The sequence below is a fragment of the Rutidosis leptorrhynchoides genome, chromosome 11 (assembly GCF_046630445.1).
Source record: "Rutidosis leptorrhynchoides isolate AG116_Rl617_1_P2 chromosome 11, CSIRO_AGI_Rlap_v1, whole genome shotgun sequence".
NCBI lineage: Eukaryota > Viridiplantae > Streptophyta > Magnoliopsida > Asterales > Asteraceae > Rutidosis > Rutidosis leptorrhynchoides.
Genome location: NC_092343.1, coordinates 47,325,966 through 47,470,144, shown reverse-complemented (window position 1 = coordinate 47,470,144; position 144,179 = coordinate 47,325,966). Strand labels below are relative to the sequence as shown.

At 35.9% G+C, this 144,179-nt stretch overlaps 1 pseudogene; it reads left to right on the top strand.

Annotated features, from left to right (window-relative positions):
* The first annotated feature begins 18,833 nt into the window (after nucleotides 1-18,833).
* LOC139874533 (DNA N(6)-methyladenine demethylase ALKBH1D-like) lies at nucleotides 18,834-22,071 on the top strand (annotated as a pseudogene).
* The last annotated feature ends 122,108 nt before the right edge of the window (nucleotides 22,072-144,179 follow it).

Below are 144,179 nucleotides of genomic sequence, written 5' to 3'. Positions count from 1 at the left end.
AAATAATGATAATAAAAGTTCTCGTCCCTCCCTTGGGTAAAGCAATTTCGGTTCAACGACCTAGTCTTCAACTTACGACGAATTTTTAAAAATCATATTTTTAACTTAGCAAAATAAAGTAAATTTTTGTTTTAAATTCACACCAAACTTAAATTTAAAATGCATAAAATTAAAAATTCATATTATTAAAATTAAAAATTCACAACAAACTTATATTATATATTTTTTTACATACAAACTTAAAAATATCAATTTTTTAAATATTTACAATTTTAAATATATTAATTTAAAAAGTTGCACAATATTAATTTAATATTTATATATTAATTTTAAAAACATGGTAAAAATAAAATTAAAAATCTTTTTGGCTTTTATCCCACTTTAATCAATCAAATATTATCAAAAATATGCGCCCCTCTTTTTGGTAAAGTAATTTCGGTTCCATGACCTAATTTAACTCATGACGAATTTTTGAAATATTTTGGGTTGATTGATTAAAGATATTTATACCTTAAGAATAAACGTTAAATTTCACAGTGATGTAATAAATTTTTGAATGATATCAATAATTTCGGTCGCAAGACCTAATTTTATTGAATACAAATTTAATACTTTATAGCGAACAAATTAGCATTTATTATCAAAAGGTTAAAAATAAAAATAAAAAAAAAACTGTACAGACTTACCTGTGAGATAGTATTCTTAGTGATATGCTCTAGCCTACTCATAAGATAGTCGGACTAATTGATTTTTCATGGCTACATGGGCGTAACCTTGAGCATTTAATGTTTTTTCTTCTAAACATATGAACGGTCCATCTCTGCATAAAGTAACAAATTCGGTGTTTGAATAGGTTTGATTATTTGAACATTTACCTTCGTGTGACCATTTTCCGCATTTGTGACATTTTTCAAGGTGTCGTGCTCTTCTTTTTGCTGCGAATTTTGATTTTCCTTTACCAAATTGTAACTTATTATCTTCGCATCTGGATTCTTTTCTTACTCCGTCCAATTTACCTCTGATTAATGATACTATTTCACTTGGAAGTGTGTCATTATTACGTTTAGTGATCAAAGAGTGTAGCATTAGACCATGGTTTAGTTCACAGGAAGTCTTCATTTCGTAAAAACCTAAAAAAAAATAAAAATTCAGAATGGGGGAAGAAGACTAGTTCTTTAGGGTCTGCTAGGGAAAGACCATTCGGGTTCCATTTTCGAGAACTACACGAAAACAGAAAATCTAACTCTAACATAAATACATATTATTCTTTAAAGACTTGATTCTCCCCACACTTAGTTAGCTGTGGTGATAATGCTAAAAATGAACATATATTTCATAGCATTATTCCTCAAGAAAGATAAGCTTTTAGTTGCAATTGTCCTATTTACAAGTGATATTCGTTTAAATAATAAAATGTGAAGACAAAAGACAGATTCGACGAATTGAAGACGCAAACGACCAAAAAGCTCAAAAGTACAAAATACAATCAAAGAGGTTCCAATTATTGATAAGAAACGTCTCGAAATTACAAGAGTACAAGATTCAAAACGCAAAGTACAAGATATTAAATTGTACGCAAGGACGTTCGAAAATCCGGAACCGGGACTATAGTCAACTCTCAACGCTCGACGCAATGGACTAAAAATTACAAGTCAACTATGCACATAAATATAATATAATATTTAAATAATTCTTATAATTATTTATATATTATATTTATTTAATTAAAACGTCGACAAACAAGAAAACAAGAATTTTGAGCTGTCACCTACCACCATACGATCACATGGCCTGGAGGCACAAAAGCTATGCGATCGCATGGCCAACTTTTTCAGTTCACAAGGCCTATAAAACACGAGCTCTGGTGTAACATATATCAATATATCTTTCTCTCTATCTCGTAAACATATATATATATATATATATATATATATATATATATATATATATATATATATATATATATATATATATATATATATATATATATATATATATATATATTATAATTTTAATTTTAATTTTAATTCTAATAATAAGGGTATGTTAGCGAATGTTGTAAGGGTGTAAGTCGAAATTCTGTCCGTGTAACGCTACGCTATTTTTAATCATTGTAAGTTATGTTCAACCTTTTAATTTAATGTCTCGTAGCTAAGTTATTATTATACTTATTTAATCTGAAGTAATCATGATGTTGGGCTAAAAATATTAAAATTGGGTAATTGGGCTTTGTACCATAATTGGGGTTTGGACAAAAGAACGACCCTTGTGGAAATTAAACTATGGGCTATTAATGGGATTTATATTAGTTTAACTAAATGATAGTTTGTTAATTTTAATATAAAGATTTACAATTGGACGTCCCTATAAATAACCATATACACTCGATCGGACACGATGGGCGGGGTATTTGTATGTACGAATAATCGTTCATTTAACCGGACACGGGAATGGATTAATAGTCTATGGAATTATTAAAACAGGGGTAAAATTATGTACAAGGACACTTGGCGCAATTGTTAACAAAGTATTAAAACCTTGGATTACACGCAGTCAATATCCTGGTGTAATTATTAAACAAAGTATTAAAACCTTGTTACAATTCGAATCCCCAATTAGTTGGAATATTTGAATTCGGGTATAAGGATAATTTGACGAGGATACTCGCACTTTATATTTATGACTGATGGACTGTTATGGACAAAAACCAGACGGACATATTAAATAATCCAGGACAAAGGACAATTAACCCATGGACATAAAACTAAAATCAACACGTCAAATATCATGATTACGGAAGTTTAAATAAGCATAATTCTTTTATTTCATATTTAATTTCCTTTATTTTATATTTAATTTCACTTCTAATTATCGTACTTTTATTTATTGTTATTGTATTTAGTTGCACTTTTAATTATCGTACTTTTTAATTATCGCAATTTTATTTTATCGCACTTTTATTTATTGCAATTTCATTATCGTTATTTATTTTACGCTTTAAATTAAGTCTTTTATTTTTTTAATATTTTACATTAGGTTTTAACTGCGACTAAAGTTTTTAAAATCGACAAACCGGTCATTAAACGGTAAAAACCCCCCTTTATAATAATAATATTACTTATATATATATTTGTATTTTTATAAAATAAAACTAATATAGCGTTAAGCTTTGTTTAAAGATTTTTTTTCCCTGTGGAACGAACCGGACTTACTAAAAACTACACTACTGTACGATTAGGTACACTGCCTATAAGTGTTGTAGCAAGGTTTAAGTATATCCATTCTATAAATAAATAAATATCTTGTGTAAAATTGTATCGTATTTAATACTATTTCCTTGTAAAATTTAATAGTATTTTATACCCCTTAGCTTTAACCATCATGTGGTATTGAAATTGTGATTAACTTCGTTGTCGACTTCCATCGGACTATCTATGTAGTGTTTAACTCTGTAACCATTAACCTTAAATTCAATCCCATTTGAATTTATTAATTCTATCGTTCCGTATGGGAAAACTCTTTTGACTATGAATGGTCCAGACCATCTTGATTTCAATTTTCCAGGAAATAGCTTGAATCGTGAATTGAAAAGAAGAACTCTGTCTCCTTCTTTAAATTCTTTTGAACTTCTGATTCTTTTATCATGCCATTTCTTCGTTCTTTCTTTATAGATTAACGAATTTTCGTATGCTTCATGTCTTAATTCTTGTAATTCGTTTAGTTGACTTAATCGTAGATGTCCAGCTTCATGTAAATCAAGATTACATGTCTTCAAAGCCCAAAATGCTTTGTGTTCAATTTCTACTGGAAGATGACATGCTTTTCCATAAACGAGTCTAAAAGGTGTGGTTCCAATTGGAGTTTTGTAGGCTGTTCTAAAAGCCCAGAGTGCATCCTCCAACTTAATGGACCATTCCTTCGGATTTGATCCTACGGTTTTCTCTAGAATACGTTTCAAAGCTCGGTTAGTATTTTCAACTTGTCCACTTGTCTGTGGATGATAAGCGGTGGAGATTTTATGAGTTACTCCATATCTTTTAAGAACTTTCTCAAGTTGATTATTACAAAAATGAGTTCCCCGATCACTTATTAAAGCTTTCGGTGTTCTAAACCTTGCAAAAAGACGTTTTAAAAAGTTGACTACAACTCGTGCATCATTAGTTGGGAGAGCTTGTGCTTCCGCCCATTTAAATACATAATCAATGGCTACGAGAATGTATAAATTATTATGAGATTTTGGAAATGGACCCATAAAGTCAATACCCCAAATGTCAAATACTTCACATACTTGAATGACATTTTGTGGCATTTCATCACGTTGACTTATTTTTCCGGCCCTTTGACAAGCATCACAGGATTTGCAAAGAAGGTGTGCGTCTTTGTAAATTGTAGGCCAATAGAATCCAGCATCATAAACTTTTCTTGCTGTGAGTTGAGGCCCATAATGCCCTCCTGTTGTTCCTGTGTGACAATGGTTTAAAATTTTACTAGCTTCATCTCCGAATACACATCGGCGTATTATTCCATCGGGACAACTTTTAAACAAATGTGGATCTTCCCAGAAATAGTGTTTTATATCACTAAAGAATTTCTTTCGTTTTTGGTACGACAATCCTTTTTCAAGGAATCCACATACTAAGTAGTTTGCATAGTCCGCAAACCATGGAATTTCATTATGATCTATCTTCAATAGATATTCATCAGGAAAGTTGTCTTGTATGGCCGATTCATTTAGAACTTCTAATTCAGGATTTTCAAGACGAGAAAGATGATCAGCTGCGAGATTTTCTGCTCCCTTTTTGTCTCGAATTTCAATATCGAACTCTTGTAAGAGTAAGATCCAACAGATTAATCTTGGTTTAGCATCTTATTTCGAAAATAGGTATCTAAGAGCAGAATGGTCGGTATAGACCACCGTTTTTGCTAGAACGAGATATGATCGAAATTTGTCAAAAGCAAAGACAATAGCAAGGAGTTCTTTTTCAGTAGTTGTGTAATTTGTTTGTGCTCCTTGTAACATCTTACTAGCATAATATATAGGTTGAAATCGTTTTTCAATCCTTTGTCCTAAAACGGCTCCCATTGCAAAATCACTTGCATCGCACATTAGTTCAAACGGTAGATTCCAATTTGGTGTTATCATGATCGGCGCATTAGTGAGTTTCTCTTTAAGAATATTAAAAGATTTGATACATTCCTCTGAAAAGATGAATGGAGCATCCTTTTCTAGGAGTTTATTCATAGGAGTGGCAATTTTAGAAAAATCTTTAATGAAACGTCGGTAAAAACCGGCATGCCCTAGAAAACTCCTAACTCCTCTAACATTTGTGGGATGTGGAAGTTTAGCAATTACATCTACTTTAGCTCTATCCACTTCAATTCCTTCTTTTGAAATTTTATGTCCAAGAACGATGCCTTCTTTAACCATGAAATGGCATTTCTCCCAATTAAGTACTAGATTTGATTGTTCGCATCTAATAAGCATTCGTTCAAGATTAACTAGACATGATTCAAAAGTATCACCGAAGACTGAAAAGTCATCCATGAAAACTTCCATGCATTCTTCTATCATGTCGTGAAAAATCGCCATCATGCACCTTTGAAAGGTTGCAGGGGCGTTGCAAAGTCCAAATGTAATGCGTTTGTAAGCAAAAGTACCATAAGGGCACGTGAATGTGGTTTTCTCTTGGTCTTCGGGTGCTATTGGAATTTGAAAATATCCGGAAAAACCATCAAGAAAACAATAGTAACTATTTCCGGCTAATCTTTCCAACATTTGATCAATAAAAGGTAAGGGAAAGTGATCTTTTCTGGTGGCGTCATTTAATTTTCTATAATCAATAAAAACACGTCATCCTGTTACAGTCCTAGTAGGAATAAGCTCATTTTTCTCATTTGTGATGACAGTCATGCCACCCTTCTTAGGTACGCATTGAACTGGGCTTACCCATGGACTATCAGAAATTGGATAAATTAAACCTGCATCAAGCAGTTTAATAATTTCTTTCTTAACTACATCTTGCATATTAGGATTTAGTCTTCGTTGGCATTGCACATACGTTTTATGACCTTCTTCCATAAGGATTTTATGTGTGCAATACGAAGGACTTATTCCTTTTATATCATGAATCTTCCATGCAATGGCTGGTTTATGAGCTTTCAACACAGAAATGAGTTGTGATTTCTCATTTTCAGTAAGAGAAGATGATATTATTACAGGTAATTCAGATTCACCATGTAAATAAGCGTATTCCAAATGATTTGGAAGTGGATTTAACTCTAATGTCGGAGGTTCTTCTATCGATGATTTGTATCGATATCTGTCTTCTTCTTTTAGCATTTGAATTTGTTCTGTTATTGGTTTATATCCATTAGCTATTAGTATAGCTAACATTTCAGTTTCATCAATTGGTTCAGTTCCTTCTCCTAAAGAACATTCTCCTGTTCCTTGTAATTCTGAAAATTCTTCTAACAATTCTGCATGTGAATCTATAGTTTGAATATAATAACATGTATCATCTGCAGATTGCGGTTGTTGCATTGCTCTATCAACTGAAAAGGTAACACTCTCATCCTCTATACTTAGGGTCAGTTTCTTACCGAACACGTCTATCATTGCTTTAGCCGTGTTTATGAATGGTCTTCCTAATATGAGAGGAACTTGAGAATCTTCTTCCATGTCCAGAACAACAAAATCTACTGGAAATACTAAAGTACTAACTTTAACTAGCATGTTCTCCATTATCCCTCTAGGATATTTTATTGATCTATCGGCTAGTTGTATACTTATTCTTGTTGGTTTCAATTCTCCAAGGTCTAGTTTAGCGTATAGTGAATACGGCATTAAATTTATACTAGCACCTAAATCTGCCAATGCTTCTATTGAACTAAGACTACCCAGAAAACATGGAATTGTGAAACTTCCTGGATCAGATAGTTTTTCTGGTATCTTATTCAAAAGCACTGCTGAACAATTAGCATTCATAGTAACAGCCGAGAGTTCTTCCATTTTCTTTCTATTTGAGATTAGATCTTTCAAGAATTTAGCATATCTAGGCATTCCTGAAATCACATCAATGAAAGGAAGATTTACATTTATCTGTTTAAACATATCCAAGAATTTGGATTGCTCGGCTTCAAGTTTTTCTTTTTTCATTTTACTCGGGTAAGGAAGTGGTGGTTGGTATGGTTTAACATAAGGTTTAGCCTTAACTGTGTTATCTTCATTAACCTTTTCAACTACTAGTTCTTTTTCCTTATCTTGTTCAGGTTGTGGTTCTTGTGGAGTAGGAATAGCTTCATCAGAAGTTACAGGTATTTTAGGTGGTTTAAGTGTAATACCACTTCTTGTGGTAATGGCTTTAGCTGTTTCATTCCGGGGATTAGCATTTGTATCACTAGGTAAACTTCCCGGTTTTCTTTCACCTATTAACCTTGCTAGGTTACTTACTTCTTGTTCCAAATTTTGAATAGAAGCTTGTTGATTTCTAAATGCTTGAGCATTTTGTTCATTGGTTTGTTTTTGAGATGTGAAAAACTGTGTTTGAGTTTCAACTAGCTTCGTCATCATATCTTCTAAATTCGGCTTTTGATCATCGATTTGTGGTTTGTTTTGAAAATTAGGTCTTTGCTGATTGTAAGTATTATTGGATACTTGTTGATTGCTAGGACCTTGTTGGTTGTTGTATGGAACATTTCGATTATAATTCTGGTTTTGATTGTAAATTGGTCTTGGCGGTTGATAATTATTCTGATAATTATTTCCAGGCCTTTGGTTTAGATATGAAACATGCTCTCTTTGTTCCATTGTTAGTTCAATACTGAGACAATTTTTTGTCAAATGTGGTCCTCCACACTGCTCACAACTAATTCGTATTGAGTGTATATCCTTAGTCATCTTTTCCATTCGTCTCTCGACAGCGTCTATCTTTGCGGAAATGGAATCTAAGTCATGGCTAGAATCGGCTCTAGCTGCTTTAGATGATCTTACGATATCTTTTTCTTGGTGCCACTCATGTGAGTGGGAAGCAGTGTTATCAATAATTTTGTAAGCATCAGTTTCGGTTTTCTTTATAATAGAACCACCAGCTGCTATATCGATGTCTTTCCTTGTAGTGATGTCGCATCCTTGGTAGAATATTTGTACTATTTGAGAGGTGTCTAAACCATGTTGCGGACAACCTCTCAATAACTTTCCAAATCTGGTCCATGCCTTATATAGAGTTTCATTTGGCTTCTGTGTAAACGTAACAATTTCTCCTTGAAGTCTTACGGCTTTAGATGCCGGAAAGAATTGTTTAAGAAATTTTTCAACTAAAACGTCTCATGTATCAATCGCCCCTTCAGGTAACGATTCCAATCAATCTTTGGCTTCTCCCTTTAAAGTCCAGGAAAATAACATGAGATATATCTGTTCATCCTCAACTTCTCTTATTTTAAATAAAGTGCAGATTCTATTAAAGGTACGAAGATGTTTATTTGGATCTTCCTTCGGCTTACCACTAAATTGGCATTGATTAGTCACCATATGTAGAATTTGTCCTTTGATTTCATAATCTGGCGCATTAATGTCTGGATGAGTAATTGCGTGACCTTGGCCAGTGCGTTTAGCTCTCATTCGATCTTCCATACTTAAAGGTTCCAGATTCCCCATGATTGAATTTGTTGAATCTGAATCACTAGAGGATTCTGATTTAATGGTTCGTTCCTCAACAATCTCTGTTTAAATGATTGGTGGTTCCGGAGGAAAAATTAATGGTTCAGGATCTATGAATCGTCCCTGAATATTTTTCGGATTCTCAATTGTGAGGTCGGGTTCAAAAAATGGATTATCGGAAATTTGAATTGGAGTACTTGGTCGACTGGATGACGATTCTAAAGGAAAATCAACGGCGACAATATTTGCTAGATGTCTTGATCTGGTTACAGGTGGTGAACGTACAAAAGGTGGTGAACGTCTTGCTCGGTGCATTCACTGAATATCCTATTAGTTTTTAAAAAGAAAGAAAAATTTTATAAGTTATCCAATTAATAGACTTTTCTGATTTTGCCCACGTTTCGAATAGCCAAAAGATGCAGCAAAGGGGCAGGATTCGTTTGGTCTCAATATAATTGAGTACTGATGTCTATCAATTTAACCACTTAAAATAAATTTTCATAATTTAAAGAAATTTAGATAAGAAATAGAATAAAAATCTATGTCCTAAAAACTAGAATGGCGAGAAATAAGAAAGAAAAAGAGCGCGTCGAAAAAGGTCGAAAAAGAAAAGGGTTGAAAAATAAAAGGCGTCGAAAAAGAAAAAAAAATTGACTATAAAACTTTAAAACACTCGACTAACCCAACCTTATTACTATCACTAACTTAAAATTAAAATTGCAAATTGAGATTACTAATTGGAGTGATAATTGATACATAGGTAAAAGGCGTCGAAAAATAAAAATAAGAAAGTAGTGCGTCGAAACTTAAGAAGGAACTAAAAACTAAAAATTAAAAGTTGCGTCTAAAAATATTAAAGCTTACAAGTAAAACTATATCCCAAATGGCAATATCTTTAAAAAAAATACTAAAACTTAGATAGGCGTCGCAAAATTCTAAAGCACCTAAATCTTAGTCTAAAGAGAAAAAACTTAAGGGATTTTACGGCAAAACCTAAAAATCTAGAAGTAAAAAATAAGCTACGGCAAAATACTAGAACTTAAAACTAAAAATGAGCGAAAAATACAAAAATTACGCTAAAAACAAATAAAAAGGGATAAAATATAAAAATAAACTAAAAGTTGTAAAAAGTACAATTTTTATAAAAATATTATTTTTATATTATTTATTTTATAAAACTATTAATTTTATAAACTAATTAAACTAATTAAACTTAAAATGCAAATTAAATAAATAAAACTAAATTAATTAATTATTTAAAATACTAACCCTAATTAGGGTTTTAATTAAATAATAATAATAATAATAATTACACTGTAATTAATGCAGAATAGGGTTTCTGTTCGTGTCAGGGTGGCTCCGCGAGTCGCGGTGCCACGTACCAGAAAAACTCCGCGAGTTGCGGGGTTTGAAAATTCAAATGAGGTGCAGGTATAAATTCGATAGTTTCAGTTTTTTTTATATATTTTTTTCTTTTCTGTTTTTAATTTAATTAAAATATTTATATAAATTAAATAAAAGTTATATTTTAAAAACTAAAATAGAAATAAAATACTTTATAATTTTAAAAATCTTAAAAATAAATTTATATATTTATTTTTTTTATTCGGTTTTTAATTTTTTATATTTGTTTTAATATTTAAAAAGTATATATTTTACAAAAACTAATTAAAACTTAATAAAAAAATTTTTTATGTGTGTGGCGTTTCGCTTCGGCGTTCCCCGGTAGCGGCGCCAAAAATACTTGATGTTATGCGAGGTGTATATGAAATAGCTTATATTTTTACAACTAAAAACTATTAAATACGATACAATTTTACACAAGATATTTATTTATTTATAGAATGGATATACCTAAACCTTGCTACAACACTTATAGGCAGTGTACCTAATCGTACAGTAGTGTAGTTTTTAGTAAGTCCGGTTCGTTCCACAGGGAAAATCTTTAAACAAAGCTTAACACTATATTAGTTTTAATTTATAAAAATACAAATATATATAAGTAATATTATTATTATAAAGGGGGGTTTTTACCGTTTAATGACCGGTTTATCGATTTTAAAACTTTAGTCGCAGTTAAAACCTAATGTAAAATAATAAATAAATAAAAGACTAAATTTAAAGCGTAAAGTAAATAACGATAATGAAATTACGATTAATAAAAGTGCGATAAAATAAAATTGCGATACTTAAAAAGTACGATAATTAAAAGTGCAATTAAATACAATAACGATAAATAAAAGTGCGATAATTAAAAGTGCAATTAAATATGAAAATAAAGGAATTATGCTTATTTAAACTTCCGTAATAATGATGTTTGACGCGTTGATTTTAGTTTTATGCCCATGGGTTAATTGTCCTTTGTCCTGGATTATTTAATATGTCCGTCTGGTTTTGTCCATAACAGTCCATCAGTCATAAATATAAAGTGCGAGTATCATCGTCAAATTATCCTTATATCCGAAGTCAAATATTCCAACTAATTGGGGACTTAAACTGTAACAAGGTTTTAATACTTTGTTATCAATTATGCCAAGTGTCCTTCTACATAATTTCACCCCTGTTTTAATAATTCCATAGACTATTAATCCATTCCCGTGTCCGGTTAAATGAACGATTATTCGTACATATAAATATCCCGCCCATCGTGTCCGATTGAGTGTATATGGTTATTTATAGGGACGTCCAATTGTAAATCTTTATATTAAAATTAACAAACTATCATTTAGTTAAACAAATATAAAGTCCATTAATAGCCCATAGTCTAATTTCCACAAGTGTCGTTCTTTTGTCCAAACCCCAATTATGGTACAAAGCCCAATTACCCAATTTTAATATTTTTAGCCCAACATCATGATTACTTCGTCTTAAATAAGAATAATAATAACTTAGCTACGAGACATTAAATTAAAAAGGTTGAACATAACTTACAATGATTAAAAATAGCGTAGCGTTACACGGACAGAATTTCGACTTACACCCTTACAATATTCGCTAACATACCCTTATTATTGGAAATTAAAATTAAAATTAAAATTAAAATATAAATTATATATATATATATATATATATATATATATATATATATATATATATATATATATATATATTTCCATATATAGAGAGATAGATAGAATTAGGATATATAAAACGTTCAGAATGCGTTGCCTTTTATAGGCATTTTCGAATTTGGCTGCTCCGCGAGTCGCGGCACTCTTGCTCTTCAAACTCCGCAAGTCGCGGAGTTCGTAAATCCAGCTCACACAAGTTTGGATCCTAGTCTGCCGACGGATTTTAATAATATAAATATATAATTTATATAATTAATTATATATTATATTATATTTATATACATAATTAATTTGTAACTTTCGGTCCGTTGCGTCGAGCGTTGAGAGTTGACTCATATCCCGGTTCCGGATTTTCGAACCCCTTGCGTACAATTTAATATCTTGTACTTTGCGTTTTAAATCTTGTACTCTTGTAATTTCGAGACGTTTCTTATCAATAATTGGAACCTCTTTGATTGTATTTTGTACTTTTGAGCTTTTTGGTCGTTTGCGTCTTCAATTCGTCGAATCTGTCTTTTGTCTTCACCTTTTATTATTTAAACGAATATCACTTGTAAATAGAACAATTTCAACTAAAAGCTTCTCTTTCTTGAGGGATAATGCTATGAAATATATGTTCGTTTTTAGCATTATCACATACTACCATCCTTTTTCTTCACGAATAAAACCGGAGCGCCCCATGGCGAAGCACTCGGTCGAATGAAACCCTTCTCAAGCAACTCTTGGGTTTGATTTAACAACTCTTGAATTTCCGTTGGTGCTAAACGATAAGGAGTTTTAGCAATGGGGGTAGCTCCCGGAACCAACTCAATGCGAAATTCAACTTGTCTTTCCTCCAGAACACCCGGTAACTCACCCGGAAAAACGTCTTCGAATTCACTAACCACCTGAATTTCACGAATGGGTGGTGGCTCATCACGAGTATCAACAACATGGGCAAGAAAATCTATGCCACCACTAACAAGGAAACGACGTGCCCGTGCAAAAGTGCATATCGGCACAAGTTTTCTACGCTTATCACCGTGAATAATTAACTCTCCCCCACTTAGGGTCTTCACTCGAATAAATTTTTCATGGCATGCAATATCGGCTCTATTATGATCGAGCCAATCCATACCAACAACGATATCAAAATCACCCAAAGTCATCGGGATAAGATCAATCTTAAAGTTTTCGGCACCAAAAATGACATCACAATTTTTACACACATCAACCACTAGCACCGTCTTGCCGTCCGCTATTTCGACTTCTACCGGGCGACTTAACTTAGCTAACGGTCTATTAAGTCTAGGCACAAATTTTGGAGACACAAACGACAAATTTGCACCGCTATCAAATAGAATCCTTGCCGGATTAGAGTTAACCGTAAAAGTACCTGAGACAACTTCGTTGGATTGCTTGGCCTCATCATTGGTCATCAAGTAATTGCGACCCCTAGCCGTACCCGCCGCCTTTTCAAGCCGCTTGACATTATCATTTCCCAACTCGGGACATTCCGGCCTCTTGTGCCCTTCTTTACCACAATTATAACAAGTGACTTTGGTTGTAGAAGATGGGTTGGTGCAATCACGGGCCATATGCCCCTTTCGTCCACAATTGTGACAAGAATAACGGAATTCTCCGGGAACACTCTTCTTCACACTATTAGCACTTTTGAAACCCTTTTTACTCTTTTTGTTTGAAAATTTCGAATGGCTCGAACCTTCAATCTGTCTCTTGTCTAACGTAAAGCCACCTTTTCTCAACACAAGCGCCTCAAACCCTTTGGCCATATTGAACAACTCATCAAAGCTCTTCACTACATTCACACTTATCTTCTCTTGATAACTATCATTCAAGATTCGATAGAAATCCTCTTTCAACATTTTATCATTCCCGACATACTCCAGTCAAAATTGGGTCTTGGACAAAAACACGGATTTGAGAGTGTTCAAATCCATCGACCCTTGGCTCAAGGAACGTAACTCGTCCTTAAGCCTAGTAAGATCGGCCGAAGTTCGGTATTCTTTGAAAAATTCGGACTTGAATTCATCCCAAGTGAATTCCATGCATTGCTCTTCACCATAACTTGGAGCTTTGCGTCCCACCACAACTTAGCATCGCCCCTCAACATACTACACCCGTACCTTGTCTTTTTATCGAGAGGACATTCACAAGTACGGAAGGCCCCCTCCATATCGGAGATCCAACGGGCACTCTTAAGAGGGTCTCGTTCACCTTCAAAGGTGGGAGGTTGAGAATCCTTGAAGTTCTTATAGAAAAAGTCCCGTCTTCCCGCATTATCTTCTTGAAGAACGGCCTTAACTTGCTCCTTTACTACATTGACTAGTTGCTCGTCAATCGTATCAAGAAACATTTTCTTAACATCCTCGAGGAACTCCGCCTTTTGACGTTTAAATATGGCCTCAACTTTGGCCGTGAATTCAACGTCCTCACTCGTACTTCCGTCATTGGTGTCGTGTCCATTTCTCATCTTCATTCTATAAAACAGAAAAGATTAAACAACGAAATGAAAGGACTTAACACATATGTATATACATATACACCACACTACCCCATCTTGCTCAACAATCGTCGTACATCGCTTGTTTGACACGATTTGAACCCGTAACAATGGTAGCTAATCATTGTTACGCGAGCACGTCGCATTAACTTGCTAGTACAACGTCTATCTCGCTTGACGATTGCTAACACAACACAAACAATTAGCGGAAGGTTAGTTCACATAAACCTAAACACTAATCAACACCCGGTCCGACCCGTCTCCTACAAGTCCCGCATTTAAACGCATACACATTAAAGTCTAAGTCTAGGCACCTACCTCAAGACGCCTAAATCCCTTAGACCATGCTCTGATACCACTTGTAACGACCCGACTTCAATTCACCAAAAACGTGTACCAAAAAAAATCTTCTGGTGCAGCACATCTGGACGGCGTCCAGATATCTAGACGGCGTCCAGCAATGAAGGGTGGGATGGCATCCAGCAGATCTGGACGACGTCCAATTGGCCTTCCAGCTGCTGTCCCCGGGTCCAACTTACACGAGCGGAAATTCCGCTTCCCGACACTTTTAAATGAAAACCTTTTCACAACATATCACAATATAATAAACTAAGAGGTTTTCATCATCAAAACAAGTTTTACATCACCGGGCCCACATCGGCCCGAATTACGCGTTTCGTTCAAAAATACAAGTTTCAACCATACTAGTTTAAATTCCAAACAACACTAGAGCATGGTGTTTGGGGTTAAACTACCCAAATATTGGCCGAACTTCCAAAAGCTACCCAAAAGCATCCCCTATCAAAATAAGCGGGAGACCACTAATCCAACCAAATACCTTTTCCTTTGTCCGCGCCAGAGCCTAAAAAGGAAAACAACGAGAGGGTAAGCTAAAGCTTAGTGTGTGCAACAATTATACATATACATATATAACCTACTTACATGCATCACTTACACAATACCGTCCACGAGCTAGCAATTCGACAATCATGCAAAACATTATGCATATACCAATAACCGAAATTCACAATGAGCTAGCAATACCAATAGCATATAGTTCATAATTAAATATGCCGATACAAAATTCATACAACCATGGTTAACCAATCGAACAAGGGAACAGTACTTAAAAGACCGTCGGAGTTCATAACATCCATTAGTGTTACTTAAACACCGCGTAATCACTAATCTCTCGGGTGATGTCAACAACGCGACTCACTCACCCCATGACAATGTGGCGTCTTGAACAACGCGACGAATCCACATGTCAATCAAAACAATGAGTGGTGCCTTGAACACCGCGGCATCCACTCCCATGACAACGTGGTGCCTTGAACACCGCGGCATCCACATGTCAATCAACCAATGAGTAGTATCTTAAACACCGCGACAATACTACTCGTTACTTAGAATGTGGTGTCTTGAACAACGCGACAATGCCACATTCATACAACACAAATAAATACATTATATACGGACACACATAATTATTCCACTCACTTTAACGATTCGATGATGGTTTTATACTTCCGCAAACTTTAAAGCAAAGTACCTAATATAATAAATACTTCAATCAACACACAATCTAGTTGGACTAAATACCAACAATTCACTTATGTGCATTTAGTGACTTAAATGCATTAAATGCCCCATTTCACCAAAACCGCCCCTTAAGGGTCAAGACCATCATTAATCACTTAAAAGCTAGTGATTAAGGTCCAACAACACTAACTATTACACCATTAGGGTATTTCACACCCACATTTCCCAACTAGGTCAATCATTAGCCCTTTGACTAATTTAAAGTCAACATACCCATTTCGGGTCATCCACTAACCTAAATGACACCCACTAACATTAACTACAAGTGTGCTAGCGATTTACTAGGCCTTTAAGACCCATTTACATACTTTAACTTTTCAAAACCCTAGGTTAGTCATCTTTGAGTCTTCATGACCCAAACTTACCCAAAAACCCCCAAATCACTAACAAATGGGTTTTAATGTTCATCACTAGTCCAAACTCTAACCCTTAAACAATTTAAACTAAGGAAATCAAGTTTAGGACTTACCACCACAATCAAAACATAGCTAGTGAGGAGATGAACAACTTTAATGCTCGAGCTCTAACCCGAAACAAGCTTCTTCTTCCTTAGATGGAGCTTTCTCACTCTAAAACTTTCCTCTCTCTCTCTCTCTCTCTCTCTAAACTTGAAGTGGAAGGATGAGGTGGTTGATAATGGAGTGAATGAGGCTCCACCAACTGATCTAAGGCCTTAAATTCGTTCCCCAAGTGAATTTATCAAAATACCCAATTAAAATATCTAAAAACAAGGCAGCTGGCCTGCCAGCTAATCTGGACGGCGTCCATATTTCTGGACGGCGTCCAGCCCTTCACAATGGGACGGCGTCCCACCAATTTGGACGGCGTCCAAAGCAAATGGGAAAACAGGATCTTACAATTCATACCACAGTGACCCCTCAAGTTCAAAAACTAATTTTGGGCTCCGGTTGATGTTTTGAACATACCACGAGGACCCTCCATGTAATTTTGTCTAGTTTTTATATAAAGTTTTTTGTTTTTTTGCCAAAAAAAAAAAAAAAAAAAAAACAAATAGTATAAAATACTTCCTATAAAATAAGGAGGTGATACTCACACACCACTTTTTTATCCATGTACACCGAATTACCTATTTTACCGTTAATTATATTTATAATAATAATATAAATTCAACTTTCTAGGGGCATAACTGTAATTTTATGGGACAAAAGTGTACATGGATTAAAAAAATGGTGTGTGGGAATCACCTCCCATAAAATAAAGACATTTTCATCAAAAAAAAATTAAAAAAGCCGAACAAATATACAACATTTCGACGGTTAGGCTCGGGAACAGACAACAAGACCCTAACCGCTATCAACCTACGAGTTGGACTGGGAACAATAATTAAGCAATGAAACCTAAAACTCTATTACAACATAGAATCCAAAAGCACTTCGTAACCAAAAGACAATCGAGGTAACAAACATCTAAACAACAACGAACACTAACAGGGCTGCCAACATAAATAAAAGAAATGAAATGGTCCAAGCCGAAAACTTATTGATCGTTAGGATCTCGTTTCACAACAATGCCATCGATTTTGTCTCGCCCTTTTTTTTTTCCCGCGTGGTTCTCAAATCTAAAAGTTAAGACGTTAGACGAATGTCAACCAAAGTAGCCGTAGATGGTGATAAAACCCCTCGTTGCTCGAGATATTTAAAGAAACCGGGTTCACTCTTATTCTTGTTACACACCACAACATTAACCCTACACGCAAGGTCCTCGACAACCATCGTATCTTTATTCTTCTTCAACTTCTGCTTAATGTCATACCGTAAATGGTACTCCGTATTTCATACCCCGCTTTATAGAAAGTAAAATTACATTTTTACTTTCTCCATATGTTGTAAAATATGTTATTGACTCTTTAGTAATTATGGTAAAATTGTTGTAGCGATCTGTAAAATAAGCCCAGCCCATGTATCCAAACCTAGTAACTATTATTGGAACCTCGTATTTTTATTGCTGAAACTCTCTTGTTCCTCAACAATACAGCTGTAAATCATTTTATTTTATTTTTTCTTTTCTTTTCTTTTCTTTTCTTTTCTTTATCAATGTTTTACGAATATATAGAAAATTATGGTCGATTTTCAAGTTACAGTTATTAAACTGATGACTTAGGGTTTAGCCCAATTAGGGTCTACACAATTAACTTGAGCCCCAAGTCAATTAACCCTAATTCCCATCTATAAATATGGGGCAAAACCTACATCAAGTTCATAATCTCCCAATCGCATACAACTCTTACTCTCTCAATGAAAGCACCACCTCATACGATCATTCGATCACACCGCAACGCCGCCACCGCAAGTCCGCAACGCACACGGCAGTTATCGCCGGATCTTCTCCACGATCGTCTTCACGATCGCAACTCTAGGGTTTTTACCTACGGGTCTTGTAGGGTTTTTTCTCCCTTTGCCGTCGATAGGGTCCGACTATCGACCGTCGGGCAATTCGTTGGCCGCCCTCCCGAGATCATCATCTCGGGTACGGGTTATTCACGGTAACCGGACCGGAGATCAACGACGTTGACGCCTAAAAAACCCTTTCGCATTGATGTCCGTGTGTAGGTTTTCCCTTGGAAAAAATATGCATGAACATAAACATACATACAGGTGATACAATGATGAAAGGCATAAAGGGGATGATGATGACGACGACGACCAAGTTACAGTCATTGATTCCTTTTCGTAATGCATCTGTTAGTGTGAGTAGTCGATATATTATTTATATATCCTTAATTGATTATTGATTATAAGTTTCAAAATTTAGAAAATTTTAATCTGCAAATTAGGGTTCCGATGCCACTTGCTCATAGTAGAAATGAAAAACTAAAATAATACTTTTTTTCTTTCTAGTAAAATAATTAATTACTTATAAGTGTTGTAGAAGAGTGTAATTAGTTAATTACCAAGTAAGTGGTGAGCTTTTAGATTATATGTGGTTACTAAGATTTAAGATTTTGTTTCTTATATGTGAACATCAACTTTAACTGAACTTTTTTGTTAGCTTAAAAGTTTGGATTTTTATACATTACTTACAACGTTTTTCAATAATTATCCAGGCTTTATTCCATAGTTCCCGAGTCGATAGTTATCATCATGGTCTGTACAAACTAAATCACAACACTTTTGCTAATGAACTGAACAAGACAGAACCATTCAGTTTAATCCTCCCCAGAAGCACAGAGTCACTATGTGGGATCATAAAACCAGAAAATTCAAAAAAATCGTGTGTAGTACTCGATACCGGATTGGTTCTTTTGAAGAATTACATCAGCGTGAGTGATCAGGTATATCTTCGGTTCGTAAGCTTAGCATTTTTAAAAAAAAAAAAAATTCATCAAGAGCAATGCTAATATGAGTTGAATGTTTGATTAGTTAAAAGTTGCAATATAATCCTACTGTTATTAAGGTTGAAATAGTGAATACTTGTCAAGAATTTGGTATGGGTCCCGGGGGATTCTACCAACCTATTGAAAAACATGGAGGAAAAATGAAGTTACATATGATGTGCTTTGGTCGAAATTGGGACCCGATAACAAAGTAAGATTCAAAATACAGAAACGATGGTTCTGAAGCACTACCCGTTCCTGATCAACTCATTTCATTGGCTGTAACCTCAATTCAAGATTCTCAAGCTTATGATGATTCAATTCCTTCAATGGACCCAGACATTTGTATCGTCAATTTTTATACTAGCACTGGCCGACTTGGTCTTCATCAGGTACCACATAATTAATTAGTCACTTGGTCATGTAATTATTATTAGGGATCGGGATTGTATACTAGTAGGCCACCAAAGTTTATCAGATTGTGTTTGTAGGTCATTCATATTTTGAAAACGATTTTATAAGCCACCCATTTTTTATAGACTTCTCAATGTATGTCAAATTCGCATAATAACTCAACCAAAAAATGTAAATACACATGAATATCTTAATTTGTTAGAATGTTATAATTCACCCATGATTCTTATTGATCAAAGAGGCCAAATATATAGTACATGACCTGATCTCATATCCCTTGATTTTAGGAATCCTACATTTAATATGAGATATGAATAGATATGCCTACATTTAATGCTAGATATTACATAAGATATTGTCTACGTCTAATATCCGTTAACATCCCCCCGCAGTTTGAGCGGGAGAGGAATGAACGGTCAAACTGGATTAAAACGCTAAAAACTAAATAACATTCTTCTTTCCGAGCAGACTGATATTCGTTGATGTGGTTGCGTATTGCTTGACTGCGTTTCCTTTTCCGTAACGTTTTTTTTTTTTTACGTCGTGGCTTGCTTTGCCTAAGGATTGAGCAGGACTTGGGCATTGAACTTTGTCGACGATAACCAGTCTTTATCGGAAGAGATTATTATTCTTATTATTATTTTTTTTCGAGGTTTGGAACCTAGTCTAGCTAGGCGGCTCATCCTCACGCCGATTATAAACGGAAAAACTTCATTTTGATTTGAGTGGAAGAGAAATATAGATGTAGGTGAGAACTGAGAAGAAATTCTAGAATGAAAATAGGGATATAGAAAGGAGAGATTTTGATGGTGGTTGTTGGGTCAAGAAAAACAGTAATATTTTCTATTCGTTAATGCATATTGATGGAAACATGTGGAACCTACAATGACTAATATCTACACATTCATGTCATAATCCACTTTTTCTATCCCATAAATTATTGTCTATACTTTTATAGAGAGAAAAACATAAAGCTTTTTACAAACAACTTGACAAAATAAAACTCATTGGAAGATCTGAGATCCAAATCATATTCATATAAATAAATTCAAAAATCAACCAGTAAAGTACAGAATCGTGAATTCTCAAGAAAATAAAGAATGAGGAAACGTCTATGAGAACTATCAGGTGAGCTAAGTCAACTCAGAAAAGAAAACACTCAGATTGATAAAGAAAGGAAAATGATGATTATGTTCATCGTGAAGAAAAAGAAATGAAGAACAGAGAAGAGGGAATCTCCGTGGATGATTTCAGAGGTACGTTGTTTTTTATATATTTTTTTTTTTTGAAAGAAATTGAAGAACAAAAGAGTCATAGAAAGAAGACGGGAGCTGAAACGGTGTATATTTCAACCGTGATGTTGCTGCTCCAGTGGTGAGATGACAATGTATATTTCAACCGTGATTTGAAAGAAGACGAGAGCTGAAACGGTGTATATTTTAACCGTGATGTTGCTGCTCCGGTGGTGAGATGACGGTGTCTATTTCAACCGTGATTTGTTGCTGCTCCGGTGGTGGTATGACGGTGTATATTTCAACCGTGGTTTGGATGCTTTTTGCAAGAATTGAAAAACAAAAGAAAGATAGATAGAAGACCGAATTAAAGGGTCGGTGGTTGATTGGAAGATTTGATGGGTGGTAGAGCAGAAGCGGCACATATTCGGCCGACTAGGTTTTGGATCAAACTCTCTGATACCATGTTAGAATGTTATAATTCACCCATGATTCTTATTGATCAAAGAGGCCAAATATATAGTACATGATCTGATCTCATATCCCTTGATTTTAGGGATCCTACATTTAATATGAGATATGAATAGATATGTCTACATTTAATGCTAGATATTACATAAGATATTGTCTACGTCTAATATTCGTTAACATAATTAACACCGCCTCTATTATTCAAATGTTTCTTCAAAAGTAACAATATTGCATTCTTTTACATTTTACGATGTATTTTTCCTCAAAATTTGGTATGTACGAAACAAAATGCAAATTTGGGTAGCTTACAAACACAAAATAATGGGATTATATTCAAGGAGGCCACCAAAGTTTATGAAATTGTATATTAACACGGTACTTAGTGGTGTTTATTTATTTATATAGGATCGGGATGAAAGCAAGAGTAGTTTGAAAAGAGGATTGCCGGTAGTTTCAGTGTCGATTGGTGACTCTGGAAAATTCTTGTATGGTAATAGTAGAGATGTGGACAATGCAAAAGAGGTTTTGTTGGAATCGGGAGACTTATTGATATTTGGGGGAAAATCTAGACATGTATATCACGGGGTGTCGAATATCATCCCGAATTCAGCTCCTTTATCGTTGCTTCAACAAACTAACCTTAGACCTGGCCGTCTTAACCTTACATTCAGACAATATTGACTACTCATTTGAATGAGTCTTTGGATTCAGTCGCTGCTACTCAACTCTTATCCTGAAGTTCGGACCTTGTCTTTTTTACTAGTTGTTTTATTTATCATTATCATTATCATTATCATTATCATTATCATTTATCATTTATCAATTATCATCTATCAATTATCATCTATCATCTACCATCTACCATCTACCATCTACCATCTTCCATCTACCAACTACCAACTACCAACAACCAACAACCATTAACCATTATCATTATCATTGATTAATTGATTAATTGATTATTATTATACCCTAAGGTATGTTATGATACTTTATTAAGCTTCGAATCGGTTGTTAAGCCCTAGGAGCAAGCAAGGGTAACGACAAGTAGGTTTGCCCAATACGGCATTAAGGGACACCAATTCTCGTCACCAACACTGGATATATCACTATGTCTTCCCTTCACCAGACGGATTTGTGTATTCCGAGTGCACACACCTTTGTTTTCGAATCAGTGACCTCATTGTCTTAGTTATGCTCCAGCTCGGCAATACGTTTAAGGAGATGTTCGATTTCCGCATCTAATGGAGAAAAATAATATTCCATTCGTCATTCAACCATTAGTGTACACGGGAATTAATGTATATAACTTTTCTTTTGCTAATTGTTGTATATTAATATGTGCATTTTTATTGCAACGGTAACGTTTGCAATGTATTTAACTCGTTGGTTACTTGTGAAAATATAAAATGAACATGATGTACCCAATTAGACAAATCGGACGTTGTTTAAAATGATTTATCGGAATCATAACATGATCATCTTGCCACCTCTAGGATATACATTATCATTATCATTTATTGTGTAACGTGACTCTATTAATCGAGTCAACAGTAAGCGCCGATTTATTGACGACTTGACTGTCAATTAAAGCTTAAATTGAACTTCAAATAAGTTTAAACCCATAGAAATTTGAATATGCCATTTTTATGGCGCCTACTATTTCTTTTTCAATTTACTTATTGGCCGGAGGTTCATTCAGAAGCAATATTTGTTTTCATAAAATCTCGAGAGATGACTTTCTCTACTCTTGGATGTTTAAATATGAATAGAGAAATAACTTCTCTTTATTTTAAGAATAGGGAAATTATCGTCTACATCTTAACTCCTCATACTCCACTTATGTAATATTGGGTTTTGTTGTTATTGTTGTCGTTGTTATTCCGTAACTTTTTTTATGTGTTTTTGTTTCAAACTAGTGTTCGAACCCTCGCTTCGCGCCGGGGTTCGGTTTTCAATGTATTATATTGCGTTTAGTTTGTAAAATTATTTCGTGGCTAACGATGAGATCGTTGAAGCGCAACTCGAGTCGAACTAAAAGGTATAATCTGTGAAAGATTTAAATGTTATTTTAAATTAACAATATATGCACATCTCCGCGTTTCACTATGAAATTGTCGACTTTTAAAAATTTAACGCAAAATCGACGTGTATGAAAAGTACCTCAAATATTTAGCATTTTTTAAAAAGCGTCTGTATTGCGTATAGTTAGTGACAGTGTGCTCCTAAAATTATTTCGAGTTTAACGATGGTGTCAGAAAAATTTAACTCGTTGCGAGCGAGAAGATATGACCCGTTGAATATTTGGGTGGAGTTTATTTAAATTTTTTTATGAAAATGAGTATTGACACTATACCCCCTGTTTGGGGGGTCGATTTTATTATTTGAACAAACTATGGGGCCTTTTTTTTAAAAAAAAAAGGTGGAAAAGGGGAAAAAAATTGAAAGGACGAAAGCGCCCCTGGTGACTATTAATCGTTTTTGTCTATTAGGTAGTATATAAAGTATGTGGTCGATTTATAACGAATGAGAAGTTTAATGGTTAAAGTATAAAATGTTAAAAGTTTGTGGTAAGTTTATAAAAACCATAAAGTTAACGATTATATATTTTGGGGCTAAAATGTAAGTAAATAAAAGATTAGGGGTAGTTTGTGAAACTTGTGAGGTTTACTATTCACTTTGGCTATGCCTTTTAGATATATAGATGAGTATTGACACTATACCCCCTGTTTGGGGGGTCGATTTTATTATTTGAACAAACTATGGGGCCTTTTTTTAAAAAAAAAAGGTGAAAAAGGGGGGAAAAATTGAAAGGACGAAAGCGCCCCTGGTGACTATTAATCGTTTTTGTCTATTAGGTAGTATATAAAGTATGTGGTCGATTTTTAATGAATGAGAAGTTTAATGGTTAAAGTATAAAATGTTAAAAGTTTGTGCGAAGTTTATAAAAACCATAAAGTTGACGATTATATATTTTAGGGCTAAAATGTAAGTAAGTAAAAGATTAGGGGTAATTTGTGAAACTTGTGAGGTTTACTATTAACTTTGACTATGCCTTTTAGATATATAGATATAATGTGTTATCTATAGTCTTCCAGAATATTATAACATATATCTCGACCACCTGTAAGGGTCAAAGTATACCTTAATCATGTGGAGTACATGTTTGCATTAGTTTAAAATGAGAATTTGTCTATTCGCATGTCTATTTATTTGCCTCCCATTTGATTCATCTTCTATCTATCAATTATGTTATGCTATTGAAAATATATATGTTAAAAATATTTAAACTAATAAGATTAGTTGCAAATATTTATGTCCTAAGTATTATTTATAAAGTCTTATGGTGATAAGTTACTTGAGTTAACCACCTCTGATGTTGTTGACCAAATGGTACAATTTATTAGTTGTATAACAATTTATTTTTCACTTAAACGATATGCAATTACAATATATGAATTTACTTATGATTGTTACAGATACTTCAATTACTACTGAAAGCTTCTCAAGATAAAATGATATGGATAGTTATGGCAAATGGAAAGACTCTCTTTTACCGTATGGTGAATGAGGTCTAAACATTAAACATTGGATCTCTTCGGGCAAATTTTTTTTTCACTCTTGGGAAATTGTTTACAGCAAATCAAAACAGAATCGAACTCCCTTTGGTGCTCATCTTACACTGAAGTGTGCCGAGAAAGCCCGTGCATTGGTCAATAAACTTCCAGGTTATCAATTGCACTGAAAACAGTTGTAAACTCAGACCCTTCGTATTAAAAAGAATAATAATAATAAAAAAATAACAAATTTTAATGTAAAATCATGATCCAGGAATTGTAGATGCGTTAGTTGTGAAGATAGTTGCTTGGGAAAATGAACGAGGCGTTGAGTTTACTTATGATGGGTTAACAACTTATTTCTTCTATCTCATTTTTTATTATTATTTACTTTTATCATTGTTTAGATTTTGTTGATGATTTAGGATGACACGTAATGTAGTTAATAAAACGTTAAGCTTAGGGTGTTTAGCAAAATATTAAGCACTTTTTGAATAATGAAGTTACTGCACTTTTTCATTATACTTTTTGAGTTAAGGTTACTGCACTGAAAGATGAACAGAGTCAAGCACAATTTGAACTCAATGCAGCTCATACAGGGTTAAGGAGTGTGAATCACAAATTAATTGCATTCTCAAAGAGCAGCAAAAAGTCAAAAACAAGATTGGCGAGAAAAATCTCGATAGGAAAAACTAAAAAATGAGGTAATATCAGATTAATTAATGCTTCTTTACATTGCGTAGTTGACATGACATTTATTAATTAAAAAAGCTATATTTTTTTGTATGTTCTGTAGGTGAAACGCTTGGAAACAGAACAAAAAGATTGTTCATTAAAGGTAGAAAAGTTGATGGAAAAACATAGTTGGATCACTTCTGAAAAACAGATTTTTGGGAGAAGTGGTAGTGATTACGGTTTCACATCACGGGACCCACGTAAAGCAAGGGAACAATTTGAAAAGCTTCAGGCAGAACAAGCAGGGTAACGTTCTGCAACATTTTACTATTAATTATGTTTTTTAGATAAATTTCTTTGTTGCAGAAACTAGAAACTCGTTTGAATTATTTGGTTGTTTTTTTATTTGAAGACTTGAGAAGAGGATGAACAAGAAAGTTCTGGCCATGTTTAAGAAAGCAGAAGACGAGTACAATATGAGTACAATGATTTGATATCCAAGAACATTATTGAGGTTAGTTAACGTAGATTATCATTTAAAGTTGATTTATGATTATTTGTCACTCACTGATGATTTTGTATAGAATGATAAGTCGAAAGATATAGTCGTGCTATACTTTCAACCCTGTGGTTGGTTTGGGTATGTTTCTTTTACTTCTCTTTTTTGGCGTGTCAGTTGCAAACTGGTTACACGGGTCAATGGGCTGTGTTTAATTTCAAACGGGTAAGAAAAAGCTGCTAGGGAATGGGTTAAACAACTCTTTTCTTACTAAATATTACAATCTCTCTGTACTAATGTTAAACAAGAGTTTGACTGTGTTACTTGTTCAATCTAAGTTTATTCGTTTTATAGAATCAATGTAGATCCTTTGTTAGAAAGTGAATACATATTTTTTTTTTTTTTTAATTTACAGTACAGAGAGATAAAAAAGAAAAGAGTATAGTGGACAGATGTATCCTAAATTTATATAAGTTGATGAAACTGACTGATTATATTTTAAATGGGTCAAAATTGCCACTTTAACTAATATTGGTTAATATCAGTACATTATCCACAACACATCACAAGTCAACAAGAGGCTAACAAACTAGCCGTATTACTTGGTCATTCAAATGGCCATTCAAGATCCTATCATTTAGCTCTTTGTTGTATATTCAAATTGTAACTCTGACTATATATAGAACCACTGTAAATGCTTATTAAGTGAATGAAATAAAATACAATTCAAGTTCTCATATGGTATCAGATAGCCAATCGGCTTAAACCTGCCATTATCTTCAACGATCCTATTCATCTTCATGGCTACCCATGTTAGGAAGAGGGGATCGCCTGGACGTTGGGAGATACAAATTTGAGAGAAAAACAACTCTATTACTCACAAGAATAGATTTGCAGAGTATTACAAAACTCTTAAAAAAAACTCTCAAACTCACACACACTCTCTAGGTTGTGATTACACTTCTCTGAGTGATTTAGGATGATTTACAACTGAGGTTTGCACCTCTATTTATAGTAAAAATTCTATGGCGGTGGAATGGTGTGAACGGAGAAGGTTGGCGGCCGTCATCGTCATCAACTTTGCTACTTCCATATGAGTTGTCAAGGTTGCCTACTTTGAATATCTAGAAGGTGGGCTTCTAGATTGTAGGCTGGAAATCTTCAATTCTCCCCCTCCAGCCGAATCCACGAACATTCCAGTTATGTCTCTGCATAACTCCAACTTCTCTCGAGTCACCACCTTTGTTAACATATCCGCAGGATTCTCCTTTGTATGGATCTTCACTAGTCTCAACAGTTGTCGATCAATTACCTCGCGTATCCAATGATAGCGAATATCAATATGTTTTGTACGAGAATGGTACATTGAGTTCTTGCTCAAATCTATAGCACTTTGACTGTCAAAATATACCTTGTACTCCTTTTGCTTGATTCCAAATTCTTGAAGATAACGCTTTAACCACAACATTTCTTTTCCAGCTTCTGCGGCAGCAATATACTCTGCTTCAGTTGTGGATAATGCAACACACCTCTGTAGTCTTGACTGCCATGAAACAGCTCCCCCTGCAAAAGTGTAAATGAATCCTGAAGTAGATTTCCTACTATCAGGATCTCCGGCCATATCCGCATCTGTATAGCCTTCCAAGATTGGATCAGCTCCCCCGTAACAAAGACATAGATTCTTTGTACCTTTAAGATATCTGAGAATCCATTTTACCGCCTCCCAATGCTCTTTCCCGGGGTTCAAGAGAAAACGACTCACCGTTCCCACTGCATGAGCAATATCGGGCCTTGTACACACCATCGCATACATCAAACTTCCAACTGCTGAAGAATATGGTACTGACGACATCTACCCGATCTCTTCCTTGGATGAGGGACAAGAACTCTTGCTTATCTTGAAATGGTTAGCTAATGGAATGCTAACAGGTTTGGCATTGTTCATATTGAAACGTGAAAGCACTCGTTCAATATACTTCTCCTGAGATAGCCATAACCTTTTATTCTTCCTGTCTCGGGTTATCTGCATTCCCAAAATCTGTTGAGCCTGTCCTAAGTCTTTCATGTCAAAAGACTTAGAGAGTTCCTTCTTCAGCTGGTTGATCTTCGTTGCGTCTTTTCCTACGATCAAAATATTGTCTACATAAAGTAGAAGAGCAACGATATCTCCTTCAGAAAACTTCTGAATGTAGACACACTCATCTGCTGCAGTTTTCTTGTACCCGTGACTCACCATGCACGAGTCAAACTTCTTGTACCACTGCCTAGGTGCCTGCTTTAAACCGTACAAACTTTTCTTCAGCTTGCATACGAGGTTATCTCCTGAAACCTCAAAACCTTCTGGCTGCTCCATGTAAATTTCTTCATGTAAATCTCCATGAAGAAAAGCTGTCTTTACATCCATCTGTTCAAGCTCCAAGTTCATACTTGCGACCAATCCAAGTATGACTCTAATTGAAGTCATCTTGACTACTGGTGAAAATATCTCGTCAAAATCAATCCCTTTCTTCTGTTGGAATCCTTTGACTACAAGTCGTGCTTTGTATTTCACCACTTTTCCACTACCATCCTTTTTCAGCTTGAACACCCATTTATTTTTCAGTGCCTTCTTCCCGCGTGGAAGTTCTACAATCTCATAAGTTTGATTTTTCTGCAGAGAATCCATCTCATCCTGCATTGCGAGCAACCATTTTTCTTTATCCTTATGAGTTACTGCTTCATGAAAACTCTCCGGTTCTCCATCTTCAGTAAGTAGAAGGTACTCGGATTCTGGATATTTACTCGATGAAATCCGACCTCGTTCAGATCTACGAACTTCTGGAACATTCTGAGGAGATCCACCATCATCTTGACCTTGTGATGGTGCTGGAACGTCTGGCAGATGGGGTTGTGGCTCCCCCTGCTCAGCACCGTCATTTCCTCATTATCTTCTACTTCTGGCATTTCTTCTTGCACTGAAAATTCATTTCTCATGAATGATTCCGTTGTTGCCTCTGGCACCTGAGCAGCAACATTCGACTTCTGAGATATTGTGGGCTTTTCAATATCTTCTATTGTCTGGCTTTCATGGAACACCACGTCCCTACTTCTGATCACCTTTTTCTCCTTTGGATCCCATAATCTGTATCCAAATTCTTCATCTCCATAGCCTATGAATATGCATGGAGTGGTCCTTGCATCCAGCTTCTGCCTGAGCTCCTTGGATACATGTGCGTACGCCAAACATCCAAATACTCTTAAGTGAGAGTATGATGGATCCTTTCCAGACCAAAGTTTCTCCGGAACTTCAAAATTCAGTGGTACTGATGGAGATCGGTTGATCAAATAACAAGCGGCTCTGACTGCTTCTCCCCAGAATGGCTTTGGCAGCTTAGCCATACTGAGCATGCTCCGAACACGTTCCATGATTGTTCGGTTCATTCTTTCTGCTATACCATTATGTTGAGGGGTACGTGGGACCGTCTTCTCATGTCGGATGCCATATGATCTGCAATAGGCATCGAACTGCCTGGAAGAGTATTCACCGCCGTTGTCGGATCGAAGACACTTTAACTTCTTTCCTGTCTCACGTTCTACCATGACATGGAACTGTTTGAAGTAATCGAACACCTGGTCCTTCGTCCGTAAGAAATATACCCACACCTTTCGAGAAGTATCATCGATAAACGTCAGAAAGTATCGATTGCCGCCAATTGATTCAACCTCCAAGGGACCGCAAACATCAGAGTGTACCAGACTGAGTAACTCTAATTTTTTCGTTGAAGAGGAATTAAACGAGACTCTATGCTGCTTACCAAACAGACAATGATTGCAAGGATCTAGTGCAGCATCCTTGTCTACATTGATAAGCTCCTTCTTTATTAGGGTAGACAACCCTTTCTCACTCATGTGACCGAGTCTCTGGTGCCATAAATTTTGTGAAGCCTCCTTTTCTGTAACATTAATACTGTCTGTGCAGATCTTCACATGAGTCTTGTACAGTGTGCCACAAATGTGTCCTCGAGCGACTATCATAGCGCCTCTTGACAATTTCCATGTGCCTTTACTGAAATGACTATCATAGCCCTGTTTGTCAAGAGCTATCCCAGAAAGTAAATTCAGACGAAGATCTGGCACATGGCGGACATCCTTCAGAGTGATTGTGCTCCCGGAACTTGTCTTTATCCTGACATCTCCAATTCCGACAATCTCATCGGAACTAGAATTTCCCATCTTCACAACTCCAAAGTCACCAGCTTTGTATGTTGTAAAGTATTCCTTGTATGGAGTCACGTGGTAGGAAGCTGCAGTATCTACCACCCATTCTGTTTCTTCTCGTGAGACATGAAGGCATGTCTCATCATGGGTTGAACAATAAGCTACATCACCAGAGATAGTCACTAATGTTTCTCCACCCTTATTCTTCGGCTGTGAACTGCTTTGACCTTGTTCCTCTTTCAATCTATAGCAGTTCTTCTTCATATGTCCCTCTAATCCACAATGATGGCATTTATATGTTGGTTTTCTGCCATCAGCTGACCTGCCCCTGCTCTTGCTTCTGCCTCTACATTTATTTTTGCTACTCATTCGCTGTCTCCCCCGATTCTCTGTGACAAAGGCATGGGTCTGATCTGTGCCCATGTCCTTTCTCCTTGCCTCTTCACTGAATAGGGCATCCTTGACCATTGACATGGTAAGTTTGCCATTCGGGGCTGAGTTGCTGAGTGTTACTACCAGCGTTTCCCAACTATCGGGAAGGGAACTAAGTAGCAGTAGCGCCTGAACTTCATCGCCAAGCGGCATCTCTACAGACGATAACTGGTTGACCAAGCTCTGGAACTCACTGGTATGCTCGGCAACTGAAGTTCCACTTTTGAGCTTCATGTTGACTAAACGCCTCATCAGCAGGGCTTTATTCCGAGCAGTCTTGGCCTGGTACATGTCCACCAACTTTTTCCAGAGGACATATGCGTCTGTCTCTTGTGCAACATGGTGGAAGACACTATGATCAATCCATTGACGGATCTGACCAATAGTTTTTCGGTTTGATTTCTTCCACTCTTTCTCTTTGGCAGAATCAAGGTTTATACCCTTCAATTCAATAGGATCGAACAAATCCTTACAGCTGAGGAGATCTTCCATCCGAGGTTTCCACAGCGTGTAGTTTGTGGCTGTGAGCATAATCATAGCTCCGGAAGATGATGTTGACTCTTCTGTGGACATTATCACCTTACAAATAATTTTTTAACACAAACGGGGTTGAATTGTAGAAAACAGAGATCACCGTTACGTCCGGAACGGTTGAAAATGGTGGAATAGACACTTCGCGGCTTAAATTCCACTTACGGGGCAAAATTATAATTTTTATAAACTTCAGGGACCAAAAATGAAATTCTAAAAATTTCAGGGACCAAATTGTAAAATTTCAGAATTGCTACAGTACCGCTACAGTGACTTGCTACAGTGCCGCCAGCTGCTACAGTGAATTGCTACAATGATCGTCTTCTCCGGCGAAAATTCCGGCACCAGTCGTCTTCTCCGGCAAGATTCCGGCGAGTTGACCAAACTTTGACCGCGTTTTCTGGGCTTGTTATAACTCCGTTTAAGTCGCCGTTTTTTGCGTTGGACTCGGTTCGACGAGACGAATCCAATGGTACACTAAAAATTGAATTTTGAGAAAACTTCAGAAGACCCAAAAACTCAACCAACGTCTCTAACCAAGCTCTGATACCACTTGTTAGGAAGAGGGGATCGCCTGGACGTTGGAAGATACAAATTTGAGAGAAAAACAACTCTATTACTCACAAGAATAGATTTACAGAGTATTACAAAACTCTTAAAAAAAACTCTCAAACTCACACACACTCTCTAGGTTGTGATTACACTTCTCTGAGTGATTTAGGATGATTTACAACTTAGGTTTGCACCTCTATTTATAGTAAAAATTCTATGGCGGTGGAATGGTGTGAACGGAGAAGGTTGGCGGCCGTCATCGTCATCAACTTTGCTACTTCCATATGAGTTGTCAAGGTTACCTACTTTGAATATCTAGAAGGTGGGCTTCTAGATTGTAGGCTGGAAATCTTCAACCCAAACCCGACTATCTCAATCACAGCAGCAACATGGAGTAATCCCGACTGCCAACTACACACAGAAAAGTTATCGACAGCCACAAATTCGTCCACCCTATTCGTGTGGATCTCAGCAACAAAACAGGTACAAACAGCCCTCCTCTAATTCGTCACAGCTGCAACATGGAGGACCACTATCTCAATCAGGAAATTACTGCAAATTTTGTCATCGTGGTGGCCATTTCACAAAAGACTGTCGCTCTCTTGCTTGTTTTTTGAAAGAAAACGGAATCACAGCGGTTTCTAATTTTACTACCGCCTCATCCGCATCATCTCCCTCTTGGATTCTAGACACGGGAGCATCGCACCACGTCACCTCCAATACTTCCAACCTCCAATCCTTCTCGGATTACGAGGGACCGGAAGAAATAATTCTTGGTGACGGCTCAGGTTTACCGATATCTCATCTCGGAAATACTTCAATTAAAACACCATCCTGTATATTTAAACTTAATGATATATTATGTGTGCCTACTTCACGTACAAATTTAATTTCCGTTGCTCGTTTTTGTCGAACTAATCGTGTTTCTTTGGAATTTTTTCCATGGCATTTCTCGGTGAAAGATCTGAACACGGGGGCACATCTACTTCGGGGAGCCTGCCAAAATGATCTCTATTATCTTTCTCAAAGCTGCACCCCTCAAATAAATTCGGTGACGGTCAATAAAGTGTGGCACAAGCGTCTTGGACATCCATCATCCCGAGTTTTATCTTACATTTTAAAGAATGCAAAATTGTCATCCTCTTCATCTATAAATTTGCATTGTGATTCTTGTTACTGTAATAAAAGCAAAAAGTTGCCTTTTGGTGACTCTTCTATTGTTAGTACTCGACCACTTGAATTTGTATACTCGAATGTATGGGGTCCCACGGATTTATCTCATGATCAATATCGATATTATGTCACATTTATTGATCACTTTACAAAGTACATATGGATTTATCCACTTCAAAATAAATCCGATGTCTCTGTTATCTTCCCACAATTTAAATTACTAGTTGAGAAAGCATGCCAACAAACCCTCACCGCATTGTATTCGGATAATGGTGGAGAATACATGGCCTTATCATCCTTCTTACGATCGCATGGCATTTCCCATTATACAACACCACCTCACACTCCCGAGCACAATGGCTTTGCGGAGCGGCGTCATCACACTTTGGTTACTACGGGTCTAACACTATTACATCAGGCCAACTTACGAATTTCTTTTTGGTCTTATGCAATAACCACAGCCGCCTACCTAGTAAATCGATTGCCTACACCAACCCTCAACAACAAATCTCCTCTAGAAGCCTTGTTTCATCGTCGTCCAAATTACTCTCGTCTAAAGGTATTTGGGTGTCTGTGTTACCCATGGTTACAACCATACAAAACCGCAAAGCTTCAATCAAACTCAAAACTATGTCTTTCTCGGGTACTCCACAACACAATCGGCCTACAAATGCTATGATCCGACAGCTCATAAACTATACATCTCTCGACATGTGCGTTTTTGTGAACATGAATTTGTTAGGAAGAGGGGATCGCCTGGACGTTGGGAGATATAAATTTGAGAGAAAAACAACTCTATTACTCACAAGAATAGATTTACAGAGTATTACAAAACTCTTACAAAAAAAAAAACTCTCAAGCTCACACACACTCTCTAGGTTGTGATTACACTTCTCTGAATGATTTGGGATGATTTACAATTGAGGTTTGCACCTCTATTTATAGTAAAAATTCTATGGCGGTGGAAGGGTGTGAACGGAGATGGTGGGCGGCCGTCATCGTGTTCATCTTTGCTTCTTCTACATGGTGTTCAAAGAAGGCTACTTTGAACATCTAGAAGGTGAGCTTCTAGATTGTAGGCTGGAAACTTTCAATTCTCCCCCTCCAGCCGAATCCACGAACATTCCAGTTATGTCTCTGCATAACTCCAACTTCTCTCAAGTCACCACCTTTGTTAACATATCTGCAGGATTCTCCTTTGTATGGATCTTCACTAGTCTCAACAGTTGTCGATTAATTACCTCGCGTATCCAATGATAGCGAATATCAATATGTTTTGTACGGGAATGGTACATGGAGTTCTTGCTCAAATCTAGAGCACTCTGACTGTCACAATGTACCTTGTACTCCTTTTGCTTGATTCCAAATTCTTGGAGATAACGCTTTAACCACAACATTTCTTTTCCAGCTTCTGCGGCAGCAATATACTCTGATTCAGTTGTGGATAATGCAACACACCTCTGTAGTCTTGACTGCCATGAAACAGCTCCCCCTGCAAAAGTGTAAATGAATCCTGAAGTAGATTTCCTACTATCAGGATCTCCGGCCATATCCGCATCTGTATAGCCTTCCAAGATTGGATCAGCTCCCCCGTAACAAAGACATAGATTCTTTGTACCTTTAAGATATCTGAGAATCCATTTTACCGCCTCCCAATGCTCTTTCCCGGGGTTCGAGAGAAAACGACTCACCGTTCCCACTGCATGAGCAATATCGGGCCTTGTACACACCATCGCATACATCAAACTTCCAACTGCTGAAGAATATGGTACTGACGACATCTACCCGATCTCTTCCTTGGATGAGGGACAAGAACTCTTGCTTATCTTGAAATGGTTAGCTAATGGAATGCTAACAGGTTTGGCATTGTTCATATTGAAACGTGAAAGCACTCGTTCAATATACTTCTCCTGAGATAGCCATAACCTTTTATTCTTCCTGTCTCGGGTTATCTGCATTCCCAAAATCTGTTGAGCCTGTCCTAAGTCTTTCATGTCAAAAGACTTAGAGAGTTCCTTCTTCAGCTGGTTGATCTTCGTTGCGTCTTTCCCTACGATCAAAATATTGTCTACATAAAGTAGAAGAGCAACGATATCTCCTTCAGAAAACTTCTGAATGTAGACACACTCATCTGCTGCAGTTTTCTTGTACCCGTGACTCACCATGCACGAGTCAAACTTCTTGTACCACTGCCTAGGTGCCTGTTTTAAACCGTACAAACTTTTCTTCAGCTTGCATACGAGGTTATCTCCTGAAACCTCAAAACCTTCTGGCTGCTCCATGTAAATTTCTTCATGTAAATCTCCATGAAGAAAAGCTGTCTTTACATCCATCTGTTCAAGTTCCAAGTTCATACTTGCGACCAATCCAAGTATGACTCTAATTGAAGTCATCTTGACTACTGGTGAAAATATCTCGTCAAAATCAATCCCTTTCTTCTGTTGGAATCCTTTGACTACAAGTCGTGCTTTGTATTTCACCACTTTTCCACTACCATCCTTTTTCAGCTTGAACACCCATTTATTTTTCAGTGCCTTCTTCCCGCGTGGAAGTTCTACAATCTCATAAGTTTGATTTTTCTGCAGAGAATCCATCTCATCCTGCATTGCGAGCAACCATTTTTCTTTATCCTTATGAGTTACTGCTTCATGAAAACTCTCCGGTTCTCCATCTTCAGTAAGTAGAAGGTACTCGGATTCTGGATATTTACTCCATGGAATCCGACTTCGTTCAGATCTACGAACATCTGGAACATTCTAAGGAGATCCACCATCATCTTGACCTTGTGATGGTGCTGGAACGTCTGGCAGATGGGGTTGTGGCTCCCCCTGCTCAGCACCGTCATTTTTCTCATTATCTTCTACTTCTGGCATTTCTTCTTGCACTGAAAATTCATTTCTCATGAATGATTCCGTTGTTGCCTCTGGCACCTGAGCAGCAACATTTGACTTCTGAGATATTGTGGGTTTTTCAATATCTTCTATTGTCTGGCTTTCATGGAACACCACGTCCCTACTTCTGATCACCTTTTTCTCCTTTGGATCCCATAATCTGTATCCAAATTCTTCATCTCCATAGCCTATGAATATGCATGGAGTGGTCCTTGCATCCAGCTTCTGCCTGAGCTCCTTGGATACATGTGTATACGCCAAACATCCAAATACTCTTAAGTGAGAGTATGATGGATCCTTTCCAGACCAAAGTTTCTCCGGAACTTCAAAATTCAGTGGTACTGATGGAGATCGGTTGATCAAATAACAAGCGGCTCTGACTGCTTCTCCCCAGAATGGCTTTAGCAGCTTAGCCATACTGAGCATGCTCCGAACACGTTCCATGATTGTTCGGTTCATTCTTTCTGCTATACCATTATGTTGAGGGGTATGTGGGACCGTCTTCTCATGTCGGATTCCATATGATCTGCAATAGGCATCGAACTGTCTGGAAGAGTATTCACCGCCGTTGTCGGATCGGAAGACACTTTAACTTCTTTCCTGTCTCACGTTCTACCATGACATGGAACTGTTTGAAGTAATCGAACACCTGGTCCTTCGTCCGTAATAAATATACCCACACCTTTCGAGAAGTATCATCGATAAACGTCAGAAAGTATCGATTGCCGCCAATTGATTCAACCTCCAAGGGACCGCAAACATCAGAGTGTACCAGACTGAGTAACTCTGATTTTTTCGTTGAAGAGGAATTAAACGAGACTCTATGCTGCTTACCAAACAGACAATGATTGCAAGGATCTAGTGCAGCATCCTTGTCTACATTGATAAGCTCCTTCTTTATTAGGGTAGACAACCATTTCTCACTCATGTGACCGAGTCTCTGGTGCCATAAATTTTGTGAAGCCTCCTTTTCTGCAACATTAATACTGTCTGTGCAGATCTTCACATGAGTCTTGTACAGTGTGCCACAAATGTGTCCTCGAGCGACTATCATAGCGCCTCTTGACAATTTCCATGTGCCTTTACTGAAATGACTATCATAGCCCTGTTTGTCGAGAGCTATCCCAGAAAGTAAATTCAGCCGAAGATCTGGCACATGGCGGACATCCTTCAGAGTGATTGTGCTCCCAGAACTTGTCTTTATCCTGACATCTCCAATTCCGACAATCTCAGCGGAACTGGAATTTTCCATCTTCACAACTCCAAAGTCACCAGCTTTGTATGTTGTGAAGTATTCCTTGTATGGAGTCACGTGGTAGGAAGCTGCAGTATCTACCACCCATTCTGTTTCTTCTCGTGAGACGTGAAGGCATGTCTCATCATGGGTTGAACAATAAGATACATCACCAGAGATAGTCACTAATGTTTCTCCACCCTTATTATTCGGCTGTGAACTGCTTTGACCTTGTTCCTCTTTTAATCTATAGCAGTTCTTCTTCATATGTCCCTCTAATCCACAATGATGGCATTTATATGTTGGTTTTCTGCCATCAGCTGACCTGCCCCTGCTCTTGCTTCTGCCTCTCCATTTATTTTTGCTACTCATTCGCTGTCTCCCCCGATTCTCTGTGACAAAGGCATGTGTCTGATCTGTGCCCATGTCTTTCCTCCTTGCCTCTTCACTGAATAGGGCATCCTTGACCATTGACATGGTAAGTTTGCCATTCGGGGCTGAGTTGCTGAGTGTTACTACCAGCGTTTCCCAACTATCGGGAAGGGAACTAAGTAGCAGTAGCGCCTGAACTTCATCGCCAAGCGGCATCTCTACAGACGATAACTGGTTGACCAAGCTCTGGAACTCACTGGTATGCTCGGCAACTGAAGTTCCACTTTTGAGCTTCATGTTGACTAAACGCCTCATCAGCAGGGCTTTATTTCGAGCAGTCTTGGCCTGGTACCTGTCCTCCAACTTTTTCCAGAGGACATATGCGTCTGTCTCTTGTGCAACATGGTGGAAGACACTATGATCAATCCATTGACGGATCTGACCAATAGTTTTTCGGTTTGATTTCTTCCACTCTTTCTCTTTGGCAGAATCAAGGTTTATACCCTTCAATTCAATAGGATCGAACAAATCCTTATAGCTGAGGAGATCTTCCATTCGAGGTTTTCACAGCGTGTAGTTTGTGGCTGTGAGCATAATCATAGCTCGGAAAGATGATGTTGACTCTTATGTGGACATTATCACCTTTCAAATAATTTTTCAACACAAACGGGGTTGAATTGTAGAAAACAGAGATCACCGTTACGTCCGGAACGGTTGAAAATGGTGGAATAGACACTTCGCGGCTTAAATTCCACTTACGGGGCAAAATTATAATTTTTATAAACTTCAGGGACCAAGAATGAAATTCTGAAAATTTCAGGGACCAAATCGTAAAATTTCAGAATTGCTACAGTACCGCTACAGTACTGCTACAGTACTGCTGCAGTGACTTGCTACAGTGAATTGCTACAGTGATCGTCTTCTCCGGCAAAAATTCCGGCACCGGTCGTCTTCTCCGGCGAGATTCCGGCGAGTTGACCAAACTTTGACCGCGTTTTCTGGGCTCGTTATAACTACGTTTAACTCGCCGTTTTTTGCGTTGGACTCGGTTCGACGAGACGAATCCAATGGTACACTCAAAATTGAATTTTGAGAAAACTTCCGAAAACCCACAAACTCAACCAACGTCTCTAACCAAGCTCTTGATACCACTTGTTAGGAAGAGGGGATCGCCTGGACGTTGGGAGATATAAATTTGAGAGAAAAACAACTCTATTACTCACAAGAATAGATTTACAGAGTATTACAAAACTCTTACAAAAAAAAAAACTCTCAAGCTCACACACACTCTCTAGGTTGTGATTACACTTCTCTGAATGATTTGGGATGATTTACAATTGAGGTTTGCACCTCTATTTATAGTAAAAATTCTATGGCGGTGGAAGGGTGTGAACGGAGATGGTGGGCGGCCGTCATCGTGTTCATCTTTGCTTCTTCTACATGGTGTTCAAAGAAGGCTACTTTGAACATCTAGAAGGTGAGCTTCTAGATTGTAGGCTGGAAACTTTCAGAATTTCCACTCAAGCAATCCAATGTCGATTACTCAACTTTTCCAGGGGTACATTCTCGTAAATCACCCACTGTTATCTCCTCTCCAGCTCCACCTGATGAAACATATACAGCTAAAATCCCTACTACCACAACTATTTCCTCTCAACGACAATTACCAACAACTTCAACTCCACCCACTGTTTCAGTTTCAAATGACACCTTACCCACCCCAACTACACAACCAATTACATCTCCACCCTCTGTCACACCAACTATACTACCATCAAATACATCCTCACCATCTACAACTACAAACCAAACTCCATCAGTAGCAACATCCCATGACAACCCAGAATCACCTCACGCATCATCAAATACATCCTCACCATCTACACCTACAAACCAAACTCCGTCAGTAGCAATATCCCATGACAACCCAGAATCACCTCATGCACCATCACCTCCCTCACCTCGACAACACAGAAACCGCAAGCCTAACCCAAAATACTATAACCCAATGTTCATTAATCATGTTGTTGCTCATCCTTTGCCTCCAACCATCGAGCCTACGTGTGTTTCCCAGGCTCTCAAATACAAAGAATGGCGTGATGCCATGTCCACCGAATTTAATGCACTTCTACACAACAATACGTGGGAGTTGGTTCCGAAAACAAATCAAAACGTCCTAAAAACCAAATGGGTTTTTCGGGTGAAACGCAACTCAGATGGCTCAATTCAAAAATACAAGGCTCGACTAGTTGCCAAGGGATTTCATCAATGACCTGTAATTGATTTCAATGACACATTCAGTCCCGTCACCAAGCCCGTCACTATCTGAGTTATTATGTGCCTAGCATTATCCAAAGGTTGGTCTCTTCGTCAACTCGATATCAACAACGCGTTCCTAAATGGAACTCTCACCGAGGACGTGTACATGTCCCAACCTACGGGCTTTATTCATCCGCAATATCCTAACCATATTTGTAAGCTCCGGAAAGCATTATACGGGCTAAAACAAGCTCCGAGAGCTTGGTACATGGAACTCAAACAATTCCTACTCTCGTCCGGGTTCAAAAGCTCTATTGCGGATCATTCATTATTTATCTACACTACATCTAACACTGTTGTCTATTTCTTAGTTTACGTAGATGACATTATTATAACTGGAAATGACTCGAAGTTTATAGCTCAGTTTGTACAGCAGCTAAATGCCCGATTTGCTCTTAAAGACCTTGGTGATCTACACACATTTCTGGGTGTTCAAGCTATTCCTACCACTGATGGTTTGTTTCTCTCTCAATATAATCATATTCATGACATTCTCTCCAGTAATGATATGCTTGAAGCAAAATCAGTCACCACCCCTATGAGTAGTTATGAAGTTCTTCAACCAAATGATGGTAATAATCTGATGGATGCTCCAAAATTTCGCAAAGTTGTCGGCCAGCTACAATATCTTGCAATGACCGGTCCCGACATTGCCTTTGCGACCAACAAGCTATCTCAATACATGCACAATCCCTCTTCACAACATTGGCAAGCGCTCAAGAGGCTCTTGCGCTACCTAAAGGGCACGATTCACCATGGCTTATATTTAAAACGTGGTCAGAATTTAACATTATCTGCATTTAGTGACTCTGATTGGGGTGGCATCAAAGAGAATGGGCGTTCTACAACCGGTTATATCTTGTATCTCGGTGGTAACATAATCTCATGGAAATCAACACGCCAAAAATCTGTATCTCGCTCTTCTACGGAAGCAGAATACAAGGCTATCGCTAATGCATCAGCAGAACTCTTGTGGATGAAGAACCTACTATCCGAGCTTGGGATTTCAGCAGCTTCTCCTCCAATTCTATATTGTGATAATATCGGAGCAACATATCTGTGTGCCAACCCCGTGTTCCACAGCCGTATGAAGCACATAGCTCTCGACTACCATTTTGTTCGTGAGAAAATCCAAGACGGAACGCTACGTGTTCAGCATATTAGTTCACCTGATCAAACAGCCGACACGCTCACTAAACCTCTTTCAAGACTACCATTCATCAAGTTTCGGTCCAAGATCGGAGTTACTGACGGTACCTCCGTCTTGCGGGGGCATATCAGTACATTATCCACAACACATCACAAGTCAACAAGAGGCTAACAAACTAGCCGTATTACTTGGTCATTCAAATGGCCATTCAAGATCCTATCATTTAGCTTTTTGTTGTATATTTAAATTGTAACTCTGACTATATATAGAACCACTGTAAATGCTTATTAAGTGAATGAAATAAAATACAATTCAAGTTCTCATAATTAATGTATTTGGTATAGATGCAGAAATACCTGAGGAAGATGGTATTAATCAAGAAACAACATATGTTCGATTTTTTATTTAACTTTCGTAAGCTATTGTATGCATATGTTATGTGGTATGGTGGCCAGTTAGTTTATCTATCGTCAAAGTTATTGTTTTGCTTTGAAGCTTTGAATCTAGGCGTACTATATTGATGTTAATGAGTAATTATGGGTTCTAATTCGAAGTTTCAAATCCGTTTTCTCATTAGCAAAACTCAAAGGGGTATTTTAATAAAATATCATGACAATACTTTGTTTTTTTACGGTCTGCAATTGCGTTTATCATTAGGGAGCAACCAGCAAGGTAAGATCAGTTTCACTTCTGTTTATCTACAGGTGTCAAAATGGACAGGTCAAATGGGTTGAGTAATTGGTGGAAACGTGAATATGATCAAGACTACCTGATGCGCCTGGCCATGTGGTGTTAATTTTGCAATGTGAGTATGTAGGCTCCTTGATATATTTTGAATATGTAGAATTTCATAAACGGGTCAAAATTACCACCTCTACTTCGATCTTGTTTACATATATTATGTTATCGTAGTTTATTATTTCTATATACAACTTTGGTTAACATGTAAGGTTATGTATATCGCTTCTTACCTTTTTTTGTATCAGATACACTATATCATTCATCTTGTGCAACACAATCTGCTTCTGTTTTCAGGTTGTGTGTCATATCAGGAGAAAATGCATCGCCATCTCTATTTCTATCTCGGTATATCTCAATTCTCTATTCTCTATGTATATTATCAGACGTGACAAATTGGACTGGTATGGTGGGTTAGGTTCAAAAGGGTTACATGAAGTAAACTGTTAGTTGTAACCAAATAGCTTGTGGGATGGGTTGCAAATGCTCAGGTCACCCGTTATGGTCTAAATGACCAATAAATATCAAGAGAAGATGTGTTTCCTCGCATCGAAAAGCCGAGGTCAAATCCTCATACCCTTAAAATGTGTCACTGCCCCTTGAATTATGATGACCTTGTGAGTATATTCTTTCTTGCATCAAATTCTCAACAAGATGCGCTTGACAAAGTATTAAGGGTCTGATTCTTTGTAGACGAGGTAGCCTATTTACTTGTAGGTGGGCTTATGATATCCTTAAGTATATGTATTTTGTTTTATTCTTATTTTTAAGGTTCTATTTCAATGCAAATATAAAAACGAAGTGTTTGTTGACACTTAATTTTGAATTTTTTGTTTTTAGCTGGTGTATATATGTTATTGTAAATTCACTTAACAAAGTGAGATCAGAATAGAAAACAAAGAAGTAATTATCTTGAGGTAATAGGTCGTGAGACTACATAATTTGATCTACCCAACCTAAGTGCCAACGATCATTACAAAGGTAGTGTATACAATTCTAATATTTCGTTATTATATTGTTAGAAACTTTCATTATGTAAGTATATCATAGGTCATATCACTAATTTTTTTTTTTTTTTTTTTTCATTTTCAATAGAAATTGCATATGTAGTAATAATATGCACGAAACTGAAACGAGTAAATCAAATAACAACATATTACTCAATATAATCAGATCATAAACATAAACATATATAGAATAAGAACTGAAAAAAGTTAAAACGATCAAACCGAATTGAAGGTTGAACCGGGCTTGTGTTTGACACAATTCCCTTAAACAGATTCTCCGTCTGTTCCCAGGGTACACCGGTCCGAAGCAGCGTACTGCCGGACTTGAACACTTGCCTGAAATATAACCGGAACGGGGTGATCGTTGATGTTGAAACCCAGAGAGCACAAAAGAGATAGTGTGTATTTTATTGCTAGGCAATTTTTTGTGTGTATTTCAAATGAGGAATATGATGCCTATTTATACACCAAAAATCTCACCCTCCATTAACACAGTACTCATAAAATATTGAGAGCAAATGAGGTAATGGTGCTAGCTAATGTAGTGGGTTGACTTAATCCACATCAACATGAAGATGACACCATGCATGACATAATAAATGCTGGTGGGTCATGGGTTATGGGTCAAAATACCCCCATGGGTTAGGTGTAGAGCTGACCCAAAACAGCCTCATCTTCTTTCAAATTCTAGCAGCAAACACCTCACTTTGAACCACGATATCTCATTCACCACTACGTAACCTTGGACACATAATATATCGTTGCAAAGCCCTTGTCAAGAGCTACATAACTATATAAAATATCGCTCATAAATATGTGACATACATATAGATATTTATGTCCAAAGGTCTGGAAAAACTGCACTATTATGCACTAACATTGATATTTTTCCAACAATCCCCCACATGAATGGATATCGCTCTCAGAAACAACATCATCCGATTAAATTTCAACAGTTGAATCTTGCAGACGATAGGTAGATGTTAGCCTTTGAACCTTCGCTTATGAAACGCACTTAGTCTACTAGCTCTGAGTAGACGGCGATGTCTTTGAACTCGTCTGCCGTTTGTGTAGGCGACAATACACTTCACACAAGACTCTCTCTGACAAAGTCAAGTCCTCATAGTTATGTTCGTTATGGTCATGAACATTTGCCTGGTTCTGCGAGAGCTTATCAAATATTGTGCCCCAACAATACCCTTCGAAGCGACCCCACTTCTCTCTCACATAGGTGATTCACCACCGAATGGCTACTGATTAACCACGCATAGTTATTTCAGTTGAATCATTAAAAGCCATGGGCTTATCCTCTTACATGTCACTTTTAGGAATGAACTAGGAAGTCTACTCTTAATTAGTAAACTCCCTTTAAAAAGTGTAGGGGTTGCTAGTTTAGTAATTAACTCCCCCATAGTGACTTTCGCCAGTTCATACAAGTAGGTTGTCCTATTGAACTCAGATCTTGGGATCTCCAGTCAACTGAGTTAGGTTTTCCTTCATATAAACTTAGCCTTTCATGGGCTTTAGTCCCATTCCCACGCACGACTTACACACTAACTCTCTGCTTAAGCCTTTTATCAGCGGATCCGCAATATTATCATTTAACTTTACATAGTCAGTTGTGATAATTTCTCTAGAGATTAGTTGTCGTACTTTATTATGTCTACGTCACATATATTTATTCATACCATTATACATTTTAATATGAGCTCTACCAATCACCGATTGGCTATTACAATGTATACATATGGCTGACACCGGCTTAGGCCATCTGGTATATCTTTAATGAATTGACGTAGTCATTCTGCCTCTTCACCAGCTTTATCTAAAGTGATGAATTATGATTCTATCGTGGATCTAGCAATAATCGATTGTTTAGACAATTTCCACGAGATAGCGGCACCTCCAAGTGTGAATACACACCTACTTGTCGCTATGGAATCATTCGTATCAGATATATAGTTTGCATCACAGTGTCCCTCGATCACTGCAGGATATCTGTTACCGAACTAACCTAATCATACAACTCCAATGAGATGTACTTGGATTACTCTTGTATCTACTTAGCTTGCTTAAAGCATACGCTAAGACGGGTCGAGTACAACTCATTAGATACATTTAAACGCATTATCATGAACCATGTTCTTGATATCAAAACGCATGACACCCCCACATTTACAAGCTATCGTGTTCATTTTACGCAACTAATAAGGGTTACTGCTTATCCGTTCAAAGCTTTCCCCACATGTCTTGCAACTTGATATCATTATCATATATATCTAATATGATTCTAATCAATGAAGTGTTCAAATGCTCACACATAAGATTTTGAGCAATTCTTAGTCATATTCTAGGTTTGACCTAGAGACGTCGAATTTAGAAAACTTTATAAAGTTCTTGCACTCAAATTATATTTTCACATCTGAATTCTGATTAGGTAATTCAAATCTTAAGATAATAATGAAATAATAAATATTGACATCTTTATATAATAATTATCTTCAATATCATATTTCACATAACATGCGAATAGTTCACATCATCAATGATGTTCACAATATACCCAATTCTTCTATTACTGAATGAAATCGGTTTTGTCTTTAAATATATTCAACACAATGAAATATTAGTTGTTAATTGATCTCTGCAGATGATCATCATTAACAAATCTAAGTCTAGCACTCCATAGACTTTATTTCCAAAGCATTAGAATAAAAGACGCATCATTCATATTCTTCATAGCTTTTCTCACAAGAAATGTCATACCATATCTCTTGTATCATGACAAAATGGACTTCACATACATAAACACCATTTTAAATATACAATTTAAAAGGGTCTCAAATATTATGTATATCTTTTATACATTCAGTTTTAGTTCCTCTATAAGCATAATGTGTACGCCATTTATCGAGAAATTTTCTTTAATTATACTAGTCCCTATTGAATTAGCTCATTAGGTGTCTCATCTTGAACACCTTCTCGTCTATCCTAGACGAACTTTCACGTTCATTTGTAATGTATGGAAGTACATTTTTAAAGAATGAAACGTTTCTCGATTCTATTATCGAACCTTTGTGTATATCTGAAATCTTGGATTCATGCACAAGGAAGTGATAAGCACTATTATGTTCAGCATATCTGATAAATATGCAATCAACAGTCTTTGATCCTATCTTTTGTGCCTTAGGTAGTGGAACACCTACCTTTGCTAGGCACCCCATACTTTGAGGTATTCATAGGATGATTTTCTTTTTCACCATAACTTGTATGAGGTTTCATCCCTTTTCTTTTAGGGTATCTTATTTAAAAGATAGTTTACCGATAGAATGACAACCCCCACAATGACTGGCTTACACCAGAACTTACCAACATGACATTCACCATATCTTCCAGGATTCTATTCTTTCGTTCAACAGTCTCATTTGAGTGGGGTGAGTAATGTGCAGTGAATTCATTTCTAATGCCATTTTGTTCACAAAATTAGCAAAATGTGCAACATATTCACCACCTCTATCACTGCGAACAGTCTTGATTTTCCGTTCAAGTTGATTTTCAACTTAGTTTTATAAGCAATAAACTTCTCAATTATTGTTAACAAAACAACAAGCATCATGTAAACCGAGTTAATTTGAGTTTACAACTCAAAATAAAACTTCCAGTTTATCATGAACAAACATTTTTCACCTCAAACTGGTAACCAAACATGTTTTAACTTAAAATCATTTCAACTCAAACAGGTAAACCGAACAGGTTTCAACCCAACGGTTAAACCAAGCAGGTTTAATCGCAAATGTGTATACCAAACAAGTTAAAACCAAATTGGTTAACCAAAAGGTTTCTACTAAATGGTTACCCTAAACCGTTTCAACACAAACAGTTAAACCAAACATGTTTACACACAACTGTTAAACAAACATGTTTAAAATAGTCTAAAAACTGTTCCGAAGACAGTCTATAACCAGTGTCGAATACTGTCTGGAATCAGATCGAAATACATTTCAAAATCTTTCTGAAAACGGTCCGAAGACTTTTCGAATACACATTATAGAACGATCGACTTACGCACAAGTAATTTGAATGATTTCAAACCTGAACCGCGCTCACAATTTGAGCATCATGTTCCCTTTCAGCAACTTGGGAGCTGTTTCAGCCAAGAACCTCGCAAGGTTCAGTCAAGAAGCTCGTAAGGTTCAATCAAGAAGCTCGCAAGGTTCAGTCAAGAACCTCGCAAGGTTCAACGTGGTCAAGTAAAAAAAAAATCTTTTGCAGCCAACGTTTAAAGTTCACACCAGTAAACTTTTCAGCTTTCTCAACATGAGAAACCACCACATTCATTAGCGGTGGCACTGTCGCAACAGTTATAGAAATAGTATAGATCATTATCTGTTGATTGCTCGGGAGCGATATTCCACTCGAAATTTATCGCAACAATTATTAATAGCAGCCGAACTTATAAATAATAATTAATAGTTACATTAATTAAATAAAGTTCGTTCATAAACCTCGTGTACACATGTTAAGGTTACCAACAATTGTACCGCAAAATTTCTAAACTTCTATGCATACAATGATTTAACTTTACAAAATCATTATACATAACATCACAAGTACAAAATTAGGTATATAGTACACGACATATGCACATAGTCAACAATTAATAAAGCCATACACTAATATCATATAGATAGCCACCTTGATTACCTTATTTTTCATTGACTTTTTCGTCAAATATTCAAAGCAACAAATATATATAACTTATATATAATGGGCTAGCTAATGGGCTTATAAAATGACATGTTGAAAATAATAGATCTCTGTTGACCGTGATATGTTTGGTATTTTCAATCTTTCATACACATTTTGATTTGGTGATTCAATTGTGGAGTTGTTGGAGACCCACTACATTCACTGGTTGGAATTATAAATAGCACACCACCTCAAACATATAATATTTTAAAATCCACTATTCTTATATATACAATCAAAGAGGATGTATTATTGATCAAAGTGGATGGCTATCATTATCTATATCTATCTATATAATCATCATTAAAGATATAGATATATTATAATTTCAATTTCAAAGTGGATGTATTATTGATCAAAGTGTCATCATAACAGTTTGCAACTATCAATTATAAATGGGCAACAATATTATATGCAATCAGAGATCCACATGTTTCATTATTATATATCCAATAAACATAACAAAGTCCGTTCAATATTTATACAAATATTCCGCAAACTATGCCACTAAATCAATTAATAGTACTCCGTAATTAATTCCTTTTTTCAGATTTGAGCTTAGGTGGGCATGTAAACGTCCAAATTAAACTTCGTTTAACAAAATTTATGCATACAAGAGTCTTTTATAACAGTCATATATTCAGATTACAAGTAGATAGCGGAATAAGTAACACAGTTTATATAAAACTCAGTTTCATATACGAACATAATAAATAGTACCTCGAGTTATACATGACTTTAATCGTGTTACCTCACAAATAGTCTGGGCGTTGACTATGAGAACATCACTGACGAATTATCAGATAAATCAAACGCATAAGGTCGTGATCACTGATAGATTCATGTTAGTTCGGGTTCCAAACCGGGTTTCTACCGGGAACCGATCTCGATCCTGTCTCAACACTTACACGAAAATAATTGTTAATGGTAATACCTGCAATTTATTCGCAGGCTTTGTCGATTGTTACCGCCACGGATCGTCGACTAATCTCCCTATGTGAGTCCCTGTCTTTTATACTGCTAAAACATAGTTGTAAATGTAAATCTTTAAATATACATAATGGCTTGATCCAGCCATCATACGAATATAAGATCCAATTAATATTTAAAACTGTTAAAATAATAGTCTATAAGACATGTTCTAATTTTCCTTATGAAGACAACACAATGGCAGATTAGAAACACAATCATGTTCACATTTTCATGATTTAATAAGTGAATAACAAGTTGTATCAGTTTATAGCACAAGATTAACATCAGTTAAGAAACAGGTCTGCAATTTATGAACTCAATAATCAATCTACGTTTCGTATGCTCAGTTTATAAACAGGTCAGCAATATTAATCAGCAAAATCGAAACAGTTTATAAGCAGCATATATAATCAGCTCTACAAAACAGCAGTAGTTCGATAAAGTTGCAGATTAATTATATGATCATAAAAATTATTTGAATTATTAACATACAAGTAACAATATAATAAATTTCGTGAACAAGAGTCTGTTTAAGTTTGTAGTAATAATATGCACAAAACTGAAACGAGTAAATCAAATAACAACATATTACTCAATATAATCAGATCATAAACATAAACATATATAGAATAAGAACTGAAAAAAGTTAAAACGATCAAACCGAATTGAAGGTTGAACCGGGCTTGTATTTGACACAATTCCCTTAAACAGATTCTCCGTCTGTTCCCAGGGTACACCGGTCTGAAGCAGCGTACTGCCGGACTTGAACACTTGCCTGAAATATAACCGGAACGGGGTGATCGTTGATGTTGAAACCCAGAGAGCACAAAAGAGATAGTGTGTATTTTATTGCTAGGCAATTTTTTGTGTGTATTTCAAATGAGGAATATGATGCCTATTTATACACCAAAAATCTCACCCTCCATTAACACAATACTCATAAAATATTGAGAGCAAATGAGGTAATGGTGCTAGCTAATGTAGTGGGTTAACTTAATCCACATCAACATGAAGATGACACCATGCATGACATAATAAATGCTGGTGGGTCATGGGTTATGGGTCAAAATACCCCCATGGGTTAGGTGTAGAGCTGACCCAAAACAGCCTCATCTTCTTTCAAATTCTAGCAGCAAACACCTCACTTTGAACCACAATATCTCATTCACCACTACGTAACCTTGGACACATAATATGTCGTTACAAAGCCCTTGTCAAGAGCTACATAACCATATAAAATATCGCTCATAAATATGTGACATACATATAGATATTTATGTCCAAAGGTCTGGAAAAACTGCACTATTATGCACTAACATTGATATTTTTCCAACAGCATATTCTAATTTAACATAACTTTTAATGGGTTTTTAAAACTACCGTGCAATGCATGGGCACAATTCATTGAAGTCTACATATATTTTCCTATGTGTTAACCATTCATTAACTTTGTAATCAGTTTATAGTCAAATCAGTTTTTTTACGATGTAATAACTAATAACTATATAAAATTAACACAATAAATATTAATGCAACTGTTGGACTAACAGGGAAACTATGTTTAACTATATGTATTACATTACAATAAATATATAAGATATATGATATATGACCCCAACTGCAGGACACGCAGGCTCTGGCAGTAGTCTTAGGCGTTTACCTACCTCCTTTTACTTGCCGAACATGAAGGAATATGTGCAATTGTTTGTTAGGGAATGCTCGATTTGTTTACCACCTGAATGTAATTAAACGTGTATTTAGATAACGTATACTAATACCTAGATTGCTATACTTGATTTTGTGGTTTGACTTTTTTTTTTTTTTTTTTTAAGTATAAATGACTGTAAATTAGCCTGTTATGTTTGCCTATATTGACCGGTATCGTGAGTTAATGCTCGAAACTTTCACGCCCATTACAATTAGCGACTAATAAAAAGTTACGCCGTTTATTATTTTCAGGCAACTAGAGGCATACTTAAATAAGATGAAGCTGTGATTTATCTCTAATTGCTGGTGTATTTATCTCTTTGTTTTTTAATTCGTTTATGATTATTGTAAAACTGAGATTTAATATAAGTTTCTTTGATGAATGCTAATTTTGATTTCACACTAAGTGTTTGATAGAATGATTGAATGACTAAAGAGAAAAAAGCTTTAAGGTGTCTTTACCTTTTCTTAGGTTCTTCGTTCTATTGAATTGATGAAAGTAGAGTGCTACCTGTATTTCTACATTCCAGACGTTACATTTGAGATATATATGAGAGAGGTACCAAAATATTTTTTCCTTGTGTTTTCTTTATATGAAATTTGATCTAATAAGAAATGTACATTCAATCTTATTTGTGTGAGAAATAATTGAAGTTCTGGCATGTATGTAACAGTATACTATGTATAAGATGGTTGGAATCATATATAAGCATATATATTATTTGTTTTAATGATATTAGAACTTTGTGTATGTTTATACGGAGTAATTAATTTGTTTTAAAGTGAATATATGTTGTACGGTTCATATCTTACTCATCCTAATAGTATATCATACACGTCTCATATTATTTCTTCCTTTTCATTTGAGTTACTGATTGGAGCCACAAATCATTTTGATTGCTGATGTACCACAAGTTAACTTCAACTTCGCTTGGTGGTGAGTTTGGCTATGGTATTTATTTCTATGGACTGACCATCAATTGTTATTAGTTGGGTTAGGTCGTGCTCACCCTCGTTTATTTTTACTTTTCCTCATGATGATATTATCATTTTGCAGTTACCCGATATAAAGCATGTCGACCATTCAAAAATTTTCAAGTCATTTACAACAGTGCTGCTAGGCTGAAATGATCAACACTTTCCCTTGTGTTGGTTCTGGGTTGGGGTTATGGAGATCAGATGGAGAATAGCTTAAAAAGGCAAAAAATATTTCGTCCACACAAGTTGAGATTACACCTTTCATAGTACACGTGTCACGTATATATCCTTCACCCATAACTAAATTATAATGTTCTTTTTAATAGTCGTGTAATGCATGAGCTTTATAATCTACAAGTGATAACACAATTATATAGTCAGGTGATGCATAGTTGTGCGGGGTTGTATTTACATGGAAACATTGTTGCAATGTAAACTTAGCGTGGTAGTAACTTGGAGATGATGTGATTGACTACAAAATATCGAAAACTACATTGTAATTGTATTCGAATGCTATTTTTTAAGTTGTCATGCAACGCACGAGCTCTTAAATATTCACCATTTCAGGTGATGTTTTTTTCGACTTATGTTTGTATCGAAATAACATAGAACACTTTTACAGTTACATTATGTTACCCATTTAGACATTACAACCCATTTGGCATATTTGTTGGTAAAACAGCATGAAGTTGTTCAAACAAAAATACGTAAGCAAATTATGTTTAGAGATAGGTACGGCTATGTAGTTTTATCATATCGTTCATTGTAACATTTTACGTTTTCATTTGTCCAGTGAACTGATTGCTAAAGTCAATGATCTATCTTTAATTAAATGGCTTGGGAAAAATACAGGTTTGTTTTCAAATTATATAACAAATGTATTTTGATGTTGAATGTTTTTGGCACTTAAGCTTATTAGTAAAAAGAAAATGCCAGTTTAAAGTTTTTGATTATTAATCTGTGTAGTTTTCTTTGTCAACTAATGATCAAGAGTTTCTAGGATTGTTCTTCCGTAGTTAAGTGTTATATTCTTCTGCATGTTTAGCTTAAGATTTTAATCTGTTGTTATTTTTAACGACCTGATAAATCTCTGGATATTATGTAGTTAATGAACTCCCTGGTTTCAATCTTGGATGATAGTATTTTTTGATAGCAATCCCAAAACTCAGTATCTAAGAAGGTTAGCGGGTCGATTGTTAATTTGGGGTAAATATTAGGGTTTGAGCGATAAACCTCAACCGTCGTTATCACTCGTGTGGTTTATCATTTGTTTTTCTTCATCAGGTACCTTCTTCTTCTTTTAATTTTTTTTTTTTTTTTGCTTTGATATGGTTGTTTGATCTGTAGATTCACTGTTGAACGGTTAATCGAATCGAACATCTACTCCGGTAATTGAGTTCAAGTGAAATCTGGAGATATATGATGATTATGGTTTAACAATGAACCCTAACATCTATGAAATCAGGTAATCAAATCTTACTTTATATGCTATTTTATTGATTAGTACGTTTTGATTCATCTCTGTATAATCAGGTTAATTAGAGTTTGTGCTTCATAACTGTTTTGATTCAACTATAATTTACTTTTAAGTGTTTTAGTTCATCTGTAAAATAATGAATATTTGAAATTGAAAATGAACCATTTGATTCATCTATAATTTATTCCCCTTAATTCAACATGTCTTCAGCTGATGCAAAACTTGTTTGTTTCCCTGAATTTTTTTCATTTGTTGGTGAAAAAGATTAGGAAAGACTTAAAATTGATGTACCTTTAGATGGACCCATGATGAAAGGGTATTGTGCTCTTGCAAGGTAAGCAATGCACTGATTTAAATTTGTGTTTTATCTCATATGGGTCAAATTAGGCGAATTATAAAAGTTTAGCTAAGAGGTGAACCTGATCAAAATGAATACTACCGCCTAAATGATTCTACCCATAGATTCAGATTATTATCATAAGTAAGATTGGTTTGGTGATCAAAATCAACGCTTTTACTATTTTATATAAAAAATTCAAATAAGGGTTAGCGGTCAATCCAACCTGGTCCTTTTCGACCAGTGATAAAAAAACATATGTCTCAACTTGACCCTGCTTTGACCCGTTACCCAATCTGCGCAACCAGGCACATTTTGCCACCTTCATGTACCGTGTTTGAGATTCTGTCATTCAAAAGGTCGAAAACCTGATTAGTTTTCTATTATAATAATTTACAGGGAATCAAACATGTGGTTGTCACTTGGAGGGTTCCAAGAAAGAGGGTCATACGATACACATTTATGTAATTCACATGTTTTAATTGATGATGCTGGAAACGTTCGAAGCACGTACAAGAAGATGCACTTCTAAGATGTTTGACATTTTCAATTTTGTATCTTTTGTTCATGGCATAATAAGCAGATTATTTCTTGATATTTGTAGGTTTGATGTTGATGTTCCTGAAGGTGCAGTTTATAATGAGAACAGTTTTACAGAAGCAGGTAATGATCTTTCGTTAAATCTTACTATTTGTCTTGATATGATAATTGATACTCAACCAGCCCATAGATATCGAGTGACTTAGTTGTATTGTTAAGCAGATTTTTCTTGATGTATCTTTTTTTATGCAGTTATGTTAAGCTATTTTAAATCAATTGTTTGTGGGAAAGGAGATAATGTCCGTAGATTGCCCGTTTGGACATTTGGGTCAGATCGTATGTTATGATTTGAGGTTCCGTCAGATTTATCAACAACCACGGTTCCACCTAATGGAAAAATAAATCACAACAGGCAATCTACAAAGCGGAAACTAACCCGTTTGACAAACATTTCCCGACCCGTATGAACTCGTGAGGATACTAACAAATAAGGAATAACAAAACCAACCCTAATCAGTTCCAATTCAGTACCAAATCAGCTAATAACAAATAATCGAGCACACACAATACACACGAGACTTTTTACGTGGAAAACCTCTCAAAATCTAGAGTAAAAACCACGGGACTCGTAAGCCACTTAAACTTCACTATCATCAACAAGGAGAGCAATACAATAATCCTTCTCTAGATCAACTAGAGCATACAACATCATCATACTCTTGAACAACAATAATCAACAAGTATGTGAAGAAATTAAAGACAAAAGATGAACAACACTACCCCAAAAACTGCTACTGTTCCAGCAGCAAAAATACGAGCTATACACCTTTTTAGATAAATTCAACGGTTGAAAACCTTGGCACTGATGTCAGGAAGACACAATCCAAAATTGGAGAAGATTCAACGGTCGGATCTCCGGGGATCGTCAACAAACAGCTGCAATCAACTGATCTAAATAATACCCACAGATGCTTGACCAAGTCAACCTTCATCTTGGGCCTATTTTGTTGGGCTTGGGCTTCCTCATAAATGGAAACATAAAATAAACCCAACAAATTTCCCCCTTTCCAATTATGAGGAATGGATCGCCATCCCGGCGATCGAGCATCATACCTTGAGCTTCTCACTTGCTAAAGCCTTTGTGAACATGTCGGAACCATTATCATCGGTATGAACTTTATCAAGTTCAAACGAACCATCTTCAAGACGTTCTCTAATCCAATGATACCGCACATCTATATGTTTTGTCCGCTTATGATACATAGAATTCCTAGCCAAATGAATCGCACTCTCATTATTACAAAGAACCACATATCGTGATTGCTTAAACCCAAGGTCTTGTAGAAACCTTTTCATCCACAATAGTTCTTTGCACGCTTCTGTTGCTGCCATATATTCAGCCTCGGTTGTAGACAATGCAACACACTTTTGTAACCTCGATTGCCATGAAACTGCTCCCCCTGCGAAGGTCATCAAATATCCAGAAGTGGATTTCATATTATCTTTGTTTCCTGCCATATCTGAGTCTGTATAACCAACAAGCATCGGCTCTTCATTTCCAAATGTGATACCCAACTTTGAAGTACCTCGTAAGTATCTCATAATCCATTTAACTGCTTCCCAATGCTTCTTACCCGGATTTGACATAAACCGACTAACAACACCTACCGCATGAGCTATATCAGGCCTAGTACACACAATAGCATACATCAAGCTACCAACCGCTGAAGCATATGAAACTTTTTCCATCTCCTCAACATCCTCCTTTGAAGTAGGGCAATCTCTATCTGTTAGCTTAAAGTTGTTAGTAAGAGGGGAACTAACCACTTTAGCATTCTTCATGTTGAATCTACTAAGCACCTTTTCAATGTATTGCTCTTGTGATATATGTAACGTCTTAGCACCTCTATCTCTAGAAATACGAATGCCAAGAATCTGTTTTGCTGGCCCTAAGTCTTTCATAGCAAAAGACTTGCTCAATTCTCGCTTCAACTGCGCAATTCTTTTAATATTTTTACCAACAATCAACATATCATCAACGTATAACAACAATATGATGAAATCATCATCACCAAACCTCTAAAAGAAAACACAATGATATGAAGTTGTCTTTCGGTAACCTTGCTTTCCTATAACCAACTCAAACTTCTTATACCACTGTCTCGGTGCTTGCTTCAACCCATATAGACTTTTCTGAAGTCTACAAACATAATTTTCTTTACCCTTAACCCGAAAACCTTCAGGTTGCATCATGTAGATTTCCTTATCTAAATCACCGTGAAGAAAAGCAGTCTTGACATCCATCTGTTCAACCTCAAGATCAAGACTAGCAGCTAACCCAAGAACCACTCGAATAGATCCCATCTTCACGACCGGAGAGAAAATCTCATCAAAATCAATACCCTTTTTCTGGTTGAATCCTTTAACAACTAACCTAGCTTTGTACCTTGGTTGTGAAGTAAGCTCATTTGTCTTCACTTTGAACACCCATTTGTTTCTCAAAGCTCTCTTGCCTTTAGGTAACTTCACCAACTCATAAGTATTGTTCTCATGTAAGGAATTCATCTCATCTTGCATGGCTTCACCCCACTCTTTCTTATGCTCATCTTTCATAGCTTCTGCATAACACTCTCGTTCTCCCCCATCAGTGAGTAGTACATATTCATCAGCAGAATATCTAAGAGAAGGATGACGGTCTCGGGTAGACCGCCTAAGTGGGACAAATGGGGGCACATCTGGTACTGGAATCTCTACCTGCTCCGAAGCATAATCATTATCAGTACCATGTTCATCATTATGAACATCATCTCCAACATGTTGTGGAGTAACTGGATCCAAATCAACAAGATCAGCACTAGGTTGAGGAACTGAATCTGTCTTATCAACATCTTTTAACATCTGATCTTCTGTAAACACAACATCTCGGCTTCGTACGAGTTTCTTCTGAACTGGATCATATAACCTGTACTGTAACGACCCGGCTTTTTCGACTTGCTTTTGTGCCTTGTGTTTTTGCGAAACTGCGTATTTGTGCGTACTGTGTTACTTTATACTCTGGAAACTTGATTTACGTGATTTACTTCCATTTATATGTTAAAACGTGCCTTAGAGTACGTAGGATACATAACTTGATCATTGGAAGCCTTTATAACCGTTAGTGTTATTTGACGTTTCGAATAAACCGCGAACTTGCGCGCACGTTTAACTTTTGTCATAATCGGAATATTATGACTGCGAAATATTAATTATTATTTTATAATAATAATTACCTAGGTTTTTGGATGCTTAATTACGCGTAGTAATTTAATTATGCACAATAGTTAGTCTTGTTGGACTTTCTACCTTGTTGGGCTCAAGCCCACCCTACTCTAGCTAGTGACCCAATTAATTAGCCCTTGTCCATGTCATCAATCCTTGTCAAATTCCTTGCTTATAAATACTAGCCCTTGTCCATGTCATCAATCCTTGTCAAATTCCTTGCTTATAAATACTAGCCCTTGTCCATGTCATCAATTCTTGTCAAATTCCTTGCTTATAAATATTAGCCCTTGTCCATGTCATCAATCCTTGTCAAATTCCTTGCTTATAAATACTAGCCATTTACCTCTCATTCAAATCACTTGCTCATTTGGTTTTCACACACACTTGTTCTTTCTTTCTTTCCTTTCTAGTATTGCTTGTAAGTCTTCTTTTTCTTCTTCTTTTCCTTTCATTTTCGTGGCCATCATCATCATATTATGGAGATCAAAGTTCCTTTTAGCTTTGATCTTGCTTATATCTTGTTGATTCAAGCATGAATCTTTCAAGAACATGGAAGATTCAAGCTTTCTAGCTTTGAATCTTCACCAACTTTGTAGATTCGTCTTTCTTTTACTTTAATCTTGTTATTTTGTAATAAAGATTCAAACTTTTGTTTGTTATCTTCATATATTTTAAAGATCCAAGCTTTATGCTTCAAGATCTTCAAGAACACTAAAGGTTCAAGCTTTCTAGCTTTGTGACCTTATAAATTGTGTGAAAGGGATCCAAGCTCTCTAGCTTAGGGTTCCATCACCTCTTTTGACTTGGATCATGTTCATACTTGTTTGATTGATGTAAAGTTTGTAACTTTGTTTGTAAATAGGACTTGTAATTGTGTTAAGACTAAGGATATGATGTAACCTTGGTTCATCATCCATCTAAGACTCTTAAATGAGTTGTGTTACCACTTGGTCTTAACATATTGTGTATTGATGGTAGAATCTTGGTCAAAAGTGATGCTAAACCATCAACGAGTTGTACACTTGAAGCTACAAGCATCAAGGATGAGAACCGTGATGAGCATCAAGCACCAAGAACCTCACCGGAGCACTTGTCCACTGATTTTTGTATCTGATCAGACCACCTGGGCTACTGGAAAGTTAATTTTCAGTTAGTTCGGTTCGAGTAGATGATTTTCCGTTTAGGCCTCGTCTTAATCCGAGTTACGGTTTAGGATTTATGGCCATCCGAGAGTCACTACACCCTATTAACGTTGTGCTGAAATTTCTGACCTACTCGCACTTAAACCGTCGCCACGGTCAAACGAAGACGAGTTAGGTTCTGAAAATTGGTCAGCGGTTAGGGGACTCACATACGGAGCCATAGCCACTGACTATGCATCTTTTCGATTTACGTAGAGGTCGTAGCAGCTGACCGAAATCAGCCTATTGTTTCGATCTCTATTCTTGTCGAACTTACTTAGCTTTTATGATGATGAATGATGATGATGATGACACTTAAACTTATTTTATGCACTATTAGAATTTATAAAAAAACAACCTACTGACCTAGTAACCCTTGATTTAGGTTGACGACCTTTCGGACCGACTTACTACTTGCGTACTTTCATTACCGACTTTACCGCTTTTATCACTGTGAGTTATAGCATCCCTTTTTACTACTTTTACTATTTTTGGGACTGAGAATACATGCGCTTTTTACGTTTTACATACTAGGCACGAGTACTTAAACTTTGTATGTATGTGGGTTATATAACGGCATAAACATTCCCTTTAGCACGGTAACGTTTAGTCATTGGTTTTTGAACCGGTGAACGCGAATCTTAGATATGGATCCATAGGGTTTGACATCCCCACTCGGGCTAGTCGCGCTAGCATTTAACGAGTGTTTAATACTTCGTGAACATACGCACTCGCCAAGTGTACTTTCAGGGGGTTATAAACGTTAAGTCTAGTTACCGGGTGCCCATGGTTATACATATACTTTATCATACTGATTTGAAACGCTTGTTTGAAGCACTGAAATCTCGTGGCCTACATTACATTACTGAATACAAACAAACTATAGCTCACCAACATTCGTGTTGACTTTTTAAGCATGTATTTCTCAGGTGTTTAGACGTTGTTGCTTCTGCTGTTAGCCTTGCTGTTCTAGTCTCGGTGTATAGACTTGCTGTTACAGACTTGCTGTGTTAGACTTCCGCTGCATTACTTAGAGATGTCTCAAACATGAAACTTTTACTTTGCATTCCCAACTTATGTTATTTTCAAAACAATAGCTTTGTAATGACCTTAGTATCATGTACTCATGTTAATGTTTCCTATTCATCTTTTGTAAAACGTTATCTGTTCATGAATGCAAAACTGGTTTTCAAACAGCTTATAGTGTTTGACCTTGTAATGATCCTGTTGTTGATGTACCGTACACGATGATTTTGTACGGGGCGTCACAGTTGGTATCAGCGCATTGGTTGTAGGGAATTAGGTTGCATTAGTGAGACTAGGACCGACCCGAGTAGGATTCACTAATAGGACTAATCTACAACTTGCTAGTTTACTTGTTTCTGCGGAACCTGCTGCATGCTACTGTGTTATATTACTACATGTTACTGCATGCCACTGCTTACTTTTACTACCGTATGAACTTGCTGCATGCTACCGTTTCCTTTTACTGCTATGTAAACTCGCTGCATGCTTTTGCTTATTCTAGCTACTGCATGCTACTATCTGCTTTCGATTGCATGTTACTTCTGTTTAGTACTGTTAATATTGCCATGCTATATACTGCTGTAAACGAGCTAGGTTGCTGTAGTGCCTGATTACGTGCTTGCTTCATGCCTGCTATTCGCTGCACCGACTTGGAAAAACTTACCTTTCCTAGTTCAGATGTTCTTCTGAACCCATTTCCCACACGTCTAACCCTAAGGATTAGTATTGTAATCCACCTGTTACTACTGTTCCACCGTTCCAGAGATCGAAACGATTCTTCACGCAATCTAGGAGGAGTACCCCTCGGATTACACGTCCACTAAAGTCGATCCTCGGAGGAGGAGATATTGGAGGATTTGTCGGAGTAACCGCACCCCGAGCTCACTCTAAATAGCCACGTACGACGTGTGAACATTCGAAGGTTGTTCAGTTCTTGCAAGATGGCTTGTATCTCGTACGCTTTCATGACCGTCACTTATCTCTTTCGTTCTTCACCACTGCTCGACGATCTGATGACATTTCTGGATTTAGTACCCTAACACTCTTAGGAATTGGGGAAGTCGGGAGGACATCTCATTTCACAAGGTCAGAGTGCCTTCTACTGATGCTCAACCATACCCAAAGACTTGGGAGTCGCCTCAAGACATATCGTACTACTACTTGCTACACATACAACTCGACGCGAGACCCAGATTGAATTTCTAGAAAGGAACCTAACGATGTTACCTGAACCTGAACATTTTGAAGAAATTTCAGGACATTTAGGCATTGGTGCATGACCTACGGAACTTACGCACCCACACCGAGAAACCGTGAGATTAATTATGTAGATTTTGTTTTGAGATAGCATAGATAAAGCACCGTTGGATGAAATTGAGTAGAACTGAAAGTGATCACGTTACATTGACCATATGGAGTGATATTGGAATGAACGTACGATTTAGTACAATATAATGACGCCAGGCCAGCGTAATTATATTGAAGTGAATCATGCAGAAGTCCCAATGTTACTACATAAGGAATATGAAGCGATTCAAAGGAAATTTTGGTAGGAACCACTTGAATATATGCATTATGGTCTGATAAAGGCAGGAATAACCACTTGGTCTAGATACTGTACGAGAAGGGCCTGGACTGCAGAATTGATAACCCGAATTTTTTTTATAGATATAGACACCCTGGATACTTAAGGAAAAAGTTATCAAATAGGAAAAAAAAAACTTTGGACTCACATACGATAGAGCAATCGTTATCTAAGCTATGAAGACTCGCATGGATCCTGATTTTAGTTAGGGTACGTTTCTTCACAACGATTTATCGTCTCGGAATTGTTTAATACTAGAGTGATAGAAACCTTATATCTAAGAATCCTAGTGTGATGACTAATAAGCCATTAACAATCATGAGAGTTAAGTATTCTATAGGACAAGCTAATGGTAAGTTGGCAGAGATAGAGGGGTAATTTAAGATAGTACCTTAAAAATTAACAGGTGGGTCATTTGGAGATGACCTCATGCCAACAAAACTTGGAAGTTTTATAGTAGTAGTTGGAAAGGATTAGTTACCTGCGCACAAGCAGATGTTATTTGAGAAGGTTGATAAAAATTTTCACGGTAGTATAATAAGATTTGGTTGGAATGGACCTTAAAATTAACCTAATACTCATCGAGTTAGAAAGCTTTGAGGAAATAGTTGGAACGGACTAACTTTCAAGGACGAAAGCGAAAGTTATTTATAGTAAGAAGATTATTCGTATACCTCGTGAGAATGGTGAGCCAAAAGACATCTGGATTACTTCAACAACCCGAGATCCCAGAATGGAAATGGGAAGGGATGACGATGGATTTCATTCTGAAACTACCAAAAAAAGTCGGCAGTTATGACACTATCGGGGTTATCGTTGATCGCCTCACCAAATCTGCTCACTTTCTAGCCATGAAAAAAAAAGATACAATGGACAACGATACATAAAGGAAATTGTATCCCGTTACTTCAGCAATTCAAATTCTATACTACCCAAGAATCGTATTTGATACTCATTCTTGTGCGACACTGAATCCTAACTTATTCCGAGAGAATTCTTAATCAATGATAATCACACCATCACCCTTCTTACTTCGATATTAGTCATACCAGTTCGGAATTTCCAAAATCAATGGGTAGTTAATCCCCGTCCTCATACTCTCCCTTTCGTTTCTCACTTATAAGCAACAACTTTATACTTCAGCATTTTTGGTCGAAGGACTTATGCCCTACTAATAGTCATCAACCACATTAAAATTCAACAATTTTCATTACCTCGTAACATTTTTGCTCAAATATCACCCGAGATTTTCAAAAGTCTTTTACTCGATTCTCATCAATCTTTTTTCAACTTGTAACCTCCGAAATATGAAAATTTTGTTTGCCAAAATTTTACTTACACTATTTTACTGTGCGATCCTCTCAAAACTTAATAAAAATAAATTTATTTTATTTGCCATTCGTGCAAATTTTTGAAATCGTATACGTTATATAAAATAAAGTAAATAATTACTTCTTTTTGACAAATACATATGAAATTTTACTTTCACTTTTACAAATCAAATCTTTTATTCAAAGGATATTTTACCTTGAATGGTACGTGTTGTACATAACCCTAGTTTGCTAAGAACTTAATTTCTTTTCTTACATCGTCACCTTAAATGAATTCTATAAAATTTTCGTTGCTTGTCAATATAAAATTTTTCGTTGCTTATTCGTATCCAAGTCATCATGAAGACAGACAACTGTCGAAACTAAGAGATTCATGTGTGTGTATGTGATGAAGGCACTTACTACCACGTCATGCAGAGCCTTCGGGCATCCACAAACACTTAAACCATTCAAGATTACTGCGTTACCCCAGGGATCTTATTCTTCACACCTGTCGGAGCGATGCTCTATCTTACATAACTCAAAGTCCTGACCTATTCCAAGAAAATTCTCATCTAGCGATATTAACATCATTAGTATTCCGAATTTAATATTAGCCATAACCTGTGTGGCATTCTGCAAAGTTAAGAAGCGATTAACTTCTCATCCTCATGCTCTATCCTTCATACCTCACTTTTTAGCAACGGCTTCGCACGTAAACATTTTTGGGCCAAAGACTTAAGTTCGGATAATCATCAAAACTACATTTAATTCATTAGTTTTCATTACCTAGTAACATGTCAACCGATGATTCAAAGATTTTTCACTCGACCTTTTTCAACTCGTAACCTCTGAAATACGAAAAACTATGTTTATCAAAATTTTTACACGTTGATTTACACGTTGCTTATTTGTGCAGTGCTCACGAGATTTATGGACAAATGGAAGTACTAAAAACTTTTCTATCACTTACACGATTTATAAAATCATATATGTATAAATTTACCCTTACTTATTTTGGGTTAGTACATACTAAGTTATACCTTCAAGATGATAAAAAATCGCTCCTTTATTGAGTTGTTTTAAGTCAAATAATTTTGTGCAAATGGTACTCGTTATACATACTTCTAAATTTACCAAGAACTTCGTTCCATTTATGTTGTCGCATCAAACGTTTAAAGGTTTTTCAAAACTTCCTCGGTTGATTTTATTAAAGGTTTCCGTATTAGACTACACCATGTAGGGATCACACTTCTTCTCTCCCTCCGTTAGGGATGAAGCTTACTATTAAAATCCTTGTTAAAAACGCTTGAGCCACTTTGGGTAGCAGATTTATATAAAAAAAAATTTGTTAGGAAGTCTTTGTACTCAAAAAATGTTCCTTTTAAGGTTAAACATGGCAAAATCGCGGGCCGATAAATCAGTTTTCTGAGGTACACTCAATGGTCACCCCATTGTAGGAAGGGCACTAGGTTGGTTTCTATTCTCAATATTTCACTGCTAATCGCAACATCCTCGTAAAAATCATCTCTATGAATTAGTAGGTTGAGGTACAAGGAATCGTTTTGAGATTCTTTTCACTTAGAGTAAACCGTTCTTTACGACCAAGGATCCACGTATCTTCTTGTCCGCGCATCTCCTTAAGTATAAGGATAAATTCAGAACAAACCGCTCGAAGAGTTCACCCTGGTTCAAAGATCACACCTTTCGTGCGATTCTCTTTCGGAAATGTAAAGTAACATACTTTAGGAATCTATGAATCTTGTTATCCTCTTGGAAGGGACTGCTTAAAACATCTGTAATACAGATATGGTTACTCTACACATTCCTTTCTTCGTTGGTTGCAACTATATGTTGTTCTAGTTAATGTTAACCCTAACTTCAACATGTAACTGAAAGGATAAAGTTACATTATGGAACTGTTCTTTTATTCCATCTAAGGATAAGTTCACCTGCAGTATGGTAAACTGGGTGATATCCTTCATTGTTCGTTCAGACCGTCCTGAAGGCACTATAGATAATTATGGCTTGCATTGCATATAAGTCCGATTATTCACTTTCAGCAAAAGTTTCAATTCATATAGTCAAATGAAACGTTCTTAAATATCGAGTTCTTTATGCCTATGGTCTCTTTCCGAAATCAAGGGGTTAGTAAAATCTGTGGCTAACACTATCCAGACATTAAATCGCATGGTTATGATCACCATGTTTTCCATCCTACCTGTCAGCTTTGTATTGTGACATAAGCGCTCAATGTTTTAGATGAGTTTAGTAACATTCATGATGTATTTCATGCATCCAGCTTACTAAAGATGCCTGTAAGGCTAAAAACATCATCTTTTCTTTTGTGAATATATTCAGACAACATACTCATGTTAACCAGAAACGAAATCAATTTGTTGATCTCCTAAAAGACTTAATTAATAGCATATACCTATTCTTACTTTTATACGCCAGAGTACCTTTCAAGGTAAATAGCTCACTTTTTAGCCCACGAATCTTTCGGAACTTTGATACACTACTTCTTATTTAAATACGGTACCATTTTTTTTTGTCACTCCTCAAATTTCGGGACGAAATTTCCATTAACAGGTGGGTAATGTAACGACCCGGCTTTTTCGACTTGCTTTTATGCCTTGTGTTTTTGCGAAACTGCGTATTTGTGCGTACTGTGTTACTTTATACTCTGGAAACTTGATTTACGTGGTTTACTTCCATTTATATGTTAAAACGTGCCTTAGAGTACGTAGGATACATAACTTGATCATTGGAAGCCTTTATAACCGTTAGTGTTATTTGACGTTTCGAATAAACCGCGAACTTGCGCGCACGTTTAACTTTTGTCATAATCGGAATATTATGACTGCGAAATATTAATTATTATTTTATAATAATAATTACCTGGGTTTTTGGATGCTTAATTACGCGTAGTAATTTAATTATGCACAATAGTTAGTCTTGTTGGACTTTCTACCTTGTTGGGCTCAAGCCCACCCTACTCTAGCTAGTGACCCAATTAATTAGCCCTTGTCCATGTCATCAATCCTTGTCAAATTCCTTGCTTATAAATACTAGCCCTTGTCCATGTCATCAATCCTTGTCAAATTCCTTGTTTATAAATACTAGCCCTTGTCCATGTCATCAATTCTTGTCAAATTCCTTGCTTATAAATATTAGCCCTTGTCCATGTCATCAATCCTTGTCAAATTCCTTGCTTATAAATACTAGCCATTTACCTCTCATTCAAATCACTTGCTCATTTGGTTTTCACACACACTTGTTCTTTCTTTCTTTCCTTTCTAGTATTGCTTGTAAGTCTTCTTTTTCTTCTTCTTTTCCTTTCATTTTCGTGGCCATCATCATCATATTATGGAGATCAAAGTTCCTTTTAGCTTTGATCTTGCTTATATCTTGTTGATTCAAGCATGAATCTTTCAAGAACATGGAAGATTCAAGCTTTCTAGCTTTGAATCTTCACCAACTTTGTAGATTCATCTTTCTTTTACTTTAATCTTGTTATTTTGTGATAAAGATTCAAACTTTTGTTTGTTATCTTCATATATTTTAAAGATCCAAGCTTTATGCTTCAAGATCTTCAAGAACACTAAAGGTTCAAGCTTTCTAGCTTTGTGACCTTATAAATTGTGTGAAAGGGATCCAAGCTCTCTAGCTTAGGGTTCCATCACCTCTTTTGACTTGGATCATGTTCAAACTTGTTTGATTGATGTAAAGTTTGTAACTTTGTTTGTAAATAGGACTTGTAATTGTGTTAAGACTAAGAATATGATGTAACCTTGGTTCATCATCCATCTAAGACTCTTAAATGAGTTGTGTTACCACTTGGTCTTAACATATTGTGTATTGATGGTAGAATCTTGGTCAAAAGTGATGCTAAACCATCAACGAGTTGTACACTTGAAGCTACAAGCATCAAGGATGAGAACCGTGATGAGCATCAAGCACCAAGAACCTCACCGGAGCACTTGTCCACTGATTTTTGTATCTGATCAGACCACCTGGCTACTGGAAAGTTAATTTTCAGTTAGTTCGGTTCGAGTAGATGATTTTCCGTTTAGGCCTCGTCTTAATCCGAGTTACGGTTTAGGATTTATGGCCATCCGAGAGTCACTACACCCTATTAACGTTGTGCTGAAATTTCTGACCTACTCGCATTTAAACCGTCGCCACGGTCAAACGAAGACGAGTTAGGTTCTGAAAATTGGTCAGCGGTTAGGGGACTCACATACGGAGCCATAGCCACTGACTATGCATCTTTTCGATTTACGTATAGGTCGTAGCAGCTGACCGAAATCAGCCTATTGTTTCGATCTCTATTCTTGTCGAACTTACTTAGCTTTTATGATGATGAATGATGATGATGATGACACTTAAACTTATTTTATGCACTATTAGAATTTATAAAAAAACAACCTACTGACCTAGTAACCCTTGATTTAGGTTGACGACCTTTCGGACCGACTTACTACTTGCGTACTTTCATTACCGACTTTACCGCTTTTATCACTGTGAGTTATAGCATCCCTTTTTACTACTTTTACTATTTTTGGGACTGAGAATACATGCGCTTTTTACGTTTTACATACTAGGCACGAGTACTTAAACTTTGTATGTATGTGGGTTATATAACGGCATAAACATTCCCTTTAGCACGGTAACGTTTAGTCATTGGTTTTTGAACCGGTGAACGCGAATCTTAGATATGGATCCATAGGGTTTGACATCCCCACTCGGGCTAGTCGCGCTAGCATTTAACGAGTGTTTAATACTTCGTGAACATACGCACTCGCCAAGTGTACTTTCAGGGGGTTATAAACGTTAAGTCTAGTTACCGGGTGCCCATGGTTATACATATACTTTATCATACTGATTTGAAACGCTTGTTTGAAGCACTGAAATCTCGTGGCCTACATTACATTACTGAATACAAACAAACTATAGCTCACCAACATTCGTGTTGACTTTTTAAGCATGTATTTCTCAGGTGTTTAGACGTTGTTGCTTCTGCTGTTAGCCTTGCTGTTCTAGTCTCGGTGTATAGACTTGCTGTTACAGACTTGCTGTGTTAGACTTCCGCTGCATTACTTAGAGATGTCTCAAACATGAAACTTTTACTTTGCATTCCCAACTTATGTTATTTTCAAAACAATAGCTTTGTAATGACCTTAGTATCATGTACTCATGTTAATGTCTCCTATTCATCTTTTGTAAAACGTTATCTGTTCATGAATGCAAAACTGGTTTTCAAACAGCATAGAGTGTTTGACCTTGTAATGATCCTGTTGTTGATGTACCGTACACGATGATTTTGTACGGGGCGTCACAGTTGGTATCAGAGCATTGGTTGTAGGGAATTAGGTTGCATTAGTGAGACTAGGACCGACCCGAGTAGGATTCACTAATAGGACTAATCTACAACTTGCTAGTTTACTTGTTTCTGCGGAACCTGCTGCATGCTACTATGTTATATTACTACATGTTACTGCATGCCACTGATTACTTTTACTACCGTATGAACTTGCTGCATGCTACCGTTTCCTTTTACTGCTATGTAAACTCGCTGCATGCTTTTGCTTATTCTAGCTACTGCATGCTACTATCTGCTTTCGATTGCATGTTACTTCTGTTTAGTACTGTTAATATTGTCATGCTATATACTGCTGTAAACGAGCTAGGTTGATGTAGTGCCTGATTACGTGCTTGCTTCATGCCTGCTATTCGCTGCACCGACTTGGAAAAACTTACCTTTCCTAGTTCAGATGTTCTTCTGAACCCATTTCCCACACGTCTAACCCTAAGGATTAGTATTGTAATCCACCTGTTACTACTGTTCCACCGTTCCAGAGATCGAAACGATTCTTCACGCAATCTAGGAGAAGTACCCCTCGGATTACACGTCCACTAAAGTCGATCCTCGGAGGAGGAGATATTGGAGGATTTGTCGGAGTAACCGCACCCCGAGCTCACTCTAAATAGCCACGTACGACGTGTGAACATTCGAAGGTTGTTCAGTTCCTGCAAGATGGCTCGTATCTCGTACGCTTTCATGACCGTCACTTATCTCTTTCGTTCTTCACCACTGCTCGACGATCTGATGACATTTCTGGATTTAGTACCCTAACACTCTTAGGCATTGGGGAAGTCGGGAGGACATCTCCTTTCACAAGGTCAGAGTGCCTTCTACTGATGCTCAACCATACCCAAAGACTTGGGAGTCGCCTCAAGACATATCGTACTACTACTTGCTACACATACAACTCGACGCGAGACCCAGATTGAATTTCTAGAAAGGAACCTAACGATGTTACCTGAACCTGAACATTTTGAAGAAATTTCAGGACATTTAGGCATTGGTGCATGACCTACGGAACTTACGCACCCACACCGAGAAACCGTGAGATTAATTATGTAGATTTTGTTTTGAGACAGCATAGATAAAGCACCGTTGGATGAAATTGAGTAGAACTGAAAATGATCACGTTACATTGACTATATGGAGTGATATTGGAATGAACGTACGATTTAGTACAATATAATGACGCCAGGCCAGCGTAATTATATTGAAGTGAATCATGCAGAAGTCCCAATGTTACTACATAAGGAATATGAAGCGATTCAAAGGAAATTTTGGTAGGAACCACTTGAATATATGCATTATGGTCTGATAAAGGCAGGAATAACCACTTGGTCTAGATACTGTACGAGAAGGGCCTGGACTGCAGAATTGATAACCCGAAATTTTTTTATAGATATAGACACCCTGGATACTTAAGGAAAAAGTTCTCAAATAGGAAAAAAAAACTTTGGACTCACATACGATAGAGCAATCGTTATCTCAGCTATGAAGACTCGCACGGATCCTGATTTTAGTTAGGGTACGTTTCTTCACAACGATTTATCGTCTCGGAATTGTTTAATACTAGAGTGATAGAAACCTTATATCTAAGAATCCTAGTGTGATGACTAATAAGCCATTAACAATCATGAGAGTTAAGTATTCTATAGGACAAGTTAATGGTAAGTTGGCAGAGATAGAGGGGTAATTTAAGATAGTACCTTAAAAATTAACAGGTGGGTCATTTGGAGATGACCTCATGCCAACAAAACTTGGAAGTTTTATAGTAGTAGTTGGAAAGGATTAGTTACCTGCGCACAAGCAGATGTTATTTGAGAAGGTTGATAAAAATTTTCACGGTAGTATAATAAGATTTGGTTGGAATGGACCTTAAAATTAACCTAATACTCATCGAGTTAGAAAGCTTTGAGGAAATAGTTGGAACGGACTAACTTTCAAGGACGAAAGCGAAACTTATTTATAGTAAGAAGATTATTCGTATACCTCGCGAGAATGGTGAGCCAAAAGCCATCTGGATTACTTCAACAACCCGAGATCCCAGAATGGAAATGGGAAGGGATGACGATGGATTTCATTCTGAAACTACCAAAAAAAGTCGGCAGTTATGACACTATCGGGGTTATCGTTGATCGCCTCACCAAATCTGCTCACTTTCTAGCCATGAAAAAAAACGATACAATGGACAACGATACATAAAGGAAATTGTATCCCGTTACTTCAGCAATTCAAATTCTATACTACCCAAGAATCGTATTTGATACTCATTCTTATGCGACACTGAATCCTAACTTATTCCGAGAGAATTCTTAATCAATGATAATCACACCATCACCCTTCTTACTTCGATATTAGTCATACCAGTTCGGAATTTCCAAAATCAATGGGTAGTTAATCCCCGTCCTCATACTCTCCCTTTCGTTTCTCACTTATAAGCAACAACTTTATACTTCAGCATTTTTGGTCGAAGGACTTATGCCCTACTAATAGTCATCAACCACATTAAAATTCAACAATTTTCATTACCTCGTAACATTTTTGCTCAAATATCACCCGAGATTTTCAAAAGTCTTTTACTCGATTCTCATCAATCTTTTTTCAACTTGTAACCTCCGAAATATGAAAATTTTGTTTGCCAAAATTTTACTTACACTATTTTACTGTGCGATCCTCTCAAAACTTAATAAAAATAAATTTATTTTATTTGCCATTCGTGCAAATTTTTGAAATCGTATACGTTATATAAAATAAAGTAAATAATTACTTCTTTTTGACAAATACATATGAAATTTTACTTTCACTTTTACAAATCAAATCTTTTATTCAAAGGATATTTTACCTTGAATGGTACGTGTTGTACATAACCCTAGTTTGCTAAGAACTTAATTTCTTTTCTTACATCGTCACCTTAAATGAATTCTATAAAATTTTCGTTGCTTGTCAATATAAAATTTTTCGTTGCTTATTCGTATCCAAGTCATCATGAAGACAGACAACTGTCGAAACTAAGAGATTCATGTATGTGTATGTGATGAAGGCACTTACTACCACGTCATGCAGAGCCTTCGGGCATCCACAAACACTTAAACCATTCAAGATTACTGCGTTACCCCAGGGATCTTATTCTTCACACCTGTCGGAGCGATGCTCTATCTTACATAACTCAAAGTCCTGACCTATTCCAAGAAAATTCTCATCTAGCGATATTAACATCATTAGTATTCCGAATTTAATATTAGCCATAACCTGTGTGGCATTCTGCAAAGTTAAGAAGCGATTAACTTCTCATCCTCATGCTCTATCCTTCATACCTCACTTTTTAGCAACGGCTTCGCACGTAAACATTTTTGGGCCAAAGACTTAAGTTCGGATAATCATCAAAACTACATTTAATTCATTAGTTTTCATTACCTAGTAACATGTCAACCGATGATTCAAAGATTTTTCACTCGACCTTTTTCAACTCGTAACCTCTGAAATACGAAAAACTATGTTTATCAAAATTTTTACACGTTGATTTACACGTTGCTTATTTGTGCAGTGCTCACGAGATTTATGGACAAATGGAAGTACTAAAAACTTTTCTATCACTTACACGATTTATAAAATCATATATGTATAAATTTACCCTTACTTATTTTGGGTTAGTACATACTAAGTTATACCTTCAAGATGATAAAAAATCGCTCCTTTATTGAGTTGTTTTAAGTCAAATAATTTTGTGCAAATGGTACTCGTTATACATACTTCTGAATTTACCAAGAACTTCGTTCCATTTATGTTGTCGCATCAAACGGTTAAAGGTTTTTCAAAACTTCCTCGGTTGATTTTATTAAAGGTTTCCGTATTAGACTACACCATGTAGGGATCACACTTCTTCTCTCCCTCCGTTAGGGATGAAGCTTACTATTAAAATCCTTGTTAAAAACGCTTGAGCCACTTTGGGTGGCAGATTTATATAAAAAAAAATTTGTTAGGAAGTCTTTGTACTCGAAAAATGTTCCTTTTAAGGTTAAACATGGCAAAATCGCGGGCCGATAAATCAGTTTTCTGAGGTACACTCAATGGTCACCCCATTGTAGGAAGGGCACTAGGTTGGTTTCTATTCTCAATATTTCACTGCTAATCGCAACATCCTCGTAAAAATCATCTCTATGAATTAGTAGGTTGAGGTACAAGGAATCGTTTTGAGATTCTTTTCACTTAGAGTAAACCGTTCTTTACGACCAAGGATCCACGTATCTTCTTGTCCGCGCATCTCCTTAAGTATAAGGATAAATTCAGAACAAACCGCTCGAAGAGTTCACCCTGGTTCAAAGATCACACCTTTCGTGCGATTCTCTTTCGGAAATGTAAAGTAACATACTTTAGGAATCTATGAATCTTGTTATCCTCTTGGAAGGGACTGCTTAAAACATCTGTAATACGGATATGGTTACTCTACACATTCCTTTCTTCGTTGGTTGCAACTATATGTTGTTCTAGTTAATGTTAACCCTAACTTCAACATGTAACTGAAAGGATAAAGTTACATTATGGAACTGTTCTTTCATTCCATCTAAGGATAAGTTCACCTGCAGTATGGTAAACTGGGTGATATCCTTCATTGTTCGTTCAGACCGTCCTGAAGGCACTATAGATAATTATGGCTTGCATTGCATATAAGTCCGATTATTCACTTTCAGCAAAAGTTTCAATTCATATAGTCAAATGAAACGTTCTTAAATATCGAGTTCTTTATGCCTATGGTCTCTTTCCGAAATCAAGGGGTTAGTAAAATCTGTGGCTAACACTATCCAGACATCAAATCGCATGGTTATGATCACCATGTTTTCCATCCTACCTGTCAGCTTTGTATTGTGACATAAGCGCTCAATGTTTTAGATGAGTTTAGTAACATTCATGATGTATTTCATGCATCCAGCTTACTAAAGATGCCTGTAAGGCTAAAAACATCATCTTTTCTTTTGTGAATATATTCAGACAACATACTCATGTTAACCAGAAACGAAATCAATTTGTTGATCTCCTAAGAGACTTAATTAATAGCATATACCTATTCTTATTTTTATACGCCAGAGTACCTTTCAAGGTAAATAGCTCACTTTTTAGCCCACGAATCTTTCAGAACTTTGATACACTACTTCTTATTTAAATACGGTACCATTTTTTTTTGTCACTCCTCAAATTTCGGGACGAAATTTCCATTAACAGGTGGGTAATGTAACGACCCGGCTTTTTCGACTTGCTTTTGTGCCTTGTGTTTTTGCGAAACTGCGTATTTGTGCGTACTGTGTTACTTTATACTCTGGAAACTTGATTTACGTGGTTTACTTCCATTTATATGTTAAAACGTGCCTTAGAGTACGTAGGATACATAACTTGATCATTGGAAGCCTTTATAACCGTTAGTGTTATTTGACGTTTCGAATAAACCGCGAACTTGCGCGCACGTTTAACTTTTGTCATAATCGGAATATTATGACTGCGAAATATTAATTATTATTTTATAATAATAATTACCTGGGTTTTTGGATGCTTAATTACGCGTAGTAATTTAATTATGCACAATAGTTAGTCTTGTTGGACTTTCTACCTTGTTGGGCTCAAGCCCACCCTACTCTAGCTAGTGACCCAATTAATTAGCCCTTGTCCATGTCATCAATCCTTGTCAAATTCCTTGCTTATAAATACTAGCCCTTGTCCATGTCATCAATCCTTGTCAAATTCCTTGCTTATAAATACTAGCCCTTGTCCATGTCATCAATTCTTGTCAAATTTCTTGCTTATAAATATTAGCCCTTGTCCATGTCATCAATCCTTGTCAAATTTCTTGCTTATAAATACTAGCCATTTACCTCTCATTCAAATCACTTGCTCATTTGATTTTCACACACACTTGTTCTTTCTTTAGTATTGCTTGTAAGTCTTCTTTTTCTTCTTCTTTTCCTTTCATTTTCGTGGCCATCATCATCATATTATGGAGATCAAAGTTCCTTTTAGCTTTGATCTTGCTTATATCTTGTTGATTCAAGCATGAATCTTTCAAGAACATGGAAGATTCAAGCTTTCTAGCTTTGAATCTTCACCAACTTTGTAGATTCGTCTTTCTTTTACTTTAATCTTGTTATTTTGTGATAAAGATTCAAACTTTTGTTTGTTATCTTCATATATTTTAAAGATCCAAGCTTTATGCTTCAAGATCTTCAAGAACACTAAAGGTTCAAGCTTTCTAGCTTTGTGACCTTATAAATTGTGTGAAAGGGATCCAAGCTCTCTAGCTTAGGGTTCCATCACCTCTTTTGACTTGGATCATGTTCATACTTGTTTGATTGATGTAAATTTTGTAACTTTGTTTGTAAATAGGACTTGTAATTGTGTTAAGACTAAGGATATGATGTAACCTTGGTTCATCATCCATCTAAGACTCTTAAATGAGTTGTGTTACCACTTGGTCTTAACATATTGTGTATTGATGGTAGAATCTTGGTCAAAAGTGATGCTAAACCATCAACGAGTTGTACACTTGAAGCTACAAGCATCAAGGATGAGAACCGTGATGAGCATCAAGCACCAAGAACCTCACCGGAGCACTTGTCCACTGATTTTTGTATCTGATCAGACCACCTGGGCTACTGGAAAGTTAATTTTCAGTTAGTTCGGTTCGAGTAGATTATTTTTTGTTTAGGCCTCGTCTTAATCCGAGTTACGGTTTAGGATTTATGGCCATCCGAGAGTCACTACACCCTATTAACGTTGTGCTGAAATTTCTGACCTACTCGCACTTAAACCGTCGCCACGGTCAAACGAAGATGAGTTAGGTTCTGAAAATTGGTCAGCGGTTAGGGGACTCACATACGGAGCCATAGCCACTGACTATGCATCTTTTCGATTTACGTAGAGGTCGTAGCAGCTGACCGAAATCAGCCTATTGTTTCGATCTCTATTCTTGTCGAACTTACTTAGCTTTTATGATGATGAATGATGATGATGATGACACTTAAACTTATTTTATGCACTATTAGAATTTATAAAAAAACAACCTACTGACCTAGTAACCCTTGATTTAGGTTGACGACCTTTCGGACCGACTTACTACTTGCGTACTTTCATTACCGACTTTACCGCTTTTATCACTGTGAGTTATAGCATCCCTTTTTACTACTTTTACTATTTTTGGGACTGAGAATACATGCGCTTTTTACGTTTTACATACTAGGCACGAGTACTTAAACTTTGTATGTATGTGGGTTATATAACGGCATAAACATTCCCTTTAGCACGGTAACGTTTAGTCATTGGTTTTTGAACCGGTGAACGCGAATCTTAGATATGGATCCATAGGGTTTGACATCCCCACTCGGGCTAGTCGCGCTAGCATTTAACGAGTGTTTAATACTTCGTGAACATACGCACTCGCCAAGTGTACTTTCAGGGGGTTATAAACGTTAAGTCTAGTTACCGGGTGCCCATGGTTATACATATACTTTATCATACTGATTTGAATTACTGATTTGAAACGCTTGTTTGAAGCACTGAAATCTCGTGGCCTACATTACATTACTGAATACAAACAAACTATAGCTCACCAACATTCGTGTTGACTTTTTAAGCATGTATTTCTCAGGTGTTTAGACGTTGTTGCTTCTGCTGTTAGCCTTGCTGTTCTAGTCTCGGTGTATAGACTTGCTGTTACAGACTTGCTGTGTTAGACTTCCGCTGCATTACTTAGAGATGTCTCAAACATGAAACTTTTACTTTGCATTCCCAACTTATGTTATTTTCAAAACAATAGCTTTGTAATGACCTTAGTATCATGTACTCATGTTAATGTTTCCTATTCATCTTTTGTAAAACGTTATATGTTCATGAATGCAAAACTGGTTTTCAAACAGCATATAGTGTTTGACCTTGTAATGATCCTGTTGTTGATGTACCGTACACGATGATTTTGTACGGGGCGTCACATGTACCCAAAATCATCTTCACCATAACCTAGGAATACACATGGCTTAGTCTTCATATCAAGCTTTGACCTTTCATCTTTGGGAACATGAACAAATGCTTTACATCCAAAGACTCGTAAATGACAGTAAGAAACATCTTTGCCGTTCCAAACCCTGTTAGGAACATCAAAACGCAAAGGTACACAAGGGGTTAGATTAATAATATGAACTGCTGTATTTAAAGCCTCACCCCAAAAGGAATCGGACAACCCTGCATGTGAAAGCAAACATCTAACTCTCTCAACCAAAGTTCTGTTCATCCTTTCTGCTAAGCCATTCAACTGAGGTGTCTTTGGTGGAATCTTTTAATGCCGAATACCATTCTCCTTACAATAAGCATCAAATCTGCCAATGTATTCACCACCATTATCAGTCCGAATACACTTGAGCTTCTTCCCCGTTTGCCTTTCAACTAGTGCATGAAATTCCTTAAACTTTTCAAATACTTGATCCTTTGACTTTAAGGTATAAACCCACACTTTCCTGGAATGATCATTGATGAATGTAACAAAGTAGGAACATCCACCAAGTGTCCTAGTCTTCATAGGAATGTACTAGATCAAGTACGTTCTCCATTCGAAAAGGAGAATGACTCTTAAACACAACTCTGATCTGTTTCCCTGCCAAACAGTGAGAACACTTACTCAAATTAATATCACTAACACCCGACAACACATTCTTCTTAAATAAGATAGGCATCCCTTTTTCACTCATGTGGCCAAGTCTTTTATGCCACAACTCGGTAGAATCAACATTGTCCACTGCGTTAACAATGTTCTGGATGATCTTCGGACGCGTTATGTATAATCTTGAGTCTTTCTTGCCTCTTCCCACTATCATAGAACCAAGAGTTAGTTTCCAAATACCATTACCAAAACCGTTATAATAACCATCATCATCAAGAATGCCTGTTGAAATAACATTAAGTCTCATATCCGGAACATGTTTTACATTATGCAAAACTAACTCCATTCCCGTGTCAAATTTCAAACAAACTTCTCCAATACCAACGATCTTTGATAACCCAGAATTACCCATCCTAGCAAATCCATAGTCACCTAGAGTGTAAGATGAGAAGTGATCTCTACATATTGCAACATGACATGTAGCACCACTATCAACAATCCAACTCGTGTCATCATGAGTAAGATTGATAATATCATAATCAATACAAACAAAGAACTCATCCGTGATAGCGTTAACTTCAACCTTATCATCATCACCACCATCACTTTTCTTTTGTTTATTCTTGTCATATGCATTTTTCTTCTCATTTTTTAAATGTGGACAATACCACTTTGTGTGCCCTTTTTCACGACAATGATAGCACTCAACATTAGAAAACTTCCCTTTTCATGAGCTACTACGATTCTTGCCTCTTTTACTATGTCCTATACTATGACTTCTCCCCCGCATTTCTGTGACCAAGATATCTGACTGTGAAGAGGAACCTTGTGACTTTCTTCTCATCTCTTCATTCAAAATACTACCCTTAGCCAATTCTATGGTGATAATACCATTCGGTGCAGAGTTGGACAAAGATGTCCTAAAAATCTCCCAAGAGTCCGGTAACGTACCAAGTAACCAGAGACCTTGAACCTCATCCTCAAACTTGATACCCATTCCTGCAAGCTGATTAATAATACCCTGATATGCATTTAGGTGATCTGTAATAGGAGTCCCATCATGATACTTTAAACCCATCAACTGTTTAATTAAGAATAACTTGTTATTCTCAGTCTTTCGTTCATATAACTGTTCAAGCTTTTTCCATAAGGCTTTAGCATCAGTCTCCCAGTAATATGGTTCACTATTATCATCAACCCACTGCCGAATATACCCACATACCTGTCTATGCAAAATTTTCCATTGAGCTTCAGACTTACCCTCAGGCATACTCTCAGTAAAAACAGGTAAATAATAATCTTTCACATAAAGAAGATCCTCCATTTTACCTTTTCAAACATGATAATTTGAACCATTTAAACTAACCATCTTACTTGTATTAGCTTCCATCTTTCACGCAAGTCAATCAAATAACCTTACGCTCTGATACCAATTTGATGGGAAAATAAATCACAACAGGCAATCTACAAAGCGGAAACTAACCCGTTTGACAAACATTTTCCGACCCGTATGAACTCGTGAGGATACTAACAAATAAGGAATACCAAAACCAACCCAAATCAGTCCCAATTCAGTACCAAATCAGCTAATAACAAATAATCGAGCACACACAATACACACGAAACTTTTTACGTGGAAAACCTCTCAAAATCGAGAGTATAGGCCACGGGACTCGTAAGCCACTTAAACTTCACTATCATCAACAAGGAGAGCAATACAATAATCCTTCTCTAGATCAACTAGAGGCATACAACATCATCATACTCTTGAACAACAATAATCAACAAGTATATGAAGAAATTAAAGACAAAAGATGAACAACACTACCCTAAAAACTGCTACTGTTCCAGCAGCGAAAATACGAGCTACGGACCTTTTTAGACGAATTCAACGGTTGAAAACCTTGACACTGATGTCAGGAAGACACAGTCCAAAATTGGAGAAGATTCAACGGTCGGATCTCCGGCGATCGTCTCTTTTCTGAGCTGCTGTACACAAAAACGGAAATTTGAGGTTTCTCTCTTTTTCTTGATTACTTTTTGATCTCTCTCCCTCTTGATAGTCAACAAACAGCTGCAATCAACTGATCTAAATAATACCCACGGATGCTTGATCAAGTCAACCTTCATCTTGGGCTTATTTTGTTGGGCTTGGGCTTTCTCATAAATGGAAACATAAAATAAACCCAACACCACCATGGAGCACTGGTTCAACCAATTTCTCAATTTGTATAGTTTTTTTAGCAGAGGTGGTTATTTCAACCCAGTTACATACGAATTTTTTGAGTTGAGTTGAGCTATCCATAATAGGTCCGATATAAAAATGTTGACTGAAAGGAAAAAAGGTCAAATGGGCTTTAACCAAACGTGCTATTAGTCACCCAAACTGTAGAATTATTGCGCACTACCTCTCAAATCCCTTCTTTATAAGAATTTTAGATTATTTTAGTGATAACATTAAACACGTTGATCATTTGTTAAATTTTACTTTTCTTGATATGATAATTGATACTCAACCGCCCATTATGACATCTTTGGTTTTTAGCATTTACATTTGGTATGCGGGTTCTTTTAGTTCCTGCTGCATTTACAAAAATAACTAGTGAAGCACATTGGGAAATTCTTCTTCGGGCTCGTGCCATAGAAACACAATGTAATGTAAGAATTTCTACTATCATCTCCAATCAGTGTCATATTGTATCCTTTTCTATTTGCAGTAGAGGTGGAAATTTTAACCCATTTACATATCTATTGGTCAATTTTGTCTTTATTTTATTTTAAAACCCCTGTTTAAATAGAGAATCATAAAAGGGGCACAAACATAAGTACTCAAACAAATGAGAGTAGCTATCTAACCGGGGGTGGCATGTGAAAGTTCTTATTTATTTGCATTATGTTGTTGGATTCTTATTTTAATAAGAGTGTAATAGTGGTGGCAAAACGGGTAGGTTGGATAGTGGCTAAACAGTTGCCTTTTATTAGAAAGGCTATATGATACTGTTTTGAATTAGTTGATAGTAAAAATATAGGGTGTATATAGTCATAATTTCAAAATTATGTATGCAATTTGTTTAACTCTACATTATTTGACTGTAATGGGGCAAACTGATAATTTAATGAATGTCAGTTGGATGATTCCAGTATGAAGGTCTAATGTTTGTTGGATGATTTATAAAAAATGCTATCTCAGGCTTATGCTTATCAAATAAGGGATGATTTTCTGAGTATGTATCTTGATCTTGATAATTTAAGGTAGCGAACGTTTGTAACTATTAAACTTGGAACCATACTTAAGAAGTCAAATGAGACATGAAAGTGGTAGATAGTAGAGTGATAACACAAATGAACAATCATACAGTTAAAAAGTTTTTATGTGTAAAAATATAAATGAAAAAATCATGTTCAAACAAAAGTAATGGGCTCATATTCTAAAGTAGTACTAATAAGTAACGGTTCGTATCTGGTAATAGGTTCGATGTATAAAGTTAGAGGCGGTGATAATGTAACCTTTTCAAATAATCTCGAACCAACTTTCATTTTCTCATTATTTTTTTTCTCTAATTGATTGACTTTTAGGCTGCGTTGGGCATTTGATTTTACCCTCTTTTACATACAACGTCCCTACATTTTTTTAGCAAACTTGATCCCTTCATTTTACAAATATTGTATGAGTGGTCCCTCCGTCTAACTTTCGTTAAAAAATTCTGTTAGATATTGATATGTGCATTGCATGTGAGGGTAATTTCATCTCTATACCCTCCATCTTGATCTCCGACCTTGATTTACAGAAACCATATTTACAAACTGAATTTCAATAGACTCGTAAGAACTATGATTTGCTACGAAATTTCAATTTGGGAACTGACTCCCTGTTGTGGGAAATGCAATTTGGGTTTAGATTTTAAGGTTTTTATATAGAGAGAGGGAAGGGAAGGGATATATCATCGTTTATTGCTTGTAGAGGATGGTTTACGATGCTAAAGCATTTTCATCGATTGCCAAATTGATAATTGGTGAAAAACATAAAATACCAAATAAGCACTTTAATACTACAAACTACTAAACCCACACTCAAGATGTAGTAATTCAACATTTCAGAAGTAAAGGAATCATCAAGCCATAGATCTTATTTGACTTAAAAATAACAATAAGTTCTTGAACATGACCATTAGCCACAAATGATTGTATAGTCAACATCAAGTCTAATATAGAAGAAGAATTTACTATACTCTTCTGTGAAAAATTACTGCCTTCTTTGGGATTTTTAAAAGCGGTTGATTGGCTAATTTCAACATCATAAGCATTCTTCATTATCTTGAAGAATGAAGTTGTGCTATTAGTTTCTGTAACCAGCTTTGTAGTTTGGGCACTTGCATTGATCTAGCTTGTAACAATGAGCTGCTGTACTTGGTTCTAAACTTCTTTGTTTGGATTTCTCTTGATGTCTGCATTTAAAACACGGCATAACCAATTGAATCGTGAAGCAATTATGTGATGGATTAACTCAAAAACATTGATACATTCACCAAAACTGTAACGTTTTGATCTTCTAACTCGGTTTATATGAGAGAGAGATGAGATTATTGTTCTAAAACTAAAACTTTTTGTGAACATGTTTAAAACCTCATTATTAACTATATACATATACATATATTTATATTATATATTATATTTATATACATACATTAAATTAAAATAGAAAACAACTTAATAACAAGCAGCACGACCATGTTGACCAATACTATAATTAACCCTTCTCACCCCAGATCAGTTTAACTTTTAAGCCTCAGCAAGTTCATTTACAGTTTTTAACCAATTACGGTTCCATACATAATACACCAGGCCATTCACACGATACACTTTAATTACGTTCACATTTAAACATCAATTAAGGAAAAGCTTAAAGTTAAATGCACACATGAATTGATAAACATATGACGACAGTACCTAGCTAGCTAACACCAACTTGGTTCTATCCAAGCATGAGAGTTTAAATGAGTTTTCGTCCCCAAGAAATCCCCCCCGAAACAATATTTCACGACTTTTCCCATCAGATGACGTGTGATACATGTGTGTTTTGAGTGAGTACCACACTAGCTGCGGGAAGTAGATCTTGTTCTCCATTTCAGGCGTGTTGGCATCAATGGAAACACATGTCGGACCACCAATATATATCGTGTTCTTCCCTATACCATCTATTTTCTCCCATTTATCCGCAGCATCGTCTAGCTTGAATACCTCAACTTGTCCAAACTCATCACCCACATTGACTAGTAAAAGATGCTCATCGCAATTAGTCAGAAAATATTTTGAGTCGCAACTACTACTGCTTATCGGTGGTGCTATAGCTACAGCATCTTTTCGACCCGCATTATTACTACTACACACATTTTTGAATAGAATGACTTTTCCATCTTCACCCAATGCGTAAAGATCTCGGCCTATAAATGTTAAGGAAGATTTTGACTCAGGATCACCAAGAGAGATGCAACGCCACGCAGATCCTGGTACACAGTAGATGTAGAACCACACTCCTTCGTAACATGTAAGTCCAGCAACTACACAATTAGAGGAATTAGGTGGTGCCGAGAAACATAAGGTTATAATCTGACCAAATGTTGGAAGCTTGAGAGCATCACTTGTGAAGGGGTTAAAAAACACCGTGCATTCAAATTCTGTGCTCTTACACAACAACCAACCTTACCTCGAACAATACATTTGGTCTTCCGCCGCAATCGATAGCAGCCGCCGCGAGTTTTCCTTCATAAAGTAGTTATCACCCGACAGTGGATCTGTAAACGTGACAATCTCCCGACGTTTATCAGCAACCATCAGCCAGGGTGAGTTTAACGAATAATTATGCAATTTTCTTCTTAGTGATGAGTCGTTGCTCCACCGTATGGGAGGTGCTGCTAGACGAAAGAGTTTGCACGTAGCACGAAAGTTCAGGTACTCCACACCGACACAATGTTCCGAAATCACATACAACACATCAAACGGAATATTGTGAAAGACTGATTCGTTCTGCTCAACCTCGTATAATGTTACTACTACTCTCTCATCCTTTTCTTGTTTGACGGTACCAGTGCATTTGGCTTCTACGTGATCATCATCTTCTAGCCTACTACTACTACTACTACTACTACTACTACTACTACTACTACATCATCATCATCATCATCATCATCATCATCATCATCATCATCATCATCATCATCATCATCATCATCATCATCATCATCATCATCATCATCATCATCATCATCATCATCATCATCATCATCATCATCATCATCATCATCATCATCATCATCATCATCATCATCATCATCATCATCATCATCATCATCATCATCATCATCATCATCATCATCATCATCATCATCATCATCATCATTTGCAATATATAAGGTGTGCATACATATACATATAATACATACAATAGCATAACAATTAACAATAACAATAACAATAACAATAACAATAATAATAAAATATATATAAAATATAAAACATATTATAGATATGGATAGATATATAGATAGATGAACATAATAAAATCAACAAGTAAAATCATATAATTACCTTGTTCCTTCCCACATGGACACACGGGTTGTTGAGATCACTCGCGAAGGCATAAGAAGTGGAATGATGGTTCTATCTCTGACATGGTACAAGTGTAATATATTGTCCATTCCGTCACGAATGTGTATATAACCACCACCCCGTAATAACTCATCGGAGGAAACTGCGGGGTTATAAAAGATGGAGCCATCACGACCAAGATCCAAATAAAAGATGGCGTCTTTCAAGTCATTCATTTCTTCCCACATAACTCGAGTAATGTCCAAGTCTGGAAAGTCTTTGTATTCGAATTTTTCGACTATCATACCACTCGCGTCCCATTTCTTGAGGCATTCCAACTCTTCTGACTTTATGCTACGAGTGTCTAATCGAAAGACACACACGTCACGAATTTTAACTTTCCTAGTCGTGTTCTCATCAACACAAACGATAATGTAGAACAATTCCTTTCTGTAAGCTCTCATAAAAACTTTTGATTTAGAACGAAGACTGGTAGTATCAAGTCTAGGGCAAGCCCCAAACATGAGTAGTTGAAACATAACTTCTCCTCCTCCTCCTCCTCCTCCTCCTCTGTCCCTGTTTACTACTACAATCTCAACCTGGATGACAATAGGACACATAAAATTGTCAAAATTTAAGGCATATATTTTACCATTACAACGGCATAATTTATGTAGTTTTTCACCATCATACGTTATTATCTTGAGCTGTTCAGCGTATGACATGTCAGACCATATCTTTCTTTCATCATCATTTAGGTGACAAAAGACAAATGTAGGCGCATCACATCTATTTAACAGGAGGACTGAAGTGGGATCATCGGGAGGAGCCTACAACAAACATTCAACAATGGATTTAAGATTTCCATCTTTCAATATGAGAGGGGGAAGGCGTACAGTCTTCAAACTCACTGGGTTCCAAAGACACCACCACATAACATTATCCAGATGGAAACAACCTCGAATACGTCTCCCATTAACCTCGGGGATTTGACTTTGAAATTTAATCAACGGGTCATGTAGTGTAGAGAAAAATTCTGTACACATGTCGTCTTCGTCTTGCATGTTCTGAACAATAAACCATGGATATTTCTTGGAAGATAATAAAGGAGGCAACTTGTCACATGTATCATCATCATGCTCCATCTAACAACAACAACAAGTTGATAACAATAACTTTAGTCAGTTTGAATTTAATACTCTAACAATCATCAACTATAAATCAAATTTATTTATTTTTTTATCTTCCTGATTCAGATGATGATGATCAATATCAAAGTTATCAAATCAAATCTGCTTATATAACTCGGGAGTAATTAAAAGGCTTGTTTATTTTTTTTTATTATCAAAATCACCTACAACAGATAACTCACCACCCAAAACGACTCGATTTTAAATAAAAATTAAGAACCAATTGATCAATATCAAGCTATCAAATCTACATATATAACTCGGAGTTATATAAATCACCTGATTTTAAGCAAACAGTAGCATTTATTTTTTTATTCAATTCAATTCAAAATATAATATAAAATAGATAGAATAGAATATAGATAGATAGATCAATTTATTCTATTAATAATAGTTTATAAATAGAATAGATACCTCAAATTTCACACAACTTCGATTCATCCGAACCAAAATAACTAAATTTCTCCTTCGTTCGTCCTTGTATTCTTTCTAGGGTTATGATGGGGGGAAGATGGAATCGTTTATCTATCTATCTATAACGCTGTGTTCTAGAATTTTTTTTTGTGGTGAAAAGAATGGAGTGGATAGGGAACGGGAGAATAAAGATAGAAAAGAAATTAATATAAAATATGTCAGATGTATTCTAGAGTTGAGTTGAACAAGTATTCGGGTCAGCCCGTTTCGCTGAATCCAAGATCGCTAGCATGAAAGAAAAAAAAAAAAAGGAAAAAAGGCCAACTTCAAAGTTCGAACTTACGTCCCTGTAAATTTCAACAAACATCCTTACCAACTGATTTACATATTCATTCAAATAAATTTATAGTTTATTTAACATATATTCTTTAAAATTAGAGGGTTGGTAAAAATTAAAAAGGTAATCAAAAGGGGTGAAATTTAACATAATGTAAAAATCGAGGGTAAGGTGACAAAATTGCCAAAAAGTTTCAAATGAATAGTGCCATTTTTTTTGTCTTTTTTTGTTTTCCAATTGATACTATAAAATCTTTAAAAAAAAGTGGAGGGATCTTGCGTAATCGGTTTTTACCCTTCAATTTGAAGTTTATTGCAATAAGGTCCTAATTGAATAGTAACTTTTTTTTTTGTCTTTTTCTGTTTTCTAATTGATTTTATGTATAATAAAATGTAATGAAAAGGAAAATAATTAGAATATACAACTTTATAATTGTATCTTTTTTTATGAAAGCAAATTAGTAATTCAGAATCTCAAATTAAAGTTGAAGTCAATATATAAATAAAGATGCGTAACAACTGAGAAATCTATTTCGGTGATTCGATCCATAGACAAACTTTTTACTGATCTAGTCATGTATCAAAATATATGTTGACTTTTAGTCCAAAGACAAGAATTAACAAACAAATATAATACAGTATTGTAATTGTAATGTAACTAATTATTCTTTATTTTTCATAATGATGATGTCATAATTATATATTATATATTAATTTAGTTAAAAAATAATACGAAATCTTTTATAAAAGAAAATATTAATCCCTCATAAATTGTAATTTTAATTTTCTAAAAAAATTTAAAAGACATTTATTATTACTAATAATTATCATTATTATTATTATTATTAAAAATATAAATATAAATACTCAATTTTAAGTGAACTTTATTATTATTATTATTTACTTTTAATATAATAATTATAATTATTATATTATTAATATTCAAATATGAATTCTTTTTACGAAATTAATTACGTTATATATGTATGCGAAAATACATGTCTCTATATATTTGTAATAATAACGACAAACTTCTTAGTCAAACGGGTCATGAAAATAAATAAGTTTAGCATTTACATTCACTTATACCTAAAACATGTCATTAAATTGTTTCATTTAAACAAACCCGTGATTTCACGGGTCATTTCACTAGTTGTATATAGAAGTTCGTGTGTGACTGTATGATGCTAAAGCATCATTGATGCACAAAGAACAAAGATTTTGAAAAAAAAGATTTATAAGCTTCTTAAATCATCTACAGGAGATATACCGCATATACCATTTAATATAATATTGTAAAATTATTTTGACACGTAGTATTACTTGATCGAGCTCCGCTGCAGTTACAGTTATATATTGTAGATAGAAGACCACGTATTTGAGAAATCACAAGTAATAGGGTTAACGGGTATAATGGTTCTTATATTTATTTTCCATTCCAATCATTCCAAAAATGAGGTGATTGTAATCTATGTAAAAAGCTCATATATTCCCCTTCCAAACCTTTTTCCTTTCCTTGCTAAAAAAAACTTGAGAATGATTGATTAGTATTTTATCCATTCTAATCATTTCCTTTCCGCTTATAAAAAAACTCGAGAATGCAGCCTAAAGGGTGCCTTTCCCATGAAAACATTTATTATAATATATATATATATATATATATATATATATATATATATATATATATATATATATATATATATACATATATACATATATATATTATAGGGAGAGGATACAGAGAGAACCAAGGGCGGGAGAGAACCCATGGAACCAACAGACCTTCAATCTGGACGTGCACACCAATATGGACGTGCAGATTGAACCCACTAACGTGCAGATTGAACCCATCGACGTGCAGAATGAACCCACTGACGTGCACATTGAACCCATTTACGTGCAGATTGAACCCATTTACGTGCAGATTGAACCCTATTTATAGTCAATCTGTATACAGATTGAAACTTTTTTTTTTATAAAAAAAAAAATTCAGTCTGTATGTTCAATCTATGTACAGATTGGACTCAATCTTCGTACAGATTGAGTTCAATCTGCACACAGATTGAGTTCAATCTGCACACAGATTGAGTTCATCTACCATATTCACCTACCATATTCACCTAACTTCAATAGATTCAATCTGCACACACACATACCGATTAGAGCTCCGGTCGATTCTGAGATGAATTAACAAAATGTATTAATGCAATTATGTTCTAAACCTTGTCGTGATGCTCTACACAAAATCTCATATCTGAACTCTTAATGTCGACTTCAATTTCATGAAGTCAAACTTCATGTTCGTTCGGTCAACAATTCAATTGGAGCAAATCGAACAGTTTCAGATATAATAGTTGCTTGTCGAGTCTTTGTTAGATGATTTCAAACACCTTTCGTGTTGGATTCATAGCTTGAAATGGTCCAGATCTCAATTTTGAGTTTGAAGCTCAACAATGGTGGTTTTGCTTTTCATCAGTGATTTCTGGAAATTGATGTTGTTTGGCTCGAGTTTTTCATGCAAACATGTTATCCGCTGGTCACACAAGCTACTGCAATTAATTTCGTGCATCAATTTCATGGAATTGTGATTAATTTGAATTGAGAACACCTTGATCGATCTAGTAAGCTTCTTTGGTTCCTTGGGTTCTCTCCTATGGAGAGTTCTCTCCAGATCCTTTCACTATATATATATATATATATATATATATATATATATATATATATATATATATATATATATATCTTAAAAAAGAGTCATTATTAGGTAATAAATGTTTTCAAGACCCCTTAATTATCGTTAAATTATAAAATTACGTTACAATACCCCTTAATCCAACGATCAATAATCATTACTAAAAATATTAGCTAATAAATCAATTTTCTATTTTTCAAGTGGCTAAAATACCCTTTAATTCACACGGGAGAAATTAACAAAGAAAGGGGGTTCTTCATTCACGTTAGAGAAAACAGAACCCTACTTCATCTCTCAAATTGTAACATCCCGCCTTTTTCCGTTTACTTTTCCGTTTAACTATTTAAATTCCGTTATATGATTATGACATCCCTCGTTATTTCGCGTTTTAAAAATATCTCGTTTAGGTAATTCACGCACCCGCAACCGAACTCGAGGGACTAGTTTCGCCAAAGAGCCAAAGAGGTGACTAACTTGTGACTAGTCACCCCACCACCTATCTTTTTCATTTTCATTTTCATTTTCCTTTTCTTCTTCTACTTCCACATTTTCTTTCAATTCTCCATTTTGAAGAATCATCATCTAAATCCAAGCTAGCGGGTGTCTTGCAAAACAAATTACATATTTGGAATCCTTGCAACTTCCTCTTCGATTCCATACCGACTTCATTACACTTGGGTAACTTTCTAAAATCACTAGATTTGGTGTTCTTGATATTTTTAACTTATAAAGTTGTTAATTAGTGTCTATGGCTCAAGTCTAACATGAATATATGATTTATATGTTCGATTTTGTTATTTGAAGTAACTAGCATGAACATAAACTTTGATGTGTTTGATTTGATGATTTGGTTGATTGAATGATGTTAAATGCCATAAATGCATGTATTAAATGTGTTCCTAACATCACTAGCTTCAATTTCATGTGTAGATTGCTTGAGAAAACTCCATAAACTTGATTAGTGATTTTGGTGAATTTGGGTTAGGGTTTGATAAGCTTGAAATGAATATTTGATGCATTGAATGCCATGAATTATTGTTAGTAAGTAGTTAGTTGTATTGTATGCTCGATTACCTACAAAACGGCATGTTGTATGTATGCATTAAATGCCCGAATCATAAATGTGCACTTATCAAATTTGAGTATTAAATGTGTGCATTAATTGATCATTTACTTTGGAAAGCCGATTGTTACAAATAACGTTTTTGGTTGGTGAAATGTATTTAGTTGTGTTCTTTGTCAAATTACCTTTCTAACGATATAAGATACGAGTTCTAAGTATTAGCGGTTTGCGAGTTATGCTTGAATGTGTTTTGAATTGAGACTTGGACATTTGAGACTGACCAGGTACCAGCTCCCGTGTATTGTCGCGGCGCGGCAATCCTGGGTCGCGGCGCGGCCTAAGCCGTGTTCAGGTTCTGAACTACATGTCAATTATATGAAAAATGTTTGGCACCCTATGGACCTCCGATTCACATGAGACTTGTTCTAACATGTTTATATATGAATAAAAACCTCAGAAAAATAGTTCGGGACCCGACCCGAACGTGTTGACTTTTTCGTTGACTTTGACCGACCAAAGTTTGACTTTTGTTCAAACTTAACCAAATGATTATGCAACCTTCCTAACTTGTTTCTATACTTGTATCTTGCATGAAACTTGACAATTTGATTCACATGCTACATAATCGAGTCGTAACGAGCCATAGGACTAATTGAACATCTTTGACCTATCGGGTTTACCGTTATTGATACGACCTATTTGTTTAGGTCAAGACTAGCATTATCCTTCGCACACGTTACTTTGTGAAGTACTCTTCATACGTGCACTCAAGGTGAGATCATAGTCCCATCTTTCAAACAACTGTTATGCTTTAAACTATTGGATGAGAAACATATACGTATCATACTTTTACACATTGAACACAAGTACGAAAACGAACATTCCACGTACGGGTTTGAACAAAAATCCTCAATTCAATTATCATTAGTTACGCTTGCAGGGTGTAAACGTGAACTTATATTATGTGATCACATGGGCTTGACGAGCCTTATTCGGACGGTTCGCTATCGTTAGCGGATGAAATATATTTTCGGGTCTAGTGTATGTTCTAACACTACGCAAAGGGTGCAAAACAGTTAAGTTTGATAATTGGGTGCCCGCGAAAAAAATAACAACTTTGGAATGCAAATGATTTAGATAATCATATTATATTAAATCTTGTGGTTCAAATGCAACGTTTACTAAAACACCTATGATTTCACCAACGTTTTCGTTGACAGTTTTCTATATGTTTTCTCAGGTCCTTGAAAGCTACTTGATACATGCTTCCGCACTCTTTTTGATACTTGCTTGGATGTCGAGTATACATGCATAGTTGGAGTGTCTTTTGACTACTTTAAATTGTGTCGCATAGGTTTCATACGCACGTTAAACATTGTAATGTAACTAGTCTTTTGAACTACATTTGTAAACTTGAAACATCCTTTTTCTTATGAAATGAATGCGGCATATTTTGGTCAAACGTCATGATAAAGACTTATGACCACGCAACGGGACCTAAGTAGTCGGCGCCGTCAACATGATTTGGTCAGGTCGCTACAGATGGTATCAGAGCGTTGGTTGTAGGGATTTAGAGTTCATTGGTGTCAACCCCGAGTCATAGGGTACATTAGTGAGTCTAGACTACAACCGGCATATAGACTTGAAGTAGGAATTACTTGACTACTTGTGCATTATACTCGAACTCGTCTATCATATCTAATTCTTATTCAATCTTAATCTCACGTTATTTGATTCAATTGACGCGCCACCTTGACTATATGAATTAGTGTCGAATGCACATATGAATTAGGGTAATATAATTTCCGGGATTATATTACGGTGACTCATATGAACATTCCGACATTATGACATAAAGAATTTAAGGCGAGTCAAGGAAAAATTTCTCTCTATCCTTATTCCACATCATGGTTAGTATTATTAAGAATACTAATCAACGGTATTCTTGTGTTTTGAAGGAACAATGCCTCCTCGTCGTGTGCCACGCCAAGAGACTCCCGAACAAGCACTACAACGAATGATAGCCACCGCCGTGGAAGCGGCCATGGCCGATCACTCCTCCAACAATAACAACAACCACAACAACAATCAAGGGGCCGGTAACTTAAGCGAAGGGTGCTCCTACAAAGCCTTTATGGGGTGCAAACCTCACACTTTTGATGGAACCGAGGGACCGGTTGTGCTCACTCGATGATTCGAACAAACGGAAGCCATTTTTAGCATAAGCGGTTGTCGGGACCAAGATAAAGTCAAATATTCCACCCACACCTTTGCCAGTATCGCCCTCACGTGGTGGAACACGTATGTACAATCGGTGGGTACCGATGAAGCTCACGCCCTCTCTTGGGCCGATTTGAGAGAAAGGATGATCGTCGAATTTTTCCCTCGTGAAGAAACCCGAAAGCTCGAACAAGAGCTAAGAACTTTAAAGGCGGTCGGAAACGATCTCAAGGCCTACAATCAACGATACACCGAGCTATCCTTGATGTGTCCCAACCTCGTGAACCCCGAATCTCAAAGGGTTGAACTCTATATGGATGGTCTTCCAAAGAGCATCAAACAAGAAGTGATGTCATCCAAACCCGCTAACCTACAACAAGCTTTGAACATGGCCCACCAATTGATCGAAACGGTTGACGAAATTGTAGTTCCGGCACCTAAGGCCGAGGATAAATCGGGCGGCAACAAAATAAAATGGTAAGCCCCCCAATCAAGCAACAACTACAACAACAACTTCACCAAAAAGCCTTTCACCTCCGATGCCAAGAAAAGTTATGGCGGAAATAAACCCTTTTGCAACAAATGCCACAAACACCACTATGGTGAATGTAGCAATCTCTTTTGCCACCGGTGCCAAAGGGGTGGTCATGTGGCCAACGATTGTAGAAGTGCCGCCCCTGTCGCTCAAAAGGTGCCCAATGCACCAAAACCGGGTACTTGTTATGAATGTGGCCAAACGGGTCATTTTAGATATGCGTGTCCGAAGAAGAAAGCCAACACCAACACGCGCGGACGAGCTTTCAACATCAACACCGAGGAAGCCCGAGATGACAATGAATTAGTCACGGGTACGTTTCTCCTCAAAAACACTTATGTTACTTGTTTATTCGATTCGGGTGCCGATAAGAGTTTTGTATCCAAGACTTTGACTCATTCTTTTAATACTCCACCACTTCCACTAGATACCACTTATACCATTGAAGTGGCCAACGGAAAACTATTGAGTGCCGACACATATTACAGGGGGTGTACGTTAAACATTTTGGGTAATGAGTTTGAAATTGACTTGATACCCATGGAACTAGGAAGCTTCGATGTAATAATCGGTATGAATTGGCTAGCCAAAACAAAATCTCACATCCTTTGTGATCTTAACGCAATCTGAATTCCTATCGAGAATGGTGAACCTTTGATCGTCTATGGCGATAAGAGTTGCACCGGACTCAACCTCGTTTCATGCATTAAAGTTAGAAAACTACTCCGTAAGGGTTGTTTTGCGATCCTTGCTCACGTTAAGAAAGTCGAGTCCGATGAGAAGCACATCGATGATGTGCCAATTGTTAGTGACTATTCCGATGTATTTCCCGACGAATTGCCGGGTCTTCCACCTCATCGACCGGTTGAATTCCAAATCGATCTTATTCCGGGAGCCGCGCCCGTAGCACGTGCACCATATAAACTCGCTCCATCCGAAATGCAAGAATTGCAAAGTCAAATCCAAGAACTACTTGATCGTGATTTTATCCAACCTAGCCATTCACCTTGGGGCGCTCCGATTTTGTTTGTTAAAAAGAAAGATGGATCCCTACGAATGTGCATTGATTATCGTGAACTAAACAAATTGACGGTTAAGAACCGATATCCTCTTCCTCGCATCGATGACCTCTTTGATCAACTACAAGGGTCTTGTGTATATTCAAAAATCGATCTCCGCTCGGGTTATCATCAATTAAGGGTTAACGGGGAAGATGTCTCCAAAACCGCTTTCCGAACTCGTTATGGTAGCTATGAATTTCTTGTAATGCCATTTGGTCTCACTAACGCACCGGCGGTGTTCATGGATCTTATGAACCGCGTGTGCAAACCGTATCTTGACAAATTCGTTATCGTGTTCATCGATGATATTTTGGTTTATTCAAAAAGCAAAGAAGAACACGAGGAACACCTCCGACTTGTGCTTAAACTTTTAAGACAAGAACGACTCTATGCCAAATTCTCCAAGTGTGAATTTTGGTTAAAGAAAGTTCAATTTCTTGGTCATGTTGTAAGTGACCAAGGTATTAAAGTCGATCCAACGAAAATCGAAGCCATTAGTAAATGAGAGACTCCTACTACTCCTACTCATATTCGTCAATTCTTGGGTCTCGCCGGATACTATCGTAGATTCATCAAAGATTTCTCTTTGGTTGCTCGTCCTCTAACCGCATTAACTCACAAAGGAAAGAAATTCATTTGGGCGACCGAACAAGAATCCGCATTTCAAATCTTGAAAACAAAGCTAACCACCGCTCCCATCTTGTCACTTCCCGAAGGCAATGACGATTTTGTTGTATATTACGATGCCTCGAAACATGGTTTTGGGTGTGTGTTGATGCAACGAACGAAAGTCATTTCTTATGCTTCTCGACAACTCAAAATTCATGAACGAAACTTTACGACACATGATCTCGAACTCGGAGCCGTTGTCATTGCACTTAAAATGTGGAGACATTATTATTATTACCACCAGCCGCGGGAGTAGCAGAACCCGGCAAAATCACTGTACAATCTTTAGCAATGTGCCCTTGCTTGGAGCACCTCTTACAAGTAACTGTGCAGTAACCATCATGAGCTTTATAGCAACGAGGACACACACGCTGATTTCTGTTGTTAGCACCTGAGGTATCCTGTTTCTTCTGCTGATTTTGGTTTTGATTGCGGTTGTTATCCCACTTTCGTTTCCCATTATCAGCCTTCTTGACAACCTCCTCACTAGTTTCAGCAACTGTAGTCTTGCTTCTTCTCAACACCTTGTCATTAAGTTTGTGGGCCATAGACATAGCCGCCTCAATAGTCTGGGGTTCACTAGACTCAACCCCGTGTTCAATCTTCTCGGACAAACCATCAATGTAAGCCTCAATTTTGCGGTCCTCATCCGCATAAACCCTAGGACACATCAAAGTTAACTCGAAAAACCTTCGTTCATAGGCATCTAACTCGGTGCCATGCATTTTCAAATTCTTGAGCTCAACCTCTAGCTTCTTAAGCTCACCCCGAGGTCTATAGCGGGTGATCAATCTTTCCTTAAAATCATTCCAGGCCAAACCATAAGCTACATCGCTTCCCAAACTACTAACCAGATTATTCCACCATGTCAAGGCACTATCCTTGAGAGTGCAACTAGCGAAACTAACTTTGTCCTCTTCACAGACCCGACTGACCCTGAAAATAGATTCGATCTTCTCGAACCAACGAGTAAGCCCTATTGGTCCTTCCGTACCACTGAATTCTTGGGGTCGACCAGCCATAAAAGTCTTGTGGGAGCATCCCACCTGGTTGTTGTTCACATTGGCGTTAACATTAGCATTTGCTGCCATAGCAGCAGCAATTCCTTCATTGATCAGGCGTTGCATACGCGCTTCAGTGGACTCTCTTGGAGGCATGATCTTCAAAATAGAACAACACATCCATTAGTACCAAGAATAATACTAGTGTCATAAAGGAATAGATCAAAACACGAAAAGATTAACCATCAAAAATAATAGTTAACAAACACTATGAGTAATAACATGACAGTTATGATTGTTATAGAAATAACCATCACATGCATACATATTTTATGATAACATCATACAACATACATATCACCTAACATACATGACCATATATTACGCATAATATAACATTCCAAGAGCCACAACATCAGAAATAAAACATGATAATGATAATAGATGCCATAAAAATAACCATCCATACATAATGAAAAATATCCCATAACAAAATCTTAATAAAATCCTCGGCAAAACGCCGTACATAACCCAAAATGTATGTATAAAAAGGACATTAAGTCTGATGAAATAGATAATCAATATGAATAATCACATCACATTCGCTTAGAGCGGGTGTGATAAGCTGGTCCAGCATGAGTCTCAGCAGGATCCTCATACTTACGCAACTTCCCTTTCACAACATCCAACTCTTCCTTCAACCCACGGACAGTGCTCTCGAGAGCCTCGAACTTAGCATTAACTTCTCGATCGCACTTACGGTTCGCATCCTCAACCCTATGCTTGAAAGTGATAAAGTTACCATGTCGGCACGGATCTCGTCCATAACTTCATTATATGGCAAAGTGCGCAAGCAATCACTAAGGGCGTTAATACGTGTCACCTCATTATAAGCCCGGTTCATATGAGTAATGGTAGAAAAATAGTAATGAACAGGATCATCGATCTCTGGTTGATTAGCACGACGTCTAGCAGGAGACGGTGGAGCAGGAGCAGCAACAGAGTTATCGCTCGAAGTCGACATCTGCAAACAGCAAAACCGCAAACCACATACCAAAAAGATATGAAAGCTAATAATATAACTTATACGAAATGAAATACATAATAATGCTATAGCAAAAAGGTCGGGCTGTAGACTAGACTCTAATGCACCCTAATAACCACGGGTTGACCACATTAAGACCGCCTAGTTCCCTACAACCAACGCTCTGATACCACATGTGACGACCCCGTCAAAACACTTAACGGATCCGTCAGTTGGTCCCACAGCTTGATCGGACTTAAATGAATTAAATAAACAAAGTTGCATTCTTTTATTTTGAATGTTTCTCAAAAAGGAAACAAACCAAAATATGTAGTTTCAAAACAACCAACCATAGTAATAAACCAAAAGTTGACACAAAACCTTGCCAACAAACCCACAAGTTTAAATTATCCAAAAATAGAATGCAAGCTTAAGTTTCATAAGTTGTTTCATAAAATCTGCCCAAATGCATGCAGACTCTTCTAAACACAGCGGAAGCATCACAAAACTCATGCACCTGTGAAAACATGCAAGTAAACTGTCAACACAAAGGTTGAGTGAATTATAGGTTTAAATAATAAGTAAACTTTAGACCACAAGATTTAAAAATGTTAGAAAACATTAAACATTATTCCATTATCAATGAGCCACCTGGTAACCACTTAACCCTTTATTTACCCTTGCCAAACACAATAAAAATATAAACTTGGACAGTGTATCTACAACAAATTACGAAGTACTAAACATTCCGATTATAAATTGCTAGCGCGACTAGCTCGAAATGGGGTTGTCAAACCCGATAGATCTATCCGTAGGATTCGCGTTCACCGGTAGAAACCAATGATTACAGTTACCAGACTAGGAAATATTTTTGTCCAACTCACAAAGAATAATTAAATTTAACTGTTACTTGTGTCTAAACGTAAATAAAATGCATGTAATCACATCCCAAAAATATACTTTGAAAAGCATGTAAAAACGGGACTATAACTCACCTTAAAAGCAACTGAAGAAACCACACAAACAAGCGAACAGCAAATAGAGTAAAGTGATCAGGAATGATCACAACGCCGACCTATAAATAAAGCAGGTCGATATAAATAACTAACTTAGGTCAAGTCTTAGTATGATAGCTATTGTACATGTTGCAAGTAGACATAGAACAATACTCGGCAAGCATCGGTTTGACTGGAACAGCGTACGGACACATACTTTCTATTTATAGAAAGTTTCTATTTTTAGCGGGTTTTCATTTTTGAAAAGTTTCTATTTTTGGAAAGTTTCCAAATTTAGAAAGTTCTATTTTTAGAAAGTTTTTAAGTTAGGAAAGTTTCCTTATTTAGAAAGTCAACAAAAGTCAACTGAAAGTCAAAGTCAACCGAAAGTCAACTCAAAAGTCAACCTTGGTCAAACATAGTCAACATTAATTTGAAAAGTGTAAATTATAATAATAACATAAGTTATAATGTTTATTAAAGTTAAAAGTGTATAATTAAGTCATAACATAAGTTTAATTAAATAAAATAAATTATTAAAGTTAATATAAGTTGAAGTGATATAATTAATATATCATAAGTTTTTAATTATTTAATTAAATATTAATCATAATATAAGTATTATTAATTAATAATAAATTTTTAAATCATATCATAAGTATTATTAATTAATAATGAATTATTAACCATATCATAAGTTTCTAATTATAATTATTTAAATCATAAGTATTTAATAATTAAATCGTAATTAAATAATAATTAAGTCTTATAATAATTAAATAATTATTTAATCTTTATTATAAGTCTTATAATAATATTCTCATAAAATAAATTTAATACTTATCATAAGTATTTTCCAATAATAATAAAAGTATTATTAATCGTAAGTTAAATTAAAATGTTAATTAAATCATAAATAATGATTAAATGATATAATAAATATTTATATCATAAGTCTTAAATAATAATAATTACTTCTTTTATCATAAGTAATTAATTAATAATGAAATTCATTATTTTTATCATAAGTTTTAGAATTAATCATAAGTTTTAATTCAAAAGTTCATCGGGTCGTATCTTGAGCCCCGGGTGTCGATTTCTGGCGAGCCTTATATGCATCTCCGCCTATTCAAACCACCCGACACAATGGTGCACTCAAGAAAACACCAAGAACAGTCCAAAAGTCATGGTAATCAGCCATGACACCACTTGGACCTTCAATTTTCTCAAAACCGTGTTTTAGTCATAACGGGTGAACCGTGGCTCGGATTTAGGTGACCCGAACATGAAAGTTCGTCCCACCATCAGTCCTAACACACTAACACACTCTAAAGACTCCAAGGAAGGTCACAAAGTCGGACCAAACCTGGTTTCATGTCAATCCACATTTCAATTTTAACAAAATACTAATTCGATCATAACAAGGGCTCCGGGAATCGAAACGACATGAATCAGGAGTCTAAAATTAATGTCTTGATGAGAGGAACTCATCTAAATAGTTTATTTTAACATTTATATCAGTCACAAACTCAGAATACACGAATTTGCTGCTGTCCAGAATTTTACAAACCGAAAACATGTGATTTTGAGTACATCTATGCATACAAACACCATTACAATAATCCACAAACATCATACTACTAAATAATCATCAAAATACAGAAAATAAATGAAAAATTAAAAGTTCTAGGGTTAGGGTTTATACCCTAATCGAGAAACGATTAATGTTATCGCGTAGAGAACGGAACGAGGAACGCGTTTATGTAGATGATCTCTTGATCCAAGCTTGATTTTGGTTGATGATGATGATGATATGGTGATGAATGGTGACGGCCAAGGAGGGAGAAGGAGGAGAGAAAAATGCAAATTAGGTTTAGGGAAATATTTGTGGAATGATAAAATAAATTGTCAAAAAAAGAAATCAAGGGAATTACTCCCCCCTCCCATGAGGCTTCGGCCGAAATTCTTAGTGGGGTGGGCCCCACTTGTTCCATCTCACTTAAATGTAAATTCCTGATGGCCCGAAAGCCCGAACGAGTCCCGAAACGCGAAAACGCACTTACGCGATTAAAAATCCGGAAAGATAACAAACGCGCGACGAAAAATAAATATAAATACACTATAAAATAATATGATCTTAAAATATCATATTTAAAATATTTAGGATTTAAATGTCCCAAAAACTCGACCGTTGGTTTGAAAACCAAAAAGATTCGCCGGATGGAAATCCGCGAGACGTAGAAACGTATAAATTTAAAATATGAATACAAATATTCACATAACACATAATAATTAATATATATATTATTACAAAAATAATAATATAGGTCATAGAAATGACGTGGCACACTAACAGTTAACGGTCGTTAAATAATTAACCGAAAAAGATAACGGAAAAAGTAGGGTCGTGACATAAACGATTACGATTGCGAGCTTCGTTACCATCCCGGAAAGGCAAATGTAGTATCCGATGCCTTAAGTCGAAAAGAAAGAGCGGTGCCTCTTCGTGTCCGAGCCTTAAACATCACCATCCACACCAACCTTAATAGCCAAATTCGGGTAGCCCAAGATGAGGCTCTCAAGGATGAAAACGTTTCACACGAGCTCTTGAACATTCTCATCTCTCGATTCGAAACTAAGGAAACCGAACTCCGATATTTCTCCGGAAGGATTTGGGTGCCTAGTTATGGGGACCTACGAAGTCTTATTTTAGATGAAGCCCATAAGTCACGATACTCGATTCACCCCGGTGCCAATAAGATGTACCACGACCTTAAAGAACAATATTGGTGGCCGAACATCAAAAGGGACGTAGCTACTTATGTTGCTAAGTGTTTGACATGTTCCAAAGTCAAAGCCGAACACCAAAGACCATCCGGGTTACTTCAACAACCCGAAATCCCACAATGGAAGTGGAAAAGAATAACGATGGACTTCATCACCAAGTTACCAAAGACAACGGGCGGTTATGATACCATTTGGGTTATTATTGACCGTCTCACCAAATCCGCACACTTTCTCGCTATGAAAGAAACTGACAAAATGGAGAAACTTGCACAACTTTACATCAAGGAGATCGTAGCCCGACACGGTGTACCTTTATCGATTATCTCCGACCAAGATGGCATTTTTGTTTCTATATTTTGGCATACCTTGCAAGAAGCGTTGGGAACGCGTTTAGACATGAGCACCGCATATCATCCCCAAACCGATGGACAAAGCGAACGCACAATTCAAACCTTAGAGGACATGTTACGGGCTTGTGTGGTTGATTTTGGAAAAGCTTGGGACAAGCACTTACCTCTCGCCGAGTTCTCTTACAACAATAGTTATCACGCGAGTATTAAAGCCGCACCTTTTGAAGCGTTATATGGCCGAAAATGCCGTTCTCCTATTTGTTGGGCCGAAGTAGGCGACGTACAAATCACCGGACCCGAACTCATTCACGAAACCACCGAGAAGATCGTTCAAATCCGAGATAGGCTTCGGACGGCCCGGAGTCGTCAAAAGTGCTATACCGACAAAAGACGCAACGACCTTGAATTTCAAGTCGGTGACCGCGTCATGTTAAAAGTCGCACCTTGGAAAGGTGTCATTCGTTTTGGAAAATGTGGGAAATTAAATCCGCGGTATATTGGTCCCTTCGAAATCTTGGAGCGTATTGGAATCGTTGCTTATCGTTTAGATCTTCCGCCTCAATTGAGCTCCGTTCATCCTACCTTCCATGTATCTAACTTGAAAAAGTGTCTTGCCGATCCCGATATCGTCATCCCTCTCGAGGAACTTACTATTGATGACAAACTTCATTTTGTGGAGGAACCGGTTGAAATTGTGGACACCTCCGTCAAGACATAGAAACAAAGCCGAATCCCGATTGTCAAGGTTCGTTGGAATGCTAAAAGAGGACCCGAGTTTACTTGGAAAAGGCAAGATCAAATGCAAAAGAAATACCCTCACTTGTTCCCGGCTCCGAAAATGCAAAATCCCGAGGAAGAAACAACGACTACTACGCCTACTTAAATTTCGGGAAGAAATTTCTTTTAAGGAGTAGGTAATGTAACATCCCGCCTTTTTCCGTTTACTTTTCCGTTTAACTATTTAAATTCCGTTATATGATTATGACATCCCTCGTTATTTCGCGTTTTAAAAATATCTCGTTTAGGTAATTCACGCACCCGCAACCGAACTCGAGGGACTAGTTTTGCCAAAGAGCCAAAGAGGTGACTAACTTGTGACTAGTCACCCCACCACCTATCTTTTTCATTTTCATTTTCCTTTTCTTCTTCTACTTCCACATTTTCTTTCAATTCTCCATTTTGAAGAATCATCATCTAAATCCAAGCTAGCGGGTGTCTTGCAAAACAAATTACATATTTGGAATCCTTGCAACTTCCTCTTCGATTCCATACCGACTTCATTACACTTGGGTAACTTTCTAAAATCACTAGATTTGGTGTTCTTGATATTTTTAACTTATAAAGTTGTTAATTAGTGTCTATGGCTCAAGTCTAACATGAATATATGATTTATATGTTCGATTTTGTTATTTGAAGTAACTAGCATGAACATAAACTTTGATGTATTTGATTTGGTGATTTGGTTGATTGAATGATGTTAAATGCCATAAATGCATGTATTAAATGTGTTCCTAACATCACTAGCTTCAATTTCATGTGTAGATTGCTTGAGAAAACTCCATAAACTTGATTAGTGATTTTGGTGAATTTGGGTTAGGGTTTGATAAGCTTGAAATGAATATTTGATGCATTGAATGCCATGAATTATTATTAGTAAGTAGTTAGTTGTATTGTATGCTCGATTACCTACAAAACGGCATGTTGTATGTATGCATTAAATGCCCGAATCATAAATGTGCACTTATCAAATTTGAGTATTAAATGTGTGCATTAATTGATCATTTACTTTGGAAAGCCGATTGTTACAAATAACGTTTTTGGTTGGTGAAATGTATTTAGTTGTGTTCTTTGTCAAATTACCTTTCTAACGATATAAGATACGAGTTCTAAGTATTAGCGGTTTGCGAGTTATGCTTGAATGTGTTTCGAATTGAGACTTGGACATTTGAGACTGACCAGGTACCAGCTCCCGTGTATTGTCGCGGCGCGGCAATCCTGGGTCGCGGCGCGGCCTAAGCCGTGTTCAGGTTCTGACCTACATGTCAATTATATGAAAAATGTTTGGCACCCTATGGACCTCCGATTCACATGAGACTTGTTCTAACATGTTTATATATGAATAAAAACCTCAGAAAAATAGTTCGGGACCCGACCCGAACGTGTTGACTTTTTCGTTGACTTTAACTGACCAAAGTTTGACTTTAGTTCAAACTTAACCAAATGATTATGCAACCTTCCTAACTTGTTTCTATACTTGTATCTTGCATGAAACTTGACAATTTGATTCACATGCTACATAATCGAGTCGTAACGAGCCATAGGACTAATTGAACATCTTTGACCTATAGGGTTTACCGTTATTGATATGACCTATTTATTTAGGTCAAGACTAGCATTATCCTTCGCACAAGTTACTTTGTGAAGTACTCTTCATACGTGCACTCAAGGTGAGATCATAGTTCCATCTTTCAAACAACTGTTATGCTTTAAACTATGGGATGAGAAACATATACGTATCATACTTTTACACATTGAACACAAGTACGAAAACGAACATTCCACGTACGGGTTTGAACAAAAATCCTCAATTCAATTATCATTAGTTACACTTGCAGGGTGTAAACGTGAACTTATATTATGTGATCACATGGGCTTGACGAGCCTCATTCGGACGGCTCGCTACCGTTAGCGGATGAAATATATTTTCGGGTCTAGTGTATGTTCTAACACTACGCAAAGGGTGAAAAACAGTTAAGTTTGATAATTGGGTGCCCGCGAAACAAATAACAACTTTGGAATGCAAATGATTTAGATAATCATATTATATTAAATCTTGTGGTTCAAATGCAACGTTTACTAAAACACCTATGATTTCACCAACGTTTTCGTTGACAGTTTTCTATATGTTTTCTCAGGTCCTTGAAAGCTACTTGATACATGCTTCCGCACTCTTTTTGATACTTGCTTGGATGTCGAGTATACATGCATAGTTGGAGCGTATTTTGACTACTTTAAATTGTGTCGCATAGGTTTCATACGCACGTTAAACATTGTAATGTAACTAGTCTTTTGAACTACATTTGTAAACTTGAAACATCCTTTTTCTTATGAAATGAATGTGACATATTTTGGTCAAACGTCATGATAAAGACTTATGACCACGCAACGGGACCTAAGTAGTCGGCGCCGTCAACATGATTTGGTCGGGTCGCTACACAAATCGTCGACGCTTATCAAAATCTTCATATAAAAGCAACACCGCTGTTCTTTGAATCAGGTTATTTTTTTTCAATTGCCGATGTATCATAATATCATCGTTGTTTTTAGGATGATTCAAAGTTAAATCATCGAATGTATTTGGATTCTAAAATGCGCATCAGGTATGATTGATCGATTTCATCTCGATTTCATCAGGTATATGTTAATCAGAAGCTACTACTGATATGAAGTGTATCTATAATTTTTTTTATTGTTATTGTTTATGTGATTTAATAAAAGTTGGCAAATTGGATATATCAGAGCTTTATCATTCTTATTACTCAAGTTTATAACAAAATGTCAATAACAATAACGAAGTTGCAGAAAAAGTGTGGGTCTAAGTCAACGATGGGCACTCTGGTTTTTATCGAGTGAAGTATGATGAATCACTCGCAGCTTGATTGAGGAAAGCCATTGAAGACAAATGCTAATCACCAGAAGATAAATTTGGGTGGCTACGGTTTATATGAAATTGCTAGAAATTAGGATTTATAATTTGGTGAAAATGAAGATCAATATGGTCAGTGGCGGATCTAGGAATCTTGATCACTGGTGTCACTCGTAAAAGTCCAAAATTTTTCCACTATGCCCCGAACGCGATAAAAAAATTACCCTCTAAACTTTCATAAGAAGTCAACCGATTTTTTGGTTAAATTCCTATTTAAGTTACATATTTGATGTTGATTTTACACTATATATATATATATATATATATATATATATATATATATATATATATATATGTGTGTGTGTGTGTGTGTGTGTGTGTGTGTGTGTGTGTGTGATGACCCAGAAATTTTTGACCAAATTTAAACTTTATCTTTAAATGATTTAATGTTTTCGACACGATAAGAAAAGTCTGTAATGTTGAGTCTCAAAGTTTTAGAACTATATTCATGTAATCAATTATTCTTTGACTGTTCTCGAAGATTCACGAACAATATATATATAACTTAATGTGCATATATATATATATATATATATATATACATGATTTCAAGTTATTTAGTAAACGATAGTAACATTCGATTATTGATTCGATTGATATTTAGATAAGTTAACTAAAACGTTTAAGATGAACCAGTAAAACACTAATTTGCTACAGTATTTTCGAATTGCTACAGTACCCGAAAAGCTACAGTGTTTTCGAAAATCACTATTTGCTACAGTAAAAAAACTTTTCTGCAACAACTTTGCTACAGTAAAAAACACTATTTCAAAATGAAAATGTATATGTTTATACTACGAGACGATGATTTATAGAAGTAAATGACCAAAACACTTGAAAGTTTAAGATACACTTTGAGTGATATAGTTTATTGATAATTTAAGACTATATTTTAACAAAGGTACGAGTCACGAAACGTAAAGAGCCAGTTTTCTCAACGTATGAATGGACATTCGAAAAACCGAAACTGGGACATAAGTCGCGTGATGACGTACGACTTATCGGAACAAAAATTACAAGTCAACTATGCACGTGAATTTAATATAATATATAATTAATTATATAAATTATATATTATAAATATAATTAATAAATATGTCGACAAGCGTAGGACAAAAACGATTGTGAGCTGGAAAAAGAGGCCATGCGATCGCATGGCCATTGTGCCTCAGACCCATGCGATCGCATGGAGGGCTGGGACAGGCCACATCTATAAATTTGATCGAATTCGCGATTTGTTTCTCACAATTCAATTCACTCTCATCTCTGTCTCTTTATATATACTTATATTATTATTATTATTATTATTATTATTATTATTATTATTATTATTATTATTATTATTATTAAGATTAATATTATTATTAATCTAATTATTATTAGTAATATTATATTATTAGTATTATACATAAAATACTACGACAAGGTTATGTCCAAAAGATTTCAAAAATGGTTATCGAGTGAGTCAAAGCTAAGGAAACTATGGGATATAGCTATGGAGGTTATGGGTAATGTCGTGGGTATTATTGGTAAGACAAACCTAGTGTTAATCATCTCCGTTACGTCTACGTACTTTCCTACAATATTGAATCTCAATAATGATACGTAAGCACTCATATTTTATCTTTTATATATTAATTGTGTATCCATGTCTAGTGCTCGAATATATGTTTATACATGCTTGTATGCTAAATTTCGTCGTTAAACAGTTTATAATGAATCACGAATTAAATACATATATTACTGGAAAAAGGTATATGATATGCATGTTTTTGGAAAGCTGGCGAAAAATCAATGACTTTTCATTTAGATATCAAATAGTTTCGATGAACGGATTAAAAGATATGATCAACTGAATTATGATTGACGTTAATTGAAATTTCTTTTGAATCTGCAATTAAGATTTAAACAACTTGTTTACGAGATTGATAAAATGGATTTTTAAATATTACCAACCGAGTAAATGAATTCTTATATAAGGCACGTATCGTTTTGTTGAACAATTGTCAAAACTGATTGTTTTATCATATTTTAAAGCCTTATAAAAACTATAGTTTAATTTTACAAAAATTGGGAAACTATGAGAAATATTAAAATGATTCGATTACCATGATTATTCAACTATTGTATTGAGTCAGATTGACTTTTTAAAATAACTTTTGATAACTTTTGTATGTCGATCTCGAGCATTAGGATTGTGATACACTATGACCTGACCTAGCTTGATAGACATTTATTGACCAACATATGTTCTCTAGGTTGAGATCTACGGTTATTTGGTAATCCGAGTTTCGGTCACGTTTTGGTGAACGACTTTATATGCTGCTAAGGTGAGTTTCATTTGCTCCCTTTTTAATTGCTTTTGCAATATATATTTTTGGGCTGAGAATACATGCACTTTATTTTAAACACAATGGATACAAGTACATACTAAATTCTACACTGAGTTTGAACCGAAAATCCCTTAGCTTTGGTAACTAGTAACTGCCAGTTATAAGAACTGGTGGGCGCGAGTAGTAGTATATGGATCCATAGGGCTTGATATCCCCGTCCGAGCTAGAGCACTAGCCTTTTAACGGACGTATGCTATTTGAGAAGCGTACACGTTGGTTTGCGTGTATTATTAAGATGATTATACAAAGGGTATAAATTATATATACGTTAAGTTTAGTTACCAGGGTGCTCAATTTCGTAGAATATTTTGATAAACGTTTCTGGATGAAACAACTGAAATCTTGTGATCCACTTTTATATACAGATTATGCGAAACACTAAAACTATGAACTCACCAACCTTTGTGTTGACACTTGTTAGCATGTTTATTCTCAAGTTCTCTAGAAGTCTTCCGCTGTTTGCTTATATGTTATACAAGCTATGTGCATGGAGTCTTGCATGCTTTATTCAAGAAAACGTTGCATTCACAAAACCATCATCATGTATCTATTTCGACTGCATTGTCAACGGAAGTATTATTGTAAACTATTATTTACGGTGATTGTCTGTATGTAGAAATCATCAGATGTCGAAAACCTTGAATTTAAATATTCATTTATGGTATGCCTTTTCAAAAGAATGCAATGTTTACAAAACGTATCATATAGATGTCAAATACCTCGCAATGAAATCGATGAATGACGTGTTCGTCCATATAGATTTGAAGCGATCCTCACAATATATATATATATATATATATATATATATATATATATATATGTGTGTGTGTGTGTGTGTATATATATCGAAGTTATATTTTTACGTTATTAATTTATTAATTTACACTAACTTTAGATGGTGATAATAAAAAAGTATTACTGTATTACTATATTAAAACTTTAAGATTCGTGAAAGATCTAAGGTATAAAAAAATTAAATCAAAATATAACTTGAGGAGACAAAAGATTTTAAACTGAAAGGAGGTAAAAGACTCTAATTGAACACGGAGAACTATAGTAGATTAGTAGTTTCTCCATTTTAATAAAATTGAGAAAATGAACTTGAGAAAAAGTAGACTGTAATTTACAAGGTACACCTAACCTAAGCAGTGTTGTAAAAAACGATCGAAACGGGCGCCGCAACAGATTTGCCTTAGTATCGTTGCAACGGGCCTTGAAACGGCAAAAAAGACGGTCAACGCTTAAAAAACGGTCAACAACGCTAAAAAACGGAAAAAGGGTCAATGACGGAAAAAAACGATCAACTTTATATATATATATATGTGTGTATATATATATATATATGTGTGTGTATATATATATATATATATATATATGTGTATATATATATGTGTGTGTATATATATATATATATATATATATATAAGTCAACGTTAGTCAACATCCGTTTCGACCCCGTTTTTTTCGTTGCGACATTTTGAGGTCGCTAATGTTTCGGCCCCGTCTCACGTCTTTTTCAACCTTGAACCTAACTACATGTCTAGTTGTCTACATGTAACTTTATGCAAATTTATAGGGGCTTAGGATGCTAAAGTCTAAAACTTAGGGCACCTTAATAATGAATTATTAGCAGTATGAAGGTACCGTAAAGAAACTATTACTTCATCTTCTTTCTCAGTAAAACCTGCAACAAGTTTCTACCAAAAAACTGTTGTGATTTAGCGCACTTTCAAGACCCGAGAAATTAATAGAATAATTAAGCAATAAATAAAGACACAAGGATTTACGTGGTTCGGCGTGAGGCCTATTCCACGGGCGGAAGCAGAGATGGATTTTACTAGCAAATATGGCAAACCCGAGATTACAATGTATCACTCAATCTAGGCTCCGAAAATACTAACAAAGTATTTGGACCACTCACTAGATTATTACACTTCCCTCGTAACTCACTCGTATAGAATTTTATTTAACAATTCTATACTCTCTCTATTTTCTACAATACTTCTCACAAGAGTGTTATAGACTCTTTCAAGTATTATGTAACTTGAGATGGGATTTTAGATGTGAAGAATGGGATGATTCAAATGAGGCAAATCTCATTTCCTTATATAGGAGAAAATGGTTGGTGAATACTTGTGTGAATCCAAGACCTTTACATGGCCTAACTTTGAACAATCTCCATATGTTGAATAAATGAATTCAACTCTAACTTTGTAGGCTGCCGTATGTAACAAATTTAAAGTCTTCAACAAATGGTAAAATTATTATTTCTACTTTCTGCTTTATTTGACATACTTGCCTTCATTTGTTGAATTACCCATGTGAAATCTATGTGGCACTTCACAAGTTGAAATGGAATTGAGTTAGTCACACAACAAATCTCCACCTTAACGAACATTCCATTCATTTGCTATCTATTCACAATCTCAGCTTCCTGTCAGCCCTCTCGGGCTTATCACTTTCTTTGAACGCCAACCAAGTTCAAACAATGTTCGAACTTGTTTGTAGTAACTGGTTTAGTCAACATATCTGCCGGATTATCAGCCGTACCAATCTTCTTGACAATTACAACTCCTGTAGATATGACTTCACGAATAAAGTAATAACGTACATCAATGTGTTTGGTTCTGTCATGATACACTTGGTTTTTAGTCAAATGTATGGCACTCTGACTATCACAATGCACCACAGTTTCGTCCTGTTGCAAACCCAGATCACCAACCAAACCCCTCAACCACTTTGCTTCTTTCACACCCTCAGTGAGAGCCATGTATTCCGCTTCAGTTGTCGACAAAGCAACCGTCGATTGTAATGTTGCTTTCCAACTAATAGCACATCTTCCGAGAGTAAAAACATATCCCATCTGAGACCTTCTCTGATCCAAATCACCAGCATAGTCTGAATCAACGTATCCAGTAACATTAGTATTACCACCGCTATCAAATACTAAGCCAATATCTGTTGTCCCTCTGAGGTATCGCATAATCCATTGCACCGCTTTCCAATGAGCTTTCCCTGGACAATCCATATATCTACTCACCACGCTTACCGCCTGTGCAATATCCGGTCTAGTACATACCATAGCATACATGATGCTACCCACAGCACTAGCATATGGAACATGTGACATATGCTCCACCTCCTCCTCAGTTTCCGGTGACAACGCCGATGAAAGTTTGAAATGTGCAGCAAGTGGAGTACTAACCGGTTTGGAGTTATCCATCCCAAAACGCTGAAGAACCTTCTCAATATATTTCTTTTATGACAAATACAATTTTCCTTCACGTCTATCTCTGATAATCTCCATTCCCAATATCTTCTTAGCTGCACCTAAATCTTTCATCTCAAACTCACTTTTGAGTTGAGATTTTAACTGGTCGATCTCAGACATGTTTTTCGAAGCAATCAACATATCATCCACATATAACAGTAAATAAACGTACGAGCCATCAGGAAGCTTCTTGTGATATATGCAACTATCATAATCACTCCGCGAGTAACATTTACTAGTCATGAATACGTCAAACCGCTTATACCATTGTCGAGGTGATTGCTTCAAGCCATATAATGACTTTTTCAGCAAACAAGCATAATCTTCCTTTCCTTTGACCACAAATCCCTCTGGCTGGCGCATAAAGATTCGTTCCTCCAACTCACCATGTAAGAATGCCGTCTTGACATCTAGTTGCTGCAGCTCCATATCAAGTAAAGCAACCATCGCAAGTAACACTCGAATAGATGTATGCTTTACGACCGGTGAGAAAACTTCATTAAAGTCAACTCCCTCTCTCTGAGTAAAGCCCTTTGCTACAAGGCGTGCTTTGAACCTTTCATCTTCTACACCCGGAATTCCGTCCTTTTTTTTGAAGATCCATTTGCATCCAACAATCTTCTGACCTTTTTGGCGGTTTCACCAGCTCCCACGTATGATTCTTATAAAGAGACTCCATCTCTTCATTCATAGCTACAGACCACTTTGCATATTCTGGGCCACTTATAGCTTCACGATATGTAGCAGGTTCTTGGACCTCTATATCTTCTGCCATACTCAGGGCATAAGCTACCAAATCTGCATGCCCGAACAGTTGTGGTGGTTTTATTGCTCGTTGTTCTCTATCTCTTGCTAGATTATAATTCTGTAGATCATGTTGCTCATCTGACTGATCTTATGGTGTCATTTGATCAACACCAGAGTCATGTACGTCTTCTACAATGGGCTCGCCAGGAGTATCTTGTACTACACCTTGTGGAACTTCTATTTCTTGCTCCACCTGCTCTTCAACTTCACGATCTTTTCCAGCAACTACTTGTTCCTCCTCTGTCTTTTTCAACATAGCAGACTCATCAAATGTCACATCCCTACTGATAAGAAATCGGGATGATTTACCATTAGGGCACCACAATCTATAACCCTTCACCCCATCTGCATACCCTAGAAATATGCATCTTTTGGCCCTCGGCTCAAGTTTACCATCTTTCACGTGAGCATAAGCAGGACAACCAAATATCTTCAAATCACTGTAACTTGCAGGGGAACCTGACCATTTCTCCAAAGGAGTTTGACAATCAATTGCCGTTGATGGAGACCGATTTACCAAATAACAAGCTGTGTTGATAGCTTCAGCCCAAAATATATTTGGTAATTTTGCATTTGAGAGCATACACCTCGCTCGCTCAAGGAGCGTTCTATTCATCCGTTCTGCAACGCCATTCTGTTGTGGTGTAAACCGCACTGTGTGGTGTCTCACAATGCCTTCGTTCTTGCAGAATTCATTGAATTCGCCTTTGTAGAATTCTAGTCCATTGTCAGTTCTCAAGCGCTTGATGAACTTTCCAGTCTGCTTCTCTATCATCATCTTCCATTGCTTGAAATTGACAAAGACTTCATCCTTACGTTTAAGGATATAAACCCACACTCTTCTTGAATAGTCATCAATAAAGGTTAACATGTATCTAGCACCACCTTTTGAAGGAACTGGAGATGGACCCCAAGGTCTGAATGGATATAATCCAAAGTACCTTTCGTTCTATGAATGGCTGTGCCAAACTTTATTCGGCTTTGTTTTCCGAATACACAGTGTTCGCAGAATTCCAATCTTCCGATATTTTGTCCGCACAACAAACCTCGTTTACTAAGCTCCATCATTCCTCTCTCGCTCATGTGCCCAAGGAGCATGTGCCATAACTTGGTGGTATCTACATCTTTAGCTAATGAAGAAACTCCAGCCGCACCAGTAATAGTACTACCCTTTAACAGGTAAAGGCCATTAAACCTTTCACCTTTCATCACGACAAGTGCACCTCTTGAAACTTTTAATACTCCACCTCGAGCTCGATACTCGCAATCGATGGAGTCCAGCATACCCAAGGAAATAAGATTCTTCTTCAATTCTGGAACATGCCTGACATCTGTCAACGTCCTCACTGTGCCATCATACATCTTGATTTGGATCGTTCCTATGCCAACAACCTTACAAGCTACATCATTTCCCATAAGGACTTTACCACCATCTATTTGTTGATAGGTAGTAAACCAGTCCCTAATAGGACACATATGATAAGAACAACCCGAGTCAAGAATCCACTCATTACTTGAGCGGCCATCGGTAACACTAAGAACATTTGCACCATCAGAATCATTTTCTGCAACCGCGGTAACTTTATCGGCTCCTGTTACATTCCAAGTCTCTCTTTTTCCTTTCAAGTCTGGACAGTCTCTACGCATGTGACCTTTCTTGTGACAGTTGTAACACTTGATCTTTCTAGATCTAGTTTTTGATCTAGAACGACCTTTGTTGTTACTACTTGATGCTCTATCGTTACGTCTTCCTCTCGCCACCAAACCTTCTGCACTTTCTTCCAGATAATCCGCCGAGGATTTCTTCCTTAACTCGCTAGAGTTCAAGGTAGATTTGACATCCTCCATGGAAATAGTTTTTCTACTATATAATAAAGTTATAACCAAATGCTCATAAGATTTTGGCAAGGAACATAAGAAAATTAACGATTGATCTTCATCATCAATTTTCACACCGATATTATTCAAGTCCAAAATTATTTTATTGAACTCATCGATGTGATCATTTAGTGAACCTTCTTTCATCCGAAGAGTATACAACCGTTGTTTCATGTACAACCGGTTTGTGAGAATCTTAGTTATATATAGAGATTCTAGCTGTTTCGAAAGTCCAGCCGGTGTGATTTCTGCCGTAACTTCTCTAAGCACACAATCGGCAAGATTTAGAATAATCATGCCGTGTGCCTTCTCCAGAAGTTCATCCTTCTCTTCATCTATCAACTTTTCGGGTAGATGTTCTCTCCCTTTCAAAGCTAACAAATAACCTTGTTGGCTCAGTAGAGCCCGCATCTTCATTCGCCAAAGACCAAAATCGTGTAGCGACCCGACCAAATCGTCATTGACGGCGCCGTCTACTTAGGTCCCGTTACGTGGTCATAAGTCTTTAAAACAACGTTTGACCAAAAGATATGTCGCATTCATTTCAAATGTAAAGGTTGTTCAGGTTTACAAGAATAGTTCCACCACAAGTTACGATACATAGTTTTAAGTACAAATAAAACTTATGCGACATAATTTAAAAGTATCCAAAAGACGCTCCATGTATGCATATATACTCGACATCCAATGCAAGTATCAAAATAATGAGCGGAAGCATGTATCATGTATCGTTCAAGGACCTGAGAAAAACATAGAAATCTGTCAACGAAAACGTTGGTGAAATCATAGGTTTAAGTAAGTAAGTACAAGTGAACCACAAGATTTGCATCAATGAAATAATAGTAATACATTCCAAAAGTTTGTTTCACGAGCACCCAATTATCAATGCTTAACGTTTCCTTCCATTGAACCCCATCACTTAGTGCTAGAACATACACTGTTTCTCGAAAATATATTTCATTCGTAAACGGTAGCGAACCGTTTGAATGAGGGTTTGTCAAACCCATATGGATCCATACAACATAAGTTCTCGCTTACACCCGGCAAGTGTAACTAATGATAATCGAATTGAGGATTTTGTTCTAAACTCGTATGTAGAATGTTTGTTTTCCTGTACTTGTGTTCACTTAGTTCAAAAGAATCGTTTATGTTTTCTCATCCCAAATATAAGTTCAAAAAGAGTAAAAGTGGGACTATGATCTCACCTTGAGTGCACGAGTAGTAAAGTACTTCAACAAGCAAACGTGTGCAAAGAACAATGCTAGTTTTGACCTAAACAATAGGTTGTATCAATAACGGTAAACACGATAGGTCAAAGATGTTCAATTAGTCCTATGGCTCGTTACGACTCGATTATTTAGCATGTGAAATCAAATTGCCAAGTTTCATGCAAGATACAAGTATATAAATAAGTTAGGAAGGTTGCATAATCATTTGGTTAAGTTTGACAAAAAGTCAAACTTTGGTCGGTCAAAGTCAACGAAAGTCAACACGTTCGGGTCGGGTTCCGAACTATTTTTCTAATCTTAGAAATCATATATGAGCATGTTGGCCAAGTTACATGTTAATCGGAGGTGCGTAGCATGCCAAACATTATTCAAAAATTGACCAAGTTGGACAGAATTCTGGCCAGGCCATTTGGCGCGCCGCGCGGGGTAGGGGCGCGCCGCGCCACCCTCTGTGCAGGTCTGATTCTGTTTTTCCAAAGTATGCACGAGCCAAAACCTTTTCCAACCCAACTCTTGACCCGCAAACACTTATAATGCCTATTATATATCGTTGGAAAGGTATTTTGACGAGGAATACAACTAAGTACATTTCATCAATCAAACTTCCACTTACAACAACCAAAAACCGTAATTAGACCTTCATAATCAAGGTTTAAGTTCCAAAAACGCATTTTATGATTCGGGCAACCAATTTACATGTATGTTATGCCGTTTCGAAGGTAATCAAACACACATTGCAACAAAACACTTAACAACAATATCTCATAGCATTTGACGCATCAAAAGTTCATGTAAAGCTCATCAAACCCTAATCCAAAATCACAAATTCAACAATCTTGCATATGAAACTAATCCATGTCAACCTACATACCAATTTGAAGCTAGTGATGTTAGGAACACAATTAAAACATGAACTTTCATCATTCAACAACATATGAACACCTAAAACTCAAGATTAAGCAAGCATTCTTTCAATATGAACTAGTTACATCAAAATATCAAAAACGAGCATACAAATCACATAAACAAATTAGACTCGAGCCATAGACACTAATTAACAACCTTATAACTTAAAAATCTCAAGAACACAAGAATTAGTGATTTTAGAAAGTTACCCAAAATTGATGAAATCGGTATGGAATCGTAGAGGAGATCACGAGGAGTTCAAATACGTAATTTGTTTGGCAAGATAATCACTAGCTCGATTTAAGATGATGATTCTTTGATGGAGCAATTTTAAGGAAAATGTGAAAGTAGGAGAAATAAAGGAAAATGAAATGAAAATGTGAATGAGTGGATAGAAAGGGTGTTGACCACCACTTTGACCTAGTGGTTTCTTTGACACTTTGACAAGTTTAGTCCCTCATGTTTTAATCGGGTGCGTTAAATTACCTAAACAAGATAATTTGAAACGCGTATCAACGAGACGTGTTATAAACATATAACGGAACATAAATAGTTAAACGGAAAAGTAAACGGAAAAAGGCGGGATGTTACATTACCTACACCTTAAAAGAAATTTCGTCCCGAAATTTAAGTAGGCGTAGTAGTCGTTGTTTCTTCCTCGAGATCTTGCGTTTCCGAATTCACGAATAGATGAGGATACTTCCTTTGCATTTGATCTTGTCTTTCCCAAGTAAACTCGGGTCCCCTTTTGGCGTTCCAACGGACTTTAACAATCGGGATTCGGCTTTGTTTCAATGTCTTGACGGAGGTGTCCACAATTTCAACCGGTTCCTCCACAAAATGAAGTTTGTCATCAATGGTAAGCTCCTCGAGAGGAATGACGATATCGGGTTCGGCAAGACACTTTTTCAAGTTAGATACATGGAAAGTAGGATGAACGGAGCTCAATTGAGGCGGAAGATCCAAACGATAAGCAACGGTTCCAATACGCTCCAAGATTTCGAAAGGACCAATATACCGCGGATTTAGCTTCCCGCGTTTCCCAAAACGGATTACACCCTTCCAAGGTGCGACTTTTAACATTACTCGGTCACCGACTTGAAATTCAAGATCGTTGCGTCGTTTATCGGTATAGCTCTTTTGACGACTTCGGGCCGTCCTAAGCCTATCTCGGATTTGAACGATTTTCTCGGTGGTTTCGTGAATGAGTTCGGGTCCGGTGATTTGCACGTCGCCTACCTCGGCCCAACAAAGAGGTGAACGACATTTGCGGCCATATAGCGCTTCAAAAGGTGCGGCTTTAATACTCGCGTGATAACTATTGTTGTAAGAGAACTCGGCGAGAGGTAAGTGCTTGTCCCAAGCTTTTCCGAAATCAACCACGCAAGCTCGTAACATGTCCTCTAAGGTTTGAATTGTACGTTCGCTTTGTCCATCGGTTTGAGGATGATATGCGGTGCTCATGTCCAAACGCGTTCCCAACGCTTCTTGTAACGTACGCCAAAATCTAGAAACGAAACGGCCATCTCGGTCGGAGATAATCGATAAAGGTACACCGTGTCGGGCTACGATCTCCTTAATGTAAAGTTGTGCAAGTTTCTCCATTTTGTCCGTTTCTTTCATGGCAAGGAAGTGTGCGGATTTGGTGAGACGGTCAACAATAACCCAAATGGTATCATAACCGCCCGTCGTTTTTGGTAGCTTGGTGATAAAATCCATCGTTATCCCTTCCCACTTCCATTGCGGGATCTCGGGTTGTCGAAGTAGTCCAGACGGTCTTTGGTGTTCGGCTTTGACTTTGGAACATGTCAAACACTTGGAAACATAAGTAGCTACTTCCCTTTTGATATTCGCCCACCAATATAGCTGTTTAAGGTCGTGGTACATCTTATTGGCACCGGGGTGAATCGAGTATCGTGACTTATGGGCTTCATCTAAAATAAGGCTTCGTAGGTCCCCATAACTAGGCACCCAAATTCTTCCGGCGAAATATCGGAGTCCGGTTTCTTTAACTTCGAATCGAGAGGTGAGGACGTTCAAGTGTTCGAGAGAGATGTTTTCATCCTTAAGAGCCTCATCTTGGGCTACCCGAATTTGGCTATTAAGGTTGGTGTGAATGGTGATGTTTAAAGCTCGGACACGGAGAGGCACCACTCTTTCTTTTCGACTTAAGGCATCGGCTACTACATTTGCCTTCCCGGGATGGTAACGAAGCTCGCAATCGTAATCGTTCAAAGTTTCAATCCACCGTCGTTGTCTCATGTTTAGTTGCTTTTGATCGAAAATGTGTTGGAGACTTTTGTGGTCGGTAAAGATAGTACTCTTGGTTCCATAAAGATAGTGTCTCCACATTTTAAGTGCAAAGACAACGGCTCCGAGTTCGAGATCATGTGTCGTATAGTTTCGTTCATGAATTTTAAGTTGTCGAGAAGCATAAGCAATGACTTTCGTTCGTTGCATCAATACACACCCAAAACCATGTTTTGAGGCATCGCAATATACAACAAAGTCATCATTGCCTTCGGGAAGTGACAAGATAGGAGCGGTGGTTAGCTTCGTTTTCAAGATTTGGAATGCGGATTCATGTTCGGTCGCCCAAATGAATTTCTTTCCCTTGTGAGTCAAGGCGGTTAGAGGACGTGCAACCAAAGAGAAATTTTCGATGAATCTACGATAGTACCCGGCGAGACCCAAAAATTGACGAATGTGAGTAGGAGTAGTAGGAGTCTCCCATTTGCTAATGGCTTCGATTTTCGTTGGATCGACTTTAATACCTTGGTCACTTACAACATGACCAAGAAATTGAACTTCCTTTAACCAAAATTCACACTTGGAGAATTTGGCATAGAGTTGTTCTTGTCTTAAAAGTTCAAGCACAAGTCGGAGATGTTGTTCGTGCTCTTCTTCATTTTTAGAATAGATCAATATGTCATCGATGAACACAATAACGAATTTATCGAGATACGGTTTGCACACGCGGTTCATAAGATCCATGAACACCGCCGGTGCGTTAGTGAGACCAAATGGCATGACAAGGAATTCATAACTACCATATCGAGTTCGGAAAGCGGTTTTGGAGACATCTTCCCCCTTAACCCTCAATTGATGATAACCCGAGCGGAGATCGATTTTCGAATATACACAAGACCCTTGTAGTTGATCAAAGAGGTCATCGATGCGAGGAAGAGGATATCGGTTCTTAACCGTCAATTTATTTAGTTCGCGATAATCAATGCACATTCGTAGGGATCCGTCTTTCTTTTTAACAAACAAAATCGGAGCGCCCCAAGGTGAATGGCTAGGTTGGATAAAACCACGATCAAGTAGTTCTTGGATTTGACTTTGCAATTCTTGCATTTCAGATGGAGCGAGTCTATATGGTGCACGCGCTACGGGTGCGGCTCCCGGAATAAGATCGATTTGGAATTCAACCGGTCGATGAGGCGGAAGACCCGGCAATTCATCGGGAAATACATCGGAATAGTCACTAACAATTGGCACATCATCGATGTGCTTCTCATCGGACTCGACTTTCTTAACGTGGGCAAGGATCGCAAAACAACCCTTACGGAGTAGTTTTCTAACTTTAAGGCACGAAACGAGGTTGAGTCTGGTGCAACTCTTATCGCCATAAACAATCAAAGGTTCACCATTCTCGATAGGAATTCGGATTGCGTTAAGATCACAAAGAATGTGAGATTTCGTTTTGACTAACCAATTCATACCGATTATTACATCAAAGCTTCCTAGTTCCATGGGTATCAAGTCAATTTCAAATTCCTTACCCAAAATGTTTAACGTACACCCCCGGTAATATGTGTCGGCACTTAATAGTTTTCCGTTAGCTACTTCAATGGTATAAGTGGTATCTAATGGAAGAGGTGGAGTGCTAAAAGAATGAGTCAAAGTCTTGGATACAAAGCATTTATCTGCACCCGAATCGAATAAGCAAGAGACATAAGAATTGTTGAGAAGAAACGTACCCGTGACTAGTTCAGTGTCATCCCGGGCTTCCTCGGTGTTGATGTTGAAAGCTCGGCCGCGCGTATTGGTGTTATCTTTCCTTTTCGGGCATGCATTTCTATAATGACCCGTTTGGCCACATTCGTAACAAGTGCCCGTCTTTGGTGCATTGGGCCACTTTCGAGCGACGGGAGTGGCACTTTTACAATCGTTGGCCTTATGACCAACTCCTTGGCACCGGTGGCAAATTATCTTACTACATTCGCCAAAGTGATGTTTGTTGCATTTGTTGCAAAGAGGTAGGTTCCCGGCATAACCTTTCTTGCCGTCGGAGGTGTAAGGCTTCTTAGCAAAGTTGTTGTTGCTTGATTGGGAGGGTTCCCACTTTCTTTTGTTGCCGCTCGATTTATCCTCGGCTTTAGGTGCCAGAACTACGATTTCGTCAACCGTTTCGATTAGTTGGCGAGCCATGTTCATAGCGGCTTGATGAGTAGTGGGTTTGGATGACATCACCCCTTGTTTGATGCTTTTTGGAAGACCGAGCATGTAGAGCTCAATCCTTTGAGATTCGGGGTTAACGAGATTAGGACACATCAAGGATAGTTCGGCGAAGCGTTGATTATAAGCTTTAAGATCGTTTCCGACCGCTTTCAAAGCTCTTAATTCTTCTTCAAGCTTTCGAGTTTCTTCGCGCGGAAAATATTCAACAATCATCTTTTCCTTTAGATCGGCCCAAGAGAGGGCATGAGCTTCATCGGTACCCACCGATTGAACATAGGTGTTCCACCATGTTAGAGCAATTCCGGAGAAAGTGTGAGTGGAGTATTTGACCTTGTCTTGGTCCCGACAACCGCTTATGCTAAAGACGGCTTCCGTTTGCTCAAACCATCGGGTGAGCACGACCGGTCCCCCGGTTCCATCAAAAGTGTGAGGTTTGCACCCCATGAAAGCTTTATAGGAGCATCCCTCGTTTGAGTTTCCGGCTCCATTGTTGTTGTTGTTGTTGTTGTTGTGGTTGTTATTGTTGTTGTTATTATTGTTGTTGGATGAGTGACCGGCCATGGCCGCATCTACGGCGGTAGCTATCATCCGTTCGAGAGCTTGTTCGGGAGTTTCATTGCGGCGTACACGACGAGGAGCCATTGTTCCTTCAAGACACAAGAATATCATTGATTAGTATTCTCAATAATACTAACCGTGATATAGAATAAAGATAAAGAGAAGTTTTTTTTTTTTTTTTTTTTTTTTTTCGACTCGCCTTAAATTCTTTATGCCATAATGTCGGAACGTTCATATGAGTCACCGTAATATAATCCCGGAAATTATATTACCCTGATTCATATGTGCATTCGACATCATTTCATATAGTCAAGGTGGCGTGTCAATCAAATTAAACAACGTGAGATTAAGATGAACTAAGAGTAGATGTGAGTAGAAGCGTTCGAGTATAAATGCACAAGTAGTCAAGTAATTCCTACTTCAAGTCTATATGCCGGTTGTAGTCTAGACTCACCAATGTACCCTATGACTCGGGGTTGACACTAATGAACTCTAAATCCCTACAACCAACGCTCTGATACCATCTGTAGCGACCCGACCAAATCGTCATTGACGGCGCCGTCTACTTAGGTCCCGTTACGTGGTCATAAGTCTTTAAAACAACGTTTGACCAAAAGATATGTCGCATTCATTTCAAATGTAAAGGTTGTTCAGGTTTACAAGAATAGTTCCACCACAAGTTACGATACATAGTTTTAAGTACAAATAAAACTTATGCGACATAATTTAAAAGTATCCAAAAGACGCTCCATGTATGCATATATACTCGACATCCAATGCAAGTATCAAAATAATGAGCGGAAGCATGTATCATGTATCGTTCAAGGACCTGAGAAAAACATAGAAATCTGTCAACGAAAACGTTGGTGAAATCATAGGTTTAAGTAAGTAAGTACAAGTGAACCACAAGATTTGCATCAATGAAATAATAGTAATACATTCCAAAAGTTTGTTTCACGAGCACCCAATTATCAATGCTTAACGTTTCCTTCCATTGAACCCCATCACTTAGTGCTAGAACATACACTGTTTCTCGAAAATATATTTCATTCGTAAACGGTAGCGAACCGTTTGAATGAGGGTTTGTCAAACCCATATGGATCCATACAACATAAGTTCTCGCTTACACCCGGCAAGTGTAACTAATGATAATCGAATTGAGGATTTTGTTCTAAACTCGTATGTAGAATGTTTGTTTTCCTGTACTTGTGTTCACTTAGTTCAAAAGAATCGTTTATGTTTTCTCATCCCAAATATAAGTTCAAAAAGAGTAAAAGTGGGACTATGATCTCACCTTGAGTGCACGAGTAGTAAAGTACTTCAACAAGCAAACGTGTGCAAAGAACAATGCTAGTTTTGACCTAAACAATAGGTTGTATCAATAACGGTAAACACGATAGGTCAAAGATGTTCAATTAGTCCTATGGCTCGTTACGACTCGATTATTTAGCATGTGAAATCAAATTGCCAAGTTTCATGCAAGATACAAGTATATAAATAAGTTAGGAAGGTTGCATAATCATTTGGTTAAGTTTGACAAAAAGTCAAACTTTGGTCGGTCAAAGTCAACGAAAGTCAACACGTTCGGGTCGGGTTCCGAACTATTTTTCTAATCTTAGAAATCATATATGAGCATGTTGGCCAAGTTACATGTTAATCGGAGGTGCGTAGCATGCCAAACATTATTCAAAAATTGACCAAGTTGGACAGAATTCTGGCCAGGCCATTTGGCGCGCCGCGCGGGGTAGGGGCGCGCCGCGCCACCCTCTGTGCAGGTCTGATTCTGTTTTTCCAAAGTATGCACGAGCCAAAACCTTTTCCAACCCAACTCTTGACCCGCAAACACTTATAATGCCTATTATATATCGTTGGAAAGGTATTTTGACGAGGAATACAACTAAGTACATTTCATCAATCAAACTTCCACTTACAACAACCAAAAACCGTAATTAGACCTTCATAATCAAGGTTTAAGTTCCAAAAACGCATTTTATGATTCGGGCAACCAATTTACATGTATGTTATGCCGTTTCGAAGGTAATCAAACACACATTGCAACAAAACACTTAACAACAATATCTCATAGCATTTGACGCATCAAAAGTTCATGTAAAGCTCATCAAACCCTAATCCAAAATCACAAATTCAACAATCTTGCATATGAAACTAATCCATGTCAACCTACATACCAATTTGAAGCTAGTGATGTTAGGAACACAATTAAAACATGAACTTTCATCATTCAACAACATATGAACACCTAAAACTCAAGATTAAGCAAGCATTCTTTCAATATGAACTAGTTACATCAAAATATCAAAAACGAGCATACAAATCACATAAACAAATTAGACTCGAGCCATAGACACTAATTAACAACCTTATAACTTAAAAATCTCAAGAACACAAGAATTAGTGATTTTAGAAAGTTACCCAAAATTGATGAAATCGGTATGGAATCGTAGAGGAGATCACGAGGAGTTCAAATACGTAATTTGTTTGGCAAGATAATCACTAGCTCGATTTAAGATGATGATTCTTTGATGGAGCAATTTTAAGGAAAATGTGAAAGTAGGAGAAATAAAGGAAAATGAAATGAAAATGTGAATGAGTGGATAGAAAGGGTGTTGACCACCACTTTGACCTAGTGGTTTCTTTGACACTTTGACAAGTTTAGTCCCTCATGTTTTAATCGGGTGCGTTAAATTACCTAAACAAGATAATTTGAAACGCGTATCAACGAGACGTGTTATAAACATATAACGGAACATAAATAGTTAAACGGAAAAGTAAACGGAAAAAGGCGGGATGTTACAAATCGTTCTGGCCATTAAATTTCTCTACATCGGACCTGATTATCGTCATCTTGAATATTTAATCACAGCTAAGCTCCGATACCAGTTTGTTGTGATTTAGCGCACTTTCAAGACCCGAGAAATTAATAGAATAATTAAGCAATAAATAAAGACACAAGGATTTACGTGGTTCGGCGTGAGGCCTAGTCCACGGGCGGAAGCAGAGATGGATTTTACTAGCAAATATGGCAAACCCGAGGTTACAATGTATCACTCAATCTAGGCTCCGAAAATACTAACAAAGTATTTGGACCACTCACTAGATTATTACACTTCTCTCGTAACTCACTCGTATAGAATTTTATTTAACAATTCTATACTCTCTCTATTTTCTACAATACTTCTCACAAGAGTGTTATAGACTCTTTCAAGTATTATGTAACTTGAGATGGGATTTTAGATGTGAAGAATGGGATGATTCAAATGAGGCAAATCTCATTTCCTTATATAGGAGAAAATGGTTGGTGAATACTTGTGTGAATCCAAGACCTTTACATGGCCTAACTTTGAACAATCTCCATATGTTGAATAAATGAATTCAACTCTAACTTTGTAGGCTGCCGTATGTAACAAATTTAAAGTCTTCAACAAATGGTAAAATTATTATTTCTACTTTCTGCTTTATTTGACATACTTGCCTTCATTTGTTGAATTACCCATGTGAAATCTATGTGGCACTTCACAAGTTGAAATGGAATTGAGTTAGTCACACAACAAAAACAAACCTTACCTCTTTAACCTGCAAATAATTTCTACTACAAAAACAAACCCTAACTCTCAAACTCAATATTTCAGTGGTGGCACGTGCTACCACTGAACACCAAGTAGATCCGCCCGTGGTAAGAAGAAGAGAACTTAAAAAGTCAAAAATACCCTCATATGAGGAGCACAAGTGAACAATTAACAGAATTTGACTACGGTTGTTAGTCTTGAGGACCAATTGCTCAACATGTGCAAACATCAGAGTCATTTACGTCAAAAAAAAAGAAAAAAAAAAAATTAGGTCCATGTGTACAATTTTGAACAAACTTTATAGAGTATAGCCCAACTTAGTAATTCTCTTTAAATTTCCCTCACCACTGATGTTTTTTTAACAATTAACGTATATGCACCCCAACTCTTCTTCCTTTCAAATTTACACATTGATATCTACACAGCAATTAAAGAAATGTTGAATTCAAACCATTCCCAGTGACTTGCATCCTAATTCCCTCTTTTTCTTCAAAGCTTATTTACACCCCGAATTTTACTTGGCATTTCAAGAAAATGATATCAAAATCTTAAACAAATCACTCATCATCATAATTATCACCATCACTATCACCATCACCATCACCATCACCGTCACCATCACCATCACCATCACCATCACCATCACCATCACCATCATGATTCACACGAATATTCCATCGAATTAGATACAAATAAATCTTCATACGGGCCTTTAGTTTTTACCAACGAAAATTCAATAAAGCTTTCTTACGGGAATTTTTAATGGAATATAGGGTTTGTACAAGCAAATTACCATGTTCCTGTGAATTTAATGATATTCTTTTCATGAAGTTGAAGTAATTAACGGCGGGTTTAGAGGGATGATTAAATTGATGGTTTCTTTTTATGAAGTTGAAGTAATTAACGACGAGTCTAGAGGAATGATTACAATCGAATTTCAACCTAATTGTATGGATATAGATGGTATAATGGGTAATAAAGGTCTATATGGAGTAAGAAGATGATGCAAATTGTTTACTTTTTATGCTGAATGAATCGACTAATAACTTTAGAATATATCAAATTCGTATTTTTTATATTAACAAATGTGTATATTTGAATTGTTTATAAAATACACAAATTGATCAAATACCCAAATCATAAAACCCCACAAATTATCAAAATCTTCCACTTTATTGAAATTGAATAAAAAAAAGCCAAATAACTCAGAGCTCATAATGCATAAAATAAAATAAAACCCATATCATTACACTCATCGGGATCAAATAAAAAAACAAGCCTTGTAACTATTATCATATATACTAGTAAAAGGCCGGTCGCGCGTTGCGGCGGCATGTTTGGTTGTAACGTTTTGTTACTTCAGTGGCACTTACATACAAATCTCAACAAAAGTGTGTGGCTGCAGCTTGTACATGTGCCCAACTGCAGCTCGTATGCACGCTGATTGCTGCCCTTTAATAGCGGCCTTAATGTGTGCTGATTACAACCCTATTACATGCTACTTTGAAACAACTGAATGCTATAACTACCTTAAATGAGATGATTGCCCATTAGCTTCTCCTACCCAGATCAAATCAGAGTTCACGCCGTCCCTCTCCTCTGGATTAGAACGCCCAAATCCACAATGACAATTATTGTTTCAACACTTTTCTTCTTCTCTGATGAAATCAATGTTGACTGAACCCGTTTGTTGAGGAAAATTGTTCCTCTTTCAAAGCCAATAACCTTTGATGTTTGAATATGATCTTCTACTTGACTACAACTCAACTTTACAAACTTATAGCCAAGCTCTACCTTTCTGTTAAAATAAGAAAATAACAAAACAAAATCAATTAAACTCATTTTGAAATTGACCAAAATGGACCTTCAAAAATAAAAGTAAGGCTAATGTCACAGAACAATAATTAATTTTTGAACACCTTCACCTCAAAATACATAGTACATGATAACTTCTGTGTTACTGTACAGGAAAAAATGAAAGTTTGTGTAAGGTTAATATTAATATCGGCCCATATTCCTCTGGCTGTCATAGCTTTATGAAAGGCCTTTAAGACTTCAAGCTCGCTAAAGAGCTTACAAACTCACTCGTATATGTGTCTGACTGCAGCCCTGCTGCCCTCTGATTGCAGTCCTAATGTGCACTGATTGCAGCCCTGTTACACACTACTTTGAAACAACGGAATACTATAACTACCCGACATGAATATGACTCGAAGAAGGAAGCTGAATGGGAAATAATATCACTAAATCAAACTTATATAAAAACTTTCATACATTAATTGACAAATGATAACTATAGAATGAAAAAAAAAAAAAAAGTGTTACAGGAGCAATACCTTGAAGCGTTTGGGACTTTGGGGATGGTGGTGGCGACAGCCACAACGGCGGAAACTGCCAAACCAAAAAAGATAACAGATTCTTACCATAACAATAATTCGGTTAACCTAACAGCATGGGGCATTTTTTCGAACCCTAATATGTACTGAAATTTTCAATCGAATTAAAGAATCGGATAAAACTATTAGTTCTGAATCTTCACATCAATTCAAAATGGTGAAAACATATTGCACTAAATTTTTATGTCAAACGTCACATATATAGAGGGTTTCGAAACATGAACCTTCTTGTGGAACAACATAATTGGTAGTAGCAGTTCAATAAATAAACAACTATATTGAAATGATGAGAAGAAAATGGTTAGTTATGCACTTAATTTCCCTTGAAATAGAACCTGACCCTCGATCACCAATAACTCCAGGATGTGTAGTTCCGTTGGGTCTTATGTTTAACTATACAACATAGCAGTTTTTATATCACACAATCAATTAAACGGATGATAAAGTGACAATATGAACTTGTAGGGTACATGATATATAACTAAAAGTGTGAGTGTAAACACTTTCGAAACACTAAAAAATAGAATTGCAAAAATCAATAAGTATCAAGTGCTCACACACCATGTCATATTTATACACTTGTATTCTTTTGTTGTTGGGTTGCTTCCGATGCTGGTATTCACCTTTGTTAATTAATCTACAAAATGAACAAAGTTAGTGTTAAAGTTTATAAGGAGATCCACATAAATGTAATGTACGATAAGATATGCTATAATGTGTTTATTATGAGAACATGGCTTTTGCATATATTGTGCCTAATTATCTCTACTTAAACATAACTATTTTAATTCATCTAGTATTCAAGTAAGGCGAGATATATGTACTGTAATTAGCATAATATATAGCTAGTAGATATATACACAATTGCAAAACTAATTTCGGGTCTCATCTACCGTCTAATGATTTTTCTTCATACATGCCAAACATTTGAAAAACAACATGCTAAGTTTCAGGTCAATATGAATGAGTATCATAGCATATATGTATTAGCAATGTACATTCCCTAAATATACATAATCTCATAGATAGGTACCTGCCATGCCTTAAAAATAAGATAACAACTACTACTATAAGGACTAAACATACACATGAATTGAGTAGGGTATTAACAATGTACCGAAAAGGTGTAAACATAAATATTATTTCGTACCTTCATAATAAAGACGGCTAGATGACTCAGATAACCTACATACAATATCGAGAGTTCAACCAACGAAATCTAAACTGAGAGCTGCAAATAGCTGGAAATCGATGTTATATATATATATATATATATATATATATATATATATATATATATATATATATATATATATATATATATATATATCAAACAAAATGTAAGGTATGCTACATCAATTCAACTTAAAAGGACAAAAATATACACTTGTTAAACCTTGATTATCAGAAGGATCGAAGTCATTAGAAGCATCCGAATGGCCCCAAATAAGCCACAATTAGAAGGAACATTCAAATAATTCTCGTGTTGCAATATACGATTAATCATTTGTTGCGTAGGTGACATACTGACATATAAGTAGCCACATAGCCCGCATTACAACATCCAATGATTACCAGACAAATGATCAATGTACCTTCTTTTCTTTGCTGATCTTTAATAGGCATTATGTTTATATTAATGGTATCAACCAAGTAATAATTAAGAATTCGATAAAAATTAATAACTAATGTTGTCTGTTGAAGCATCAAATAAGAATCATACATCCATCCAATGACGCACATAGTATCAACAAAGAAGCAATGAGTATCAACACGATGAAAAAGAAATAACGTTCGTAACGATTGCAAAATCACTAAAAACGACAAAAAAACATTAACAATAAATGATAGCTCACCTGAAAAGCGAAACCAAGGATGTTCCTACAATAAATGCGAAACTGTAAACTTAAAAAAAAAAAAGACGGTATACTAATATTTGTACAATCACCCAAGTCACGATAAATAGACGGTACACCTGTGATGTGGAACAGGATGAGTTACACGCAAAATTAGATTGAGCCGAGAATGCTTGGAGGCAAAGCTAGAAATATCAAGTTATTAATTTAATTTATTTGTTTCCCCATTAATAGTTATCTGTTTCGAGTACAATAAAATAATCATATTAATAGATAATAGAATATATGTCTAGAGAAGTCGGTGTAAAGTTAGGAGACGTAATCGGTTAAGTTAGGTTTCTTATTATTATATATATGGTCCAATGTAAACATATGTGATCTACCTATTCTCATTATTAATTAAATCAAAGTTTGAGTTAATACTCCTCTCCATATTTACGTAGATGTTAAGTACGTATCTTCATTAAGAACACGTTTGTGTTCTTAGTTATTTGTTGTGAAGAGCGTTTGTCTTTCAACGGATCCTTTGATCCTTATCAATTGGTATTCAGAGCAATCGATCCACCCTATCATTATTCCGATTAGTTGGGTTTCTCCCACGTTTGAATTTTGGTAGTTTATCCCAGTGGCGGAAGCAGGCTTTTTTTCACAGGGAGCGAAATTTTTTTTTAAAACCGTAGCAACTTTTTTGGGCAAAATACGGAATTTTTGGGACAAAAATTGGAGGTTTTTAGGCAAAATTTTGAGGTTTTTGGATAAAATGTGAAGGTTTGTGGGCAAAATTTAGAGAATTCTGGCTAAAATTTGAAGGTTTTGAGGCAAAATATGTAGGTTTTGGGGCAAATGGCTTTGTGTTTGGGGCAAAATAAAAAAAAATCCAAATTTTTACACTAAAATTTCGAAATCGACTGGGGGCGGGCGCCCCCCTGCCCCCCCTAAATTCGCCCCTGGTTTATCCTACATATCTTAATTCCGATTAGTTGGGTCTCTCCCACGTTTGAATTTCGATATATACTATCTCAAAAAAAAAAAAAAAAATTAATTAATTTCGTCGGTACTGTTCACGGTACTGTTCATCGCCGGAAAACGCGTCAGAACACTATTCATCATCAGAAAACACATCAGGAAATCACTGTTCATCCGGAAAAAAATCTTTTTTTTTTCTTTTGTTGTTCAATGACCGATAAGGGTAATCAAAGTCACGATCTCGCTACCGCCCTAAAAAGACTCAAGAACACGTTAGATATAGTTAACAAATTCAACGAACTTACAAAACAACGATGGCTTAAAGAAGAAACCCGAAGAGCTACTTATGATGCTTCAGTCGAATCACAACAATACGATCAATATGAACTCCCACAATACTACCGATGCCCCATTTACTATGAACCACAATCCTACCATCAACCATACTATCCACCACTGCCCTACTATCATCCATACTATCAACCGCAATTCTACCAGCAGATTCAACCTGTTAAGGAGAGCCAACTTGAGGCAGAAAATAATAAAATAGTTGCAGAGAGTCAGCTTGAGGCAGAATATATATCCTCGTGTCCAGAAAAAGAAATTATTTTGGAGGAGATGCAGAATGATATAGTTGTTAGTGTTGAAGAAGATCCAAATTCGTTAGGCTCTAATTTAATAGAAAATTTTTTATCCATATGTAATTTAGCCGCGAGTTCGGAAGGTATCCATGAAGAAGGTGTAGTTGTAGAGATTTCAAAAGATTATGGAGGCAAGAAAATATCATATGTTTATTTGAATAACTCCATAGATGCAAGCAAGAGGATTAATAAAGGAGATTTGTTCGTGTTTAAACCGGACATTAAGAACTCGAGGTCGAGTTCTTTTCAAGAAGGGGAGAAGGATCAAAGGGTTTTAGAACATAATATTTTTTCAAAAGTTCGTCACAAACTTATTGTAGCACTGATGAATTTGTAATTGGTGTGTTTGTATTTGATCCGGGCATATCATATTATTTGAGTTGCACTGTTCATCGAGTTGTCATTGATTGGTTTGTCTTTGACCCGGATATATCGTCTTCTTTGAATTGGAACTCGAGGGCGAGTTCTTTTTAGGTGGGGAAGACTGATGTGGAACAGGATGAGTTACACGCAAAATTAGATTGAGCCGAGAATGCTTGGAGGCAAAGCTAGAAATATCAAGTTATTAATTTAATTTATTTGTTTCCCCATTAATAGTTATCTGTTTCCTATTATGAGTATAATAATCATATTAATAGATAATAGAATATATGTCTAGAGAAGTCGGTGTAAAGTTAGGAGACGTAATCGGTTAAGTTAGGTTTCTTATTATTATATATATGGTCCAATGTAAACATATGTGATCTACCTATTCTCATTATTAATTAAATCAAAGTTTGAGTTAATACTCCTCTCCATATTTACGTAGATGTTAGGTACGTATCTTCATTAAGAACACGTTTGTGTTCTTAGTTATTTGTTGTGAAGAGCGTTTGTCTTTCAACGGATCCTTTGATCCTTATCACCTGTTTAACGCAGCCGAAAGACATAATTAAATAAGCACAGTATGAAAAAACTATTATTCACAACAACTAACTATAAAAATTTTATGTAAAAGAAACAATATATAACATCTGGCTGGTAGGTCAAAGAGTGTTGAAAACATGTGAGCGTCTAATTAAGTCCCTGCCAAAATCAAGAACTTACTTCAAGCACAAATTGACCTTCATTAGACCAAAAGAGTAAACAATTAGTATCCAAGACACTTCAAGACGTGATCCTCTCAAGTTTATGGTTGGATTTTTGGAATAATTATGCAAATTTTTTTACTTAAAAGTTAAACCAAAACCAAACACGATGTTGACTAATGAAATTATACCTGTAACGAACGAAGAAGGGGGGTCTAAGTGGACCACTCGATGTATGAGAATGATGCCACAGTATCTGTTTCCACGCCACATGAAACAACCATTTCTAAAGACCAAAGATCAGGCCTTTTTTGCCATAACACAAACCCGCCCATTTCACCGCCACTATTTTTTCTCACTCTTGACCTTCAATGGTTTACTGATGTGAGGAGCGAAGGTGTACGAAATACTATTATTTTTACTACGAAATACTACGAAATATGATACAAGTTTTAATTAATTTACGGATGTGATATTCCTAAACCTTGCTACAACACTATAGGCAGTGTACCTAATCGTAGAGTAGTGTAGTTTTTAGTAAGTCCGGTTCGTTCCACATGGAGCTGGTTGATTACGTACTATATTTTTAGCAACTATATTTATACAAAATATATATAATTATATATAAGTAGTAATATTATAAAAGGGGGGTTTTACCGTTTAACGACCGGTTTGTCGATTTTTAATTTTAAGCGTGTAACGACCCGTCCTAATCCACCTGGACGAAGTCATCAACATTTAGTCCCATTGCGATGATCGACTCCAAGTAATGTCCTTAAATTGAGCAAATGCACAGCGGAAGACTTAATTCGTACCTGAGAATAAACATGCTTAAAAGTGTCAACCATAAGGTTGGTGAGTTCATAGGTTTATCATATCAATCATTTCAATATAACAATAGACCACAAGATTTCCGTTTATAAATGTATGTACACTCGCAAGTGTATAAAAGTATTCTATAAGTTGTAGGCACCCGGTAACAAGCCTTAACGTTCATGTTTTACCCTCTGAAGTACACCAGATCAGGTGTGTTTAAAATAACCTCGAAGTACTAAAGCATCCCATAGTCAGGATGGGGTTTGTCAGGCCCAATAGATCTATCTTTAGGATTCGCGCCTACCGTACATAGACAAGTAGTTTAATGTTACCAAGCTAAGGGTATATTTCTGGTTTAAACCCACGTAGAATTAGTTTTAGTACTTGTGCCTATTTCGTAAAACATTAATAAAAACAACGCATGTATTCTCAGTCCCAAAAATATATATAAAAGGGAGCAAATGAAACTCACAGTACGATATTTTGTAGTTAAATTATTCATACGACGATACTGAACAATGCAGGGTTGGTCTCGGATTCACGAACCTATATCAATTATATATATATTAAAACATATAATCGTAATCTAACAAATTTATATATTATATTTTCAGTTATATGCTATATATATTTATTTTGTAAACTAATTAATTTTTATACATATAATTATATTAATACATATATATCTATATAATTAGTATTATATTGTTAAATCAAAATTTTGTTATATGTAATTATTTATGTAAATAATGTCATTATGTTTAATATATAAAGTATATGAAATATTAATATAGTTATAGTATATGTAATAAGTATATTTTATATGCAAAATATATATTTGTTAAAATGATAGTTTTAAAAATAATGATTTACTAATAATAATAATAATAATAATAATAATAATAATAATAATAATAATAATAATAATAATAATAATAATAATAATAATAATAATAATAATAATAATAATAATATACCTTTAATACAAGCTCCAAATAGAACAAAAAAAATACCATTGCCCGGGTTCGAACCCGGGACCTCTCGTTAACCCAACATAACCCCAACCATCTAATCTACTATTTCTTTTCTGAAATAATCACTACTCTAAATCATTTAACTCAAATAAACCTGCTGCCTTCTTCTTCATAGTTCACAAAAATCATCATTCTAATACCATTATCTATAATCACATTCGTGATCATCCTATGATCATAATCATATCAGAATCATAATCATAACATAATTATATCATAATCATAATCATTTTTCGATTTATTTCATCTCGATCGTCATCGTTCTTAATTTATTACCACTATCATTATCTTTTCAAGCTTCTCAACTCCAAAGATCTCGGCTCAACAGAATTCTCGGCCCAATGGTACAAATAGGGACACGGCCCAATTATATTATAGTGGCCCTTGTCCGGCCCAAATTGATCACGAGCCCAACAGCATAAATAAGCCCGTTACATGTGGTAATTTGAATTGAATCGATTTTTAATGGTTCGTGGGGTCGTCTGGGAATGGAATCACAAACGCATTATTCATGATAATCATCATCCTTTTGTTACAGAAACAGTAAACGTACAGTTAACGTGGTTTTGTTGTGTTTAATCATAGAAACGATGATAGAGCATGGGTGTACTCGATGATGTCGAAATCATGAAACAAGAATTTAAAGCTCTTGAGGTTCGATTGTAACAGGTACAAGTGGTTTCATTTGGGTTGGTAACCGAGCATATGGACTGCAGAAAATAACAATAAAAATAATTAGGTTTTGGTTTCGTGAACTCAACAACCGAAAGAAAGAAAAATATAGAGCGAGAGAGATAGATGAGAGAGATAAATGGTTGTTCTCGGTGGTGATGTGGGTCGTTGTGGTGATTCAAAATAGAAAAATAAACGTTGCAATAGCAATGTTGAATTGAAACAGAAAAATAGCGGTTAGTAGCAGCAATATAGAGGAAGAAACATGAAAGGTGTTAAGGTTTTGGTTTAAATGGTGGGTGTTCAAATGGTAACGGTTATGGTGGTGAGGTTCTAAGGGGTCACGTATGTATATGTATGTATATAAAGATGAAGAGGTGTTGTTCGGTTAAGATCAGAGACAGAATACGATCACATAGGTGTCTGAATATTTGTGTTTTAAATGGAACAAGAACGTAGCAAGAAATCAATGATTTAGTTCGAGCTGGGTGTGTGGTTAGGGGTGTTCTTGGGCTTTTGAATAGAAGTGAAGAGTAAACAGAAACAGTTAGTTGCAGCGGTGTAGTATATCGGTGGTCAAGTGGTGGTGGTCTAGTGGTTTATGATTTGAATAGAGTTGTGAGTTCTTGGATGGTGTCGAGCAAAAAGGCAGGAGTAGAACAGAAACCGAAGTAGCAGAAACAATGGTGGCAGATGTGAGTTTCGTAGGTTTTGTGAGGGTGGTTATTTCATGATCAAGTTAGAGAAAAAGTGTGGTGATCGATGGTTTGTGTTTTGCAGAGGGAGAGGATGAAGACTTCCCTCAATAATCATGGTATATAATATGTATTTATATTTATATAATACCTCACACATGATTTTAAATAGTATTAGAGATAGAGATTGACATTAAGCACAGTAATAATAATAATAACATAATAATTCCTCAATCAATAACAGTAAAGAATAATCAATAATAGTATTTGATGTAATTAGCATCCGGAGATTTGGAGCATTCAGTGTCGACATCCAATTATATTGTGTCTATTGCTAAACAGTTACGGATGAACTTGTTCCTAAAAATCCCAAAATTTTAGGTTAAATATAATTAATTATTTCACTCATTAACTGTTTGAAACCTGATCAAAAAGGTTTGATAATTGTTTATTTTCTGTTCCAATTTATCTATACGGAGTACTAATATTTAAACTTAAAAATATAAAAATATTTTTAACAAATCTAAAATCTTCGTAATCAACTTACAGACCAACTTTTATGTTAATCATTCATGAGCATGTATTATATCTATATTAAAACTAACGAAACGTCAACCGAGTGTCACTGACGTTTATTAATTAAGCTCAAAATCAATCATTTTTCAGTTACTCTCTCTATATATATATAATCAGTTTTAAATAACAAGTTTTATCACATAAATATATATTATATATATTCTTAAACAAATAGATTTACTATTATATTATATATTTCCAAGTAGTATTTATATATATATTTATATACACTCATATATATATATATATATATATATATATATATATATATATATATATATATATATATATATATATGTATCTATTTACAAATAGTTGTTCGTGAATCGTCGAGAACAGTCGAAGGTCAATTGAATATATGAAACAGTTCAAGATTTTTGAGACTCAACCTAACAGACTTTGCTTATCGTGTTGAAAATACAATATCATATCGAGAGTTTGGTTTAAAATTAGTCAAAATTTTCCGGGTCGTGACAGTACCTACCCGTTAAAGAAATTTCGTCCTGAAATTTGAGTGAGGTGGTCATGGTAAACAATAAAAATGTTTTCATGACGAATATGTGTTGATAAATAGAGTTTTATCATTATTGGTTAATATAAATAAAATGATTCGATCCTGTGAAGCGTACGAGTGAAGCTATCACAAAATAGTGGAATGAGAAAGATAAGTTTCATCATAACTTTTGACTAGTCATGGTTGAATTTAGAAAATAAGGTGCGTCTTAACTTTTGACGTAGTCTGGTTTGAATTCCGGAATTCAAGGGATTTAAAAGAAAATCTTCGAAATCTAAATAAGATATGATTCTTTGATAAATGAGGAAATTAGGATCTCTTTAATTAAATGCGATGATCTGCCTCGATTGCTTTGTCTGGTATTTTTACTATAAATGAACATCTCCCGTTCATCTACTTTTATCACTCCTATACTCAATTCCCAAATTCAAAAGATTGTGAAAATGTTTAATCCAGTTCTAATCCTTGTTCTTATCCTCACTATCGCAACAATCATTCTCCTTTTCCAATTATCAGCGGAGGAATCTGTTTTCTTCTACTTCGCCCTTGGGGTTATAATGTTTTTAATTCTCCCGTGTCTTTATGTTGCGATAAATATTGATATACACGGTTTGTAATTTATGCGTTGTTATCGAGCTTTATATCCCCCCTTATATTTTTGGAGTTTCATACTTTTGTTTTCTCTTCCCGACTTTAAGTCAAGCGAATAATGGTCCAGAATTCGTAGATATAGAGTTTCGAATGATTATAATGTTCTAAGCAGGAAGGAACGTGATAGCACGATTTGATTTTCAAATTTATCAACATCGCTGAAGATAGAATCATCAAGAATACATTTTATTGATATGTTCAGAAGTTAAGTAGAATGAAAGAGTTATGTAACATGACACATGATGATGGTATGATCTACTGTGAACCATCATCACGTTTTATTAAAAACTCAGCATGACTTACTGTAATATAATCACGTTGGCCGGGCGTCATTATATTATACTAACCCATGCTTCAATTCCCAACACTACTTCGAAATCATTCAAACTCGAATTTTTAAGAAATTTAGAAACTAAAGTAGTTTCCTTTATGATGTAATTTAGATAGCACGAAGAGATAAATAATTTCGGACGAGAATATTTATAAAAATATCTTCAGAAATATCGAAGATATTTATGATGATATTTTGGAATTTTTAAGTTCGATGGTTGATGAAGAAAGATTTTTCGCAAGATTTTAACATGAGTGAGGAGCAAGATATTCTCTAAAGATTTCATCGAATCCGGATTTATCTGGGTTATATGAATTTAGGGTATGTTACTTGTATTTCTCCTTGGTTTCCTTTATGGTTAGCTCAATCCGTTTTTCAGTTCCAACTTTTCTGAGCTTTTCCAACATACCATTCTTATTGTCAAGCTTTTGGCCATTAAGTCTATCTATAGCTTTCGCTGCTTTGTCAGTATTTTCAAAGTTAACGAATTTGGATCATTGGTTATCAAATCGAGGTGGTTTCGAGAATCATGAAAGGTTTGAACGCAAATTGTAATCGTCAAGATACGAATGAAGTTTAAGATGAAAATCAAGTGGCAAACTTGAAGAATTATTTAGTTTCATATATTATAATCAATATTTTAATTCATTTTTATTCTCCAAAGTTAGTAGTCCAATAGTCCAATAGTTCATATATAGTTTAATATATAACATTCGAATTAATTAATACGTATCGTGACCCGTGTACCGGTCTCAGTATTGATCACAACTCAAACTATATATATATTTTAGAATCAACCTCAACCCTGTATAGCTAACTCCGTCATTTGCATATAGAGTGTCTATGGTTGTTCCAAGATAAATATATAGATGGGTCAATATGATATTTCGAAACCTTGTATACGTGTCCCGTTATTTAAAGTGCGTAAAATAAATACAGAAATTAAATGACGATAAATAAAATTGCGAGAATGTAAATTGCGATAATTAAATTGCGATAAATAAAATGTAACCAGTTAGCTAGGAACAGTTAGCGTGGATTCTTAACAATATTTCAATTAGTTAGTTCGTTTGTTTCTAACAAATTTTACTTTGTCCGATGTTTTCTTCATTATGCCACTTGTTGAATTCTGATAGGTCAAAATCCAATTATGAAATTGAATGAATATGGTTATTCTGCGGTGAACAGATACGTATATCGATGATTGCAGGTAGGATAGTAAGTGACTGTTGATTCAGATTCGAAGAATGTACAAAGTAACTTATTGATGTGAAATCTAAATATTCCTCGGGTATTACCTACCCGTTAAAATATTTTCACCATTAACAGTTGGTACAGAAGAATTTTTAATTACAATCTTTATGAAAATATACTTGCATATATATTTTCTTCAGATGTAATCATGGATTTAATGAGTTAATATGATATTAATCTCATTTGATTTACCGTTAGAACAAGAGTATATAATCTCTAAAATATTAGAGATTACATAATTGCCATGTCGAACGAAAATAAATGATGTAGAACGATTCGCAGATTGATGACTATGCTCGAGATACATAATGAGATGTTGAGGTGTGTGATGTTGAACTTGGGTTGTTGGTGGTACTGGTATTGATGTTGGTGGTACTGTTGGTGTCGTTGATGTTGTTGAAGCTGGTACGTTTTGCACCATATTTTTCAAGGCTACAACTCGGGCGCGTAGTTCGTTGACTTATTACTCCGGGATGATTGTCGGTAAGAACGTGCGAATGAATAAGATTTAAAATTTTAGATAGAAGATAATCGTGACGAGCTACCCTGGAGATGAGACTAAAAATGGTGTTTCGGATAGGTTTACCGGTAAGTGCTTCAGGTTCTTCGCCGAGGGTACAGGTTGGTGGGTGGAAAGAATCGCCTTCTTCTTGTCTCCATTGGTTAAGTCGACTACGAACTCATCTGATGAATTGGGGATGGATGACTGGGTGATTCATTCTGGTGGCGCTGCTTTCGGAGCTTAGGTGAAACTCCATATCGGAATCTGAGGGACTTGAACTAGTGGTGAGTTCCATTGCGTACGATTGAATGAAGGATTTTTCGATATGAAATGATTTTCGGATATCGGATGATATTCTAATTATATAGAATACCTATACATAGTACAGAAGATCCCGTAGATTACGAAGGGATTTAAGGAAACATGTCAGATAAAGTCTACAGTAACAGATACACTAGGATATGAATTTATCTATACACTATCTATCAAATAAGTGCAGGAAGTCGTGTCTAGACTTAGGAATAATAAGCAGGTAATTTTCCACTAGAAATGATAAACAATACTTATAATATGCAGCTAAGGTCGAAGTCCAGACTCGCTAATGCATCCTAACAACTATCAGTTAGACACACTAATGCAAGACCTGGTTCGCTAAGACCACCGCTCTGATACCACCTGTAACGACCTGTCCTAATCCACCTGGATGAAGTCATCAACATTTAGTCCCATTGCGATGATCGACTCCAAGTAATGTCCTTAAATTGAGCAAATGCACAGCAGAAGACTTAATTCGTACCTGAGAATAAACATGCTTAAAAGTGTCAACCAAAAGGTTGGTGAGTTCATAGGTTTATCATATCAATCATTTCAATATATCAATAGACCACAAGATTTCCGTTTATAAATGTATGTACACTCGCAAGTGTATAAAAGTATTCTATAAGTTGTAGGCACCCGGTAACAAGCCTTAACGTTCATGTTTTACCCTCTGAAGTACACCAGATCAGGTGTGTTTAAAATAACCTCGAAGTACTAAAGCATCCCATAGTCAGGATGGGGTTTGTCAGGCCTAATAGATCTATCTTTAGGATTCGCGCCTACCGTACATAGACAAGTAGTTTAATGTTACCAAGCTAAGGGTATATTTCTGGTTTAAACCCACGTAGAATTAGTTTTAGTACTTGTGCCTATTTCGTAAAACATTAATAAAAACAGCGCATGTATTCTCAGTCCCAAAAATATATATAAAAGGGAGCAAATGAAACTCACAGTACGATATTTTGTAGTAAAATTATTCATACGACGATACTGAACAATGCAGGGTTGGTCTCGGATTCACGAACCTATATCAATTATATATATATTAAAACATATAATCGTAATCTAACAAATTTATATATTATATTTTCAGTTATATGCTATATATATATATTTATTTTGTAAACTAATTAATTTTTATACATATAATTATATTAATACATATATATCTATATAATTAGTATTATATTGTTAAATCAAAATTTTGTTATATGTAATTATTTATGTAAATAATGTCATTATGTTTAATATATAAAGTATATGAAATATTAATATAGTCATAGTATATGTAATAAGTATATTTTAAATGCAAAATATATATTTGTTAAAATGATAGTTTTAAAAATAATGATTTACTAATAATAATAATAATAATAATAATAATAATAATAATAATAATATATACCTTTAATACAAGCTCCAAATAGAACAAAAAAAATACCATTGCCCGGGTTCGAACCCGGGACCTCTCGTTAACCCAACTGTGACGATCGCTCCAAATCCATATGGACGAACACGTCATTCATTGATTTCATTGCGAGGTATTTGACCTCTATATGATACGTTTTGTAAACATTGCATTCTTTTGAAAAGGCACATCATAAATGAATGTTTAAATCAAAGGTTTTCGACATCTGATGATTTCTACATATAGACAATTGCCATAAATAATAGTTTACAGCAGTACTTCCGTTGACAATGCAGTCAAAATAAGATACATGGTGATGATTTGGTGAATGCAACGTTTCCTTGAAAAATATGTCATGTAAGACTCCATGCACATAGCTTGTCTAACATCTAAGCAAACAGCGGAAGACTTCTAGGAAACCTGAGAATAAACATGCTAACAAGTGTCAACACAAAGGTTGGTGAGTTCATAGTTTTAATGTTTCGTATAATCTGTATATAAAGGTGGATCACAAGATTTCAGTTGTTTCATCCAGAAACGTTTATCAAAATATTCTACGAAATTGAGCACCCTGGTAACTAAACTTTAACGTCTATATAATAAGTACCCTTTGTATAATCATCTTAAAAATACACGCAAACCAACGTGTACGCTTCTCAAATAGTATACGTCCGTTAAAAGGCTAGTGCTCTAGCTCGGACGGGGATGTCAAGCCCTATGGATCCATATACTGTTATTCGCGCCCACCAGTCCATATCCTATGTACTGGCAGCTACTAGTTACCAAAGCTAAGGGATTTTCGGTTCAAACTCAGTGTAGAATTAAGTATGTACTTGTATCCATTGCGTTTTAAAATAAATTGCATGTATTCTCAGCCCAAAAATATAGATTGCAAAAGCAATTAAGAAGGGAGCAAATGAAACTCACGCATATAAATATTGTATATCGGTTAATAAAGCATTTGCATGTATTCTCAGCCCAAAAATGTAGAGAGTAAAAGGGATCATATGAAACTCACACAAAATCAGTTTTAGTATTTGTATCCATTTAGTAAAACAGTTTATAAAACTGCGCATGTATTCTCAGCCCAAAAATATAATTTGAAAAAGGGATCATATGAAACTCACCTTAGCAGCATATAAGGTCGTTCACCAAAATATGATCGAAACTCAGAGTATCAAATAACCGTAGATCTCAACGTATCAATATTGTGATTCAATATTGCAGAAAAGTACGTAGACGTAACGGAGATGATAAATACTAGATTTGATTCACAAATATACCCCCGAACATTACCCATAACCTCCTTGGCAATAACCCATAATTTTGTTAGCTCTATCCCGCTCAAAACCCATTTTGAAAGTGACACGCTCAAGACCTCGTCGTAGTATTTTATGTATAATAATACTACTAATAATAATAAGATTAATAATAATAATAATCTTAATAATAATAATAATAATAATAATAATAATAATAATAATAATAATAATTATAATAATAATAATAATTATAATAATAATACGGAGTAAAAAAAATAGATTGAGGATATATATTGGCCAAATGATCGAGCTTTATAATGTCTCCTGGAAATCCTTGCCATGCGATCGCATGGCATATGTGAGGGGAACCCATGCGATCGCATGGCCCCTGGTGACAGCTCAAAGTTGCTTGTTTTCTTGCTTGTCGACATAATATTATAATATATATAATATATTTAATTTAAATAATTAATTATATATTATATTAAATTCACGTGCATAGTTGACTTGTAATTTTTGTTCCGATAAATCGTACGTCATTACGCGACTTATGTCCCGGTTTCAATTTTTCGAACGCATTTTCGTACGCTTAGAAAACTAGCATTTTACGTTTTGTAACACGTACACTTGTCAAAATATAGACTTAGATTATCCCTAAATTATACCTCTCAAAATATAACTTATACATTTGAGTGTTTTGGTCATTTACTTCTATAAATCATCGTCTCACTATTTGTTGAAATACATTTTAAAATAGTGTTTTACTGTAGCAAAGTTACTGTAGCAAAGTCAATTTCACTGTAGCAATTCACTGTAGCAAAGTCAATTTCACTGTAGCAAATAGTGATTTTCGAAAACACTGTAGCATTTTGGGTACTGTAGCAATTTGAAAATACTGTAGCAAGTTAGTGTTTTACTGGTTCATCTTAAATGCTTTAGTTAACTTATCTAAATATCAATCGAATCAATAAATGAATGTTACTATCGTTTACTAAATAACTTGAAATTATATATATGTATATATCTTTTTAATATACATAAATCAGTTTTTAAATACACATTGGAAGTTATTTATAAATAAATTTTAATAATAAATATTTCAACTTATCATATATATATTCAAATAGTTATTTAAACCAATAAGTTTAATGTACGGTATCAAACAATTAATACATTGTTACCTTTTCAAGTTATAGTATATATGTATCTATTTACATATAATTGTTAGCGAATCATCGAAAACAACCGAAGGGTATTTAAATATATAAAAGTAGTTCAAAAATTTTGAGATTCAGTTTTACAGACTTTGCTTTTCGTGTCGGAAATGTTAATCATACAAAGATTAAGTTTAAATTTGGTCAGAAATTTCCGGGTCATCACACCAACATAACCCCAACCATCTAATCTACTATTTCTTTTCTGAAATAATCACTACTCTAAATCATTTAACTCAAATAAACCTGCTGCCTTCTTCTTCATAGTTCATAAAAATCATCATTCTAATACCATTATCTATAATCACATTCGTGATCATCCTATGATCATAATCATATCAGAATCATAATCATAACATAATTATATCATAATCATAATCATTTTTCGATTTATTTCATCTCGATCGTCATCGTTCTTAATTTATTACCACTATCATTATCTTTTCAAGCTTCTCAACTCCAAAGATCTCGGCTCAACAGAATTCTCGGCCCAATGGTACAAATAGGGACACGGCCCAATTATATTATAGTGGCCCTTGTCCGGCCCAAATTGATCACGAGCCCAATAGCATAAATAAGCCCGTTACATGTTGTAATTTGAATTGAATCGATTTTTAATGGTTCGTGGGGTCGTCTGGGAATGGAATCACAAACGCATTATTCATGATAATCATCATCCTTTTGTTACAGAAACAGTAAACGTACAGTTAACGTGGTTTTGTTGTGTTTAATCATAGAAACGATGATAGAGCATGGGTGTACTCGATGATGTCGAAATCATGAAACAAGAATTTAAAGCTCTTGAGGTTCGATTGTAACAGGTACAAGTGGTTTCATTTGGGTTGGTAACCGAGCATATGGACTGCAGAAAATAACAATAAAAATAATTAGGTTTTGGTTTCGTGAACTCAACAACCGAAAGAAAGAAAAATATAGAGCGAGAGAGATAGATGAGAGAGATAAATGGTTGTTCTCGGTGGTGATGTGGGTCGTTGTGGTGATTCAAAACAGAAAAATAAACATTGCAATAGCAATGTTGAATTGAAACAGAAAAATAGCGGTAGTAGCAGCAATATAGAGGAAGAAACATGAAAGGTGTTAAGGTTTTGGTTTAAATGGTGGGTGTTCAAATGGTAACGGTTATGGTGGTGAGGTTCTAAGGGGTCACGTATGTATATGTATGTATTTAAAGATGAAGAGGTGTTGTTCGGTTAAGATCAGAGACAGAATACGATCACATAGGTGTCTGAATATTTGTGTTTTAAATGGAACAAGAACGTAGCAAGAAATCAATGATTTAGTTCGAGCTGGGTGTGTGGTTATGGGTGTTCTTGGGCTTTCGAATAGAAGTGAAGAGTAAACAGAAACGGTTAGTTGCAGCGGTGTAGTATATCGGTGGTCAAGTGGTGGTGGTCTAGTGGTTTATGATTTGAATAGAGTTGTGAGTTCTTGGATGGTGTCGAGCAAAAAGGCAGGAGTAGAACAGAAACCGAAGTAGCAGAAACAATGGTGGCAGATGTGAGTTTCGTAGGTTTTGTGAGGGTGGTTATTTCATGATCAAGTTATAGAAAAAGTGTGGTGATCGATGGTTTGTGTTTTGCAGAGGGAGAGGATGAAGACTTCCCTCAATAATCATGGTATATAATATGTATTTATATTTATATAATACCTCACACATGATTTTAAATAGTATTAGAGATAGAGATTGACATTAAGCACAGTAATAATAATAATAACATAATAATTCCTCAATCAATAACAGTAAAGAATAATCAATAATAGTATTTGATGTAATTAGCATCCGGAGATTTGGAGCATTCAGTGTCGACATCCAATTATATTGTGTCTATTGCTAAACAGTTACGGATGAACTTATTCCTAAAAATCCGAAAATTTTAGGTTAAATATAATTAATTATTTCACTCATTAACTGTTTGAAACCTGATCAAAAAAGTTTGATAATTGTTTATTTTCTGTTCCAATTTATCTATACGGAGTACTAATATTTAAACTTAAAAATGTAAAAATATTTTTAACAAATCTAAAATCTTCGTAATCAACTTACAGACCAACTTTTATGTTAATCATTCATGAGCATGTATTATATCTATATTAAAACTAACGAAACGTCAACCTAGTGTCACTGACGTTTATTAATTAAGCTCAAAATCAATCATTTTTCAGTTACTCTCTCTCTATATGTATAATCAGTTTTAAATAACAAGTTTTATCACATAAATATATATTATATATATTCTTAAACAAATAGATTTACTATTATATTATATATTTCCAAGTAGTATTTATATATATATTTATATACACTCATATATATATATATATATATATATATATATATATATATATATATATATATATATATATATATATATATATATGTATCTATTTACAAATAGTTGTTCGTGAATCGTCGAGAACAGTCGAAGGTCAATTGAATATATGAAACAGTTCAAGATTTTTGAGACTCAACCTAACAGACTTTGCTTATCGTGTTGAAAATACAATATCATATCGAGAGTTTGGTTTAAAATTATTCGAAATTTTCCGGGTCGTGACAAAGCGTAAAGATAAATGACGATAATTAAAATGCGTAAAACAAAATTGCGATAAATTAAATGATAATACATAAAAGTACGATGAAATATGAAATAAAAGTATTATGCTTATTTAAACTTCCGTAATCATGATGCTTGACGTTTTGATTTTAATTTATTACCCTGAGTTAATTGTCCTTTGTCCTGGATTATTTGATACCTATTTGGTTTTTGTCCATAATAGTCCATCGGTCATAATTATAAAATTCTCGTCAAATTAATCTTATTCCCGAAGTCAAATATTCCAACTAATTAGGGATTTAAACTGTAACAAGGTTTTAATACTTTGTTAATAATTACACCAGGTTATCGACTGCGTGTAATCCAAGGTTTTAATACTTTGTTAACAATTACACCAATTACCCTTGTATGTAATCCACCCCTGTTTTAATTAGTCCATGATATATTAATTTATCCACTTGGCCAAAATGAATAATCAATTACCCAATCTAATTGATTAATTAAATGATTGTAAACGATGTCGTATAAACGTCACTAAATAGGACATTCGTAATCATTTTAATTATTATTAGATTAACTAATTTGAAGATAGGTTCGACAGGTTCCAATGAGTTGTCATTCAATTAGACAATACCCCCACCTATTAATAGTCAATAGTCCAATGTTCACAAGTGTCGGTCTTTTGTCTAAACCCTAATTATGGTACAAAATCCAATAACCCCGTCTTAATATTTAGCCCACCATCACGATTACTTCAGCTCAAATAAGCATAATAATAACTTAGTTACGAGACATTAATTTAAAAAGGAAGAACATAACTTACAGTGATTATTTATCGCGTAGCGTCGCACGGACAGAGTTTCGACTTACAAAACCTTAAAACATTTCTTACATTAACCCAATTATTATTAAACTTAAATTAAACTTAATATTATAAATATAAATATATATATTTCTTACAGAGGAAAAAGAGTGAAAGAGTGTGTTTAATTCGTCCGAAAATTGCTGAATTTATATACTTGACCACACTTTCCCTGCCATGCGATCGCATGGAATTTGTGCCTCCAAGCCATGCGATCGCATGGTCTCCTGATCCAGCTCATATGCTTGCCAAAAACGTGGGCGGCTCAATAATTTAATAAATATATAATATAATATGTATAATTTTATATAATTATATATATTATATTATATTCTTGTGCATAGTTGACTTGTAATTTTAGCGCCGTTGACTCGCGCGTTGATGCTCAGTTCATGTCTCGGTTCCGGATTTTCGAACGTCCTTTCGTACGCGTAGATATCTTATACTGTGCGTTATGCGGCTTGTACTCTTGTAAATTTTAGACGTTTCTCATCAATAGATGGAACCACTTGAATTATATCTTATACTTTTGAGCTTTTTGGTCATTTGCGTCTTCAGTCTTCGTACTTATTTATTTAAACGATTATTACATAAAAATAGAACAATAGTAACTAAAAGCTTTACATATTGGGATGATATTGCGATTAAATATATGTTCATTTGGAGCACTATCAAATATCCCTACACTTGAACGTTGCTTGTCCTCAAGCAATACAGAACTTGAAATTAAATCAAAATTCACTCAAATCACTTTTTTATTCTCACACTTTATACATCAGTGATTTTGATATGGCGGTATGAACAATGATAGTAACAATGTGGTTTACAGTCCTACATGACTATGAAAATTTAGATCCTTTAAGGAAATTGGATCTTTATGAAAATATTTGATCTTTTGAAAATTCATTCTAGCTTTTACCCTAGATAAGTTTTCCGGAATAACCCTTCACCGGTGTTTGTAAAATGTTTTTGTGAGTTTTGTGGGTTTCATATTTTAATATTTTAGCTCAAAATTTGCGGTTTTGTGTCACCCACTTGCTAAACTTGTATTAGGAAAGCACACGTCCAGTATACTTGCTCCGTATATTACCCTTCGGTAAACTACCGTCCG